This window comes from Procambarus clarkii, chromosome 48, assembly GCF_040958095.1.
Source record: "Procambarus clarkii isolate CNS0578487 chromosome 48, FALCON_Pclarkii_2.0, whole genome shotgun sequence".
Taxonomy (NCBI): domain Eukaryota; kingdom Metazoa; phylum Arthropoda; class Malacostraca; order Decapoda; family Cambaridae; genus Procambarus; species Procambarus clarkii.
The window spans coordinates 28,517,877-28,662,055 of NC_091197.1; positions in this window are offsets into that span (position 1 = coordinate 28,517,877).

The window sequence follows — 144,179 nt, forward strand, 5'->3', positions numbered from 1 at the left end:
GGAAAATAATATTTTAGATTTAGTGTTAACTAACAGGGAAACGCAAATTAATGACATCGAAATAGGGAGTGAGCTAGGGAGCAGTGATCACAAAGAAATCAGATTTAGCATAGAATGGAATAGACCAGTAGGAGAAAATTCTGTTAAAGTGCCAGATCTTCGAAAAGCTGATTTTAATAGCCTAAGAATTTTTTTGGGTCAAATTGATTGGAAAGGCTTGGGTATGGGTTGTGGGCCGGTCTTGGAGCGAGACATGAACCCAGCGATAGGTGACTTAAATGGGGATTTCGATGTGGATTCAATATATAACTTATTTAAGAATATTGTAAACAAAGCACAGGAACGTAGTATACCATACAAATTGAATAGATCGTATACTAATGACCCAAAGTGGATAACAAAGAATTTGAAGAACCTTATAGGTAAAAAGAGAGCTTGGTACAAAAGGATTAAAAATGGGGAGGTCACTTTACATAAGAACATAAGAACATAAGAACAAAGGTAACTGCAGAAGGCCTATTGGCCCATACGAGGCAGCTCCTATTCTATAACCACCCAATCCCACTCATATACTTGTCCAACCCGTGCTTGAAACAATCGAGGGACCCCACCTCCACAATGTTACGCGGCAATTGGTTCCACAAATCAACAACCCTGTTACTGAACCAGTATTTACCAAAGTCTTTCCTAAATCTAAACTTATCCAATTTATATCCATTGTTTCGTGTTCCGTCCTGTGCTGATACTTTCAATACCCTATTAATATCCCCCCAGTTATGTCCATTCATCCACTTGTAAACCTCTATCATGTCACCCCTAACTCTTCGCCTTTCCAGTGAATGCAACTTAAGCTTTGTTAATCTTTCTTCATATGAAAGATTTCTAATTTGGGGAATTAACTTAGTCATCCTACGCTGGACACGTTCAAGTGAATTTATATCCATTCTATAATATGGCGACCAAAACTGAACTGCATAATCTAAATGGGGCCTAACTAGAGCAAGATATAGCTTGAGAACCACACCAGGTGTCTTGTTACTAACGCTGCGATTAATAAATCCAAGTGTCCGATTTGCCTTATTACGAACATTTATGCATTGATCCTTTTGTTTTAAATTCTTACTAATCATAACTCCCAGATCCCTTTCGCAATCCGACTTCGCAATCACAACACCATCTAGCTCGTATCTTGTAACTCTATCATCATTACCTAACCTCAGAACTTTACATTTATCAGCATTAAACTGCATCTGCCAATCCTTTGACCATTTCAAAACCCTATCTAGATCAACTTGAAGTGATAGTGAGTCCTCCTCCGAATTAATTTCCCTACCGATTTTCGTATCATCGGCAAATTTGCAAATGTTGCTACTCAAACCTGAATCTAAATCATTTATATATATTATAAACAACAGAGGTCCCAGGACAGAGCCTTGAGGCACTCCACTTACAACATTTTCCCACTCTGACTTGATTCCATTTATACTAACTCTCTGTTTCCTTTGGTATAGCCATGCCCTAATCCAGCTTAATATAGCACCCCCAATACCATGAGACTCTATTTTTTTTAATCAGTCTTTCATGTGGCACTGTATCAAAAGCTTTGCTAAAGTCAAGGTATACAACATCGCAATCCTTACCACTATCAACTGCCTCAACAATGCTAGAATAAAAAGATAACAAATTTGTTAAACATGAACGGCCATTTATAAAACCATGTTGCGACTCAATTATTAATTTATGTTTTTCAAGATGAAGACGAATTTTATTTGCTATTATAGATTCGAGTAACTTTCCCACAATAGACGTTAGGCTAATTGGTCGATAGTTAGACGCAAGTGATCTATCTCCTTTCTTAAAAACTGGTATCACATTAGCAACTTTCCAAAACTCTGGCACTCTGCCTGACTCTATTGATTTATTAAATATGGTTGACAGTGGGTCACAAAGCTCCTCTTTGCATTCTTTAAGCACCCTAGCAAACACTTCATCCGGCCCTGGGGATTTGTTTGGTTTGAGTTTTACTATTTGTTTAAGAACATCCTCCCTGGTAACTGCTAAACTCGTCAACCTGTCCTCGTCCCCACCCACATAGACTTGTTCGGCTGAAGGCATATTGTTAAGTTCCTCTTTAGTAAATACAGATACAAAATATTTATTAAAAATACTACTCATCTCTTCATTACTATCTGTTATTTGACCTGTCTCAGTTTTTAATGGACCTATCCTTTCCCTAGTCTTAGTACGATATAACTGAAAAAATCCTTTAGGATTTGTCTTTGCTTGCCCTGCTATGCGAACTTCATAGTTTCTTTTTGCTTTCCTTATCTCTTTTTTAACATTTCTAACCAGTTGTACGAATTCCTGTTCTAAAGTTACCTCCCCATTTTTAATCCTTTTGTACCAAGCTCTCTTTTTACCTATAAGGTTCTTCAAATTCTTTGTTATCCACTTTGGGTCATTAGTATACGATCTATTCAATTTGTATGGTATACTACGTTCCTGTGCTTTGTTTAGAATATTCTTAAATAAGTTATATATTGAATCCACATCGAAATCCCCATTTAAGTCACCTATCGCTGGGTTCATGTCTCGCTCCAAGACCGGCCCACACCCCATACCCAAGCCTTTCCAATCAATTTGACCCAAAAAATTTCTTAGGCTATTAAAATCAGCTTTTCGAAAATCTGGCACTTTAACAGAATTTTCTCCTACTGGTCTATTCCATTCTATGCTAAATCTGATTTCTTTGTGATCACTGCTCCCTAGCTCACTCCCTATTTCGATGTCATTAATTTGCGTTTCCCTGTTAGTTAACACTAAATCTAAAATATTATTTTCCCGTGTTGGTTCCTTAATGTGTTGCGTAAGAAAGCAATCGTCAATTAATTCTAGAAAATCTTCTGCTTCACTATTCCCTGTTTTGTTCAACCAGTTTATTCCGCTAAAATTAAAGTCACCCATGACATAAATACTGTTAGATCTAGATGCTCTAGATATTTCATCCCATAGATGCTTTGCTTCCATTCTGTCTAAATTTGGTGGCCTATATATTACTCCTATTATAATATTATTAGCTTTTTCGTTTAATTCAATCCAAATAGTTTCTGTGTGTGGCTCTGTTTTGATTCCCTCTTTGAGACTACATTTCAAATTGTCCCTAACATATATGGCTACTCCACCTCCTCGTCTAATATATCTATCTGTGTGAAATAGTTTAAATCCATATATTTGATATTCAGCTAATAGTTCTCTATTTTCTACATTCATCCACGTTTCGGTAAGTGCAATAATATCTATTTTTTCTGTGCAGACAAGAGCATTTAATTCGTTAATTTTATTTCTTAGACTTCTACTGTTAGTGTAATATACCCTAAGTGAATTGTTATTTTGCGGACCTTCTCTTTCCCTGATCGTTTTGCCAATTCCTTTCTCCCACAAACACATACTTTTATTACCTCCTTCCTCCAAATCAATTCCCATACCTCTATCTACTAACAGTTTAAACCCAAACAAACACCTCTAACCACTTCTTCTAGCGAGTTCGCAACAGCAACAACCCCAGCTCTCGATAGATGCACCCCATCACGAGCATACATTTCATTTCTTCCATAGAAGTGTTCCCAGTTGTCTATGAAAGATATTGCATTTGATTTGCAATATCTTTCCAGCCGGCAATTGACACCAAGTGCCCTCGATATCCATTCATTTCCCACTCCCTTTCTTGGAAGAATGCCACATATGATCGGGATTCCTCCCTTGCTCCTAACTAACTCTATGGCTGTTTTATACCTCTGAATCAGTTCCTCACTCCTGACTCGACCAACATCATTTCCTCCCACGCTAATGCAAATAATGGGATTGTTCCCATTACCAGCCATAATATCATTCATGTTGTTTATAATATCACCAATGCCAGCTCCGGGATAGCAAACCCTTAACCTGTTCCCCCTATCTCTAGCACAAAACGTTCTATCCAAATACCTTATCTGGGAATCTCCCACAACTAATGTTTGCTTAGGTACTTCCTTTACTTTCTGAGGGGCCTGCGCTTCCTTTCTCTTCGTTGCTTCCTTTCTTTAGAACAGGAATTCGTACAACTAGTTAGAAATGTTAAAAAAGAGATAAGGAAAGCAAAAAGAAACTATGAAGTTCGCATAGCAGGGCAAGCAAAGACAAATCCTAAAGGGTTTTTTCAGTTATATCGTACTAAGACTAGGGAAAGGATAGGTCCATTAAAAACTGAGACAGGTCAAATAACAGATAGAGATGAAGAGATGAGTAGTATTTTTAATAAATATTTTGTATCTGTATTTACTAAAGAGGAACTTAACAATATGCCTTCAGCCGAACAAGTCTATGTGGGTGGGGACGAGGACAGGTTGACGAGTTTAGCAGTTACCAGGGAGGATGTTCTTAAACAAATAGTAAAACTCAAACCAAACAAATCCCCAGGGCCGGATGAAGTGTTTGCTAGGGTGCTTAAAGAATGCAAAGAGGAGCTTTGTGACCCACTGTCAACCATATTTAATAAATCAATAGAGTCAGGCAGAGTGCCAGAGTTTTGGAAAGTTGCTAATGTGATACCAGTTTTTAAGAAAGGAGATAGATCACTTGCGTCTAACTATCGACCAATTAGCCTAACGTCTATTGTGGGAAAGTTACTCGAATCTATAATAGCAAATAAAATTCGTCTTCATCTTGAAAAACATAAATTAATAATTGAGTCGCAACATGGTTTTATAAATGGCCGTTCATGTTTAACAAATTTGTTATCTTTTTATTCTAGCATTGTTGAGGCAGTTGATAGTGGTAAGGATTGCGATGTTGTATACCTTGACTTTAGCAAAGCTTTTGATACAGTGCCACATGTAAGACTGATTAAAAAAATAGAGTCTCATGGTATTGGGGGTGCTATATTAAGCTGGATTAGGGCATGGCTATACCAAAGGAAACAGAGAGTTAGTATAAATGGAATCAAGTCAGAGTGGGAAAATGTTGTAAGTGGAGTGCCTCAAGGCTCTGTCCTGGGACCTCTGTTGTTTATAATATATATAAATGATTTAGATTCAGGTTTGAGTAGCAACATTTGCAAATTTGCCGATGATACGAAAATCGGTAGGGAAATTAATTCGGAGGAGGACTCACTATCACTTCAAGTTGATCTAGATAGGGTTTTGAAATGGTCAAAGGATTGGCAGATGCAGTTTAATGCTGATAAATGTAAAGTTCTGAGGTTAGGTAATGACGATAGAGTTACAAGATACGAGCTAGATGGTGTTGTGATTGCGAAGTCGGATTGCGAAAGGGATCTGGGAGTTATGATTAGTAAGAATTTAAAACAAAAGGATCAATGCATAAATGTTCGTAATAAGGCAAATCGGACACTTGGATTTATTAATCGCAGCGTTAGTAACAAGACACCTGGTGTGGTTCTCAAGCTATATCTTGCTCTAGTTAGGCCCCATTTAGATTATGCAGTTCAGTTTTGGTCGCCATATTATAGAATGGATATAAATTCACTTGAACGTGTCCAGCGTAGGATGACTAAGTTAATTCCCCAAATTAGAAATCTTTCATATGAAGAAAGATTAACAAAGCTTAAGTTGCATTCACTGGAAAGGCGAAGAGTTAGGGGTGACATGATAGAGGTTTACAAGTGGATGAATGGACATAACCGGGGGGATATTAATAGGGTATTAAAAGTATCAACACAGGACAGAACACGAAACAATGGATATAAATTGGATAAGTTTAGATTTAGGAAAGACTTGGGTAAATACTGGTTCAGTAACAGGGTTGTTGATTTGTGGAACCAATTGCCGCGTAACATTGTGGAGGTGGGGTCCCTCGATTGTTTCAAGCACGGGTTGGACAAGTATATGAGTGGGATTGGGTGGTTATAGAATAGGAGCTGCCTCGTATGGGCCAATAGGCCTTCTGCAGTTACCTTTGTTCTTATGTTCTTATGTTCTTATGTAATCGAAGCAAAGCATCTATGGGATGAAATATCTAGAGCATCTAGATCTAACAGTATTTATGTCATGGGTGACTTTAACTTTAGTGGAATAAACTGGTTGAACAAAACAGGGAATAGTGAAGCAGACGATTTTCTAGAATTAATTGACGATTGCTTTCTTACGCAACACATTACGGAACCAACGCGGGAAAATAATATTTTAGATTTAGTGTTAACTAACAGGGAAACACAAATTAATGACATCGAAATAGGGAGTGAGCTAGGGAACAGTGATCACAAAGAAATCAGATTTAGCATAGAATGGAATGGACCTGTAGGAGAAAATTCTGTTAAAGTGCCAGATTTTCGAAAAGCTGATTTTAATAGCCTAAGAATTTTTTTGGGACAAATAGATTGGAAAGTCTTGGGTATAGGTTGTGGGCCTGTATTGGAGCTAGACGTTAACCCAGCGATAAGTGACGTAAAAGGGGTTTTCGATGTGGATTCAAAATATAACCTATTTAATATTCTAACCAAAGCCAAGGAATGTAGTATACCATATAAATTGAATAGATCGAATACTAGTGATCCAAAGTGGATAACAAAGGATCTGAAGAACCTTATAGATAAAAAGAGAGCGTGGTACAAAGGGATTAAGAATGGGGATGTCTGTTTAGATAAGGAATTCGTACAACTGGTTAGAAATACTAAAAAAGAGATAAGGAAAGCAAAAAGAAACTATGAAGTTCGCATAGCAGAGCAAGCAAAAACAAATCCTACAGGGTTTTCTCAGTTAAGAACATAACATAAGAACAAAGGCAACTGCAGAAGGCCTATTGGCCCATACGAGGCAGCTCCTATTTATAACCACCCAATCCCACTCATATACATGTCCAACCCATGCTTGAAACAATCGAGGGACCCCACCTCCACAATGTTACGCGGCAATTGGTTCCACAAATCAACAACCCTGTTACTGAACCAGTATTTACCCAAGTCTTTCCTAAATCTAAACTTATCCAATTTATACCTATTGTTTCGTGTTCTGTCTTGTGTTGATACTTTTAATACCCTATTAATATCCCCTTTGTTATGTCCATTCACCCACTTGTAAACCTCTATCATGTTACCCCTAACTCTTCGCCTTTCCAGTGAATGCAACTTAAGCTTTGTTAATCTTTCTTCATATGAAAGATTTCTAATTTGGGGAATTAACTTAGTCATCCTACGCTGGACACGTTCAAATGAATTTATATCCATTCTATAATATGACGACCAAAACTGAACTGCAAAATCTAAATGGGGCCTAACTAAAGCAAGATATAGCTTGAGAACCACACCAGGTGTCTTGTTACTAACGCTGCGATTAATAAATCCAAGTGTCCGATTTGCCTTATTACGAACATTTATGCATTGATCCTTTTGTTTTAAATTCTTACTAATCATAACTCCCAGATCCCTTTCGCAATCCGACTTCACAATATCAACACCATCTAGCTTGTATCTTGTAACTCTATCATCATTAGCTAACCTCAGAACTTTACATTTATCAGCATTAAACTGCATCTGCCAATCCTTTGACCATTTCAAAACCCTATCTAGATCAACTTGAAGTGATAGTGAGTCTTCCTCCGAATTAATTTCCCTACCGATTTTCGTATCATCGGCAAATTTGCAAATGTTGCTACTCAAACCTGAATCTAAATCATTTATATATATTATAAACAACAGAGGTCCAAGGACAAAGCCTTGAGGCACTCCACTTACAACATTTTCCCATTCTGACTTGACTCCATTTATACTAACTCTCTGTTTCCTTTGGTATAGCCATACCCTAATCCAGTTTAATATAGCACGCCCAATACCATGAGCCTCTATCTTTTTAATCAGTCTTTCATGTGGCACTGTATCAAAAGCTTTGCTAAAGTCAAGGTACACAACATCACAATCCTTACCACTATCAACTGCCTCAACTATGCTAGAATAAAACGATAACAAATTTGTTAAACATGATTGGCCATTTATAAAACCATGTTGCGACTCAATTATTAATTTATGTTTTTCAAGATGAAGACGAATTTTATTTGCTATTATAGATTCGAGTAACTTTCCCACAATAGACGTTAGGCTAATTGGTCGATAGTTAGACGCAAGTGATCTATCTCCTTTCTTAAAAACTGGTATCACATTAGCAACTTTCCAAAACTCTGGCACTCTGCCTGAATCTATTGATTTATTAAATATGGTTGACAGTGGGTCACAAAGCTCCTCTTTGCATTCTTTAAGCACCCTGGCAAACACTTCATCCGGCCCTGGGGATTTGTTTGGTTTGAGTTTTACTATTTGTTTAAGAACATCCTCCCTGGTAACTGCTAAACTCGTCAACCTGTCCTCGTCCCCACCCACATAGACTTGTTCGGCTGAAGGCATATTGTTAAGTTCCTCTTTAGTAAATACAGATACAAAATATTTATTAAAAATACTACTCATCTCTTCATCACTATCTGTTATTTGACCTGTCTCAGTTTTTAATGGACCTATCCTTTCCCTAGTCTTAGTACGATATAACTGAAAAAACCCTGTAGGATTTGTCTCTGCTTGCCCTGCTATACGAACTTCATAGTTTCTTTTTGCTTTCCTTATCTCTTTTTTAACATTTCTAACCAGTTGTATGAATTTCTGTTCTAAACTGACTTTCCCATTTTTAATCCTTTTGTACCAAGCTCTCCTTTTACCTATAAGGTTCTTTAAATTCTTTGTTATCCACTTTGGGTCATTAGTATTCGATCTATTCAATTTGTATGGTATACTACGTTCCTGTGCTTTGTTTAGAATATTCTTAAATAAGTTATATATTGAATCCACATCAAAATCCCCATTTACGTCACCTATCGCTGGGTTCATGTCTCGCTCCAAGACCGGCCCCCACCCAATACTCAAGACTTTCCAATCAATTTGACCCAAAAAATTTCTTAGGCTATTAAAATCAGCTTTTCGAAAATCTGGCACTTTAACAGAATTTTCTCCTACAGGTCCATTCCATTCTATGCTAAATCTGATTTCTTTATGATCACTGTTCCCTAGCTCACTCCCTATTTCGATGTCATTAATTTGTGTTTCCCCTGTTAGTTAACACTAAATCTAAAATAATATTTTCCCGTGTTGGTTCCATAATGTGTTGCGTAGGAAAGCAATCGTCAATTAGTTCTAGAAAATCGTCTGCTTCACTATTCCCTGTTTAGTTCAACTAGTTTATTCCACTAAAATTAAAGTCACCCATGACATAAATACTGTTAGATCTAGATGCTTTAGATATTTCATCCCATAGATGCTTTGTTTCATTTTTGTCTAAATTTGGTGACCTATATATAACTCCTATTATAATATTATTTGCTTTTTCGTTTAATTCTATCCAAATAGTTTCTTTGTGTGGCTCAGTTTTGATTCCCTCTTTGAGACTACATTTCAAATTGTCCCTAACATATATGGCTTCTCCCCCTCCCCGTCTAATATATCGATCTGTGTGAAATAGTTTAAATCAATTTATTTGATATTCAGCTACTAATTCTCTATTTTCTACATTCATCCACGTTTCGGTAAGTGCAATAATATCTATTTTTTTCTGTTCAGACAAGAGCATTTAATTCGTTAATTTTATTTCTTAGATTTCTACTGCTAGTGTAATATACCCTAAGTGAATTGTTATTTTGAGGCCCTTTTCTTTCCCTGATCATTTTACCAATTCCTTTCTCCCACGAACACATACTTTTATTACCTCCTTCCTCCAAATCAATTCCCATACCACTATCTACTAACAGTTTGAACCCAAACAAACACCTCTAACCAGTGGTTCCAACGAGTTCGCAAGAGCAAAAACCCCAGCCCTCGATAGATGCACCCCATCACGAGCATACATTTCATTTCTTCCATGGAAGTGTTCCCAGTTGTCACTTCTTCAATTCACTTAGGATATATTACACTAACAGTAGAAGTCTAAGAAATAAAATTAACGAATTAAATGCTCTTGTCTGCACAGAAAAAATAGATATTATTGCACTTACCGAAACGTGGATGAATGTAGAAAATAGAGAACTATTAGCTGAATATCAAATAAATGGATTTAAACTATTTCACTCAGATAGATATATTAGACGAGGAGGTGGAGTAGCCATATATGTTAGAGACAATTTGAAATGTAGTCTCAAAGAGGGAATCAAAACTGAGCCACACACAGAAACTATTTGGATAGAATTAAACGAAAAAGCTAATAATATTAGAATAGGAGCTATATATAGGCCACCAAATTTAGACAGAATGTAAGCAAAGCACCTATGGGATGAAATATCTAGAGCATCTAGATCTAACAGTATTTATGTCATAGGTGACTTTAATTTTAGCGGAATAATCTGGTTGAACAAAACAGGGAATAGTGAAGCAAAAGATTTTCTAGAATTAATTGACGATTGCTTTCTTACGCAACACATTAAGGAACCAACACGGGAAAATAATATTTTAGATTTAGTGTTAACTAACAGTGAAACACAAATTAATGACATCGAAATAGGGAGTGAGCTAGGAAACAGTGATCACAAAGAAATCAGATTTAGCATAGAATGGAATAGACCACTAGGAGAAAATTCTGTTAAAGTGCCAGATTTTCAAAAAGCTGATTTTATGAGCCTAAGAAATTTTTTGGGTCAAATTGATTGGAAAGTTTTGGGTATGGGGTGTCAGCCAGTCTTGGAGCGAGACATGAACCCAACGATAGGTGACTTAAATGGGGATTTCGATGTGTATTCAATATATAACTTATTTAAGAATATTCTAAACAAAGCACAGGAACGTAGTATACCATATAAATTGAATAGATGGAATACTAATGACCCAAAGTGGATAACAAAGAATTTGAAGAACCTTATAGGTAAAAAGAAAGCTTGGTACAAAAGGATTAAAAATGGGGAGGTCACTTTAGAACAGGAATTCGTACAACTGGTTAGAAATGTTAAAAAAGAGATAAGGAAAGCAAAAAGAAACTATGAAGTTCGCATAGCAGGGCAAGCAAAGACAAATCCTAAAGGTTTTTTTCAGTTATATCGTACTAAGACTAGGGAAAGGATAGGTCCATTAAAAACTGAGACAGGTCAAATAACAGATAGTGATGAAGAGATGAGTAGTATTTTTAATAAATATTTTGTATCTGTATTTACTAAAGAGGAACTTAACAATATGCCTTCAGCCGAACAAGTCTATGTGGGTGGGGACGAGGACAGGTTGACGAGTTTAGCAGTTACCAGGGAGGATGTTCTTAATTAAACAAATAGTAAAACTCAAACCAAACAAATCCCCAGGGCCGGATGAAGTGTTTGCCAGGGTGCTTAAAGAATGCAAAGAGGAGCTTTGTGACCCACGGTCAACCATATTTAATAAATCAATAGAGTCAGGCAGAGTGCCAGAGATTTGGAAAGTTGCTAATGTGATACCAGTTTTTAAGAAAGGAGATAGATCACTTGCGTCTAACTATCGACCAATTAGCCTAACGTCTATTGTGGGAAAGTTACTCGAATCTATAATAGCAAATAAAATTCGTCTTCATCTTGAAAAACATAAATTAATAATTGAGTCGCAACATGGTTTTATAAATGGTCGTTCATGTTTAACAAATTTGTTATATTTTTATTCTAGCATAGTTGAGGCAGTTGATAGTGGTAAGGATTGTGATGTTGTGTACCTTGACTTTAGCAAAGCTTTTGATACAGTGCCACATGAAAGACTGATTAAAAAGATAAAGTCTCATGGTATTGGGGGTGCTATATTAAACTGGATTAGGGCATGGCTATACCAAAGGAAACAGAGAGTTAGTTTAAATGGAATCAAGTCAGAGTGGGAAAATGTTGTAAGTGGAGTGCCTCAAGTCTCTGTCCTGGGACCTCTGTTGTTTATAATATATATAAATGATTTAGATTCAGGTTTGAGTAGCAACATTTGCAAATTTGCCGATGATACGAAAATCGGTACGAATTGTATTTGCAATTATTGATTCAAGTAACTTTCCAACAATAGACGTTAGGCTAATTGGCCGATAGTTTGACGCAAGTGATCTATCTCCTTTCTTAAAAATTGGTACCACATTAGCTACCTTCCATGACTCTGGCACTCTGCCTGACTCTATTGATATATTAAATATGGTAGACAGTGGCTCGGAAAGCTCCTCTTTGCATTCTTTAAGCACCCTGGCAAACACTTCATCCGGCCCTGGGGATTTGTTTGGTTTTAGTTTTTCTAATTGTTTAATTACATCCTCCCTGGTAACTGCTAAACTAGTCAACCTGTCCTCATCCCCACCCACATAGACTTGTTCCGCTGAAGGCATATTGTTAAGTTCTTCTTTAGTAAATACAGATATAAAATGTTTGTTAAAAATACTACTCATCTCCTTGTCATTATCCGTTATTTGACCTGTCTCAGATTTTAATGGACCTATCCTTTCCCTAGTCTTAGTTCGATATAACTGAAAAAACCCTTTAGGATTTGACTTTGCTTGCTCTGCAATGCGAACTTCATAGTTTCGTTTTGCTTTCCTAATCTCTTTTTTAACATTTCTAACCAGTTGTATGAATTCCTGTTCTAACCTGACTTCCTCATTCTTAATCCTTTTGTACCAAGCTCTCTTTTTACCTATAAGGTTCTTTAAATTCTTTGTTATCCACTTTGGGTCATTAGTATTCGACCTATTCAATTTGTATGGTATACTACGTTCCTGTGCTTTGTTTAGAATATTCTTAAATAAGTTATATATTAAATCCACATCGAAATCCCCTTTTACGTCACCTATCGCTGGGTTCATGTCTCGCTCTAAGACCGGCCCACACCCCATACCCAAGAGTTTCCAATCTATTTGACCCAAAAAATTGTTAAGGCTATTAAAATCAGCTTTTCGAAAATCTGGCACTTTAACAGAATTTTATCCTACAGGTCTATTCCATTCTATGCTAAATCTGATTACTTTGTGATCACTGTTCCCAAGCTCACTCCCTATTTCGATGTCATTAATTTGTGTTTCCCTGTTAGTTTACACTAAATCTAAAATATTATTTTCCCGCGTTGGTTCCTTAATGTGTTGCGTAAGAAAGCAATCGTCAATTAATTCTAGAAAATCTTCTGCTTCACTATTCCCTGTTTTGTTCAACCAGTTTATTCCACTAAAATTAAAGTCACCCATGACATAAATACTGTTAGATCTAGATGCTCTAGATATTTCATTCCATAGATGCTTTGCTTCCATTCTGTCTAAATTTAGTGGCCTATATATAACTCCTATTATAATATTATTTGTTTTTTCGTATTATTCTATCCAAATAGTTTCTGTGTGTGGCTCAGTTTTGATTCCCTCTTTGAGACTACATTTCAAATTGTCCCTAACATATATGGCTACTCCACCTCCTCGTCTAATATATCTATCTGTGTGAAATAGTTTAAATCCATTTATCTGATATTCAGCTAATAGTTATCGATTTTCTACGTTCATCCACGTTTCGGTAAGTGCAATAATATCTATTTTTTCTGTGCAGACAAGAGCATTTAATTCATTAATTTTATTTCTTAGACTTCTACTGTTAGTGTAATATATCCTAAGTGAATTGTTATTTTGAGGCCCTTTTCTTTCCCTGATCATTTTGCCAATTCCTTTCTCCCCCGAACACATACTTTTATTACCTCCTTCCTCCAAATCAATTTCCATACCACTATCTACTAACAGTTTAAACCCAAACAATCACCTCTAACCACTGGTTCCAACGAGTTCGCAACAGCAACAACCCCAGCCCTCGATAGATGCACCCCATCACGAGCATACATTTCATTTCTTCCATAGAAGCATTCCCAGTTGTCTATGAAAGATATTGCATTTGATTTGCAATATCTTTCCAGCCGACAATTTACACCAAGTGCCCTCGACATCCATTCATTTCCCACTTCCTTTCTTGGAAGAATGCCACATATGATCGGGATTCCTCCCTTGCTCCTAACTAATTCAATGGCTGTCCTGAATCTCTGTATAAGTTCCTCACTCCTAACTCGCCTAACATCATTACCCCCTGCACTAATACAAATAATGGGTTTGTTCCCATTTCCCGTCATAATATCATTCATGTTTTCAACAATATCACCAATTCCAGCTCCCGGATAGCAAACCCTTAATCTGTTTCCCCTATCTCTGGCACAAAACGTTCTGTCTAAATACCTCACCTGGGAATCTCCCACAACCAAAATTCGCTTCGGTACCACCCTAACTTTCTGAGCACATAGGAGAAATAGGAGCTGCCTCGTACGGGCCGATAGGCCTTCTGCAGTTGCCTTTGTTCTTATGTTCTAACACTAAATCTAAAATATTATTTTCCCGTGTTGGTTCCTTAATTCTGTTGCATAAGAAAGCAATCGTCAATTAGTTCTAGAAAATCGTCTGCTTCACTATTCCCTGTTTTGTTCAACCAGTTTATTCCACTAAAATTAAAGTCACTCATGACATAAATACTCTTAGATCTAGATGCTCTAGATATTTCATCCCATAGATGCTTTGCTTCCATTTTGTCTGAATTTGGTGGCCTATATATAACTCCTATTATAATATTATTTGCTTTTTCGTTTAATTCTATCCAAATAGTTTCTGTGTGGCTCAGTTTTGATTCCCTCTTTGAGACTACATTTCAAATTGTCTCTAACATATATGGCTACTCCACCTCCTCGTCTAATATATCGATCTGTGTGAAATAGTACAGTGTTGCCATGTCTCCCCAGGATATGACTTTCCTAACCATCCTTCTTGAATTATTAACGTCAGAAGGACACAGTGATATAGTAGCAAGAGCAAGGAAAATTGCTGAAGACGACCCAACCCTAAACGAAGCACCGTGGCAACTTGTAGGCAACGGAAAGGCTAACAACCGAAGAAACGTCCAAAGAAACCAAACTAGAAGTAAACCAGAACTCAAGAGCAGCACCCAAACCAATGCCAAGGACCATATTCAAGACCAAAAAACCAGTGGATGGTCCCACTTATGCTTTCATTGCCGCACTGGAAAAGAATAATCCAGGATCAGATCTTAGAGCCAAGCCCGACATTAGAGGTAGATATAACATATCCACAGCTAATCCGGATATAATCACAAACCTCAGGAACACAGAACACCTAGTGGAACTGAAACCAGATGAAAAAATCACCAAAATGTTAGTTCAAAATTTCCCGGTCGAAGTTCATGCAAACAGACTCCTGGAATGCCCAAATGTCACAACGGCGGAAAGATGCAAGCACAACAATATTGAAACAAGACAGGTTCTTGTAACAATAAAAGGACCTTGCATCAACACTCTGAGTGTTGGCATCTATGGTCAATTCAGGCTGAGACTATACAACCCAGTACGCATGCGCTGTTACAGATGTCAGCGCTTCGGCCACCACAAAGATGGCTGCAGAGGCCCGGAACGATGTGGTGTATGTAGCGAGCTCCATAATACCGACATATGCAAGAATCTGCACAAAGAAGGCAGACAAACGAAAGCAAAATGCCCGAACTGCGGGGATACACATCACGCCTGGAACAAACGATATCCTGAGAGGGTAAAAAGAATACTAGCTTTCGGATCAACCCAGCAACCCAAAGTAACTACTTCGAGACCCCAATCGACCAGACCCTCGGTAAAAAACCAGTGGTACACCCCTCGGCAAGTCCGAACAAATGAAGATCAGCAACAGTCTGGCGCGCCGGGTCCTTCTGGTCTGGGCAAGGACGGGGCCTCCAACTCCTGGAGGGGGCAGGGGGGCGCTGCTCCACTGGGAGACAGCAACAGAATGGATCGGAGCGGCAGGGCGAACATGCCTGCCGTTGCCTCCGGGACCTCCCAGGCAGGAATGATGATCCCTGCATCATCGGGTGCCTCAGTGGCTGGATGTAGCAGGGGCGCTTCGGCCCAACCAGGAGTCTCCTCACCCGCCAAGAAGAAAGTCTCCACTCTAGCCAAGAAGACACAAACGGTCGGGAAAACCAGTACTATAAAAACCATGGACTCAATGATTCCACTATAAACGGAAAAATGGACAATCTCAAAATTATACAATGGAATATTCAAGGATTCAAAAGCAAAGCACAAACACTCAGAGCAGTGCTTCTCAAGGATAGCATTGATATTGTTCTACTCCAAGAAACACTCACCAGGACTGGCAGATTTATCAATATTCCAGAATATCAAGGATTCCACTGCCCTATAGCACAAGGTGGCACCAGAGGCATTTCAATTCTAGTAAGAAATCATATCAATGCCACGGCAATCACAGACCTGCCCAACTGTGACGAGAACGTCGAAATTATGGGAGTTAAGCTCACTATGAGGAATTCAACGCTGTCCATTTTCAATGTATACAAGAGCCAGAGAGAACATGACATGGATCTCTCAACAATCTTTGAAATAACAGTCACTACACCTACTATCATCTCTGGTGACTTCAACGCTCATAGTGAATTACTTCTTGATTCACCAAGAACCGACGCCAACGGAAGACATATTGAACATCTTTTGGATGAAATGCCAGAAATCAGTCTGCTTAATTTGACGGAACCAACCCACACTGGTGGGGGAAAGTTGGATCTCACGTTTGTTTCCACCAGTGTTTATGAGTTGTGTCATTGGTCAGTGGATCATGTTCTGACTAGTGACCACTTTGCTACAAAAACAGTTATTAATATAGCACTACCTCCCAGACCTCCAGCTCCCGAGCCCGGATAGGACTTTATCAAAGTAGATTGGACGAAGTTTCAGGACTCTCTCGAAACTTGGCACCAAAACTACACTCCTCCTGACAACACCGAAGAAATGGAAAAAGATTTAGTAAATGCAATACATAGAGCAGCAAATCACGCCATCCCCAAGAGGAAAACAATCACCCAACAACACAAGGACCATTGGTATTACTGTGATAGGATCAAAGAGCTACATAACAGACTAAATCGTGCATGAAAGAATTTCAGAAGAGATAGAACCGAAGCTAATCTAGGACTTCTTAGAGCTGTCCGAGATCATGTGCACGAAGAAACAGCAAAAATCAGAGAAGAAAAATGGCTCGAGTGGTGTGCCAAGCTAAATCAGCATACGTCCTTGGGCGACATCTGGAGGCAGATCAACAAGGCCAAAGGAAAATCGTCTCCTGCTCCGCCGCACCATGTTCATCCAGAGCAAGAAGCAGAAAGGCTAGCAAATCTATTTGCTTCAAGAGCCAGTTCCACTCAACTTCCTCAAGCAACTCTGACTCACCAACAAAAACTTCAAGCAGCAAGATGGAAAAAAATAGATGATGCTTTAGCCTTACCTGACGAACTAGACCAACCTTTCAATCTAAAAGAACTCAGAAGTGCTACAAAGAAAACTAAAAATACAGCTCCAGGCGAGGACAAAATCACTTACAACATGCTCGCCAAGCTAGGAGAAAAGGGTGAAGAAGCCTTCTTGAATCTCATCAACAGAGTATGGGTGACAAGAACCCGACCACTCTCTTGGAACAGTGCAATTATAGTTCCCATTCCAAAACCTAAAGACCCAGGAAATCCAAGACCCATCTCATTAACAAGCTGTCTGGCTAAAACTGCTGAAAGAATGGCCCTTAATCGAATTGAATGGAAAGCCAATCCACTACACCAAAATATGTTTGCTTACAGAAAAGGTGTTGGAACCACAGAATGCCTTACCTCCCTCCTGGATAAAATCAATGACAAACCTGGAATCCTTATTTTTCTAGATCTTGAAAAAGCCTTCGAGTTAGCCAGTGCTCCAGCTACACTGTGCTGCCTTGTGGATAAGGAAATCAAAAGAACACGCTCTTGCTTTTGCCAAAGGAAGCTTGCTTAACCGAGAAGCTACAGTCAAATTCCAAGGAAAAACATCGACCTCAAAGAGGCTGGAAAATGGAACTCCGCAGGGAGGAATACTAAGCCCCTTCCTCTTCAACTGTCTCATGGAACAATTCATGAAGCTTAAGCTACCAAAAGCCAAACTTCTTAACTATGCAGACGACTTTGTGGTCATCATCAATGGCAAAGGTGCAAGGAACCATGCACAAAAATGCCTAGATATTATCAGCAAGGAAGTGGAACGCATAGCATTGAAAATAAACAGCAATGAAACAAAAGCAATGGCCGTTAAATCCAAGAATCAGACTGGTAATACAAGGACAAGAAATTGAGTGGGTTACCTCTTTTCAATACCTAGGAGTCATAATAGACAACCAGTTGAAATTCACTCAAGAAATTGAATATCTTCGGCAACGCTGTAAAGCCAGAAACTCAGTTTTGCGCTCTCTGACCAGTCCTAGAGAGGGTGCATCTCTACCAGTACTCAAAATGTACTACGTTCAAGCAGTTAGGTCACTCGTCGACTATGCTGCTCCTGCTCTTACATCCCTCAGTGATAACCAGTGGGAGAAACTGGAAGTGTCTCAAAATGATGCTCTGCGAACAATGCTGGGAGCACCTATATGGACGCGTAGAGAGAAACTTAGAATGGAAACAAATTTACCAGCATTAGAAAACAGGATGAAACAAAGGATAGCCACCATAATAGGAAAACTTACTGGAACAACTGCCAGGCTGTCAATCAAAGACAGCATACAGAGATCCTTTCAGAAAAACCTACAGTATAGAACAAGCTCATGGATGGATAATGTGGTCAAGATTTTAGAGAAAATGGACATGAAATGGACCATTAAAAACAAAGGGGAAGATAGACCATATCAACACTTTCGACAGCCTCCTCCATGGGAAGAATCGACTCTAAAGATAATCACTGAAAGATTATCAGTTAAAAAATCAGCATGTGACCCGCAGAGGCTCAAGGAAGTAATAGAGCAACAAATGGAAACTATCTCTAGACCCACAACGACTCACATCTTCACAGACGGATCAGTTGATCAAGAAAAAGGTTCTGCTGGGGCAGTAGTTTACACTACCAACCATGAAGCTTACTGGAGCATGAATAGTGGGTGCTCAACATTGCAAACAGAATTATATGCCCTGAAGGAGGTAATAAACTATACAATTGAGAATAATTTACATGATGTCATCATTCATACAGACTCTAAATCTTCGCTCCAGGCATTGTTATCCAGTCAGCACAGAGATAATATACATCTCCTCACAGAAATTCAACATATAGGAAAAGATGCCCATAATCGAGGGCTGTCAATCACCCTAAATTGGATACCAAGTCACATTGGCATAAAGGGTAATGAAAAGGCAGACTCACTAGCAAAAACTGCCACTGCTCTACCTGTTGTACAGGTTCAAATCCCTCCAAGTTTCTCACAGATAAAGGAGCAAATCAAGAAGAAAATATTCTCAACTATCAAAAGTCGCCACAGAGCCAAAGTAGCGGAAGGAAGATCCACTGCGATATGGTATGAACAAGCCACTGGTTACTCCTCTTTCAAGCCTGGCAAAAAGATATCCAGAGACATTGCAGTAGCCATACACAGACTCAGACTTGGGTACAAGTGCTGCTGGGAGGTAATGAACCCAATAGTTAAAGAGTGTCACATCTGTGAAACTGAGGCAGAGGCGCCGCTATTGCACTACTTACTAGAATGTGAAGCTACTGAACCCCTGCGCATCAAACTCAACATTAATCCAATGACAGCAGCTGCATTAGATGCACATTCCACCGCGACTACAATGATTAGAAAAGCTGTTGAGGAATGGGACTCATTAGTGAGCATTCTGCATCTACATCCGCCACCAAGATAATGTTAATAAAACAAGATTAAAACCAGTGCAATAAAACAGAAGCGACAAAATAAGCAGGGAAAAAGGAGAAGTCCTCTCCTCCATTTTAAACTTAGACCTAAACATCACAGGAAAAATGTTATCATGTATATCACCAAACTCAATTACGGGCTCACCATAGCCCGTGCTACATGGACACTCCGTCCTGAATAGCTAAATCTTTAACAACAACAACAGTAACAAGACACCTGGTGTGGTTCTCAAGCTATATCTTGCTCTAGTTAGGCCCCATTTAGATTATGCAGTTCAGTTTTGGTCGCCATATTATAGAATGGATATGAATTCAATTGAACGTGTCCAGCGTAGGATGACTAAGTTAATTCCCCAAATTAAAAATCTTTCATATGAAGAAAGATTAACAAAGCTTAAGTTGCATTCACTGGAAAGGCGAAGAGTTAGGGGTAACATGATAGAGGTTTACAAGTGGGTGAATGGACATAACAAAGGGGATATTAATAGGGTATTAAAAGTATCAACACAAGACAGAACACGAAACAATGGGTATAAATTGGATAAGTTTAGATTTAGGAAAGACTTGGGTAAATACTGGTTCAGTAACAGGGTTGTTGATTTGTGGAACCAATTACCGCGTAACGTGCTGGAGGTGGGGTCCCTCGATTGTTTCAAGCGCGGGTTGGACAAGTATATGAGTGGAATTAGGTGGTTATAAATAGGAGCTGCCTCGTATGGGCCAATAGGCCTTCTGCAGTTGCCTTTGTTCTTATGTTCTAATGTTGTCTATGAAAGATATTGCATTTGATTTGCAATATCTTTCCAGCCGGCAATTGATACCAAGTGCCCTCGACATCCATTCATTACCCACTCCCTTTCTTGGAAGAATGCCACATATGATCGGGATTCCTCCCTTGCTCCTAACTAATTCAATGGTTGTCCTGAATCTCTGTATTAGTTCCACATTCCTAACTCGTCCAACATCATTACCACCTGCACTAATACAAATAATGGGTTTGTTCCCATTTCCCGTCATAATATCATTCATGTTTCCAACAATATCACCAATTCCAGCTCCCGGATAGCAAACCCTTAACCATTGTTCTTATATTCTTATGTTCTCTGTCCTGGGTGACAGTGATTACCAGCATTATCCTCACTTTAATAAGACTTAATCGAAGAAGAACATAAGAACATAAGAACAAAGGTAACTGCAGAAGGCCTATTGGCCCATACGAGGCAGCTCCTATTCTATAACCACTCAATCCCACTCATATACTTGTCCAACCCGCGCTTGAAACAATCGAGGGACCCCACCTCCACAATGTTACGCGGCAATTGGTTCCACAAATCAACAACCCTGTTACTGAACCAGTATTTACCCAAGTCTTTCCTAAATCTAAACTTATCCAATTTATATCCATTGTTTCGTGTTCTGTCCTGTGTTGATACTTTTAATACCCTATTAATATCCCCCCGGTTATGTCCATTCATCCACTTGTAAACCTCTATCATGTCACCCCTAACTCTTCGCCTTTCCAGTGAATGCAACTTAAGCTTTGTTAATCTTTCTTCATATGAAAGATTTCTAATTTGGGGAATTAACTTAGTCATCCTACGCTGGACACGTTCAAGTGAATTTATATCCATTCTATAATATGGCGACCAAAACTGAACTGCATAATCTAAATGGGGCCTAACTAGAGCAAGATATAGCTTGAGAACCACACCAGGTGTCTTGTTACTAACGCTGCGATTAATAAATCCAAGTGTCCGATTTGCCTTATTACGAACATTTATGCATTGATCCTTTTGTTTTAAATTCTTACTAATCATAACTCCCAGATCCCTTTCGCAATCCGACTTCGCAATCACAACACCATCTAGCTCGTATCTTGTAACTCTATCATCATTACCTAACCTCAGAACTTTACATTTATCAGCATTAAACTGCATCTGCCAATCCTTTGACCATTTCAAAACCCTATCTAGATCAACTTGAAGTGATAGTGAGTCCTCCTCCGAATTAATTTCCCTACCGATTTTCGTATCATCGGCAAATTTGCAAATGTTGCTACTCAAACCTGAATCTAAATCATTTATATATATTATAAACAACAGAGGTCCCAGGACAGAGCCTTGAGGCACTCCACTTACAACATTTTCCCACTCTGACTTGATTCCATTTATACTAACTCTCTGTTTCCTTTGGTATAGCCATGCCCTAATCCAGCTTAATATAGCACCCCCAATACCATGAGACTCTATTTTTTTAATCAGTCTTTCATGTGGCACTGTATCAAAAGCTTTGCTAAAGTCAAGGTATACAACATCGCAATCCTTACCACTATCAACTGCCTCAACAATGCTAGAATAAAAAGATAACAAATTTGTTAAACATGAACGGCCATTTATAAAACCATGTTGCGACTCAATTATTAATTTATGTTTTTCAAGATGAAGACGAATTTTATTTGCTATTATAGATTCGAGTAACTTTCCCACAATAGACGTTAGGCTAATTGGTCGATAGTTAGACGCAAGTGATCTATCTCCTTTCTTAAAAACTGGTATCACATTAGCAACTTTCCAAAACTCTGGCACTCTGCCTGACTCTATTGATTTATTAAATATGGTTGACAGTGGGTCACAAAGCTCCTCTTTGCATTCTTTAAGCACCCTAGCAAACACTTCATCCGGCCCTGGGGATTTGTTTGGTTTGAGTTTTACTATTTGTTTAAGAACATCCTCCCTGGTAACTACTAAACTCGTCAACCTGTCCTCGTCCCCACCCACATAGACTTGTTCGGCTGAAGGCATATTGTTAAGTTCTTCTTTAGTAAATACAGATACAAAATATTTATTAAAAATACTACTCATCTCTTCATCACTATCTGTTATTTGACCTGTCTCAGTTTTTAATGGACCTATCCTTTCCCTAGTCTTAGTACGATATAACTGAAAAAACCCTTTAGGATTTGTCTTTGCTTGCCCTGCTATGCGAACTTCATAGTTTCTTTTTGCTTTCCTTATCTCTTTTTTAACATTTCTAACCAGTTGCTACTCAACTGGTTAGAAATCCTCAGATTAGGCAAAATTGTAATTAATTTTGTCAATAAAGATGTTAATAATAAAATAAAGTCCTCAATATATTAAAGACTGATTAAAAAAATAGAGGCTCATGGTATTGGGGGTGCTATATTAAGTTGGATTAGGGCATTGCTATTCCAAAGGAAACAGAGTTAGTATAAATGGGGTTAAGTCGGAGTGGGATAATGTTGTTAGTGGAGTGCCTCAAGGCTCTGTCCTGGGACCTCTGTTGTTTATAATATATATAAATGATTAAAATTCAGGTTTGAGTAGCAACATCTGCAGATTTGCAGATAATACAAAAATCGGTAGGGAATTTAACACGGAAGAACATAAGAACAAAGGCAACTGCAGAAGGCCTATTGGCCCATACGAGGCAGCTCCTATTTATAACCACCCAATCCCACTCATATACATGTCCAACCAACGATTGAAACAATCGAGGGACCCCACCTCTACCACGATACTCGGTAATCCGCTCCACAAATCAACAACCCTGTTACTGAACCAGTATTTACCCAAGTATTTCCTAAATCTAAACTTATCCAATTTATACCCAGTGTTTCGTGTTCTGTCTTGTGTTGATACTTTTAATACCCTATTAATATCCCTTTTGTTATGTCCATTCATCCACTTGTAAACCTCTATCATGTCACCCCTAACTCTTCGCCTTTCCAGTGAATGCAACTTAACCTTTGTTAATCTTTCTTCATATGAAAGATTTCTAATTTGGGGAATTAACTTAGTCATCCTACGCTCGAGACGTTCACGTGAATTTATATCCATTCTATAGTACGGCGACCAAAACTGAACTGCATAATCTAAATAGGGCCTAACCAGAGTTAGATATAGCTGAAGAACCACACCATGTGTCTTGTTACTAACGCTTCGATTAATAAATCCCAGTGTCCTATTTGCCTTATTACGAACATTCATGCATTGATCGTATGGTTTTAAATTCTTACTAATCATAACTCCCAGATCCCTTTCGCAATCCGACTTCGCAATCTAAACACCATCAAGCTCGTATCATGTAACTCTATCATCATTACCTAGCCTCAGCCTTTACACCCATCATTACAATGGGTGTAAATTGGATAAGTTTAGATTTAGGAAAGACTTGGGTAAATACTGGTTCAGTAACAGGGTTGTTGATTTGTGGAACCAATTACCGCGTAACGTGCTGGAGGTGGGGTCCCTCGATTGTTTCAAGCACGGGTTGGACAAGTATATGAGTGGGATTGGGTGGTTATAGAATGGGAGCTGCCTCGTATGGGCCAATAGGCCTTCTGCAGTTACCTTTGTTCTTATGTTCAGAACTTTACATTTATCAGCATTAAACTGCATCTCCCAATCTTTTGACCATTTCAAAACCCTATTTATATAAACTTGAAGTGTTAGTGAGTCTTCTTCTTTGTTATTTCCCTACTGACTTTTGTATCATCAACAAATTTGCAAGTGTTGCTACTCAAACCTGATATATAAGGGTAAATTGTGGTTTAGAAGTAGGTGGTTGATTTTTGGGACAAATTATACCGAGTTAGATAATACAAATGAATTATTTGATTATTAAAAGCTTATATATATATATATATATATATATATATATATATATATATATATATATATATATATATATATATATATATATATATATATATATATATATATATATATATATATATATATATATATATATATATATATATATATATTTTTAAAGAGTTTGGGGGAAATAAACCGCAGCCTCTAATGGGACAAAAGCGCTCTCTACAATTTCCTATGTTTGTGTTCTAAGAACGTTTTCACGTGACCAGTAAGGTGTGGTGACACGGATATATTACAGTCTGTCTAATTTAGTCCTGTATAATAATCTGCCTACTTCAGTCCTGTACAATTCTTCCTGTGATTCATTGGTCTTTACTCTCCTTCACAAGGAAGTGTATCATGGACCACTTCAGCCAGTCTACACCAGCAACGGTCGGGCAGATTAGCGGGCGACCTGCATCAGTCGTAGTCATCCAGCCTGCTTCAGTCGATTTCGTCCAGCCTGCATCAATCGAAGTCGTCCGGCCTGCTTTAGTAAGATGCATCCAGCCTTCTTCAGTGAGATGCATCCAGCCTAAATCAGTGATAGTCGTTCTGCCTGATTCAGTAATATGCATCCAGCCTGCATCAGTCGAATTCGTCCGGCCAGCATCAATCGAAGTCGTCCGGCCTGCTGCAGTAAGATACATCCAGCCTACTTCAGTGAGATGCATCCAACCTGAATCAGTCGTAGTCACCCTGCCTGATTCAGTAAGATGCGTCCAGCCTGCTTCAGTAAAATGCGTCCAGCCAGCTTCAGTAAAATGCGTCCAGCCAGCTTCAGTAAGATGCATCCAGCGTGCTTCAGTAAAATGCATCCAGCCAGCTTCAGTAAAATGCGTCCAGCCTGCTTCAATAAGATGCGTTCAGCCTTTTTCAGTAAGATGCATCCAGCCTGCTCCAGTAAGATGCATCCAGCCTGCTCCAGTAGGATGCGTCCAACACGCTTCAGTAAGATGCGTCCAACACGCTTCGGTAAGATGCGTCCAGCCTGCTTCAGTAAGATGCGTCCAGCCTGCTCCAGTAAGATGCGTCCAACACGCTTCGGTAAGATGCGTCCAGCCTGCTTCAGTAAGATGCATCCAGCCTGCTCCAGTAAGATGCATCCAGCCTGCTCCAGTAAGATGCGTCCAGCCTGCTCCAGTAAGATGCGTCGAACCTGCTCCAGTAAGAGGCGTCGAACCTGTTCCAGTAAGATGCGTCCAGCCTGCTCCAGTAAGATGCGTCCAGCCTGCTCCAGTAAGATGCGTCCAGCCTGCTCCAGTAAGATGCGTCCAGCCTGCTCCAGTAAGATGCGTCCAGCCTGCTCCAGTAAGATGCGTCCAGCCTGCTCCAGTAAGATGCGTCCAGCCTGCTTCAGCAGGATACGCCCAGCCTGCTCCAGTAAAATGCGTCCAGCTTGCTCCAGTAGGATACGGCGAGCCTGCTTCACCAGGATACGGCGAGCCTGCTTCACCAGGATACGGCGAGCCTGCTTCAGCAGGATACGGCGAGCCTGGTTCAGCAGGATACGGCGAGCCTGCTTCAGAAGGATACGGCGTGCCTGGTTCAGCAGGATACGGCGAGCCTGCTTCAGCAGGATACGACGAGCCTGCTTCAGCAGGATACGACGAGCCTGCTTCAGAAGGATACGGCGAGCCTGGTTCAGCAGGATACGGCGAGCCTGCTTTAGCAGGATACGTTGAGCCTGGTTCAGCAGGATACGGCGAGCCTGCTCCAGTAGAATACTTCAAGCCTGCTTCAGTAATTTACGTACGGGCCAGATTCCTGCCTGTTATAGTAAGTTACGTCCAGCTTGCTTCAGTATGTTACGCTCGGCCTGCTTCAGTATTTAACGTCCAGCCTGCTTCAGTATGTCACGTCCGGCCTGCTCAGTATGTTCCGTCCAGCCTGCTTCAGTATGCTTCAAACAGTATCCTTCAGTAATTCACATGAAGAATCGAGTCCAGACTTTCAGGAAGTTACGTCTAGATTGGGTTTGGAAGCAACGTATGTCCTTGCTTCCAGCCTGCGTCCTTGCGTCCAGCCTACATCCTTCCGTCCATCCGTGAGAGGCAGGCTGTCCCATGTCTCAACAGCCTGTCCTGTTACCTCTCTTTGGCCGGAGAGGTAACAGGAGGTACAAAGATTTTCCTATATTTCAATATATGTATTTCATATATTTCAGTATATGTATTTCATATGTTTCAATATATGTATTTCATATATTTCAATATATGTATTTCATATATTTCAATATATGCATTTCATATATTTCAATATATGTATTTCATATATTTCAATATATGTATTTCATATATTTCAATATGAACATTTTAATGTTCAAATGGCTTAATATACAATCAAAACTTTATATTACGCACAGTGTATAATTACACAATGTTTACAATAAATGTTATATTATAATAATATATTATTTCGCCCAATGTTAACTCATCCAGAATCTCGCTGATCGGGATCAACACTGAAAAATATACAGAAGATATATATTTTATATGTATAATATATATATTTTATACATTATTGCCAAAAATATTTTATATATGGCAATAATGCAACGAAACTCATTCTTGTTTACATACAAGACTCTTACTTTAATAAGGAAGCAAGAAGTTAGTATGAATGGGGTTAAGTTAGACTGGGAAAATGGTGAAAGTGGAGTACCTCAAGGCTCTTTCCTGGGACGTTGTTGTGGCTGTCCCCGGCCACAGCAACGCGTGGCCGGGGACAGCTAGTTCAACATAAGAATGAAGTGAGGTGAGGTATTTAGACAGAACCTTTTGTGCCAGAGATAAGGGGAACAGATTAAGGGTTTGCTATCCGGGAGCTGGAATTGGTGATATTGTTGGAAACATAAATGATATTATGACGGGAAATGGGAACAACCAAATTATTTGTATTAGTGCAGGTGGTAATGATGTTGGACGAGTTAGGAGTGAGGAACTAATACAGAGATTCAGGACAGCCAGTGAATTAGTTAGGAGCAAGGGAGGAATCCCAATCATATGTGGCATTCTTCCAAGAAAGGGAGTGGGTAATGAATGGATGTCGAGGGCACTTGGTGTCAAGTGCCGGCTGGACAAATATTGCAAATCAAATGCAATATCTTTCATAGACAACTGGGAACACTTCTATGGAAGAAATGAAATGTATGCTCATGATGGGGTGCATCTATGGAGGGCTGGGGTTGTTGCTGTTGCGAACTCGTTGGAACCAGTGGTTAGAGGTGTTTGTTTGGGTTTAAACTGTTAGTAAATAGTGGTATGGGAATTGACTTCGAGGAAGGAGGTAATAAAAGTATGTGTTCGTGGGAGAAAAGAATTGGCAAAATGATCAAGGAAAGAAAAGGGCCTCAAAATAACAATTCACTTAGTGTATATTACACTAACAGTAGAAGTCTAAGAAATAAAATTAACGAATTAAATTCTCTTGTCTGCAGAGAAAAAATAGATATTATTGCACTTACCGAAACGTGGATGAATGTAGAAAATAGAGAACTATTAGCTGAATATCAAATAAATGGATTTAAACTATTTCACACAGACCGATATATTAGACGAGGAGGGGGAGTAGCCTGTGGGACATTTGGGGCTTGACTCTATATATTAAATTATTAATGTAATAAAAATCAATTACGACGGACCACCCGCTTTTATAGTAAAAGAGGGAAACTAAGAAAATATGATCATAAGCAAATTCCTAGATGAACCAGTAACTATGGATAAAATACTAGAGAATATGATCACTGAAATAATTAATGGGCTGTATAATTAAATGAATCAAAGCCTCAAACACCTACATTGGGGGGTTATTACTGGAACTCAGTACGTCCAGGAACTAGTGTGGTTCGTTCACCAGTCCAATGTATAATAATCTAATCCTATGAACATTTATGAAATTATTACCGTTATCATTAATGAGAACATAGATTATGAACATGAATAATAATAATCATAATAAACACATGTTAATCCAATGAACAGAGTTCTGCATGTAAAAGAGTACAGATAATAGAAATCGAGGAATACAAAGGGAATCTTAGCTTAAAGAAGATTTCCAAGAAGTTAGTCACAACTCATCCTCTGATTCTCCTGGACTCGTCATGGAACACTGGGAGTTGATTAACATGGGAAATGACAGCTCGGAGAATTCTGCACACACGCTGTAAATCAAAGTGTTTTTAGTAGCAACAGATTAAACTACTAGATTTCTATGTTCAATAAATTGATATTAATAATAAGGGAAAAATAATGACCTGTAATTTGTTGTTGTCGCACAGCGTCACGACAAGCTACCCAGCTATAAACCTACCCCCTATAAGATGCATCAAATAAGGATAAGGATACTTAGCTAATATGGGCACTATGTAAGTTAAGGCTTGCCGAAATTCGCGTCCTAGGCTCCGGTCTAGCCTATCCTAGATACTGACGCGCTTCACTGGCCGGTCACGTGGTATTACATAAAACCAAATTTAACAGGTTCTGGCCGAATATCAAATTAAATCTCTTGACATTCGACTTGTTATGTAAATGACACTGACACCAGTGAAGTTAAGGTTCTGCAAGGTTCTTCACACCTCACAGTGGCGACTTTCTTCTAGAGGTCTTGATGGCGTCTACCCTGGTGGCTGGGCAATGGTGTCTCCTCGTGAGCGCTTTGTTTCGTGTACGCGTCTGCTCGTGAACGCGTCACCTCGTGCACTGGCGTCTCCTCCGTCCCGCTCTGCGTCCCGCGTTTGTTACTCAAATTATTTATTGTAAATATTATCATTTCTCACTGTTGTGATTGAAATGCACGGGTTAGGACGAGTTTATTATTTAGAGGAGTTAAATATTATTATTCGCCAGTTTTATGATAGTAAACGAACAATGGAGATGAATTAAAGTCTCTCCAGGGCATTCACGCGTTACATTAAATTTACTACTAGATAACAGTTATAACTATAAACGCTCTATTTGGCTTTAGTTAGGGATTAGTTTATCTGTAATTAATTATCACACAGAACACCGTTGTTTATTGAGAATCAAATTCAATTCTCAGACACATTGGATATAAATGTGTTTATTACAATGGAATCTGACGCAATACTGGCGTCGGGTGACGTAAGAATTCTAGCCTTATTGTACAGATGTAATTATTAGTACATGCGAACTCTAAGTTGGGTTAATTTTACTCACTACAATGATTAGTAGAATTAGTAATAATTAATGAGAATACAACAGTGTTGTATTTAGTGTTGGAAATTTCCAACATAACTCCGAGGGGAGGATTCTAGGGTCGTAGTGTAATGTGGAGTACTGACACCTATCCCAAAGTTGAGATTAATATTAGTATGTTAGTACGCACATAACGAATGTCCCGTATTTGTCAAGGACATACAAGAAACTTAAGTCTTGCTAATTTCATGTTAAAAGAAACATGTTATTATGAATTACCTAAAGCTAATAATTAAGAAAGCCTACAATAAATCTGAGATTGGTGTCGCTATGACATGTAATGTGTATGTTACAAATCTCTAAGTCTGCAAACTCTCAGTTACTCTAGATAAATAATGTTATTTATAGCCTACACAATAATTAAGAATTTAAATCACACAATTTAAACAACACAATCTACTGTGATGGGAATGTCCTGAGTCATAGTGACTTGTAATGGTTTGTTACTTGACATCACACCGCAGTATCATCATAGTTATCCAAATTGGATGTAAAAGGAATTACTCTTGGTCAGAGTTGTAATAGGCTTGCAACTTCCGCCTACATTGTTGAGCAGCAGCTCTAGTGGGGCGGTTGCTCGGAGGATCAGAATTACTGTCCTCGGAAATTACTGGGGAAACTGGATCTGGCTGATATTCTCGTTCAGCCAATTCAAGAGGAACCAGCTTCTCTAAAGTTTTTAGAGTAGTGTTGCCTCGGCATAAAACTTTCACTACTCTCAGGACACCTTGATGGTCTGGATGAATGGCAACAATTTTGCCTATGGGCCACTCTGACCTTGGTCCATCACTGTCGACTAGTACTAGGTCCCCTGGTTTTAATTGCACTTTATTGTAAGGACTCGAAGCTCCGTAGTGGTACTCTCGTAGAGCTGTGAGGTACTCTCGAGTCCACACCTCATTCCACCTGTTAATAACTCTTGAGAGATGCTGGTAGCTTTCCACCAAGTCTCCTCTGGTCACATGTGATGGGTCTACGGGGTCCTCTTCGGCTAAAGGGATGAGAGGGCTCAGTAGACCTCCATGGATCAAGTGTGAGGGGCTCAGAGGTTCTCTCTGGGTGAAATCATCAGACAGGTAGGTTAATGGGCGGTTATTGACTCGCGCCTCGATTTCCACAACAATAGTTTGGAGTTCGGAGTAACTGACCTTTTGTCTGTGTAAAGTTTTCCTTAGACACTTCTTGACTGTGCCTACCATTCGCTCATAGAACCCACCTTGCCAAGGGGCTCTCGGTGCTATGAATTTCCAGTGACACTGTCGTCTCTGTAGGACCGACTGTACTTCTGGGTGGTTCCAGACTTCTCGCAAACAAGCTTCTCCTGCCACAAAATTGGAACCATTGTCCGATATCATTAATTTGGGACAAGATCTACGAGCAGCAAATCTGTGGAAGGCCTGGATGAAGGCTTCAGCACTCATGTCTGAAGTGACTTCTAAATGTACGCCTCTGGTTGTAGCACACATAAAGAAACAAATGTATGCTTTCACTGGTATCTTATCTGGGTTGCCAGTGAGGAGTAAGGCTCCTGTGTAATCAACACCAGTGGTTTCGAAAGGACGAAGATGAACCACTCTCTCTTCAGGGAGTGGTGGAGGTCCTGGGTAAGGACATACTCTAGCATCGTATCTTTTACAGATTACACAAGATTTAATAATTGACTTAACTGTCTGACGACCTTGAGGAAGCCAGTACTTTTGTCTAAGATCGGTGAGAGTATCTAACACTCCACCATGTAAGGTACCATATTGATGGTGATGTAAAACAAGAAGTTTAGTGATGATGTGGTGACGAGGTAGAAGAATTGGATTCTTTGTGTCCAAATCAATTTTTGCGTGAAGCAAACGTCCTCCACATCTTAGTATATTATGAGTGTTGGCATCATACCAGATACCTAGAGACTTAGTTAATTTATGTGGAAGATTTTCATATTCGCTTCCATATGTCTCTTGTTGTGCACGTTTGATCCAGTAGAGTATAGGATTGGGAAACTTATGTCGAATTCCTATCTTAACAAGAAAATCAAACACATGTGCAGTCACTCTTAATAACTTGCTTAAGCTAGAATAATTGTGAGGATCAATGGCTAAGATTCGTTGAGGTTCTGGTTCTTTCATGGGAGTGGTGATATTGGTCACTATGACTTGTGGCTTTTGTTTGGGCCACTGACCACCAACAAGCCATGAAGGTCCATTGAACCACAGCGAAGACTTGATAAGTTGTTTTAGTGTTAACCCTCGAGATAAATAATCTGCAGGATTGTCCTTAGTAGGAACATGTCTGAATTTATATCCAGCAGATAACTCATGAATCTCCCTGACACGATTACTGACGTAGGGAGTCTTGTTGTTGTTGTTTCTTACCCATTGTAAGACTGCCTCGTTGTCTGATCACACTACAATCTCACCAAAGTGGATATTATTGAGTGTCTTTGTCAGGCAATGAGCCAATCTTACTCCCACCAGCAATGCAGTCAACTCCATTTGAGGTAAAGATCTCTTCTTAATGGGAGCAACTCTTGCTTTAGATGTGAGCAAAATTGATTGTGCACTATTAACTAAGTAGGCTACTGCGCCGTATGCTTTGCCAGAGGCATCGCAGAAAACGTGCAAATTGGTGGGTAAGTTTGGTTCTGAAGCATTACGAGGAAATTTCAAAACGCCTAACTGATTAAAATCCGTTGAGAGTATCTGCCATTTAGCTTGTAACTCACTTGGTAACGGATCATCCCATCCCATATGTTTCTGCCAGCACTCCTGCATTAGGAGTTTGCCCCTTATTAATATAGGACTAAGTAGGCCTAAAGGGTCAAATGGTTGACTGACAAACGAGAGCAGTGTTCTCATGGTAAGGGTTGAGTTATCAGTTTGTACTGACTTGACATTCATCTCGTCAGTACTGGTGTTCCATTCCACACCTAGAACCTTTAATTGATTGGGTACCTGATTATCTGGAAATTCTTTCTCGATTACCTGGTTGAGTAATTCATTATTTGAGGCCCATGACTGTAGTGGCATATTGGCTCCTAATAGTTCACGGTTAGCCTCATGGTAGATTTCTACCAGATCAGTTTGATCATTAGTTGTCCCCTGGAAATTGTCGACATACAAGTTGTCGCTAATGTCTGCTTTATAGGGGCTGTTTGATTTCCTCAAATGTGTGTCTAATGTTGCTTGCAAAAGAAACGGTGAGGACGTAGCTCCAAATAATACTGAGGCAAAACGATATGTGATGACTTCACTGTTAGGATCCAGTGGATCCTTAACCCAGAGGAATTTTGTGTAGTTACAATCTTCCTCCTGTAAACCTACTCGGAGAAAGGCTTTGCTGATATCAGCTGTATAGGCGAAAATACCAGTGCGAAATCGTAACAGCACATCATGTAGCCTTTGTGTTAGGCTAGGTCCCGTTTGGAGACATTCATTTAAAGACACACTGCTTGGCTTTACTTTAGCACTACAGTTAAAGACAATACGAATGGGTGTTGTCAATGAGTCTTTCACCACAGCGTGATGAGGTAAATAATGACCTATTTTTCGGTCATCGTGTTCAACAACCTCAATAAATTTACTGTTAAGTTGTTGTTGGATGAGTTGATGATACATGTTCAGTTTGTCTGGCTGCTTCTGTAGTCGTGTTAATTGAGACTGCAATTGTGAGGCTGCCATAAAATAATTTACTGGAAGTTGTGGATGATCCAACTTCCATGGGAGTCTTACCCAGTATTGTTTATTTTCATAGACAACTGTATCCAGGTATTGCTGGTAAGTCCACGTATCATCAGGACTTGGTTGTTCAGGGATAATGCCTAAAGTGTCTAAATCCCACAGACGATGTATTGGTGGGTCAGACTCAATATCCTCAGATATTTCCCTGAAACGTAGGGGTGACTGTTCCAAGCCTAGTCACGCCACTATTATGTTATTAGATTGTTGGTTTGTGGACGTCGGATTTTGTCTGAAAAGCACCGGTCCTGTAAGCAATTTGCCTCCTGCAGACGACAACAAATTCATTCCGTGTTGTCTGGTGCATCCAGTTATAAATTTGTAATAATGATCCGCGCCTATAAGTATTCCAACATCTGTGAGGCAGTCAGAGTTTATTTTATAATCTGCTAGCCTCATGCGGTTTCGTCTCGCAGTGCGAGCTAACCCCGTGACCTGCAGGTCTGTAGGAAGTTTATCTACTACTACCGCTTGTATTGGACTAGTAGAAGATCTGAGTCTCACTAATGCCTTAACTACTTTGTAGTCACGAGGTCCACTATTTGACAAGAAACCAGAAATATTTAACCTCACACTTTTGGCAGGTTTTAAATTTAACTCATCTACCAACTGTTGTGTAATGAAGGTTTTCTGTGAACCCTGGTCAAAAAGACCTCTAGTGTTAATTCTAGATCTTCGGTTTATTAGTCTAAGTTGAGCTGTAGGCAGAGTGGTATTATTGCCTGACTCAGTAGCAAGTACATTTACTTCTTGATGCACTTTGCAATATTGCACTGCGGTAGAATTAGTGGAATTCTCCCCAGTGGTCATGGTTGGTGTAGAAGATTTTCTACATAAGGCGTAGTGATGTACACCTTGGTTGCATCTGTTGCAGGAACGTAGCTGCACTACACATTTTTTGGGATCATAAGAGCCCATGCACTTGTGTATTTCTTGCAACCTTTTAACCCTAGTATTATAAGTAGGATAAACAGAGCATTGGTAAGTGGTATGTCCTTGATTGAAGAACAGACACCTTCTCTGGTTAATAGACTTGGTCTCTTTAGTAGACAAGTCATTGGTTATCTCAGAAGGAGACACCGAATAAGTACCTACATTTCCACTTCTTTTCCCAGTGGATGGAGTAGTCTTGGATTTATATTTATTAGGCTTATTCAAACCCTGTTTAGGTTTGACTGAAGTGTCAGTATTAGTTGGTTTAGACTCAGGTTTAATTTTATCATGAGTCTTCAACCTGTTAACCGTTATTCTCAATCCCTCGAATATTTGGTCAAGAGTGAGAAACTCGGTATTATAATGTGAGCAGAGCTCTGTCAAGACATTTCGAGGTAATTTCCTCTGCAATAGTAACTTGATAGACCATTCTGAAGCAGGTATATTAACTTTAGTACCTAAGGCCTTTACTAGAGACTCTACTTCTAGTCTGAAGCTTTGAAGTGACTCTGGTCTACTATTTGGTGCATTCAGATCTAGTAGTTGATAACAGAGGGTAGCTATACTTAACTCTTTGTTGCAATAGTTCAACTTCAAGAGTTTTATAGCTTCCTCATAATTACTCTCATCAAGAGTGAGGTAATGTATAACCTTTTTAGCCTCTCCATTGAGAAGACTAAGTAGGTATGAAAATTTAGAAATCTTGTCCAAGGACGGTTTCTTATGGATGTGAACTTCAAATGAAGTCCAAAAATTATCCCAATTTTCTGTATCTAATCCTGAAAATGTAGGTAAGTCTAAGGTAGGTAAACGAACCTCTGGTAGTTGATTATTGAATTGAGACCTTGTATTACTGGTATTAGATCCAGATTGTTTTGCTAATTTAGATAGCCTGATAATTATATCTTGAGTCTCATCTTCATACTGGGAGATGCCGTCTACAATTTGACTTACTTCCTCAGGATCAATCTCTGTGGTATTCAGTAGATCAAGATAAGATCGACTGGTAGATTTGACTTGATCAAATTTCAGATCAGCCACTCTAACTGAGGTCTCTAAGTGATAAGAGTCAATGGGAGTATCTTTAGATAAGCTCTCAGCCTTGTTAATTAATCTGGTCAAATGACTTTTAAGGCCAATGTAGGTTCTCCTTAATTGCTCAGGAGTAGCCAATTTGGGCTTGGGGCCAAACTTCATAAGATTAGTATATGTATTACTAATGAAGCTTGGATACTTGTTCATTAGTGGACAAGTAACATTAAATGTAGCCTAATTTGAAGTGGCTAATTTATACTTTACCTCACTTGAGGTTGAATGTATCTACCTAACAACAAGTAGCTAGATATTTTGTGCACTGTCTGAACTTCACCACTGGTTCTCGTCCGGTTAGCTCATCTATATCACCATCAGAGTCAATGGGGATTATCCAGCAATACACAAAATAGATACACAAAAATAATGAATACAAGAGAAATATTATGGAGACACTCCAATCAGAGTTATCTCAAAGTTTAATCCCACCCTGTTTAGGGTCAGCACAAATAGTATAATACATACACTACTGACTAACTTAAATCTAGTCGAGATAATTCCTAACTAAGAACTATAACTTTATTTAGTCTGGGCTTGTACCAAATTCAGCACAATCTCAGCCTAAATTCTACCTAATAATATTGGTAAAGATTATTGTGGTGCAGTAAGGTGAATATAATTGTGCTGTATTTTTGGGTTTTTTGTTTTTATAAGAGTGCACTTGTACACACAGGTGAACAATTATGTACAGTTAAGTTTGGCTTGCTAGCCACAGCCGTTTGTGATAGTTGATGGTGTTGATTAACTTGTCAACCACATGCAACCTAGACTCACCTGACAAGTGTACACCATCTCTGGTCAGGTTTTGTCTATAAGGTCTGGCTGTAAATTGGATATAAGTGGCATCCAATCTCACTCGTTTTTTCAGCCTGAAATTTATGTACTTAGCAGCTCTCTGGTTGTATTCTGGGGTTACTCTCCAACGATTATCTTGACTTGGTTGGCGAGGTTCCACTAATGTGAATACTACCGAATTACTGATGAGCTTGAAAGAAGAAATTATGGCTTTAAGGTGTTTGATCACCTCAGCTGGATGACGAGTGGGATGGATGTCATTACCACCTAAGTATATAATGGTTAGATGGTGAGGCCACTCTAACGCAGGTGTTAGTGTGGAATTGTTGTAAAAGTTATGAGCTGTTGCTCCTGGTGACCTAAAGATTCTCACTTCTGTGTGAGGTATAGGTCTAAGTGTTGTGGGTAATTGACTGTGTCCCACTAAGGCTACCTTATACATGAGGTGAAAGTAGCAATGTGTTGGTGTGACTTAGACTAACTGATGTGTTACACTGTTGGTTGACACAATTAATTAAATGGTTAGTCTTGATTACATCACACAAGGATTAGTTATTAATAACTAGTATTTATAATTATAATTTTATGTCTATCCGGTTCGAAGAGGACCATAATGTGGGACATTTGGGGCTTGACTCTATATATTAAATTATTAATGTAATAAAAATCAATTACGAAGGACCACCCGCTTTTATAGTAAAAGAGGGAAACTAAGAAAATATGATCATAAGCAAATTCCTAGATGAACCAGTAACTATGGATAAAATACTAGAGAATATGATCACTGAAATAATTAATGGGCTGTATAATTAAATGAATCAAAGCCTCAAACACCTACATTGGGGGGTTATTACTGGAACTCAGTACGTCCAGGAACTAGTGTGGTTCGTTCACCAGTCCAATGTATAATAATCTAATCCTATGAACATTTATGAAATTATTACCGTTATCATTAATGAGAACATAGATTATGAACATGAATAATAATAATCATAATAAACACATGTTAATCCAATGAACAGAGTTCTGCATGTAAAAGAGTACAGATAATAGAAATCGAGGAATACAAAAGGAATCTTAGCTTAAAGAAGATTTCCAAGAAGTTAGTCACAACTCATCCTCTGATTCTCCTGGACTCGTCATGGAACACTGGGAGTTGATTAACATGGGAAATGACAGCTCGGAGAATTCTGCACACACGCTGTAAATCAAAGTGTTTTTAGTAGCAACAGATTAAACTACTAGATTTCTATGTTCAATAAATTGATATTAATAATAAGGGAAAAATAATGACCTGTAATTTGTTGTTGTCGCACAGCGTCACGACAAGCTACCCAGCTATAAACCTACCCCCTATAAGATGCATCAAATAAGGATAAGGATACTTAGCTAATATGGGCACTGTGTAAGTTAAGGCTTGCCGAAATTCGCGTCCTAGGCTCCGGTCTAGCCTATCCTAGATACTGACGCGCTTCACTTGCCGGTCACGTGGTATTACATAAAACCAAATTTAACAGGTTCTGGCCGAATATCAAATTAAATCTCTTGACATTCGACTTGTTATGTAAATGACACTGACACCAGTGAAGTTAAGGTTCTGCAAGGTTCTTCACACCTCACAGTGGCGACTTTCTTCTAGAGGTCTTGATGGCGTCTACCCTGGTGGCTGGGCAATGGTGTCTCCTCGTGAGCGCTTTGTTTCGTGTACGCGTCTGCTCGTGAACGCGTCACCTCGTGCACTGGCGTCTCCTCCGTCCCGCTCTGCGTCCCGCGTTTGTTACTCAAATTATTTATTGTGAATATTATCATTTCTCACAGTTGTGATTGAAATGCACGGGTTAGGACGAGTTTATTATTTAGAGGAGTTAAATATTATTATTCGCCAGTTTTATGATAGTAAACGAACAATGGAGATGAATTAAAGTCTCTCCAGGGCATTCACACGTGACGTTAAATTTACTACTACATAACAGTTATAACTATAAACGCTCTATTTGGCTTTAGTTAGGGATCAGTTTATCTGTAATTAATTATCACACAGAACACCGTTGTTTATAGAGAATCAAATTCAATTCTCAGACACATTGGATATAAATGTGTTTATTACAATGGAATCTGACGCAATACTGGCGTCGGGTGACTTAAGAATTCTAGCCTTATTGTACAGATGTAATTATTAGTACATGCGAACTCTACGTTGGGTTAATTTTACTCACTACAATGATTAGTAGAATTAGTAATAATTAATGAGAATACAACAGTGTTGTATTTAGTGTTGGAAATTTCCAACATAGCCATATATGTTAGGGATAATTTGAAATGTAGTCTCAAAGAGGGAATCAAAACTGAGCTACACACAGAAATTATTTGGATAGAATTAAACGAAAAAGCAAATAATATTATAATAGGAGTTATATATAGGCCACCAAATTTGGACAGAATGGAAGCAAAGCATCTATGGGATGAAATATCTAGAGCATCTAGATCTAACAGTATTTATGTCATGGGTGACTTTAACTTTAGTGGAATAAACTGGTTGAACAAAACAGGGAATAGTGAAGCAGACGATTTTCTAGAATTAATTGACGATTGCTTTCTTACGCAACACATTACGGAACCAACGCGGGAAAATAATATTTTAGATTTAGTGTTAACTAACAGGGAAACACAAATTAATGACATCGAAATAGGGAGTGAGCTAGGGAACAGTGATCACAAAGAAATCAGATTTAGCATAGAATGGAATGGACCTGTAGGAGAAAATTCTGTTAAAGTGCCAGATTTTCGAAAAGCTGATTTTAATAGCCTAAGAATTTTTTTGGGTCAAATAGATTGGAAAGTCTTGGGTATAGGTTGTTGGCCTGTATTGGAGCTAGACGTTAACCCAGCGATAAGTGACGTAAAAGGGGTTTTCGATGTGGATTCAAAATATAACCTATTTAATATTCTATCCAAAGCCAAGGAATGTAGTATACCACATAAATTGAATAGATCGAATACTAGTGATCCAAAGTGGATAACAAAGGATCTGAAGAACCTTATAGATAAAAAGAGAGCGTGGTACAAAGGGATTAAGAATGGGGATGTCTGTTTAGATAAGGAATTCGTACAACTAGTTAGAAATACTAAAAAAGAGATAAGGAAAGCAAAAAGAAACTATGAAGTTCGCATAGCAGAGCAAGCAAAAGCAAATCCTACAGGGTTTTCTCAGTTAAGAACATAACATAAGAACAAAGGCAACTGCAGAAGACTTATTGGCCCATACGAGGCAGCCCCTCATATAACCACCCAATCCCACTCACATACTTGTCCAACCTGCGCTTGAAACAATCGAGGGACCCTACCTCCAGCACGTTACGCGGTAATTGGTTCCACAAATCAACAACCCTGTTATTGAACCAGTATTTACCCAAGTCTTTCCTAAATCTAAACTTATCCAATTTATACCCATTGTTTCATGTTCTGTCTTGTGTTGATATTTTTAATACCCTATTAATATCCCCTTTGTTATGTCCATTCACCCACTTGTAAACCTCTATCATGTCACCCCTAACTCTTCGCCTTTCCAATGAATGCAACATAAGAACAAAGGCAACTGCAGAAGGCCTATTGGCCCATACGAGGCAGCTCCTATTTATAACCACCCAATCCCACTTAAATACATGTCCAACCCATGCTTGAAACAATCGAGGGACCCCACCTCCACAATGTTACGCGGCAATTGGTTCCACAAATCAACAACCCTGTTACTGAACCAGTATTTACCCGTCTTTCCTAAATCTAAACTTATCCAATTTATACCCATTGTTTCGTGTTCTGTCTTGTGTTGATACTTTTAGTACCCTATTAATATCCCCTTTGTTATGTCCATTCACCCACTTGTAAACCTCTATCATGTCACCCCTAACTCTTCGCCTTTCCAGTGAATGCAACTTAAGCTTTGTTAATCTTTCTTCATATGAAAGATTTCTAATTTGGGGAATTAACTTAGTCATCCTACGCTGGACACGTTCAAATGAATTTATATCCATTCTATAATATGGCGACCAAAACTGAACTGCAAAATCTAAATGGGGCCTAACTAGAGCAAGATATAGCTTGAGAACCACACCAGGTGTCTTGTTACTAACGCTGCGATTAATCAATCCAAGTGTCCGATTTGCCTTATTACGAACATTTATGCATTGATCCTTTTGTTTTAAATTCTTACTAATCATAACTCCCAGATCCCTTTCGCAATCCGACTTCGCAATCTCAACACCATCTAGCTCGTATCTTGTAACTCGTATCATCATTATCATCATTATTAAGCTCGTATCATCATTACCTAACCTCAGAACTTTACATTTATCAGCATTAAACTGCATCTGCCAATCCTTTGACCATTTCAAAACCCTATCTAGATCAACTTGAAGTGATAGTGAGTCCTCCTCCGAATTAATTTCCCTTCCGATTTTCGTATCATCTGCAAATTTGCAAATGTTGCTACTCAAACCTGAATCTAAATCATTTATATATATTATAAACAACAGAGGCCAAGGACAGAGCCTTGAGGCACTCCACTTACAACATTTTCCCACTCTGACTTGACTCCATTTATACTAACTCTCTGTTTCCTTTGGTATTGCCATGCCCTAATCCAGTTTAATATAGCACCCCCAATACCATGAGCCTCTATCTTTTTAATCAGTCTTTCATGTGGCACTGTATCAAAAGCTTTGCTAAAGTCAAGGTACACAACATCACAATCCTTACCACTATCAACTGCCTCAACTATGCTAGAATAAAACGATAACAAATTTGTTAAACATGAACGGCCATTTATAAAACCATGTTGCGACTCAATTATTAATTTATGTTTTTCAAGATGAAGACGAATTTTATTTGCTATTATAGATTCGAGTAACTTTCCCACAATAGACGTTAGGCTAATTGGTCGATAGTTAGACGCAAGTGAACTATCTCCTTTCTTAAAAACTGGTATCACATTAGCAACTTTCCAAAACTCTGGCACTCTGCCTGACTCTATTGATTTATTAAATATGGTTGACAGTGGGTCACAAAGCTCCTCTTTGCATTCTTTAAGCACCCTGGCAAACACTTCATCCGGCCCTGGGGATTTGTTTGGTTTGAGTTTTACTATTTGTTTAAGAACATCCTCCCTGGTAACTGCTAAACTCGTCAACCTGTCCTCGTCCCCACCCACACAGACTTGTTCGGCTGAAGGCATATTGTTAAGTTCCTCTTTAGTAAATACAGATACAAAATATTTATTAAAAATACTACTCATCTCTTCATCACTATCTGTTATTTGACCTGTCTCAGTTTTTAATGGACCTATCCTTTCCCTAGTCTTAGTACGATATAACTGAAAAAAACCTTTAGGATTTGTCTCTGCTTGCCCTGCTATACGAACTTCATAGTTTCTTTTTGCTTTCCTTATCTCTTTTTTAACATTTCTAACCAGTTGTATGAATTCCTGTTCTAAACTGACTTTCCCATTTTTAATCCTTTTGTACCAAGCTCTCCTTTTCCCTATAAGGTTCTTTAAATTCTTTGTTATCCACTTTGGGTCATTAGTATTCGATCTATTCAATTTGTATGGTATACTACGTTCCTGTGCTTTGTTTAGAATATTCTTAAATAAGTTATATATTGAATCCACATCAAAATCCCCATTTACGTCACCTATCGCTGGGTTCATGTCTCGCTCCAAGACCGGCCCCCACCCCATACTCAAGACTTTCCAATCAATTTGACCCAAAAAATTTCTTAGGCTATTAAAATCAGCTTTTCGAAAATCTGGCACTTTAACAGAATTTTCTCCTACAGGTCTATTCCCTTTCTATGCTAAATCTGATTTCTTTATGATCACTGTTCCCTAGCTCACTCCCTATTTCGATGTCATTAATTTGTGTTTCCCTGTTAGTTAACACTAAATCTAAAATATTATTTTCCCGTGTTGGTTCCTTAATGTGTTGCGTAAGAAAGCAATCGTCAATTAGTTCTAGAAAACCGTCTGCTTCACTATTCCCTGTTTAGTTCAACCAGTTTATTCCACTAAAATTAAAGTCACCCATGACATAAATACTGTTAGATCTAGATGCTCTAGATATTTCATCCCATAGATGCTTTGTTTCCTTTTTGTCTAAATTTGGTGGCCTATATATAACTCCTATTATAATATTATTTGCTTTTTCGTTTAATTCTATCCAAATAGTTTCTGTGTGTGGCTCAGTTTTGATTCCCTCTTTGAGACTACATTTCAAATTGTCCCTAACATATATGGCTACTCCCCCTCCCCGTCTAATATATCGATCTGTGTGAAATAGTTTAAATCCATTTATTTGATATTCAGCTACTAATTCTCTATTTTCTACATTCATCCATGTTTCGGTAAGTGCAATAATATCTATTTTTTTCTGTTCAGACAAGAGCATTTAATTCGTTAATTTTATTTCTTAGATTTCTACTGCTAGTGTAATATACCCTAAGTGAGTTGTTATTTTGAGGCGCTTTTCTTTCCCTGATCATTTTGCCAATTCCTTTCTCCCACGAACACATACTTTTATTACCTCCTTCCTCCAAATCAATTCCCATACCACTATCTACTAACAGTTTGAACCCAAACAAACACCTCTAACCAGTGGTTCCAATGAGTTCACAAGAGCAAAAACCCCAGCCCTCGATAGATGCACCCCATCACGAGCATACATTTCATTTCTTCCATGGAAGTGTTCCCAGTTGTCACTTCTTCAATTCACTTAGGATATATTACACTAACAGTAGAATTCTAAGAAATAAAATTAACGAATTAAATGCTCTTGTCTGCGTAGAAAAAACAGATATTATTGCACTTACCGCAACGTGGATGAATGTAGAAAATAGAGAACTATTAGCTGAATATCAAATAAATGGATTTAAACTATTTCACTCAGATAGATATATTAGACGAGGAGGTGGAGTAGCCATATATGTTAGAGACAATTTGAAATGTAGTCTCAAAGAGGGAATCAAAACTGAGTCACACACAGAAACTATTTGGATAGAATTAAACGAAAAAGCTAATAATATTATAATAGGAGCTATATATAGGCCACCAAATTTAGACAGAATGTAAGCAAAGCACCTATGGGATGAAATATCTAGAGCATCTAGATCTAATAGTATTTATGTCATAGGTGACTTTAATTTTAGCGGAATAATCTGGTTGAACAAAACAGGGAATAGTGAAGAAAAAAAGATTTTCTAGAATTAATTGACGATTGCTTTCTTACGCAACACATTAAGGAACCAACACGGGAAAATAATATTTTAGATTTAGTGTTAACTAACAGGGAAACACAAATTAATGACATCGAAATAGGGAGTGAGCTAGGAAACAGTGATCACAAAGAAATCAGATTTAGCATAGAATGGAATAGACCAGTAGGAGAAAATTCTGTTAAAGTGCCAGATTTTCAAAAAGCTGATTTTATGAGCCTAAGAAATTTTTTGGGTCAAATTGATTGGAAAGTCTTGGGTATGGGGTGTGGGCCAGTCCTGGAGCGAGACATGAACCCAGCGATAGGTGACTTAAATAGGGATTTCGATGTGGATTCATTATATAACTTATTTAAGAATATTCTAAACAAAGCACAGGAACGTAGTATACCATATAAATTGAATAGATCGAATACTAATGACCCAAAGTGGATAACAAAGAATTTGAAGAACCTTATAGGTAAAAAGAGAGCTTGGTACAAAAGGATTAAAAATGGGGAGGTCACTTTAGAACAGGAATTCGTACAACTGGTTAGAAATGTTAAAAAAGAGATAAGGAAAGCAAAAAGTAACTATGAAGTTCGCATAGCAGGGTAAGCAAAGACAAATCCTAAAGGTTTTTTTCAGTTATATCGTACTAAGACTAGGGAAAGGATAGGTCCATTAAAAACTGGGACAGGTCAAATAACAGATAGTGATGAAGAGATGAGAAGTATTTTTAATATATATTTTGTATCTGTATTTACTAAAGAGGAACTTAACAATATGCCTTCAGCCGAACAAGTCTATGTGGGTGGGGACGAGGACAGGTTGACGAGTTTAGCAGTTACCAGGGAGGATGTTCTTAAACAAATAGTAAAACTCAAACCAAACAAATCCCCAGGGCCGGATGAAGTGTTTGCCAGGGTGCTTAAAGAATGCAAAGAGTAGCTTTGTGACCCACTGTCAACCATATTTAATAAATCAATAGAGTCAGGCAGAGTGCCAGAGTTTTGGAAAGTTGCTAATGTGATACCAGTTTTTAAGAAAGGAGATAGATCACTTGCGTCTAACTATCGAACAATTAGCCTAACGTCTATTGTGAGAAAGTTACTCGAATCTATAATAGCAAATAAAATTCGTCTTCATCTTGAAAAACATAAATTAATAATTGAGTCGCAACATGGTTTTATAAATGGTCGTTCATGTTTAACAAATTTGTTATCTTTTTATTCTAACATAGTTGAGGCAGTTGATAGTGGTAAGGATTGTGATGTTGTGTACCTTGACTTTAGCAAAGCTTTTGATACAGTGCCACATGAAAGACTGATTAAAAAGATAGAGGCTCATGGTATTGGGGGTGCTATATTAAACTGGATTAGGGCATGGCTATACCAAAGGAAACAGAGAGTTAGTTTAAATGGAATCAAGTTAGAGTGGGAAAATGTTGTAAGTGGAGTGCCTCAAGGCTCTGTCCTGGGACCTCTGTTGTTTATAATATATATAAATGATTTAGATTCAGGTTTGAGTAGCAACATTTGCAAATTTGCCGATGATACGAAAATCGGTATGAATTGTATTTGCAATTATTGATTCAAGTAACTTTCTAACAACAGACGTTAGGCTAATTGGCCGATAGTTTGACGCAAGTGATCTATCTCCTTTCTTAAAAATTGGTACCACATTAGCTACCTTCCATGACTCTGGCACTCTGCCTGACTCTATTGATATATTAAATATGGTAGACAGTGGCTCGGAAAGCTCCTCTTTGCATTCTTTAAGCACCCTGGCAAACACTTCATCCGGCCCTGGGGATTTGTTTGGTTTTAATTTTTCTAATTGTTTAATTACATCATCCCTGGTAACTGCTAAACTAGTCAACCTGTCCTCATCCCCACCCACATAGACTTGTTCCGCTGAAGGCATATTGTTAAGTTCTTCTTTAGTAAATACAGATATAAAATATTTGTTAAAAATACTACTCATCTCCTTGTCATTATCCGTTATTTGACCTGTCTCAGATTTTAATGGACCTATCCTTTCCCTAGTCTTAGTTCCATATAACTGAAAAAACCCTTTAGGATTTGACTTTGCTTGCTCTGCTATGCGAACTTCATAGTTTCTTTTTGCTTTCCTAATCTCTTTTTTAACATTTCTAACCAGTTGTATGAATTCCTGTTCTAACCTGACTTCCTCATTCTTAATCCTTTTGTACCAAGCTCTCTTTTTACCTATAAGGTTCTTTAAATTCTTTGTTATCCACTTTGGGTCATTAGTATTCGACCTATTCAATTTGTATGGTATACTACGTTCCTGTGCTTTGTTTAGAATATTCTTAAATATGTTATATATTAAATCCACATCGAAATCCCCTTTTACGTCACCTATCGCTGGGTTCATGTCCCGCTCTAAGACCGGCCCACACCCCATACCCAAGAGTTTCCAATCTATTTGACCCAAAAAATTTCTTAGGCTATTAAAATCAGCTTTTCGAAAATCTGGCACTTTAACAGAATTTTCTCCTACAGGTCTATTCCATTCTATGGTAAATCTGATTACTTTGTGATCACTGTTCCCAAGCTCACTCCCTATTTCGATGTCATTAATTTGTGTTTCCCTGTTAGTTTACACTAAATCTAAAATATTATTTTCCCGCGTTGGTTCCTTAATGTGTTGCGTAAGAAAGCAATCGTCAATTAATTCTAGAAAATCTTCTGCTTCACTATTCCCTGTTTTGTTCAACCAGTTTATTCCACTAAAATTAAAGTCACCCATGACATAAATACTGTTAGATCTAGATGCTCTAGATATTTCATTCCATAGATGCTTTGCTTCCATTCTGTCTAAATTTAGTGGCCTATATATAACTCCTATTATAATATTATTTGCTTTTTCGTATTATTCTATCCAAATAGTTTCTGTGTGTGGCTCAGTTTTGATTCCCTCTTTGAGACTACATTTCAAATTGTCCCTAACATATATGGCTACTCCCCCTCCTCGTCTAATATATCTATCTGTGTGAAATAGTTTAAATCCATTTATCTGATATTCAGCTAATAGTTATCGATTTTCTACGTTCATCCACGTTTCGGTAAGTGCAATAATATCTATTTTTTCTGTGCAGACAAGAGCATTTAATTCATTAATTTTATTTCTTAGACTTCTACTGTTAGTGAAAATATATCCTAAGTGAATTGTTATTTTGAGGCCCTTTTCTTTCCCTGATCATTTTGCCAATTCCTTTCTCCCACGAACACATACTTTTATTACCTCCTTCCTCCAAATCAATTCCCATACCACTATCTACTAACAGTTTAAACCCAAACAATCACCTCTAACCACTGGTTCCAACGAGTTCGCAACAGCAACAACCCCAGCCCTCGATAGATGCACCCCATCACGAGCATACATTTCATTTCTTCCATAGAAGCGTTCCCAGTTGTCTATGAAAGATATTGCATTTGATTTGCAATATCTTTCCAGCCGACAATTGACACCAAGTGCCCTCGACATCCATTCATTTCCCACTCCCTTTCTTGGAAGAATGCCACATATGATCGGGATTCCTCCCTTGCTCCTAACTAATTCAATGGCTGTCCTGAATCTCTGTATAAGTTCCTCACTCCTAACTCGCCCAACATCATTACCCCCTGCACTAATACAAATAATGGGTTTGTTCCTATTTCCCGTCATAATATCATTCATGTTTTCAACAATATCACCAATTCCAGCTCCCGGATAGCAAACCCTTAATCTGTTTCCCCTATCTCTGGCACAAAACGTTCTGTCTAAATACCTCACCTGGGAATCTCCCACAACCAAAATTCGCTTCGGTACCGCCCTAACTTTCTGAGCACATAGAAGAAATAGGAGCTGCCTCGTACGGGCCGATAGGCCTTCTGCAGTTGCCTTTGTTCTTATGTTCTTATGTTCTAACACTAAATCTAAAATATTATTTTCCCGTGTTGGTTCCTTAATTCTGTTGCATAAGAAAGCAATCGTCAATTAGTTCTAGAAAATCGTCTGCTTCACTATTCCCTGTTTTGTTCAACCAGTTTATTCCACTAAAATTAAAGTCACTCATGACATAAATACTCTTAGATCTAGATGCTCTAGATATTTCATCCCATAGATGCTTTGCTTCCATTTTGTCTGAATTTGGTGGCCTATATATAACTCCTATTATAATATTATTTGCTTTTTCGTTTAATTCTATCCAAATAGTTTCTGTGTGGCTCAGTTTTGATTCCCTCTTTGAGACTACATTTCAAATTGTCTCTAACATATATGGCTACTCCACCTCCTCGTCTAATATATCGATCTGTGTGAAATAGTTTAAATCCATTTATTTGATATTCAGCTACTAGTTCTCTATTTTCTATATTCATCCACGTTTCGGTAAGTGCAATAATATCTATTTTTTTCTGTTCAGACAAGAGCATTTAATTCGTTAATTTTATTTCTTAGACTTCTACTGTTAGTGTAATATACCCTTCACTTCAGTCGCTGAGTGTAGCAGTACACAGTTACAGTCACTCCCTCAGTTACTCTTTTAGTACAGTGGTGCCATGTCTCCCCAGGATATGACTTTCCTAACCATCCTTCTTGAATTATTAACGTCAGAAGGACACAGTGATATAGTAGCAAGAGCAAGGAAAATTGCTGAAGACGACCCAACCCTAAACGAAGCACCGTGGCAACTTGTAGGCAACGGAAAGGCTAACAAACGAAGAAGAACCGAAGAAACGTCCAAAGAAACCAAACTAGAAGTAAACCAGAACTCAAGAGCAGCACCCAAACCAATGCCAAGGACCATATTCAAGACCAAAAAACCAGTGGATGGTCCCACTTATGCTTTCATTGCCGCACTGGAAAAGAATAATCCAGGATCAGATCTTAGAGCCAAGCCCGACATTAGAGGTAGATATAACATGTCCACAGCTAATCCGGATATAATCACAAACCTCAGGAACACAGAACACCTAGGGGAACTGAAACCAGAAGAAAAAATCACCAAAATGATAGTTCAAAATTTCCCGGTCGAAGTTCATGCAAACAGACTCCTGGAATGCCCAAATGTCACAACGGCGGAAAGATGCAAGCACAACAATATTGAAACAAGACAGGTTCTTGTAACAATAAAAGGACCACGCATCAACACTCTGAGTGTTGGCATCTATGGTCAATTCAGGCTGAGACTATACAACCCAGAACCCATGCGCTGTTACAGATGTCAGCGCTTCGGCCACCACAAAGATGGCTGCAGAGGCCCGGAACGATGTGGTGTATGTAGCGAGCTCCATAATACCGACATATGCAAGAATCTGCACAAAGAAGGCAGACAAACGAAAGCAAAATGCCCGAACTGCGGGGATACACATCACGCCTGGAACAAACGATATCCTGAGAGGGTAAAAAGAATACTAGCTTTCGGATCAACCCAGCAACCCAAAGTAACTACTTCGAGACCCCAATCGACCAGACCCTCGGTAAAAAGCCAGTGGTACACCCTTCGGCAAGTCCGAACAAATGAAGATCAGCAACAGTCTGGCGCGCCGGGTCCTTCTGGTCTGGGCAAGGACGGGGCCTCCAACAACTGGAGGGGGCAGGGGGGCGCTGCTCCACTGGGAGACAGCAACAGAATGGATCGGAGCGGCAGGGCGAACATGCCTGCCGTTGCCTCCGGGACCTCCCAGGCAGGAATGATGATCCCTGCATCATCGGGTGCCTCAGTGGCTGGATGTAGCAGGGGCGCTTCGGCCCAACCAGGAGTCTCCTCACCCGCCAAGAAGAAAGTCTCCACTCTAGCCAAGAAGACACAAACGGTCGGGAAAACCAGTACTATAAAAACCATGGACTCAATGATTCCACTATAAACGGAAAAATGGACAATCTCAAAATTATACAATGGAATATTCAAGGATTCAAAAGCAAAGCACAAACACTCAGAGCAGTGCTTCTCAAGGATAGCATTGATATTGTTCTACTCCAAGAAACACTCACCAGGACTGGCAGATTTATCAATATTCCAGAATATCAAGGATTCCACTGCCCTATAGCACAAGGTGGCACCAGAGGCATTTCAATTCTAGTAAGAAATCATATCAATGCCACGGCAATCACAGACCTGCCCAACTGTGACGAGAACGTCGAAATTATGGGAGTTAAGCTCACTATGAGGAACTCAACGCTGTCCATTTTCAATGTATACAAGAGCCAGAGAGAACATGACATGGATCTCTCAACAATCTTTGAAATAGCAGTCACTACACCTACTATCATCTCTGGTGACTTCAACGCTCATAGTGAATTACTTCTTGATTCACCAAGAACCGACGCCAACGGAAGACATATTGAACATCTTTTGGATGAAGTGCCAGAAATCAGTCTGCTTAATTTGACGGAACCAACCCACACTGGTGGGGGAAAGTTGGATCTCACGTTTGTTTCCACCAGTGTTTATGAGTTGTGTCATTGGTCAGTGGATCATGTTTTGACCAGTGACCACTTTGCTACAAAAACAGTTATTAATATAGCACTACCTCCTAGACCTCCAGCTCCCGAGCCCGGATAGGACTTTATCAAAGTAGATTGGACGAAGTTTCAGGAAGCTCTCGAAACTTGGCACCAAAACTACACTCCTCCTGACAACACCGAAGAAATGGAAAAAGATTTAGTAAATGCAATACATAGAGCAGCAAATCATGCCATCCCCAAGAGGAAAACAATTACCCAACAACACAAGGACCATTGGTATTACTGTGATAGGATCAAAGAGCTACATAACAGACTAAATCGTGCACGAAAGAATTTCAGAAGAGATAGAACCGAAGCTAATCTAGGACTTCTTAGAGCTGTCCGAGATCATGTGCACGAAGAAACAGCAAAAATCCAAGAAGAAAAATGGCTCGAGTGGTGTGCCAAGCTAAATCAGCATACGTCCTTGGGCGACATCTGGAGGCAGATCAACAAGGCCAAAGGAAAATCGTCTCCTGCTCCGCCGCACCATGTTCATCCAGAGCAAGAAGCAGAAAGGCTAGCAAATCTATTTGCTTCAAGAGCCAGTTCCACTCAACTTCCTCAAGCAACTCTGACTCACCAACAAAGACTTCAAGCAGCAAGATGGAAAAAAATAGATGATGCTTTAGCCTTACCTGACGAACTAGACCAACCTTTCAATCTAAAAGAACTCAGAAGTGCTACAAAGAAAACTAAAAACACAGCTCCAGGCGAGGACAAAATCACTTACAACATGCTAGCCAAGCTAGGAGAAAAGGGTGAAGAAGCCTTCTTGAATCTCATCAACAGAGTATGGGTGACAAGAACCCGACCACTCTCTTGGAACAGTGCAATTATAGTTCCCATTCCAAAACCTAAAGACCCAGGAAATCCAAGACCCATCTCATTAACAAGCTGTCTGGCTAAAACTGCAGAAAGAATGGCCCTTAATCGAATTGAATGGAAAGCCAATCCACTACACCAAAATATGTTTGCTTACAGAAAATGTGCTGGAACCACAGAATGCCTTACCTCCCTCCTGGATAAAATCAATGACAAACCTGGAATCCTTATTATTCTAGATCTTGAAAAAGCCTTCGAGTTAGCCAGTGCTCCAGCTACACTGTGCTGCCTTGTGGATAAGGAAATCAAAGGACACGCTCTTGCTTTTGCCAAAGGAAGCCTGCTTAACCGAGAAGCTAAAGTCAAATTCCAAGGAAAAACATCGACCTCAAAGAGGCTGGAAAATGGAACTCCGCAGGGAGGAATACTAAGCCCCTTCCTCTTCAACTGTCTCATGGAACAATTCATGAAGCTTAAGCTACCAAAAGCCAAACTTCTTAACTATGCAGACGACTTTGTGGTCATCATCAATGGCAAAGGCACCAGGAACCATGCACAAAAATGCCTAGATATTATCAGCAAGGAAGCGGAACGCATAGCAGTGAAAATAAACAGCAATAAAACAAAAGCTATGGCCGTTAAAATGAGAACTCAAGACATCAGACTGGCAATACAAAGACAAGAAATTGAGTGGGTTACCTCTTTTCAATACCTAGGAGTCATAATAGACAACCAGTTGAAATTCACTCAAGAAATTGAATATCTTCGGCAACGCTGTAAAGCCAGAAACTCAGTTTTGCGCTCTCTGACCAGTCTTAGAGAGGGTGCATCTCTACCAGTACTCAAAATGTACTACGTTCAAGCAGTTAGGTCACTCGTCGACTATGCTGCTCCTGCTCTTACATCCCTCGGTGATAACCAGTGGGAGAAACTGGAAGTGTCTCAAAATGATGCTCTGCGAACAATGCTGGGAGCACCTATATGGACGCGTAGAGAGAAACTTAGAATGGAAACAAATTTACCAGCATTAGAAAACAGGATGAAACACAGGATAGCCACCATAATAGGAAAACTTACTGGAACAACTGCCAGGCTGTCAATCAAAGACAGCATACAGAGATCCTTTCAGAAAAACCTACAGTATAGAACAAGCTCATGGATGGATAATGTGGTCAAGATTTTAGAGAAAATGGACATGAAATGGACCATTAAAAACAAAGGGGAAGATAGACCATATCAACACTTTCGACAGCCTCCTCCATGGGAAGAATCGACTCTAAAGATAATCACTGAAAGATTATCAGTTAAAAAATCAGCATGTGACCCGCAGAGGCTCAAGGAAGTAATAGAGCAACAAATGGAAACTATCTCTAGACCCACAACGACTCACATCTTCACAGACGGATCAGTTGATCAAGAAAAAGGTTCTGCTGGGGCAGTAGTTTACACTACCAACCATGAAGCTTACTGGAGCATGAATAGTGGGTGCTCAACATTGCAAACAGAATTATATGCCCTGAAGGAGGTAATAAACTATACAATTGAGAATAATTTACATGATGTCATCATTCATACAGACTCTAAATCTTCGCTCCAGGCATTGTTATCCAGTCAGCACAGAGATAATATACATCTCCTCACAGAAATTCAACATATAGGAAAAGATGCCCATAATCGAGGGCTGTCAATCACCCTAAATTGGATACCATTGTCACATTGGCATAAAGGGTAATGAAAAGGCAGACTCACTAGCAAAAACTGCCACTGCTCTACCTGTTGTACAGGTTCAAATCCCTCCAAGTTTCTCACAGATAAAGGAGCAAATCAAGAAGAAAATATTCTCAACTATCAAAAGTCGCCACAGAGCCAAAGTAGCGGAAGGAAGATCCACTGCGATATGGTATGAACAAGCCACTGGTTACTCCTCTTTCAAGCCTGGCAAAAAGATATCCAGAGACATTGCAGTAGCCATACACAGACTCAGACTTGGGTACAAGTGCTGCTGGGAGGTATTGAACCCAATAGTTAAAGAGTGTCATATCTGTGAAACTGAGGCAGAGGCGCCGCTATTGCACTACTTACTAGAATGTGAAGCTACTGAACCCCTGCGCATCAAACTCAACATTAATCCAATGACAGCAGCTGCATTAGATGCACATTCCACCGCGACTACAATGATTAGAAAAGCTGTTGAGGAATGGGACTCATTAGTGAGCATTCTGCATCTACATCCGCCACCAAGATAATGTTAATAAAACAAGATTAAAACCAGTGCAATAAAACAGAAGCGACAAAATAAGCAAGGAAAAAGGAGAAGTCCTCTCCTCCATTTTAAACTTAGACCTAAACATCACAGGAAAAAGGTTATCATGTATATCACCAAACTCAATTACGGGCTCACCATAGCCCGTGCTACATGGACACTCCGTCCTGAATAGCTAAATCTTTAACAAGAACAACAGTAACAAGACACCTGGTGTGGTTCTCAAGCTATATCTTGCTCTAGTTAGGCCCCATTTAGATTATGCAGTTCAGTTTTGGTCGCCATATTATAGAATGGATATAAATTCAATTGAACGTGTCCAGCGTAGGATGACTAGGTTAATTCCCCAAATTAGAAATCTTTCATATGAAGAAAGATTAACAAAGCTTAAGTTGCATTCACTGGAAAGGCGAAGAGTTATGGGGTAACATGATAGAGGTTTACAAGTGGGTGAATGGACATAACAAAGGGGATATTAATAGGGTATTAAAAGTATCAACACAAGACAGAACACGAAACAATGGGTGTAAATTGGATAAGTTTAGATTTAGGAAAGACTTGGGTAAATACTGGTTCAGTAACAGGGTTGTTGATTTGTGGAACCAATTACCGCGTAACGTGCTGGAGGTGGGGTCCCTCGATTGTTTCAAGCACGGGTTGGACAAGTATATGAGTGGGATTGGGTGGTTATAGAATAGGAGCTGCCTCGTATGGGCCAATAGGCCTTCTGCAGTTACCTTTGTTCTTATGTTCTTATGTTCTTAAATTCAGATTTGAGCAGCCATATCTGCAAATTATCCGACGATACAAAAATCAGGAGGGAAATAAAAACCGGAAGAAGTCTCACTATCATTTCAAGTTGACCTAGATAGGGTTTTGAAATGGTCAAAGGATTGGCAGATGCAGTTTAATGCTGATAAATGTAAAGTTCTGAGGTTAGGTAATGATGATAGAGTTACAAGATACGAGCTAGATGGTGTTGTGATTGCGAAGTCGGATTGCGAAAGGGATCTGGGAGTTATGATTAGTAAGAATTTAAAACAAAAGGATCAATGCATAAATGTTCGTAATAAGGCAAATCGGACACTTGGATTTATTAATCGCAGCGTTAGTAACAAGACACCTGGTGTGGTTCTCAAGCTATATCTTGCTCTAGTTAGGCCCCATTTAGATTATGCAGTTCAGTTTTGGTCGCCATATTATAGAATGGATATAAATTCACTTGAACGTGTCCAGCGTAGGATGACTAAGTTAATTCCCCAAATTAGAAATCTTTCATATGAAGAAAGATTAACAAAGCTTAAGTTGCATTCACTGGAAAGGCGAAGAGTTAGGGGTGACATGATAGAGGTTTACAAGTGGATGAATGGACATAACCGGGGGGATATTAATAGGGTATTAAAAGTATCAACACAGGACAGAACACGAAACAATGGATATAAATTGGATAAGTTTAGATTTAGGAAAGACTTGGGTAAATACTGGTTCAGTAACAGGGTTGTTGATTTGTGGAACCAATTGCCGCGTAACATTGTGGAGGTGGGGTCCCTCGATTGTTTCAAGCACGGGTTGGACAAGTATATGAGTGGGATTGGGTGGTTATAGAATAGGAGCTGCCTCGTATGGGCCAATAGGCCTTCTGCAGTTACCTTTGTTCTTATGTTCTTATGTTCTTATTAGTTCCTCACTCCTAACTCGTCCAACATCATTACCCCGAAAATTATTTGCTGCACTTCTCATTTGATTCTTCTTGACGTTTTTCCTGTCTTAGTTCCTGCATATGTACTCATCTTGTTGTGCTTGCGGTTGTTGAGCTCTGGCTCTTTGGACCCGCCAAAGATCTGTCTGTCGTAGCTCCTCCCGCAGGGAATCCACCTCTGCCCTCAGAGCTCCACATAGCTTCCTCACCAGCACCAGTTCACTCACTACAACTACCATTTTCAGTATCAGGACAAGTGGAGCTCCAGCTACACACCCTCTCACTGCTAGGCGCAGGAAAGTCATCTGGAAATTTTGCAAAAAACCAGAGTAAATACTGGTTCGATAATAGGGTTGTTCATTTGTGGAATCAATTACCGCATATTATAACAGAGTAGGATCCCTTGATTGTTTCAAGCGTAGGTTAGACATACATAGGAATGACAAATATGTGATTAGACATAATATGACATAATAATGATAATATTATGTCTAATATAAGACAGATTAGACATATTTGAATCCATAACGGCTCTTGTGGATTTATTCTTATATATTGAGTTATATCCACCCTATAAATGAGTTAGGTTGGATATAAATAAGCACTGCCTCGCATGGGCCAATAGGCCTTTTGCAGTTACCTTCATAAGAACATAAGAACAAAGGTAACTGCAAAAGACCTATTGGCCCATACGAGGCAGCTCCAATCTATAACCACCCAATCCCACTCATACTTGTCCAACCCGCGCTTGAAACAATCGCGGGACCCCACCTCCACCACGTTACGCGGTAATTGGTTCCACAAATCAACAACCCTGTTACCGAACCAGTATTTACCCAAGTCTTTCCTAAATCTAAACTTATCCAATTTATACCCATTGTTTCGTGTTCTCTCTTGAGTTGATACTTTTAACATAATATTTGATGATAGAGTTACAAGATACGAGCTAGATGGTGTTGTGATTGCGAAGTCGGATTGCGAAAGGGATCTGGGAGTTATGATTAGTAAGAATTTAAAACAAAAGGATCAATGCATAAATGTTCGTAATAAGGCAAATCGGACACTTGGATTTATTAATCGCAGCGTTAGTAACAAGACACCTGGTGTGGTTCTCAAGCTATATCTTGCTCTAGTTAGGCCCCATTTAGATTATGCAGTTCAGTTTTGGTCGCCATATTATAGAATGGATATAAATTCACTTGAACGTGTCCAGCGTAGGATGACTAAGTTAATTCCCCAAATTAGAAATCTTTCATATGAAGAAAGATTAACAAAGCTTAAGTTGCATTCACTGGAAAGGCGAAGAGTTAGGGGTGACATGATAGAGGTTTACAAGTGGATGAATGGACATAACCGGGGGGATATTAATAGGGTATTAAAAGTATCAACACAGGACAGAACACGAAACAATGGATATAAATTGGATAAGTTTAGATTTAGGAAAGACTTGGGTAAATACTGGTTCAGTAACAGGGTTGTTGATTTGTGGAACCAATTGCCGCGTAACATTGTGGAGGTGGGGTCCCTCGATTGTTTCAAGCACGGGTTGGACAAGTATATGAGTGGGATTGGGTGGTTATAGAATAGGAGCTGCCTCGTATGGGCCAATAGGCCTTCTGCAGTTACCTTTGTTCTTATGTTCTTCTTATGTTCTTAATACCCTATTAATATCCCCTTTGTTATGTCCATTCATCCACTTGTAAACCTCTATCATGTCACCCCTAACTCTTCGTCTTTCCATGAATGCAATTTAAGCTTTATTAATCTTTCTTCATATGAAAGACTTCTAATTTGGGGAATTAACTTTGTCATCCTACGCTGGACACGTTCAAGTGAATTTATATCCATTCTATAGTACGGCGACCAAAACTGAACTGCATAATCTAAATGGGGCCTAACCAGAGCAAGATATAGCTGAAGAACCACACCAGGTGTCTTGTTACTAACGCTTCGATTAATAAATCCCAGTGTCTTATTCGCCTTATTACGAACATTCATGCATTGATCCTTTTGTTTTAAATTCTTACTAATCATAACTCCCAGATCTCTTTCGCAATCCGACTTCGCAATCTCAACACCATCTAGCTCGTATCTTGCAACTCTACCATCATTACCTAGCCTCAAAACTTTACATTTACTAGCATTAAACTGCATCTGCCAGTCTTTTGACCATTTTAAAACCCTATTTAGAGCAACTTGAAGTGATAGCGAGTCTTCTTTCGTGTTGATTTCCCTACCGATTTTTGTATCATCTGCAAATTTGCAGATGTTGCTACTCAAACCTGAAACTAAATCATTTATATATATTATAAACAACAGAGGTCCCAGGACCCTGAGGTACTCCACTAACAACATTATCCCACTCTGACTTAACCCCATTTATACTAACTCTCTGTTTCCTTTGGAATAGCCGTGCCCTAATCCAACTTAATATAGCATCCCGAATACCATGAGCTTCTATTTTTTTAATTAGTCTTGCATGTGGCACTGTATCAAAAGCTTTGCTAAAGTTAAGGTACAGAACATCACAATCCTTACCACTATCAACTGACTCACCTATGCTGGAATAAAAAGTTAGCAAATTTGTTTAACATGAACGGCCATTTGTAAAACCATGTTGCGACTCATTTATTAATTTATGTTTTTCAAGATGGAGACGAATTGTATTTGCAATTATTGATTCAAGTAACTTTCCCACAATAGACGTTAGGCTAATTGGCCGATAGTTTGACGCAAGTGATCTATCTCCTTTCTTAAAAATTGGTACCACATTAGCTACCTTCCATGACTCTGCCTGACTCTATTGATTTATTAAATATGGTAGACAGTGGCTCGGAAAGCTCCTCTTTGCATTCTTTAAGCACCCTGGCAAACACTTCATCCGGCCCTGGGGATTTGTTTGGTTTTAGTTTTACTAATTGTTTAATTACATCCTCCCTGGTAACTGCTAAACTAGTCAACCTGTCCTCATCCCCACCCACATACACTTGTTCGACTGAAGGCATATTGTTAATTTCCTCTTTAGTAAATACAGATACAAAATATTTGTTAAAAATACTACAAATCAGCTTTTCGAAAATCTGGCACTTTAACAGAATTTTGTCCTACAGGTCCATTCCATTCTATGCTAAATCTGATTTCTTTGTGATCACTCTTCCCTAGCTCACTCCCTATTCCGATGTCATTAATTTGTGTTTCCCTGTTAGTTAACACTAAATCTAAAATATTTTTTTCCCGCGTTGGTTCCTTAATGTGTTGCGTAAGAAAGCAATCGTCAATTAATTCTAGAAAATCTTCTGCTTCACTATTCCCTGTTCTGTTCAACCAGTTTATTCCACTAAAGTTAAAGTCACCCATGACATAAATACTGTTAGATCTAGATGCTCTAGATATTTCATCCCATAGATGCTTTGCTTCCATTTTGTCCAAATTTGGTGGCCTATATATAACTCCTATTATAATATTATTTGCTTTTTCGTTTAATTCTATCCAAATAGTTTGGATTCTGTGTGTGGCTAAGTTTTGATTCCCTCTTTGATACTACATTTCAAACTGCCCCTGACATATATGGCTACTCCCCCTCCTCGTCTAATATATCTATTTGTGTGAAATAGTTTAAATCCATTTATTTGATATTCAGCTAATAGTTCTCTATTTTCTACATTCATCCAAGTTTCGGTATGTGTAATAATATCTATTTTTTCTGTGCAGACAAGAGAATTTAATTCGTTAATTTTATTTCTTAGACTTCTACTGTTAGTGTAATATACCCTAAGTGAATTGTTATTTTGAGACCCTTTTCTTTCTCTGATCATTTTGCCAATTCTTTTCTCCCACGAGCACATACTTCTATTACCTCCTTCCTCCAAATCAATTCCCATACCACTATCTACTAACAGTTTAAACCCAAACAAACACCTCTAACCACTGGTTCCAACGAGTTCGCAACAGCAACAACCCCAGCCCTCGATAGATGCACCCCATCACGAGCATACATTTCATTTCTTCCATAGAAGTGTTCCCAGTTGTCTATGAAAGATATTGCATTTGATTTGCAATATCTTTCCTTCCGGCAATTGACACCAAGTGCCCTCGACATCCATTCATTACCCACTCCCTTTCTTGGAAGAATGCCACATATGATCGGGATTCCTCCCTTGCTCCTAACTAATTCACTGGCTGTCCTGAATCTCTGTATTAGTTCCTCACTCCTAACTCGTCCAACATCATTACCCCCTGCACTAATACAAATAATGGGTTTGTTCCCATTTCCCGTCATAATATAATTCATGTTTCCAACAATATCACCAATTCCAGCTCCCGGATAGCAAACCCTTAATCTGTTCCCCCTATCTCTGGCACAAAACGTTCTGTCTAAATACCTCACCTCACTTCATTCATATGTTGAACTAGCTGTCCCCGGCCACGCGTTGCTGTTGCCGTTGACAGCCACAACAACGTCCCAGGAAAGAGCCTTGAGGCACTCCACTTACAACATTTTCCCAGTCTAACTTAACCCCATTCATACTAACTTCTTGCTTCCTTTTTAGAGTAAGAGTCTTGTATGTAAACAAGAATGAGTTTCGTTGCATTATTGCCAATATAAAATATTTTTGGCAATAATGTATAAAATATATATATTATATATATACAATTATATATAAAATATATATCTTCTGTATATTTTTCAGTGTTGATCCCGATCAGCGAGATTCTGGATGAGTTAACATTGGGCGAAATAATATATGCATTATTATAATATAACATTTATTGTAAACATTGTGTAATTATACACTGTGCGTAATATAAAGTTTTGATCGTATATTAAGCCATTTGAACATTAAAATGTTCATATTGAAATATATGAAATACATATATTGAAATATATGAACATTTATTGTTCATATATTTCAACATATATTGAAATATTTGTACCTCCTGTTACCTCTCTTTGGCCGGAGAGGTAACAGGACAGGCTGTTGAGACATGGGACAGCCTGCCTCTCACGGATGGACGGAAGGATGTAGGCTGGACGCAAGGACGCAGGCTGGAAGCAAGGATATACGTTGCTTCCAGACCCAATCTAGACGTAACTTCCTGAAACAGTCTGGACTCGATTCTTCATGTGAATTACTCAAGGATACTGTTTGACGCATACTGAAGCAGGCTGGACGGAACATACTGAGCAGGCCGGACGTGACATACTGAAGCAGGCTGGACGTTAAATACTGAAGCAGGCCGAGCGTAACATACCGAAGCAAGCTGGACATAACTTACTATAACAGGCAGGAATCTGGCCCGTACGTAAATTACTGAAGCAGGCTTGAAGTATTCTACTGGAGCAGGCTCGCCGTATCCTGCTGAACCAGGCTCGCCGTATCCTGCTGAAGCAGGCTCGCCGTATCCTACTGGAGCAAGCTGGACGCATTTTACTGGAGCAGGCTGGGCGTATCCTGCTGAAGCAGGCTGGACGCATCTTACTGGAGCAGGCTGGACGCATCTTACTGGAGCAGGCTGGACGCATCTTACTGGAGCAGGCTGCACGCATCTTACTGGAGCAGGCTGGACGCATCTTACTGGAGCATGTTCGACGCATCTTACTGGAGCAGGCTGGACGCATCTTACTGGAGCAGGCTGGACGCATCTTACTGGAGCAGGCTGGACGCATCTTACCGAAGCGTGTTGGACGCATCTTACTGGAGCAGGCTGGACGCATCTTACCGAAGCGTGTTGGACGCATCTTACTGGAGCAGGCTGGACGCATCTTACTGGAGCAGGCTGGATGCATCTTACTGGAGCAGGCTGGATGCATCTTACTGGAGCAGGCTGGATGCATCTTACTGGAGCAGGCTGGATGCATCTTACTGGAGCAGGCTGGATGCATCTTACTGGAGAAGGCTGGATGCATCTTACTGAAAAAGGCTGGATGCATCTTACTGAAGCTGGTTGGACGCATTTTACTGAAGCAGGCTGGACGCATCTTACTGAATCAGGCAGGGTGACTACGACTGATTCAGGTTGGATGCATCTTACTGAAGTAGGCTGGATGTATCTTACTGCAGCAGGCCGGACGACTTCGATTGATGCAGGCCGGACGAATTCGACTGATGCAGGCTGGATGCATATTACTGAATCAGGCAGAACGACTATCACTGATTTAGGCTGGATGCATCTCACTGAAGAAGGCTGGATGCATCTTACTAAAGCAGGCCGGACGACTTCGATTGATGCAGGCTGGACGAAATCGACTGATGCAGGCTGGATGACTACGACTGATGCAGGTCGCCCGCTAATCTGCCCGACCGTTGCTGGTGTAGACTGGCTGAAGTGGTCCATGATACACTTCCTTGTGAAGGAGAGTAAAGACCAATGAATCACAGGAAGAATTGTACAGGACTGAAGTAGGCAGATTATTATACAGGACTATATTAGACAGACTGTAATATATCCGTGTCACCACACCTTACTGGTCACGTGAAAACGTTCTTAGAACACAAACACAGGAAATTGTAGAGTGCGCTTTTGTCCCATTAGAGGCTGCGGTTTATTTCCCCCAAACTCTTTAAATATATATATATATATATATCCAGTCAGCTTCAGTTTTATATATGTATATATGTATATATATATATATATATATATATATATATATATATATATATATATATATATATATATATATATATATATATATATAGTTGTGCAATAATTGGCTGTTGATTGCTGGTGTTGACTTCTTGATGTGTAGTGCCTCGCAAACGTCAAGCCGCCTGCTATCGCTGTATCTATCGATGATTTCTGTGTTGTTTACTAGGATTTCTCTGGCGATGGTTTGGTTATGGCAAGAGATTATATGTTCCTTAATGGAGCCCTGTTGCTTATGCATCGTTAAACGCCTAGAAAGAGATGTTGTTGTCTTGCCTATATACTGGTTTTTTTGGAGCTTACAGTCCCCAAGTGGGCATTTGAAGGCATAGACGACGTTAGTCTCTTTTAAAGCGTTCTGTTTTGTGTCTGGAGAGTTTCTCATGAGTAGGCTGGCCGTTTTTCTGGTGTTATAGTAAATCGTCAGTTGTATCCTCTGATTTTTGTCTGTAGGGATAACGTTTCTATTAACAATATCTTTCAGGACCCTTTCCTCCGTTTTATGAGCTGTGGAAAAGAAGTTCCTGTAAAATAGTCTAATAGGGGGTATAGGTGTTGTGTTAGTTGTCTCTTCAGAGGTTGCATGGCTTTTCAATTTCCTTCTTATGATGTATACATCATAAGGTTCTCCGTCGGCTTCGGGCTGTTTTTGACAAAACCAAGAAGACTTCCGAACTCCATATCAAAAACAGCCCGAAGCCGACGGAGAACCCTCTACAGCAGTCAAGCGTTGTATACATGTACACTTGCCCCCACGAAGGATGTAACCTTCAATGTAAGTACATAGGTATGACGTCGACCAAGCTGACGAGGCGTTTGACATGCCATCTTCAATCTGGTGCCCCTAGGAATCACATGAGACAAGCCCATGACATTACTCTAACAAGAGAAATGTTGAACAAGAATACTTGCATAATAGACAAAACCCAAGATTCAAGAAGATTACAAATTCTTGAGGCAATTCACATAAGAATAGAGCGACCTACCATGAACACCCAAATCACGGAACTATTTACTCTACCCACCATGAGAGTAAGGACAAGACAAGAACATATCGATGCCAACACAGAAGACAATGTCCAACATAACAGGCCAATTACACTGGATTAATCTTTGTGTTTAGATAGGAGATGCCTCGTATGGCCCAATAAGCCTTCTGCAGCCCCTATGTTTATCCCTTATGTATCCCCCCATGTTTTCACCTTCATTGTATTATCACCTGACCTAATGCGGGTATAAAATCAACTAGTATTGTAAGATCTGTTCACTTGAGAATGAACCATGGAGGTTCGAAACGTCGTGCAAATTATACAAATAAGTGTAATACACTCTATAGTAAATCACTTCTTTTCTTCACCTTAAAAGTACGAAAATGAGTTTTGGAGAACTCCTATTTCAATTAAGCCCTGATGCTAAGAAAATAGTTAGAGGGATAGAAGCCCTAAACCAGAAAATAATAAATACAGAATATGCGGTCATATTCAATGAAATATATATATATGTTTATATCACGAAAATAAACACATGATTAAGAATGTGACAATGTCAGACCACGGAGGAAAAATGAAACAGGAATTTCCTTAAGTACTTTCGTATATTAAATACATCTTCAGAAGGTCAAATACATCTTCAGAAGTGTCTGACATTGTCATATATATATATATATATATATTATATATATATAATATATATATATATATATATATATATATATATATATATATATATATATATATATATATATATATATATATATATATATATATATATATATATATATATATATATATATATATATATATATATATATATATATATATATATATATATATATATATATATATATATATATATATATATATATATATATATATATAATATATATATATATATATATATATATATATAATATATATATATATAATATATATATATATATATATATATATATATATATATATATATATATATATATATATATATATATATATTATATATATATAATATATATATATATATATATTATATATATATAATATATATATATATATATATATATATATATATATATATATATATAATATATATATATATATATATATATATATATATATATATATATATATATATATATATATATATATATATATATAATGTACGAAAGATTGAGAAAATTCGTGTTAGAATTATTAATCTTACTTTTTCGGTCATATTTAATAATATGTCTACACGAAAGACTGCTACCAAAATATACTAATATATATATATATATATATATATATATATATATATATATATATATATATATATATATATATATATATATATATATATATATATATATATATATATATATATATATATATATATATATATATATATATATATATATATATATATATATATATATATATATATATATATATATATATAACCTAAGCTTTTAATAATCAAGTAATTCATTTGTATTATCTAACTCGGTATAATTTGTCCCAAAAATCAACCACCTACTTCTAAACCACAATTTACCCTTATATATCAGGTTTGAGTAGCAACACTTGCAAATTTGTTGATGATACAAAAGTCAGTAGGGAAATAACAAAGAGGAAGACTCACTAACACTTCAAGTTTATCTAAATAGGGTTTTGAAATGGTCAAAAGATTGGGAGATGCAGTTTAATGCTGATAAATGTAAAGTTCTGAGGCTAGGTAATGATGATAGAGTTAAATGATACGAGCTTGATGGTGTTGAGATTGCGAAGTCGGATTGCGAAAGGGATCTGGGAGTTATGATTAGTAAGAATTTAAAACCATACGATCAATGCATGAATGTTCGTAATAAGGCAAATAGGACACTGGGATTTATTAATCGAAGCGTTAGTAACAAGACACCTGGTGTGGTTCTTCAGCTATATCTAACTCTGGTTAGGCCCTATTTAGATTATGCAGTTCAGTTTTGGTCGCCGTACTATAGAATGGATATAAATTCACGTGAACGTCTCGAGCGTAGGATGACTAAGTTAATTCCCCAAATTAGAAATCTTTCATACGACGAAAGATTAACAACGGTTAAGTTGCATTCACTGGAAAGGCGAAGAATTAGGGGTGACATGATAGAGGTTTACAAGTGGATGAATGGACATAACAAAAGGGATATTAATAGGGTATTAAAAGTATCAACACAAGACAGAACACGAAACACTGGGTATAAATTGGATAAGTTTAGATTTAGGAAATACTTGGGTAAATACTGGTTCAGTAACAGGGTTGTTGATTTGTGGAGCGGATTACCGCGTATCGTGGTAGAGGTGGAGTCCCTCGATTGTTTCAAGCGTTGGTTGGACATGTATATGAGTGGGATTGGGTGGTTATAAATAGGAGCTGCCTCGTATGGGCCAATAGGCCTTCTGCAGTTGCCTTTGTTCTTATGTTCTTCCGTGTTAATTTCCCTACCGATTTTTGTATTATCTGCAAATCTGCAGATGTTGCTACTCAAACCTGAATTTTAATCATTTATATATATTATAAACAACAGAGGTCCCAGGACAGAGCCTTGAGGCACTCCACTAACAACATTATCCCACTCCGACTTAACCCCATTTATACTAACTCTGTTTCCTTTGGAATAGCCATGCCCTAATCCAACTTAATATTGCACCCCCAATACCATGAGCCTCTATTTTTTTAATCAGTCTTTAATATCTTGAGGATTTTATTTTATTATTAACATCTTTATTGACAAAATTAATTACAATTTTGCCTAGTCTGAGGATTTCGATTAAGTCTTATTAAAGTGAGGATAATGCTGGTAATCACTGTCACCCAGGACAGAGAACATAAGAATATAAGAACAATGGTTAAGGGTTTGCTATCCGGGAGCTGGAATTGGTGATATTGTTGGAAACATGAATGATATTATGACGGGAAATGGGAACAAACCCATTATTTCTATTAGTGCAGGGGGTAATGATGTTGGACGAGTTAGGAGTGAGGAACTAATACAGAGATTCAGGACAGCCAGTTAGGAGCAAGGGAGGAATCCCAATCATATCTGGCATTCTTCCAAGAAAAGGAGTGGGTAATGAATGGATGTCGAGGGCACTTGGTATCAATTGCCGGCTGGAAAGATATTGCAAATCAAATGCAATATTGCCGCGTAACATTGTGGAGGTGGGGTCCCTCGATTGTTTCAAGCACGGGTTGGACAAGTATATGAGTGGGATTGGGTGGTTATAGAATAGGAGCTGCCTCGTATGGGCCAATAGGCCTTCTGCAGTTACCTTTGTTCTTATGTTCTTAATATCTTTCATAGACAACATAAGAACAAAGGCAACTGCAGAAGGCCTATTGGCCCATACGAGGCAGCTCCTATTTATAACCCCCTAATTCCACTCATATACTTGTCCAACCCGCGCTTGAAACAATCGAGGGACCCCACCTCCAGCACGTTACGCGGTAATTGGTTCCACAAATCAACAACCCTGTTACTGAACCAGTATTTACCCAAGTCTTTCCTAAATCTAAACTTATCCAATTTATACCCATTGTTTCGTGTTCTGTCTTGTGTTGATACTTTTAATACCCTATTAATATCCCCTTTGTTATGTCCATTCACCCACTTGTAAACCTCTATCATGTTACCCTCTAACTCTTCGCCTTTCCAGTGAATGCAACTTAAGCTTTGTTAATCTTTCTTCATATGAAAGATTTCTAATTTGGGGAATTAACTTAGTCATCCTACGCTGGACACGTTCAATTGAATTTATATCCATTCTATAATATGGCGACCAAAACTGAACTGCATAATCTAAATGGGGCCTAACTAGAGCAAGATATAGCTTGAGAACCACACCAGGTGTCTTGTTACTGTTGTTGTTGTTAAAGATTTAGCTATTCAGGACGGTGTGTCCATGTAGCACGGGCTATGGTGAGCCCGTAATTGAGTTTGGTGATATACATGATAACCTTTTTCCTGTGATGTTTAGGTCTAAGTTTAAAATGGAGGAGAGGACTTCTCCTTTTTCCCTGCTTATTTTGTCGCTTCTGTTTTATTGCACTGGTTTTAATCTTGTTTTATTAACATTATCTTGGTGGCGGATGTAGATGCAGAATGCTCACTAATGAGTCCCATTCCTCAACAGCTTTTCTAATCATTGTAGTCGCGGTGGAATGTGCATCTAATGCAGCTGCTGTCGTTGGATTAATGTTGAGTTTGATGCGCAGGGGTTCAGTAGCTTCACATTCTAGTAAGTAGTGCAATAGCGGCGCCTCTGCCTCAGTTTCACAGATATGACACTCTTTAACTATTGGGTTCATTACCTCCCAGCAGCACTTGTACCCAAGTCTGAGTCTGTGTATGGCTACTGCAATGTCTCTGGATATCTTTTTGCCAGGCTTGAAAGAGGAGTAACCAGTGGCTTGTTCATACCATATCGCAGTGGATCTTCCTTCCGCTACTTTGGCTCTGTGGCGACTTTTGATAGTTGAGAATATTTTCTTCTTGATTTGCTCCTTTATCTGTGAGAAACTTGGAGGGATTTGAACCTGTACAACAGGTAGAGCAGTGGCAGTTTTTGCTAGTGAGTCTGCCTTTTCATTACCCTTGATGCCAATGTGACTTGGTATCCAATTTAGGGTGATTGACAGCCCTCGATTATGGGCATCTTTTCTTATATGTTGAATTTCTGTGAGGATATGTATATTATCTCTGTGCTGACTGGATAACAATGCCTGGAGCGAAGATTTAGAGTCTGTATGAATGATGACATCATGTAAATTATTCTCAATTGTATAGTTTATTGCCTCCTTCAGGGCATATAATTCTGTTTGCAATGTTGAGCACCCACTATTCATGCTCCAGTAAGCTTCATGGTTGGTAGTGTAAACTACTGCCCCAGCAGAACCTTTTTCTTGATCAACTGATCCGTCTGTGAAGATGTGAGTCGTTGTGGGTCTAGAGATAGTTTCCATTTGTTGCTCTATTACTTCCTTGAGCCTCTGCGGGTCACATGCTGATTTTTTAACTGGTAATCTTTCAGTGATTATCTTTAGAGTCGATTCTTCCCATGGAGGAGGCTGTCGAAAGTGTTGATATGGTCTATCTTCCCCTTTGTTTTTAATGGTCCATTTCATGTCCATTTTCTCTAAAATCTTGACCACATTATCCATCCATAAGCTTGTTCTATACTGTAGGTTTTTCTGAAAGGATCTCTGTATGCTGTCTTTGATTGACAGCCTGGCAGTTGTTCCAGTAAGTTTTCCTATTATGGTGGCTATCCTTTGTTTCATCCTGTTTTCTAATGCTGGTAAATTTGTTTCCATTCTAAGTTTCTCTCTACGCGTCCATATAGGTGCTCCCAGCATTGTTCGCAGAGCATCATTTTGAGACACTTCCAGTTTCTCCCACTGGTTATCACCGAGGGATGTAAGAGCAGGAGCAGCATAGTCGACGAGTGACCTAACTGCTTGAACGTAGTACATTTTGAGTACTGGTAGAGATGCACCCTCTCTAAGACTGGTCAGAGAGCGCAAAACTGAGTTTCTGGCTTTACAGCGTTGCCGAAGATATTCAATTTCTTGAGTGAATTTCAACTGGTTGTCTATTATGACTCCTAGGTATTGAAAAGAGGTAACCCACTCAATTTCTTGTCTTTGTATTGCCAGTCTGATGTCTTGAGTTCTCATTTTAACGGCCATTGCTTTTGTTTTATTGATGTTTATTTTCACTGCTATGCGTTCCGCTTCCTTGCTGATAATATTATCAGTTATATTATCATAGCAATATGGAAGTTGTAGTGAAGGACCTGGTGACTCTAGTGGGAGCCCTGAGGACAGAGTTGGACTCTCTGCGGGAGGAGGTGCGTCAGCTTAAAAAACAACGAGAAGTAACGAAGGAGGAGACCAGCAGTAAAGGGACCTCGTCTTGGAGAGTTGCGAAAGACAGGGGCCTTAAGAAGACTTTGATAAAGCCGCCTTCAAACGCCATAGCAACTTCAAATTCATTTGACGTTTTGGAGGACGAGTGCTGTGGAGAGACTGTGGATCGCGCAAAAGCGAAAGCAACGAAGAGAAAGGAAGCGCAGGCCCCTCAGAAAGTAAAGGAAGTACCTAAGCAAACATTAGTTGTGGGAGATTCCCAGATAAGGTATTTGGATAGAACGTTTTGTGCTAGAGATAGGGGGAACAGGTTAAGGGTTTGCTATCCCGGAGCTGGCATTGGTGATATTATAAACAACATGAATGATATTATGGCTGGTAATGGGAACAATCCCATTATTTGCATTAGCGTGGGAGGAAATGATGTTGGTCGAGTCAGGAGTGAGGAACTGATTCAGAGGTATAAAACAGCCATAGAGTTAGTTAGGAGCAAGGGAGGAATCCCGATCATATGTGGCATTCTTCCAAGAAAGGGAGTGGGAAATGGATAGATATCGAGGGCACTTGGTGTCAATTGCCGGCTGGAAAGATATTGCAAATCAAATGCAATATCTTTCATAGACAACTGGGAACACTTCTATGGAAGAAATGAAATGTATGCTCGTGATGGGGTGCATCTATCGAGAGCTGGGGTTGTTGCTGTTGCGAACTCGCTAGAAGAAGTGGTTAGAGGTGTTTGTTTGGGTTTAAACTGTTAGTAGATAGAGGTATGGGAATTGATTTGGAGGAAGGAGGTAATAAAAGTATGTGTTTGTGGGAGAAAGGAATTGGCAAAACGATCAGGGAAAGAGAAGGTCCGCAAAATAACAATTCACTTAGGGTATATTACACTAACAGTAGAAGTCTAAGAAATAAAATTAACGAATTAAATGCTCTTGTCTGCACAGAAAAAATAGATATTATTGCACTTACCGAAACGTGGATGAATGTAGAAAATAGAGAACTATTAGCTGAATATCAAATATATGGATTTAAACTATTTCACACAGATAGATATATTAGACGAGGAGGTGGAGTAGCCATATATGTTAGGGACAATTTGAAATGTAGTCTCAAAGAGGGAATCAAAACAGAGCCACACACAGAAACTATTTGGATTGAATTAAACGAAAAAGCTAATAATATTATAATAGGAGTAATATATAGGCCACCAAATTTAGACAGAATGGAAGCAAAGCATCTATGGGATGAAATATCTAGAGCATCTAGATCTAACAGTATTTATGTCATGGGTGACTTTAATTTTAGCGGAATAAACTGGTTGAACAAAACAGAGAATAGTGAAGCAGAAGATTTTCTAGAATTAATTGACGATTGCTTTCTTACGCAACACATTAAGGAACCAACACGGGAAAATAATATTTTAGATTTAGTGTTAACTAACAGGGAAACGCAAATTAATGACATCGAAATAGGGAGTGAGCTAGGGAGCAGTGATCACAAAGAAATCAGATTTAGCATAGAATGGAATAGACCAGTAGGAGAAAATTCTGTTAAAGTGCCAGATTTTCGAAAAGCTGATTTTAATAGCCTAAGAATTTTTTTGGGTCAAATTGATTGGAAAGGCTTGGGTATGGGGTGTGGGCCGGTCTTGGAGCGAGACATGAACCCAGCGATAGGTGACTTAAATGGGGATTTCGATGTGGATTCAATATATAACTTATTTAAGAATATTCTAAACAAAGCACAGGAACGTAGTATACCATACAAATTGAATAGATCGTATACTAATGACCCAAAGTGGATAACAAAGAATTTGAAGAACCTTATAGGTAAAAAGAGAGCTTGGTACAAAAGGATTAAAAATGGGGAGGTCACTTTAGAACAGGAATTCGTACAACTGGTTAGAAATGTTAAAAAAGAGATAAGGAAAGCAAAAAGAAACTATGAAGTTCGCATAGCAGGGCAAGCAAAGACAAATCCTAAAGGGTTTTTTCAGTTATATCGTACTAAGACTAGGGAAAGGATAGGTCCATTAAAAACTGAGACAGGTCAAATAACAGATAGTGATGAAGAGATGAGTAGTATTTTTAATAAATATTTTGTATCTGTATTTACTAAAGAGGAACTTAACAATATGCCTTCAGCCGAACAAGTCTATGTGGGTGGGGACGAGGACAGGTTGACGAGTTTAGCAGTTACCAGGGAGGATGTTCTTAAACAAATAGTAAAACTCAAACCAAACAAATCCCCAGGGCCGGATGAAGTGTTTGCTAGGGTGCTTAAAGAATGCAAAGAGGAGCTTTGTGACCCACTGTCAACCATATTTAATAAATCAATAGAGTCAGGCAGAGTGCCAGAGTTTTGGAAAGTTGCTAATGTGATACCAGTTTTTAAGAAAGGAGATAGATCACTTGCGTCTAACTATCGACCAATTAGCCTAACGTCTATTGTGGGAAAGTTACTCGAATCTATAATAGCAAATAAAATTCGTCTTCATCTTGAAAAACATAAATTAATAATTGAGTCGCAACATGGTTTTATAAATGGCCGTTCATGTTTAACAAATTTGTTATCTTTTTATTCTAGCATTGTTGAGGCAGTTGATAGTGGTAAGGATTGCGATGTTGTATACCTTGACTTTAGCAAAGCTTTTGATACAGTGCCACATGAAAGACTGATTAAAAAAATAGAGTCTCATGGTATTGGGGGTGCTATATTAAGCTGGATTAGGGCATGGCTATACCAAAGGAAACAGAGAGTTAGTATAAATGGAATCAAGTCAGAGTGGGAAAATGTTGTAAGTGGAGTGCCTCAAGGCTCTGTCCTGGGACCTCTGTTGTTTATAATATATATAAATGATTTAGATTCAGGTTTGAGTAGCAACATTTGCAAATTTGCCGATGATACGAAAATCGGTAGGGAAATTAATTCGGAGGAGGACTCACTATCACTTCAAGTTGATCTAGATAGGGTTTTGAAATGGTCAAAGGATTGGCAGATGCAGTTTAATGCTGATAAATGTAAAGTTCTGAGGTTAGGTAATGATGATAGAGTTACAAGATACGAGCTAGATGGTGTTGTGATTGCGAAGTCGGATTGCGAAAGGGATCTGGGAGTTATGATTAGTAAGAATTTAAAACAAAAGGATCAATGCATAAATGTTCGTAATAAGGCAAATCGGACACTTGGATTTATTAATCGCAGCGTTAGTAACAAGACACCTGGTGTGGTTCTCATGCTATATCTTGCTCTAGTTAGGCCCCATTTAGATTATGCAGTTCAGTTTTGGTCGCCATATTATAGAATGGATATAAATTCACTTGAACGTGTCCAGCGTAGGATGACTAAGTTAATTCCCCAAATTAGAAATCTTTCATATGAAGAAAGATTAACAAAGCTTAAGTTGCATTCACTGGAAAGGCGAAGAGTTACCATTGGGAGGAAATGATGTTGGTCGAGTCAGGAGTGAGGAACTGATTCAGAGGTATAAAACAGCCATAGAGTTAGTTAGGAGCAAGGGAGGAATCCCGATCATATGTGGCATTCTTCCAAGAAAGGGAGTGGGAAATGAATGGATATCGAGGGCACTTGGTGTCAATTGCCGGCTGGAAAGATATTGCAAATCAAATGCAATATCTTTCATAGACAACTGGGAACACTTCTATGGAAGAAATGAAATGTATGCTCGTGATGGGGTGCATCTATCGAGAGCTGGGGTTGTTGCTGTTGCGAACTCGCTAGAAGAAGTGGTTAGAGGTGTTTGTTTGGGTTTAAACTGTTAGTAGATAGAGGTATGGGAATTGATTTGGAGGTAGGAGGTAATAAAAGTATGTGTTTGTGGGAGAAAGGAATTGGCAAAACGATCAGGGAAAGAGAAGGTCCGCAAAATAACAATTCACTTAGGGTATATTACACTAACAGTAGAAGTCTAAGAAATAAAATTAACGAATTAAATGCTCCTGTCTGCACAGAAAAAATAGATATTATTGCACTTACCGAAACGTGGATGAATGTAGAAAATAGAGAACTATTAGCTGAATATCAAATATATGGATTTAAACTATTTCACACAGATAGATATATTAGACGAGGAGGTGGAGTAGCCATATATGTTAGGGACAATTTGAAATGTAGTCTCAAAGAGGGAATCAAAACAGAGCCACACACAGAAACTATTTGGATTGAATTAAACGAAAAAGCTAATATTATTATAATAGGAGTAATATATAGGCCACCAAATTTAGACAGAATGGAAGCAAAGCATCTATGGGATGAAATATCTAGAGCATCTAGATCTAACAGTATTTATGTCATGGGTGACTTTAATTTTAGCGGAATAAACTGGTTGAACAAAACAGGGAATAGTGAAGCAGAAGATTTTCTAGAATTAATTGACGATTGCTTTCTTACGCAACACATTAAGGAACCTACACGGGAAAATAATATTTTAGATTTAGTGTTAACTAACAGGGAAACGCAAATTAATGACATCGAAATAGGGAGTGAGCTAGGGAGCAGTGATCACAAAGAAATCAGATTTAGCATAGAATGGAATAGACCAGTAGGAGAAAATTCTGTTAAAGTGCCAGATTTTCGAAAAGCTGATTTTAATAGCCTAAGAAATTTTTTGGGTCAAATTGATTGGAAAGGCTTGGGTATGGGGTGTGGGCCGGTCTTGGAGCGAGACATGAACCCAGCGATAGGTGACTTAAATGGGGATTTCGATGTGGATTCAATATATAACTTATTTAAGAATATTCTAAACAAAGCACAGGAACGTAGTATACCATACAAATTGAATAGATCGTATACTAATGACCCAAAGTGGATAACAAAGAATTTGAAGAACCTTATAGGTAAAAAGAGAGCTTGGTACAAAAGGATTAAAAATGGGGAGGTCACTTTAGAACAGGAATTCGTACAACTGGTTAGAAATGTTAAAAAAGAGATAAGGAAAGCAAAAAGAAACTATGAAGTTCGCATAGCAGGGCAAGCAAAGACAAATCCTAAAGGTTTTTTTCAGTTATATCGTACTAAGACTAGGGAAAGGATAGGTCCATTAAAAACTGAGACAGGTCAAATAACAGATAGTGATGAAGAGATGAGTAGTATTTTTAATAAATATTTTGTATCTGTATTTACTAAAGAGGAACTTAACAATATGCCTTCAGCCGAACAAGTCTATGTGGGTGGGGACGAGGACAGGTTGACGAGTTTAGCAGTTACCAGGGAGGATGTTCTTAAACAAATAGTAAAACTCAAACCAAACAAATCCCCAGGGCCGGATGAAGTGTTTGCTAGGGTGCTTAAAGAATGCAAAGAGGAGCTTTGTGACCCACTGTCAACCATATTTAATAAATCAATAGAGTCAGGCAGAGTGCCAGAGTTTTGGAAAGTTGCTAATGTGTTACCAGTTTTTAAGAAAGGAGATAGATCACTTGCGTCTAACTATCGACCAATTAGCCTAACGTCTATTGTGGGAAAGTTACTCGAATCTATAATAGCAAATAAAATTCGTCTTCATCTTGAAAAACATAAATTAATAATTGAGTCGCAACATGGTTTTATAAATGGCCGTTCATGTTTAACAAATTTGTTATCTTTTTATTCTAGCATTGTTGAGGCAGTTGATAGTGGTAAGGATTGCGATGTTGTATACCTTGACTTTAGCAAAGCTTTTGATACAGTGCCACATGAAAGACTGATTAAAAAAATAGAGTCTCATGGTATTGGGGGTGCTATATTAAGCTGGATTAGGGCATGGCTATACCAAAGGAAACAGAGAGTTAGTATAAATGGTATCAAGTCAGAGTGGGAAAATGTTGTAAGTGGAGTGCCTCAAGGCTCTGTCCTGGGACCTCTGTTGTTTATAATATATATAAATGATTTAGATTCAGGTTTGAGTAGCAACATTTGCAAATTTGCCGATGATACGAAAATCGGTAGGGAAATTAATTCGGAGGAGGACTCACTATCACTTCAAGTTGATCTAGATAGGGTTTTGAAATGGTCAAAGGATTGGCAGATGCAGTTTAATGCTGATAAATGTAAAGTTCTGAGGTTAGGTAATGATGATAGAGTTACAAGATACGAGCTAGATGGTGTTGTGATTGCGAAGTCGGATTGCGAAAGGGATCTGGGAGTTATGATTAGTAAGAATTTAAAACAAAAGGATCAATGCATAAATGTTCGTAATAAGGCAAATCGGACACTTGGATTTATTAATCGCAGCGTTAGTAACAAGACACCTGGTGTGGTTCTCAAGCTATATCTTGCTCTAGTTAGGCCCCATTTAGATTATGCAGTTCAGTTTTGGTCGCCATATTATAGAATGGATATAAATTCACTTGAACGTGTCCAGCGTAGGATGACTAAGTTAATTCCCCAAATTAGAAATCTTTCATATGAAGAAAGATTAACAAAGCTTAAGTTGCATTCACTGGAAAGGCGAAGAGTTAGGGGTGACATGATAGAGGTTTACAAGTGGATGAATGGACATAACCGGGGGGATATTAATAGGGTATTAAAAGTATCAACACAGGACAGAACACGAAACAATGGATATAAATTGGATAAGTTTAGATTTAGGAAAGACTTGGGTAAATACTGGTTCAGTAACAGGGTTGTTGATTTGTGGAACCAATTGCCGCGTAACATTGTGGAGGTGGGGTCCCTCGATTGTTTCAAGCACGGGTTGGACAAGTATATGAGTGGGATTGGGTGGTTATAGAATAGGAGCTGCCTCGTATGGGCCAATAGGCCTTCTGCAGTTACCTTTGTTCTTATGTTCTTATGTTCTTAGGGGTGACATGATAGAGGTTTACTAGGCCCCATTTAGATTATGCAGTTCAGTTTTGGTCGCCATATTATAGAATGGATATAAATTCACTTGAACGTGTCCAGCGTAGGATGACTAAGTTAATTCCCCAAATTAGAAATCTTTCATATGAAGAAAGATTAACAAAGCTTAAGTTGCATTCACTGGAAAGGCGAAGAGTTAGGGGTGACATGATAGAGGTTTACAAGTGGATGAATGGACATAACCGGGGGGATATTAATAGGGTATTAAAAGTATCAACACAGGACAGAACACGAAACAATGGGTATAAATTGGATAAGTTTAGATTTAGGAAAGACTTGGGTAAATACTGGTTCAGTAACAGGGTTGTTGATTTGTGGAACCAATTGCCGCGTAACATTGTGGAGGTGGGGTCCCTCGATTGTTTCAAGCACGGGTTGGACAAGTATATGAGTGGGATTGGGTGGTTATAGAATAGGAGCTGCCTCGTATGGGCCAACAGGCCTTCTGCAGTTGCCTTTGTTCTTATGTTCTTATGTAAGTGGATGAATGGACATAACCGGGGGGATATTAATAGGGTATTAAAAGTATCAACACAGGACAGAACACGAAACAATGGATATAAATTGGATAAGTTTAGATTTAGGAAAGACTTGGGTAAATACTGGTTCAGTAACAGGGTTGTTGATTTGTGGAACCAATTGCCGCGTAACATTGTGGAGGTGGGGTCCCTCGATTGTTTCAAGCACGGGTTGGACAAGTATATGAGTGGGATTGGGTGGTTATAGAATAGGAGCTGCCTCGTATGGGCCAATAGGCCTTCTGCAGTTACCTTTGTTCTTATGTTCTTCTTATGTTCTTATAATATCTAGGCATTTTTGTGCATGGTTCCTGGTGCCTTTGCCATTGATGATGACCACAAAGTCGTCTGCATAGTTAAGAAGTTTGGCTTTTGGTAGCTTAAGCTTCATGAATTGTTCCATGAGACAGTTGAAGAGGAAGGGGCTTAGTATTCCTCCCTGCGGAGTTCCATTTTCCAGCCTCTTTGAGGTCGATGTTTTTCCTTAAGAGAATGGTATTTTAACCGCTGCGCCACGGATGCCGCTGGAGCCCTTACCTACAATAACAATCATTGTTTACAGTCACCACGTGTGTTGTTTACAGTTACCTCGTGTGGTGAAAAAAAAAAAAAAAAAAAAAAAAAAAAAATAGGGTCTCATGGTATTGGGGGTGCTATATTAAGTTGGATTAGGGCATGGCTATACCAAAGGAAACAGAGAGTTAGTATAAATGGAATCAAGTCAGAGTGGGAAAATGTTGTAAGTGGAGTGCCTCAAGGCTCTGTCCTGGGACCTCTGTTGTTTATAATATATATAAATGATTTAGATTCAGGTTTGAGTAGCAACATTTGCAAATTTGCCGATGATACGAAAATCGGTAGGGAAATTAATTCGGAGGAGGACTCACTATCACTTCAAGTTGATCTAGATAGGGATTTGAAATGGTCAAAGGATTGGCAGATGCAGTTTAATGCTGATAAATGTAAAGTTCTGAGGTTAGGTAATGATGATAGAGTTACAAGATACGAGCTAGATGGTGTTGTGATTGCGAAGTCGGATTGCGAAAGGGATCTGGGAGTAATGATTAGTAAGAATTTAAAACAAAAGGATCAATGCATAAATGTTCGTAATAAGGCAAATCGGACACTTGGATTTATTAATCGCAGCGTTAGTAACAAGACACCTGGTGTGGTTCTCAAGCTATATCTTGCTCTAGTTAGGCCCCATTTAGATTATGCAGTTCAGTTTTGGTCGCCATATTATAGAATGGATATAAATTCACTTGAACGTGTCCAGCGTAGGATGACTAAGTTAATTCCCCAAATTAGAAATCTTTCATATGAAGAAAGATTAACAAAGCTTAAGTTGCATTCACTGGAAAGGCGAAGAGTTAGGGGCGACATGATAGAGGTTTACAAGTGGGTGAATGGACATAACAAGGGGGATATTAATAGGGTATTAAAAGTATCAACACAGGACAGAACACGAAACAATGGATATAAATTGGATAAGTTTAGATTTAGGAAAGACTTGGGTAAATACTGGTTCAGTAACAGGGTTGTAGATTTGTGGAACCAATTGCCGCGTAACGTGGTGGAGGTGGGGTCCCTCGATTGTTTCAAGCGCGGGTTGGACAAGTATATGAGTGGGATTGGGTGGTTATAGAATAGGAGCTGCCTCGTATGGGCCAATAGGCCTTCTGCAGTTACCTTTGTTCTTATGTTCTTATGTTCTTATGGTGTTTACAGTTACCTCGTGTGGTGTTTACAGTCACCACGTGTGGTGTTTACAGTCACCACGTGTGGTGTTTACAGTCACCTCGTGTGGTGTTTACAGTCACCACGTGTGGTGTTTACAGTCACCACGTGTGGTGTTTACAGTCACCACGTGTGGTGTTTACAGTCAACACGTGTGGTGTTTACAGTCACCACGTGGTGTTTACAGTCACCACGTGGTGTTTACAGTCACCACGTGTGGTGTTTACAGTCACCACGTGTGGTGTTTACAGTCACCACGTGTGGTGTTTACAGTCACCACGTGTGGTGTTTACAGTCACCACGTGTGGTGTTTACAGTCACCACGTGTGGTGTTTACAGTCACCACGTGTGGTGTTTACAGTCACCACGTGTTGTTTACAGTCACCACGTGGTGTTTACAGTCACCATGTGTGGTGTTTACAGTCAACACATGGTGTTTACAGTCACCACGTGGTGTTTACAGTCACCACGTGATGTTTACAGTCACCACGTGTGGTGTTTACAGTCACCACGTGGTGTTTACAGTCACCACGTGGTGTTTACAGTCACCACGTGGTGTTTACAGTCACCACGTGGTGTTTACAGTCACCACGTGGTGTTTACAGTCACCACGTGGTGTTTACAGTCACCACGTGATGTTTACAGTCACCACGTGGTGTTTACAGTCACCACGTGTTGTTTACAGTCACCACGTGTTGTTTACAGTCACCACGTGGTGTTTACAGTCACCACGTGGTGTTTACAGTCACCACGTGGTGTTTACAGTCACCACGTGGTGTTTACAGTCACCACATGGTGTTTACAGTCACCACGTGTTGTTTACAGTCACCACGTGTGGTGTTTACAGTCACCACGTGTGGTGTTTACAGTCACCACGTGGTGTTTACAGTCACCACGTGGTGTTTACAGTCACCACGTGTGGTGTTTACAGTCACCACGTGTGGTGTTTACAGTCACCACGTGGTGTTTACAGTTACCATGTGGTGTTTACAGTCATCACGTGTTCGTCCCACTTAGTAAGATTTCATAAAACAATAAACATAACAGCAGCATTAATACATTCCAAGTCTGATACACAAGTTCACAAAGTGTGAGTCATTTAAATACAATAAAATACAATTTTATTCCAAAGATAATCGAGGGGTAATTCAGACTTAAATGACCTTCGTTAATCCCCGTGAACGAACTGAACGACCTGAAACCTCTTGTCCAACTTCAAGTATAAAGTTGACTCTGCAAGAGGCTGATGAATCACCGCCCCTCAGTAGTCTGAAGTTGATTTCTTCGCTGCGTGAGAAGTTGACCGATCTCACTCAACTGGCGCCCCATCACACACTCAACTGGCGCCCCATCACACACTCACCTGGCGCCCCATCACCTGTCCATCACACACTCAACTGGCGCCCCATCACCTGTCCATCACACACTCAACTGGCGCCCCATCACCTGTCCATCACACACTCAACTGGCGCCCCATCACACACTCAACTGGCGCAGCATCACCTGTCCATCACACACTCAACTGGCGCCCCATCACACACTCAACTGGCGCCCCATCACCTGTCCATCACACACTCAACTGGCGCCCCATCACCTGTCCATCACACACTCAACTGGCGCCCCATCACCTGTCCATCACACACTCAACTGGCGCCCCATCACACACTCAACTGGCGCCCCATCACCTGTCCATCACACACTCAACTGGCGCCCCATCACACACTCAACTGGCGCCCCATCACACACTCAACTGGCGCCCCATCACCTGTCCATCACACACTCAACTGGCGCCCCATCACACACTCAACTGGCGCCCCATCACCTGTCCATCACACACTCAACTGGCGCCCCATCACCTGTCCATCACACACTCAACTGGCGCCCCATCACACACTCAACTGGCGCCCCATCACCAGTCCATCACACACTTAACTGGCACCCCATCACCTGTCATCACACACTCAACTGGCGCCCCATCACCTGTCATCACACACTCAACTGGCGCCCCATCACCTGTCCATCACACACTCAACTGGCGCCCCATCACCTGTCCATCACACACTCAACTGGCGCCCCATCACACACTCAACTGGCGCCCCATCACCTGTCCATCACACACTCAACTGGCGCCCCATCACCTGTCATCACACATTCAACTGGCGCCCCATCACCTGTCCATCACACACTCAACTGGCACCCCATCACCTGTCCATCACACACTCAACTGGCGCCCCATCACCTGTCCATCACACACTCAACTGGCGCCCCATCACCTGTCCACCACACACTCAATGACCAAAAAAAATCACCCCCCCCCCCCGAACCAAAAAATTCTTGGAATGATTTCTTCAACTTTGGTCTGAGATCAGAGCCATAGTGCACCTCCTTCAGGAATACGGATTATCCTCTACTAACAACTACTTTAGGATCTCATAATAGACCAGAGACCTAATCTGAAATGTCTATTACAAGGTCTTAATATCTCTCAGATATAATGTCTTAATGAAATACATACAGCTACCCAGTAACACCAGCGGGGTAGGTAACCCCGCCACCCTCCTCTGCATAGAAAACCACCCTACCCGAAACCCTCCCTGCCCTTACTCAAATGTTCAGCCAAATCTCCCTCCCCCCACACCCAATTCTCACCCTTCTTCCCCCTCCCCTCCTCCCGCCAAGTCCCCCCCTCCCCTCATTTCCTTCCAGCCCTCCCTCCCCTTTCACCCTATACCCTCCCTCTTCACTTGACCCCCCACCCCTCATCCCAGTATCCTCTCAGACCTTGTTATCCACCTCACAGATCCTCACACCCATGGAACAGCTTCACCCAACAGCAGAACACTCACCAAGGAGGCGATTTGAGAAGGGGCAGAAGAAAGTGAGCCTCAAGGCAATGTACACTAACATAGATGGAATTACAAAGAAAGCAAATGAGCTTGGAGAATGGGTACTAGAGGAAAACCCAGACATAATAGCTCTCGCAGAAACAAAGCTAACGAAAGCGATAACAAATGCAGTGTTCCCACAGGACTATTACGTTATGGGGAAAGAGAGGGAAGGAAGAGGTGGGGGTGGTGTAGCTCTGCTGGTAAGAAATGGCTGGGATTTTGAAGAGATAGTTATTCAGGGCTGTGAAGGTTTCAGTGACTACATAGCAGGTACCATAACAACTGGAGGGCAAAAAATTATAGTCGTAGTCATATATAATCCAGCACCAAATGACAGAAGACCCAGACAGGAATATGATAGAAACAACATGGCCACCATTAACATAATAGAGAGAGCAGCTTCTGTTGCTAGCAGGAATGGATCTGGACCACTAATTATGGGAGACTTCAACCACGGGACGATAGTGGGAGAACAGAAACCCGCATGGAGGACCAGAAACATGAAGAGCTAAGATGTTGGACGTGGCAACAAGAAACATTCTAAGCCAGCACATCAAGGAACCAACAAGAATGAGAGGAGAAGATGACCCAGCAATGCTTGATTTGATATTTACCCTAAATGAGTGGGATATAAGGGAAGTTAAGATGGAAGCACCCTTGGGAATGAGTGATCACAGTGTATTGAACTTTGAGTACCTGGTAGAGCTAGGACTTATCTCCCAAAAAAAAGAACTAGGAAACAAAAGGCTGGCATACCGAAAGGGGAATTATGAAGAGATGAGAAGTTTCCTAACGGAAATACCTTGGGACACAGACCTCAGAGATAAGTCTGTACAAGATATGATGGACTATGTTACGCAATAGAGTCAGGAGGCAGTAAACAGGTTCATCCCGGCCCAAAGGGAAAAATCCGGGAAGCAACAGAAGAATCCATGGTATAATAGGGCATGTATGGAAGCGAAGAAACTGAACAAAAGGGCGTGGAGGAATTTCCGGAATAACAGAACACCAGAAAGCAGAGAGAGATACCAGACAACCAGGAATGAGTATGTCAGGGGTGAGAAGAGAAGCAGAAAAAAGTTATGAATATGATATAGCAAACAAAGCCAAGACCGAACCAAAGCTACTCCACAGAAACATCAGAAGGAAAACAACAGTGAAAGAACAGATATTGAAACTTAGAACAGGCGAGGACAGGTATACAGAAAATGGCAAAGAGGTGTGTGAAGAACTCAACAAGAGGTTCTAGGAGGTCTTCACAATAGAACAAGGTGAGGTCACTGTGCTATGAGAAAAAGAGGTAAACCAGGCGGCCTTACCTTGAGGTTACTTGAGGTGCTTCCGGGGCTTAGCGTCCCCGCGGCCCGGTCGTCGACCAGGCCTCCTGGTTGCCGGACTGATCAACCAGGCTGTTGGACTCGGCTGCTCGCAGCCTGACGTACGAGTCACAGCCTGGTTGATCAGGTATCCTTTGGAGGTGCTTATCCAGTTCTCTCTTGAACACTGTGAGGGGTCGGCCAGTTATGCAACTTATGTGTAGTGGAAGCGTGTTGAACAGTCTCGGACCTCTGATGTTGATAGAGTTCTCTCTCAGAGTACCAGTTGCACCTCTGTTTTTCAACGGGGGTATTCTGCACATCCTGCCATGTCTTCTGGTCTCATGTGATGTTATTTCTGTGTGCAGGTTTGGGACCAACCAGCCCCTCTAATATTTTCCACGTGTAAATTATTATGTACCTCTCCCGCCTGCGCTCAAGGGAGTACAGTTTTAGGCTCTTTAGTCGGTCCCAATAGTTTAGATGTTTTACTGAGTGGATTCTAGCAGTAAAGGATCTCTGCACGCTCTCCAGGTCAGTAATTTCTCCAGCTTTGAAAGGTGCTGTCATTGTGCAGCAGTACTCCACTCTAGAGAGCACAAGCGTTTTGAAAAGTATCATCATCGGTATAGCATCTCTAGTGTGAAAAGTTCTTGTTATCCAACCTGTCATTTTTCTTGCAGTTGTGACGGCTACTTTATTGTGTTCTTTAGAGGTAAGGTCTTCCGACATGAGTACACCCAGATCCTTTACATTGCATTTTCGTTCTATGTTATGATTTGCCTGAGTTTTGTACGTGGTTTCCGTTTTTATATTTTCATTTTTTCCATAGCGCATGAGCTGGAACTTATCTTCGTTAAACACCATATTATTTTCTGTAGCCCATAGAAAGACCTGATCTACATCTGACTGGAGGTTCGCCGTGTCCTCTATGTTGCCTACTCTCATGAAGATCTTAGTGTCATCTGCAAAGGACGATACAGTGCTATAGGTTGTGTTCTTGTCTATGTCCGAAATGAGGATGAGAAAAAGAACTGGAGCAAGCACAGTACCCTGGGGGACTGAGCTCTTCACGGTTGATGGGCTGGATTTTATTTTGTTGACTATTACACATTGGGTTCTGTTGGTCAGGAAATTGTAGATCCATCTGCCTATTTTTCCGGTAATTCCTTTTGAACGCATTTTATGTGCAATAACACCATGGTCACATTTATCAAAAGCTTTTGCGAAATCTGTGTAAATTACATCCGCGTTATGTTTGTCTTCCATAGCATCTAATGCCATATCATAGTGGTCCAGCAACTGCGACAGGCAAGAGCGCCCTGTTCTGAAACCATGTTGTCCGGGGTTATGGAATTGCTGTGATTCCATGTATTTTGTGATTTTACTTCTTAGCACTCTCTCAAAAATTTTTATGATGTGCGATGTTAGTGCTATCGGTCTGTAGTTTTTTGCCTCTGCCTTATTTCCTCCTTTATGAAGTGGTGCTATCCTGCTGTTTTTAGTATATCAGGAATAACGCCAGTATCTAGGCTTTGTCTCCACAGAATGTGGAGGGCCTGCGATAGTGGTTTGTTACAGTTCTTTATGAATATGGAGTTCCAAGAATCCGGGCCTGGTGCAGAGTGCATAGGCATACTGTTTATGGCTTCTTCAAAATCCAGTGGGGATAGGGTGACGTCTGATATATGATTTGATGTTGGTATCGCATCCATGAAAAATTCATTTGGGTTATCAATCTTTAGTGTGTTTAATGGCTCGCTGAAAACAGAGTCGTACTGCGTCCTCAGTAGCTCGCTCATTTCTTTGTTGTCATCGGTGAAAGTTCCATCTCCCTTTCGCAGGGGCCCGATACTAGATGTGGTTTTTGATCTTGATTTTGCATAGGAGAAAAAATATTTCGGATTTCTTTCTATTTCACTGATGGCCTTTTGCTCTCTTTGCCTCTCCTGGGTTTTGTATGATTCTTGTAGCTTCCGTTCAATTGTTTCTATTTCTCTACCTAACCTTCTTCGCCGTTCTTGAGATAGGGTGCGACTCTCAAGTTGTTCCGCAATTCGTTTTCTTCGCCTATATAGGGAACGACGTTCCCGTTCCAATCTGCATCTCTTCCTCTTTTTTCTTAGAGGTATGCGGTTTGAACATATTTCTAGTGCTACTGAGCTTATTTTTTCCAGGCACTGGTTCAGGTTTGCATTTTCTAACTGTTCTTCCCAGTTTATTTCTGTGAAGTCCTGGTTTATTTGCTCCCAGTTTATCTGTTTATTATTGAAGTTGAATTTGCTGAAATCTCCTCCACCGGGAATCTGGACTGGTTTTGAAGGTCTACTCCCCATGGTTGTCATAACTTCAATTAAGTTGTGATCTGAGTAACAGGTATTTGTAATCATTATGTTCCTGATCAATTCATCATTATTAGTGAAAATGAGGTCCAGCGTGTTCTCCTTCCTAGTTGGTTCTACTATTTGCTGGTTTAAGGCAAACCTGTCGCACATCCGTAGCAGGTCATTTGCATGTGCCTGTTCATTTAGGCTACTTCCTGGTATTCTTTCTGATATTACTGTATTAGCCAGGTGCTTCCATTTCAGGTGCCGTAGGTTGAAGTCCCCAAGCAGGATGATGTTCGGAGCTGGATTTGTGAGGTTTTCCAAGCAGTGTTCTATTTTCATTAGTTGGTCTTTAAACTGCTGAGGGTTTGCCTCCGGTGACTTATATACAAGGACAATAACTACATTTAAAATCTCTATTTTGATTATCAGCACTTCCACCATGTCATTTGAGGTGTTTAGCAGCTCAGTACAGATGAGTGTGTCTTTGATGTAGAGGCTGACCCCACCCTGAAGCCGGTGTTTCCTATCACATCTGAAAAGATTGTACTCTGAGATCCATATTTCACCATCATGGTAGTCCTTTGTGTGGGTTTCTGTTAGGGCTGCAAACACTGCATTTGCCTCATGAAGGAGACCATCTATAAATTGAACTTTGTTGGTTTTGCGTGTTTTTATACCCTGGATGTTGGCAAATATAAATGATGTTATCGTGTTAGTGGAAGTGCTGGAAGCCTTACTTGGTGTTAATATCTGAGGCTCTGGTAAGGAGGCCACTGTGTTTGCGTCCAGGGTGTGTCGTTTTGGAAGTGATTCATCCAGTTTTGGTAGTAGGACGGGTGTTGTGTGGTGTAGTACCTGTGTGCTTGTTGGTAATTTGAATTCCAGTCTTGTGGGTATCTCCGTTCCCCTCTGTAATCCTGTAGTGGTTCCATCTGACTGTTCCTCTCTCTTATATTTACTACTCTGTTTCTGCCTTCCTCTAAAAAATTTCCAGTAGTGTCATATTGATCTTCCCGTCTATAACGCTGTGTACCTCTCACATGGAATTCCGGACACTGAAGATTGTAGCATTTTTTGTCGCTAATTGAAAATTGACATAATTTAGGGTGGAAGTATCTACACCCTGTTCCAAAACGGCATGTACCCCTCTCCAACATGTTCTTGCATTTTCGAGGATGCAGAAAATGGCATTTTGCTCATAATTTTCCATATTTGCATATTCCTTTAGCGTAGAATTTGCAAATGTGTTCCGGTTTTGCGTTTTTCAAGGTATTTATATCTGTGACTGTCTTGTCTACCTCTTTATTGGAGCCATCTCCGTTTTTCGTCCCAATTCCTTCATCTATGCACTCTGTCTCACTGTTGCTCTCATCGTTTATATTACCTGGCTCTGCAATATTGCTGTTATTTTGTACCACAATAGCCTCTTCCTCCACATTACTGCTGCAGTTCTCTAAACTATCTGTTCCTGAGTTTCGGTCGTTATCCAATGTTGACTTTTCCCAGTCCGCACATATCACTGGTAGCTTGTCTGTGAATGATAATCTCTGTGACTCGGGAATGTTTTTCATCAGTTTAGTTATGTTCTCTAACATTAATCTGTCATCTTTGCAAACCCAGTAAATTCCTTGCCTTTTTATGCATCCTGGAGCTAATTCTGTACAGCCCAGGTGGAATCTTATGTTACAGATGCAGCACGTTACGCCTGCATTATGTCTTCCCAGTACTCCCGAACACTCGCGACACCTCTCCATTGTCTGGTGTATTGTGTTGTATTTGAGAGTCACTGTATGGATCACTTGTTGATGTCAGTCCTTTTAACTCTTTATAAAATTATATGTATATATATATTTATATGTTTAATATTTATAATATTATATGTATACCGTATATTAGTAATATTATGTATGTTATTTTGTTCAAACTTTATGGCAGGTACTTAGCGTAGGGTAGCGAAGCTGGTCCCCGGTGAATACAGGTGACCTGGTTGATGTCACCAGTTTCCAGTTACCCGATTTATAACCACTGATGCCGCCTCTTGCCACTATTCTATATTTCTAGTATTCTATATTTATAATATTCTATGCACGATTTTCCTTCACTTTCAACTTACATGTTGTTGTGATACCCGTTCCACATCACTGTTCCACGAATCACCGTTCACTATTTTTCCTAATACACGCATGTACACAAAGCCTCGTTCACTGGCTCACACGTGTCTCCCGTTTATTCTCTATTTAACACAAAGTTCTATTGTTAATGACTATTTTCAATTTTCCAGCGGTCACTATGCACTTTGTTATGTCTGTAATCAGTAATCCACGGCAGTAGTCTTAAGAATCCCGGTTAATGACACGATTTTAACGGAGCGCGCACGGTACGTCTTCCCCTCCCTCGACCTCGAACCTTGGAAGAGTTCGAAATTACGAGAGAGGAGGTCAAGAGACACCTGCTGGATCGGGATGTTAGAAAGGCTGTTGGTCCAAACGGGATCTCGCCATGGGTACTGAAAGAGTGTGCAGAGGCACTTTGCTTGCCACTCTCCATAGTGGTAAGTCACTGGAGATCACTGGATAATTAATCCCGCTGGGGATGCCAATTATGTTACGGCCCTCTCGGGACGCAACAGGGTTCTTACTCTGATGTTGTTAGAGGAAGTTGTATCCGGCCCCAAGCTAGTAGTGGCTTTCAAGGGATGAGATCCGTGACGCAAGTAACTTAAAGGGGAAGGGAAATAAAGGCAAAAAACTTAAGATTATAATTATTAAACCATCACCAAATAAATAATATAAGATTACACAGGGGGAATTATATACAGGGATTACGCCACTTCACCACCCCTGTCAAACATACTTAACAAGGGGACGGATCCCGCTGGGGATGCCAATTATGTTACGGCCCTCTCGGGACGCAACGGGGTTCTCACTCTGATGTTATTAGAGTAAGTAGTATCCGGCCCCAAGCCAGTAGTGGCTTTCAAGGAATGAGATCCGTGACGCAAGAAACTTAAAGGGGGAAGGGAAAGAAAGTTAAGAACTTAAGATTATAATTACCATCACCAATAAATAATATATAAAAAGAGTACACAGGGGGAGGGGTATTAACACTATACAGGGGAATTATTCACACAATTGTCTTCTCCTGAAGACTCTGGATCCAAATACTCTCGGTGCTGAGTCCTCAGTGCTTTCGTGGTCTCTTGACGAATCCCTCGACCAAGCTGAGTCTACCCTGGCCACAGGTCAGCCAAAACACAGGTCCACTGGGGGCACCGCCATGGAGGCCGTCAACCACAAGTCCAGCGGGTCTGCTGGCAGGTTCCGGATCAGCAAGGCTGGTCAGGCCACCCCACGAGCGATACTAGGGTAGCGCCCTAGTCAGGAGCCTCGTGTGATATCACAAATCACTCTCCTGTCCTCAGTACCCCAGTGGATAATCGTCTCCAGCAGTCGGTCCCAGGTAAGACAATCCTTCTACTGCCACTACACTGGCAGGGTAACACACCACAGTGTTCTTCCGGGAGACGACTTCACAGCTGCTGCAGCAAAGCACAAGGTATGGAGACAGCTGCCTTGGGTAGACTGACTCAACTTTCATCACAGCAGTCCCAGGTCGACTCTGTAAGCAGACACGTCATCAATAACTGGGACACACTAAGGCACCTCACTTACAGGCTCAGACACAAACGCCCACCTATCCACTCCATAGATGGCGCTGGTGTCTGAGCACCACCTCACCAGAGGTCAGCAGCGGCTGTGTTGAGCGCTGAACCAGACTGGAAACTGGCCCTCGAGGCCAGTACACGTCGTCCTCCCAATGTGTCGTCGTCCGTTTGGAGGGGGTTTCGGGAGCTGACCCACAGATGGCGCGGTCGTCACTGCTCCGTGCTCGGACGCTGGATCCGGGTTCGTAACAGGGACCTACCAGAAATATGGAAGACGGCGAATGTGGTCCCAATATACAAAAAGGGCGACAGGCAAAAAGTGCAAGAGGCACTGAACTACAGGCCAGTGTCCTTGACTTGTATACCATGCAAGGTGATGGAGAAGATCGTGAGAAAAAACCTGCTAACACATCTGGAGAGAAGGGACTTCGTGACTAATCGACAACATGGGTTCAGGGAGGGTAAATCTTGCCTGACTGGCTGAATAGACTTCTACGACCAGGTGACAAAGATTAAGCAAGAAAAAGAAGGCTGGGCGAACTGCATTTTCTTACATTGTCGGAAAGCCTTTGACACAGTACCGCATAAGAGGCTGGTACATAAGCTGGCTAGACAGGCAGGTGTAGCTGGAAAGGTGCTCCAGTGGATAAGGGAGTACTTGGGCAATAGAAAGCAGAGAGTTACGGTGAATGGTGAGACCTCAGATTGGCGTGAAGTCACCAGTGGAGTCCCACAGGGCTTTGTACTCGGTCCTATCTTGTTTCTGATATATGTAAACGATCTCCCGGAGGGTATAGATTCATTTCTCTCAATGTTTGCGGACGATACCAAAATTATGAGAAGGATTAAGACAGGAGAACTGCTTGAGGCTTCAAGCAAATGTAATGTAATGATGATAGGCGTAAGGAGCAGGAGGCCAGATACAAGGTACCATCTGGGAGATGAAATACTTCAAGAGTCAGAGAAAGAAAAAGACTTGGGGGTTGATATCATCCCAGACCTGTCTCCTGCAGCCCATATCAGGAGGATAACATCACCTGCATATGTCAGGCTGGCCAACATAAGAACAACATTCAGAAACTTGTGTAAGGAACCATTCAGAACTTTGTATACCACATATGTTAGGCCAATCCTGGAGTATGCAGCCCCAGCATGGAGTCCATATCTAGTCAAGGATAAGACCAAACTGGAAAAGGTTCAAAGGTTTGCCACCAGACTAGTACCCGAACTGAGAGGTATGAGCTACGAGGAGAGACTACGGGAATTAAACATCACTTCGCTGGAAGACAGAAGAGTTTGGGGGGACATGATCACCACATTCAAGATTCTCAAGGAAATTGATAGGGTAGACAAAGACAGTCTATTTAACACAAAGGGCACACGCACAAGGGGACACAGGTGGAAACTGAGTGCCCGAATGAGCCACATCGACATTAGAAGGAACTTTTTCTGTGTCAGAGTAGTTAACTGATGGAAAGCATTAGGCAGTGATGTGGTGGAGGCTGACTCCATACACAGATTTAAATGCAGATATGATAGAGCCCAGTAGGCTCAGGAACCTGTACACTAGCTGATTGACGGTTGAGAGGCGGGACCAAAGAGCCGAAGTTCATCCCCCGCAAGCACAATGAGGTAAGTACAATTAGGTGAGTACTCACACACACACACATGTATGTATGTATATATATATATATGTCGTACTTAGTAGCCAGAACGCACTTCTCGGCCTACTATGCAAGGCCCGATTTGCCTAATAAGCTAAGTTTTTCTGAATTAATATATTTTCTCTAATTTTTTTCTTATGAAATGATAAAGCTACCCATTTCATTATGTACGAGTGTTACAGACCCGAGCCCAGCATCCGAGCACGGAGCAGTGACGACCGCGCCATCTGTGGGTCAGCTCCCGAAACCCCCTCCAAATGGACGACGCCATCTAGTGAGGACAGGAAATACCGGCCACAAGGGCTGGTTTCCCGTCCTGATCAGCTCATGACACAGCCGCTGCTGACCTCTGGTGAGGTGACGCTTGGACAGCAACGCCATCTATGGAGTGGATAGGTGGGCGTTTAGGTCTAAGCCGGTAAGTGAGGTGCCCCAGAGTGTAACTAGTACTGATGTCGTGTCTGATTACAGATTCGACCTGGGACTGCTGTAATGGAAGTTGGAGCAGTCTACCGAAAGGTAGCCGTAGAACCTCCACGCTTCTGCTGCTGAAGCTGTGAGTCACCCCCCGGATGAACACTGTTGTGTTAGCCTGCCTGTGCCGTGGCAGTTGAGAAATTGTCGTTCCCGGGGCTGATTGGTGGAGAAGACTATCCACTGGGGTGTTGTGGTGAGGAGAGTGATCTGTGTAATCACACGAGGCTCCTGCCTAGGGCTCGCAACCCTAGTATCGGTCGTGGAGTGGCCTACGCAGCATTGCTGATTGGAACCTGCCAGCTGTAGGCTGGATTTGTGGTTGAAGGCCTCCACGACGGTGCCCCCAGTGGAGCTGTGATTTGGCTGGCCTGTGGCCAGGGTAGACTCGAGAGAATCGAAGGATTCATCGTGAGGCCACAAGAGGACCAAGGGCAAAGCATCGTTGAGCACCATGGAACACTCCGCGTCTTCAGAGGAAGACCATATTGTACATAATAGTGTTTATACCTCCCCCGTGTGATAAAATATATATTATTCATGGTGACGGTGATAATTATATATTTAAGTTTATGCCTTTGTCTCCCTTTCCCTTTAATTTACTTGCGTTACGGAACACACCCCTTGAAAGCCACTACTAACTTGGGGCCGGATACCCAAACTCTATTAACATCAGAGAAAGAACCCAGTTGCGACCCTAGAGGGCCGTAACAACGAGGTCAATTTTTTTTTATTGGAGTTAAAATTAACGTAGATATATGACCGAACCTTACCAACCCTACCTAACCTAACCTAACCTATCTTTATAGGTTAGGTTAGGTAGCCGAAAAAGGTAGGTTAGGTTAGGTTAGGTAGATTAGGTAGTCGAAAAACAATTAATTCATGAAAACTTGGCTTATTACGCAAATCGGGCCTTGCATAGTAGGCTGAGAAGTGCGTTCTGGCTACTAGGTACGACATTATATATATATATATATATATATATATATATATATATATATATATATATATATATATATATATATATATATATATATATATATATATTTATATATATATATATATATATATATATATATATATATATATATATATATATATATATATATGACAATGTCAGACACTTCTGAAGATGTATTTGACCTTCTGAAGATGTATTTAATATACGAAAGTACTTAAGGAAATTCCTGTTTCATTTTTCCTCCGTGGTCTGACATTGTCACATTCTTAATCATGTGTTTATTTTCGTGATATACACACACACATATATATATATATATATATATATATATATATATATATATATATATATATATATATATATATATATATATATATATATATATATATATATATATATATATATATATATACATATATACATATATAAAACTGAAGCTGACTGGATATATATATATATATTTAAAGAGTTTGGGGGAAATAAACCGCAGCCTCTAATGGGACAAAAGCGCACTCTACAATTTCCTGTGTTTGTGTTCTAAGAACGTTTTCACGTGACCAGTAAGGTGTGGTGACACGGATATATTACAGTCTGTCTAATTTAGTCCTGTATAATAATCTGCCTACTTCAGTCCTGTACAATTCTTCCTGTGATTCATTGGTCTTTACTCTCCTTCACAAGGAAGTGTATCATGGACCACTTCAGCCAGTCTACACCAGCAACGGTCGGGCAGATTAGCGGGCGACCTGCATCAGTCGTAGTCATCCAGCCTGCATCAGTCGATTTCGTCCAGCCTGCATCAATCGAAGTCGTCCGGCCTGCTTTAGTAAGATGCATCCAGCCTTCTTCAGTGAGATGCATCCAGCCTTCTTCAGTGAGATGCATCCAGCCTAAATCAGTGATAGTCGTTCTGCCTGATTCAGTAATATGCATCCAGCCTGCATCAGTCGAATTCGTCCGGCCTGCATCAATCGAAGTCGTCCGGCCTGCTGCAGTAAGATACATCCAGCCTACTTCAGTGAGATGCATCCAACCTGAATCAGTCGTAGTCACCCTGCCTGATTCAGTAAGATGCGTCCAGCCTGCTTCAGTAAGATGCATCCAGCCAGCTTCAGTAAGATGCATCCAGCCTGCTTCAGTAAAATGCATCCAGCCTGCTTCAATAAGATGCATCCAGCCAGCTTCAGTAAAATGCGTCCAGCCTGCTTCAATAAGATGCATCCAGCCAGCTTCAGTAAAATGCGTCCAGCCTGCTTCAATAAGATGCGTTCAGCCTGCTTCAATAAGATGCATCCAGCCTGCTCCAGTAAGATGCGTTCAGCCTGCTTCAATAAGATGCATCCAGCCTGCTCCAGTAAGATGCATCCAGCCTGCTCCAGTAAGATGCATCCAGCCTGCTCCAGTAAGATGCATCCAGCCTGCTCCAGTAAGATGCATCCAGCCTGCTCCAGTAAGATGCATCCAGCCTGCTCCAGTAAGATGCATCCAGCCTGCTCCAGTAAGATGCATCCAGCCTGCTCCAGTAAGATGCATCCAGCCTGCTCCAGTAAAATGCGTCCAACACGCTTCGGTAAGATGCGTCCAGCCTGCTCCAGTAAGATGCGTCCAGCCTGCTCCAGTAAGTTGCGTCCAGCCTGCTCCAGTAAGTTGCGTCCAGCCTGCTCCAGTAAGATGCGTCCAGCCTGCTCCAGTAAGATGCGTCCAGCCTGCTCCAGTAAGATGCGTCCAGCCTGCTCCAGTAAGATGCGTCCAGCCTGCTCCAGTAAGATGCGTCCAGCCTGCTCCAGTAAAATGCGTCCAGCCTGCTCCAGTAAAATGCGTCCAGCTTGCTCCAGTAGGATACGGCGAGCCTGGTTCAGCAGGATACGGCGAGCCTGGTTCAGCAGGAGACGGCGAGCCTGCTTCAGCAGGATACGGCGAGCCTGGTTCAGCAGGATACGGCGAGCCTGGTTCAGCAGGATTCGGCGAGCCTGGTTCAGCAGGATACGGCGAGCCTGGTTCAGCAGGATACGGCGAGCCTGGTTCAGCAGGATACGGCGAGCCTGGTTCAGCAGGATACGGCGAGCCTGGTTCAGTAGAATACTTCAAGCCTGCTTCAGTAATTTACGTACGGGCCAGATTCCTGCCTGTTATAGTAAGTTATGTCCAGCTTGCTTCGGTATGTTACGCTCGGCCTGCTTCAGTATTTAACGTCCAGCCTGCTTCAGTATGTCACGTCCGGCCTGCTCAGTATGTTCCGTCCAGCCTGCTTCAGTATGCTTCAAACAGTATCCTTCAGTAATTTACATGAAGAATCGAGTCCCGACTGTTTCAGGAAGTTACGTCTAGATTGGGTCTCGAAGCAACGTATATCCTTGCTTCCAGCCTGCGTCCTTGCGTCCAGCCTACATCCTTCCGTCCATCCGTGAGAGGCAGGCTGTCCCATGTCTCAACAGCCTGTCCTGTTACCTCTCCGGCCAAAGAGAGGTAACAGGAGGTACAAATATTTCAATATATGTTGAAATATATGAACAATAAATGTTCATATATTTCAATATATGTATTTCATATATATTTCAATATTCACATTTTAATGTTCAAATGGCTTAATATACAATCAAAACTTTATATTACGCACAGTGTATAATTACACAATGTTTACAATAAATGTTATATTATAATAATGCATATATTATTTCGCCCAATGTTAACTCATCCAGAATCTCGCTGATCGGGATCAACACTGAAAAATATACAGAAGATATATATTTTATATATAATTGTATATATATAATATGTATATTTTATACATTATTGCCAAAAATATTTTATATTTGGCAATAATGCAACGAAACTCATTCTTGTTTACATACAAGACTCTTAGTTTAAAAAGGAAGCAAGTAGTTAGTATAAATGGCGTTAAGTTAGACTGGGAAAATGTTGTAATTGGAGTGCCTCAAGGCTCTTTCCTGGGACGTTGTTGTGGCTGTCAACGGCAACAGCAACGCGTGGCCGGGGACAGCTAGTTCAACATATGAATGAAGTGAGGTGAGGTATTTAGACAGAACGTTTTGTGCCAGAGATAGGGGGAACAGATTAATGGTTTGCTATCCGGGAGCTGGAATTGGTGATATTGTTGGAAACATGAATGATATTATGACGGGAAATGGGAACAAACCCATTATTTGTATTAGTGCAGGTGGTAATGATGTTGGACGAGTTAGGAGTGAGGAACTAATACAGAGATTCAGGACAGCCAGTGAATTAGTTAGGAGCAAGGGAGGAATCCCGATCATATGTGGCATTCTTCCAAGAAAGGGAGTGGGTAATAAATGGATGTCGAGGGCACTTGGTGTCAAGTGCCGGCTGGAAAGATGTTGCAAATCAAATGCAATATCTTTCATAGACAACTGGGAACACTTCTATGGAAGAAATGAAATGTATGCTCGTGATGGGGTGCATCTATCGAGGGCTGGGGTTGTTGCTGTTGCGAACTCGTTGGAACCAGTGATTAGAGGTGTTTGTTTGGGTTTAAACTGTTAGTAGATAGTGGTATGGGAATTGATTTGGAGGAAGGAGGTAATAGAAGTATGTGCTCGTGGGAGAAAAGAATTGGCAAAATCATCAGAAAAGAAAAGGGCCTCAAAATAACAATTCACTTAGGGTATATTACACTAACAGTAGAAGTCTAAGAAATAAAATTAACGAATTAAATTCTCTTGTCTGCACTGAAAAAATAGATATTATTGCACATACCGAAACTTGGATGAATGTAGAAAATAGAGAACTATTAGCTGAATATCAAATAAATGGATTTAAACTATTTCACACAGATAGATATATTAGACGAGGAAATGGAGTAGCCATATATGTCAGGGGCAATTTGAAATGTAGTATCAAAGAGGGAATCAAAACTTAGCCACACACAGAAACTATTTGGATAGAATTAAACGAAAAAGCAAATAATATTATAATAGGAGTTATATATAGGCCACCAAATTTGGACAGAATGGAAGCAAAGCATCTATGGGATGAAATATCTAGAGCATCTAGATCTAACAGTATTTATGTCATGGGTGACTTTAACTTTAGTGGAATAAACTGGTTGAACAGAACAGGGAATAGTGAAGCAGAAGATTTTCTAGAATTAATTGACGATTGCTTTCTTACGCAACACATTAAGGAACCAACGCGGGAAAAAAATATTTTAGATTTAGTGTTAACTAACAGGGAAACACAAATTAATGACATCGGAATAGGGAGTGAGCTAGGGAAGAGTGATCACAAAGAAATCAGATTTAGCATAGAATGGAATGGACCTGTAGGACAAAATTCTGTTAAAGTGCCAGATTTTCGAAAAGCTGATTTGTAGTATTTTTAACAAATATTTTGTATCTGTATTTACTAAAGAGGAAATTAACAATATGCCTTCAGTCGAACAAGTGTATGTGGGTGGGGATGAGGACAGGTTGACTAGTTTAGCAGTTACCAGGGAGGATGTAATTAAACAATTAGTAAAACTAAAACCAAACAAATCCCCAGGGCCGGATGAAGTGTTTGCCAGGGTGCTTAAAGAATGCAAAGAGGAGCTTTCCGAGCCACTGTCTACCATATTTAATAAATCAATAGAGTCAGGCAGAGTGCCAGAGTCATGGAAGGTAGCTAATGTGGTACCAATTTTTAAGAAAGGAGATAGATCACTTGCGTCAAACTATTGGCCAATTAGCCTAACGTCTATTGTGGGAAAGTTACTTGAATCAATAATTGCAAATACAATTCGTCTCCATCTTGAAAAACATAAATTAATAAATGAGTCGCAACATGGTTTTACAAATGGCCGTTCATGTTTAACAAATTTGCTAACTTTTTATTCCAACATAGGTGAGTCAGTTGATAGTGGTAAGGATTGTGATGTTGTGTACCTTGACTTTAGCAAAGCTTTTGATACAGTGCCACATGCAAGACTAATTAAAAAAATAGAAGCTCATGGTATTCAGGGTGCTATATTAAGTTGGATTAGGGCACGGCTAATCCAAAGGAAACAGAGAGTTAGTATAAATGGGGTTAAGTCAGAGTGGGATAATGTTGTTAGTGGAGTACCTCAGGACTCTGTCCTGGGACCTCTGTTGTTTATATTATATATAAATGATTTAGTTTCAGGTTTGAGTAGCAACATCTGCAAATTTGCCGATGATACAAAAATCGGTAGGGAAATCAACACGAAAGAAGACTCGCTATCACTTCAAGTTGCTCTAAATAGGGTTTTAAAATGGTCAAAAGACTGGCAGATGCAGTTTAATGCTAGTAAATGTAAAGTTTTGAGGCTAGGTAATGATGGTAGAGTTGCAAGATACGAGCTAGATGGTGTTGAGATTGTGAAGTCGGATTGCGAATGGGATCTGGGAGTTATGATTAGTAAGAATTTAAAACAAAAGGATCAATGCATGAATGTTCGTAATAAGGCGAATAAGACACTGGGATTTATTAATCGAAGCGTTAGTAACAAGACACCTGGTGTGGTTCTTCAGCTATATCTTGCTCTGGTTAGGCCCCATTTAGATTATGCCGTTCAGTTTTGGTCGCCGTACTATAGAATGGATATAAATTCACTTGAACGTGTCCAGCGTCGGATGACAAAGTTAATTCCCCAAATTAGAAGTCTTTCATATGAAGAAAGATTAATAAAGCTTAAATTGCATTCATGGAAAGACGAAGAGTTAGGGGTGACATGATAGAAGTTTACAAGTGGATAAATGGACATAACAAAGGGGATATTAATAGGGTATTAAAAGTATCAACTCAAGAGAGAACACGAAACAATGGGTATAAATTGGATAAGTTTAGATTTAGGAAAGACTTGGGTAAATACTGGTTCGGTAACAGGGTTGTTGATTTGTGGAACCAATTACCGCGTAACGTGGTGGAGGTGGGGTCCCTCGATTGTTTCAAGCGCGGGTTGGACAAGTATGAGTGGGATTGGGTGGTTAAAGATTGGAGCTGCCTCGTATGGGCCAATAGGTCTTTTGCAGTTACCTTTGTTCTTATGTTCTTATGAAGGTAACTGCAAAAGGCCTATTGGCCCATGCGAGGCAGTGCTTATTTATATCCAACCTAACTCATTTATAGGGTGGATATAACTCAATATATAAGAATAAATCCACAAGAGCCGTTATGGATTCAAATATGTCTAATCTGTCTTATATTAGACATAATATTATCATTATTATGTCATATATTATGTCTAATCATATATTTGTCATTCCTATGTATGTCTAACCTACGCTTGAAACAATCAAGGGATCCTACTCTGTTATAATATGCGGTAATTGATTCCACAAATGAACAACCCTATTATCGAACCAGTATTTACTCTGGTTTTTCCAAAATTTCCAGATGACTTTCCTGCGCCTAGCAGTGAGAGGGTGTGTAGCTGGAGCTCCACTTGTCCTGATACTGAAAATGGTAGTTGTAGTGAGTGAACTGGTGCTGGTGAGGAAGCTATGTGGAGCTCTGAGGGCAGAGGTGGATTCCCTGCGGGAGGAGCTACGACAGACAGATCTTTGGCGGGACCAAAGAGCCAGAGCTCAACCACCGCAAGCACAACAAGATGAGTACATATGCAGGAACTAAGACAGGAAAAACGTCAAGAAGAATCAAATGAGAAGTGCAGCAGTAGAGAGTTGTCGTCCTGGAATGTCGTAAAGAACAGGGGTCTTAAGAAGACTTTGACAAGGCCGCCTACAGATGTCATAAAGACTTCTAACTCATTCGCAGTGTTGGAGGACGAGTGCTGTAGAGAGCATACCCGTCGCTCGCAAGGGAAGGCAACGAAGTGAGCACAGGTACTCAGAATTCTGCTCAGAAAGTGCTCAGAAAGTGAAGAAATTACCTAAGCGAATTTTGGTTGTGGGAGATTCCCATGTGAGGTATTTGGATAGAACTTTTTGTGCCAGAGATAGGGGAAACAAGTTAAAGGTTTGCTATCCGGGAGCTGGAATTGGTAATGTAGTTGACAATGTGAAAAACATAATATAAGAAAGTTAGGAGCAAGGGAGGAATCTCGAACATATGTGACATTCTTCCAAGAGAGAGAGTTGAAAATAAATGGTTGTCGAGGGCACTTGGTGTCAATTGCCGACTGGACAAACATTGTAAATTAAATGCAATGTCATTCATATAAAGGTAGGAAAACTTCCATGGAAGAAATGACATGCTCGGGATGGGGTGCATCTATCGAGGGCTGGGGTTGTTGTTGTTGTTGCCAACTCGTAGGAACCTGTGGTTGGAGACGTTTGTTTAGGTTAAAACTGTTAGTAGATAGTGGTATGGGAATTGATATAAAGAAAGTAGGTAATAAGAGTATGTGTTTGTGGGGGAAAAGAATTGCCAAATGATAAATGAAAATGAAGGGCTTCAAAATAACAATTCACTTAGGGTATATTACACAAACAGTAGAAGTCTAAAAACAAAATAAACGATTTAAATGCTCTTGTCTGCACAGAAAAAAATGGATATTAATGCACTTACCGAAACGTGGATGAATAAAGAAAATAGAGAACTATTAGCTGAATATCAAATAAATTGATTTAAACTATTTTACACAGATAGATATAATATACAAGGAGGAAGAGTAGCCATATACGTTAGGGAAAATTTGAAATGTAGTCTTCAAGAGGGAAACAAAACTGAGCCACACACAGATACTATTTGGATAGAATTAAACGAAAAAGCAAATAATCTAATAATAGGAGTTATACACAGGCCACCAAATTTAGACAGAATGGAAGCAAAGCATCCATGGGGTGAAATATCTAGTGCATCTAGGTCTAATAGTATTAGTATATATAAAATTATAGTTGGGTGACTTTAATTTTAGTGGAATAAACTAGTTTAACAGAACAGGGAATAATGAAGCAGAAGATTTTCTAGAAATAATTGAGGATTCCTTTCTTACGCAACACATTAAGGAACTAATGCGGGAAAAAAATATTTTAGATTTAGTGTTAACTAATAGGGAAACACAAATTAATGACATCGAAATTGGGAGTGAGCTAGGGAACAGTGATCACAAAGAAATTTTGAAAACTGGTATTACAAATTGCCGTTCATGTTTAACATATTTACTATCTTTTTATTCCAGCATAGCTGAGGCAGTTGACAGTGGTAAGGATTGTGATGTTGTGTACCTTGACTTTAGCAAAGCTTTTGATACAGTTAAAGTCCCGATACAGTGCCACATGAAAGATTGATTAAAAAGATAGAGGCTCATGGTATTGGGAGTGCTATATTAAGTTGGATTAGGGCATGACTATACCAAAGGAAACACTGAGTTAGTATAAATTGGGTTAAGTCAAAGTTGGAAAATGTTGTAAGAGGAGTGCCTCAAAGATCAGTCTTGGGACCTCTGTATCATTTGCCGATGATACAAAAATCGGCAGGGAAATTAATACGCAAGAAGACTTGCTATGACTTCAAGTTGATCTAAATAGAGTTTCGAAATGATCAAAAGATTGGCAGATGCAGTTTAATGCTGATAAATGTAAAGTTCTGAGGTTAGGTAATGATGATAGAGTTGCAAGATACGAGGTAGATGGTGTTGAGATTGCGAAGTCAAATTGCGAAAGAGATCTGGGAGTTATGATTAGTAAGAATTTAAAACAAAAGGATCAACGCATGAATGTTCGTAATAAGGCAAATAGGACACTGGGATTTATTAATCGAAGCGTTAGTAACAAGACACCTGGTGTTGTTCTTCAGGTATATCTTGCTCTGGTTAGGCCCCATTTAGATTATGCAGTTCAGTTTTGGTCGCCGTACTATAGAATGGACATAAATTCACTTAAACGTGTCCAGCGAAAGATGACTAAGTTAACTCCCCAAACTAGAAATCTTTCATATGAAGAAAGATTAACAAAGCTTAAGTTGCATTCACTGGAAAGGCGAAGAGTTAGGGGTGACATGATAGAGGTATACAAGTGGATGAATGGACAAAGGGGAATATTGATAACAAAGGGGGATATTAATAGGGTATTAAAAGTATCAACACAAGACAGAACACGAAACAATGGGTATAAATTGGATAAGTTTAGATTTAGGAAAGACTTGGGTAAATACTGGTTTAGTAACAGGGTTGTTGATTTGTGGAACCAATTACCTCGTAACGTGGTGGAGGTGGGGTCCCTCGATTGTTTCAAGCGTGGGTTGGACATGTATATGAGTGGGATTGGGTGGTTATAAATAGGAGCTGCCTCGAATGGGCCAATAGGCCTTCTGCAGTTCCCTTTATTCTTATTCAGCACACACACAAACACTCACCCACACACTCCTACACCCACCCTCAAACACTCACTAACACCCACCCACACACACACTTTACACATCCACACACACACACCCTTTACACACACACCCTTTACACACCCACACACACTCCCCCTACACACCCAAACACACCCACACATACCCCCCCTACACACCCATACACACCCACACACACACCCACACCCACACCCACACACACCCACACCATCCAGAAGCGCAGTTAGGAGAATCGATGCGGGGAGCGTGTGATATGGAGCCTCGCTTAAAGATGGGTTTCCAAGAGCGGTGTGAGGACGTGTTCAACCAGTGCTGAGAGGGGAGTGGTAGAGGGGAGCAGCTCTGTGAGGGGAGCAGCTCTGTGAGGGGAGTGGTAGAGGAAAGCAGCTCTGTGAGGGGAGAAGTAGAGGGGAGCAGCTCTGTGAGGGGAGAGGTAGAGGGGAGCAGCTCTGTGAGGGGGAAAAGTAGAGGGGAGCAGCTCTGTGAGGGGAGTGGTAGAGGGGAGAAGTAGCTTGGAGCAGCTCTGTGAGGGGAGAGGTAGAGAGGAGCAGCTCTGTGAGGGGAGAGGTAGAGGGGAGCAGCTCTGTGAGGGGAGTGGCAGAGGGGAGCAGCTCTGTGAGGGGAGAAGTAGAGGGGTGCAGCTCTGTGAGGATAGAGGTAGAGAGGAGCAGCTCTGTGAGGGGAGAAGTAGCTTGGAGCAGCTCTGTGAGGGGAGAGGTAGAGAGGAGCAGCTCTGTGAGGGGAGACGTAGAAGGGTGCAGCTCTGTGAGGGGAGAGGTAGAGGGAGACAGCTCTGTGAGGGGAGTGATTGAGGGGAGCAGCTCTGTGAGGGGAGAGGAAGAGGGGGAGCAGTTATGTGAGAGGAGAAGAAGAGGGGGAGCAGATATGTGAGGGGAGAGGAAGAGGGGAGCAGCTATGTGAGGGGAGTGGTAGAGGGAGGCAGCTCTGTGAGGGGAGAGGCAGAGGGGAGCAGCTCTGTGAGGGGAGAGGTAGAGGGGAGCAGCTCTGTGAGGGGAGAGGAAGAGGGGAACAGCTCTGTGAGGGGAGTGGTAGAGGGCCAGGAACACTTGAACTAAAATATATAAATATATATACATAAATATTAATATATATATAATATATAAATTACATATATATATATATATATATATATATATATATATATATATATATATATATATATATATATATATATATATATATATATATATATATATATATATATATATATATATATATATATATATATATATATATATATATATGACGTACCTAGTAGCCAGAACGCACTTCTCAGCCTACTATGCAAGGCCCGATTTGCCTAATAAGCCAAGTTTTCATGAATTAATTGTTTTTCGGCAACCTAACCTACCTAACCTAACCTAACCTAACTTTTTCGGCTACCTAACCTAACCTAACCTATAAAGATAGGTTAGGTTAGGTTAGGTAGGGTTGGTTACGTTCGGTCATATATCTACGTTAATTTTAACTCCAATAAAAAAAAATTAACCTCATACATAATGAAATGGGTAGCTTTATCATTTCATAAGAAAAAAATTAGAGAAAGTATATTAATTCAGGAAAACTTGGCTTATTAGGCAAATCGGGCCTTGCATAGTAGGCTGAGAAGTGCGTTCTGGCTACTAGGTACGACATATACATATATATATTAGTATATTTTGGTAGCAGTCTTTCCTGTAGACATATATTATTAAATATGACCGAAAAAGTAAGATTAATAATTCTAACACGAATTTTCTCAATCTTTCGTACATTACGCTTCACTGTTGGAGGTAAATCAAAAATCAATTCTCCAAAATTCATTTTTATTTCTAGTCTGACGCGACACGGGCGCGTTTCGTAAAACTTATTACATTTTCAAAGACTTTAGTTCACAAATACACAACTGAATAGAACTTACGTATCTCCGATTTTATATCTACATTTGAGTGAGGTGGAAGGGGTGATGTGGCATTAACACAAGACAGAACAAAGTGTGGTATTAATAGGGTATTAATTTCATCAACACAAGACAGAACAAGAGTATTAATAGGGTATTAATTTCATCAACACAAGACAGAACACGAAACAATGGATATTGAATAGAAGTGTTTGTAGAAAGCCTATTGGTCCATATTTCTTGATGCTTCTATATTGGAGCGGAGTCTTGAGGTGGGTAAAATATAGTTGTGCAATAATTGGCTGTTGATTGCTGGTGTTGACTTCTTGATGTGTAGTGCCTCGCAAACGTCAAGCCGCCTGCTATCGCTGTATCTATCGATGATTTCTGTGTTGTTTACTAGGATTTCTCTGGCGATGGTTTGGTTGTGGGAAGAGATTATATGTTCCTTAATGGAGCCCTGTTGCTTATGCATCGTTAAACGCCTAGAAAGAGATGTTGTTGTCTTGCCTATATACTGTTTTTTTTGGAGCTTACAGTCCCCAAGTGGGCATTTGAAGGCATAGACGACGTTAGTCTCTTTTAAAGCGTTCTGTTTTGTGTTTGGAGAGTTTCTCATGAGTAGGCTGGCCGTTTTTCTGGTTTTATAGTAAATCGTCAGTTGTATCCTCTGATTTTTGTCTGTAGGGATAACGTTTCTATTAACAATATCTTTCAGGACCCTTTCCTCCGTTTTATGAGCTGTGGAAAAGAAGTTCCTGTAAAATAGGGGGTATAGGTGTTGTATTAGTTGTCTCTTCAGAGGTTGCATGGCTTTTCACTTTCCTTCTAATGATGTCTTCGACGAAACCATTGGAGAAGCAGTTATTGACTAGGACCTGCCTTACCCTGCAGAGTTCTTCGTCGACTTGCTTCCATTCTGAGCTGTGGCTGAGAGCACGGTCGACATATGCGTTAACAACACTCCTCTTGTACCTGTCTGGGCAGTCGCTGTTGGCATTTAGGCACATTCCTATGTTTGTTTCCTTAGTGTAGACTGCAGTGTGGAAACCTCCGCCCTTTTCCATGACTGTTACATCTAGAAAGGGCAGCTTCCCATCCTTTTCCATCTCGTAAGTGAAACGCAGCACGGAACTCTGCTCAAATGCCTCCTTCAGCTCCTGCAGATGTCTGACATCAGGTACCTGTGTAAAAATGTCGTCAACATACCTGCAGTATATGGCCGGTTTCAAGTTCATGTCGACTAAGACTTTTTGCTCGATGGTACCCATGTAGAAGTTTGCAAACAGGACACCTAGGGGAGAACCCATGGCGACCCCATCTACTTGCTTATACATGTGCCCATCCGGGCTCAAGAAGGGTGCCTCTTTTGTACAAGCTTGGAGTAGTTTCCTCAGAATATTTTCTGGTATGTCAAGAGGAGTACAGGCTGGATCACGATACACTCTGTCGGCTATCATTCCGATTGTCTCGTCCACAGGTACGTTGGTAAACAGCGATTCTACGTCCAACGAGGCTCTTATCCCTGTGGCCCGTGTGCCCCGCAGTAAGTCAACAAATTCCTTTGGAGACTTCAGGCTGAAGGCGCAAGGAACATAAGGAGTCAGCAGGCCGTTGAGTCGCTTCGCCAGTCTGTACGTGGGTGTGGGTATCTGGCTAATGATTGGCCGAAGTGGGTTTCCAGGCTTGTGCGTCTTGACATTTCCATACGCATATCCAGGTTTATATTCCCCAATGATCTTTGGCAGGTGGAGTCCGGATTTCTTGGCGTTCACAGTTTCGATCAGTTTGTTGACCTTTGCTTTTAATTCGGCTGTAGTGTCCTTCGTTACCCTTTGGAACTTAGTTTGGTCAGAGAGTATGATGTTCATTTTCGCCAGATATTCGTCTTTTTTAAGAATGACATATATTGGCGACTTGTCACCTCTCCTGACAACTATCTCCTTGTTCTCACGAAGGCTTTTAGCTGCCGCTTTAAGCTCGGGGGACAGTATGGTGCTTCTGTAGTTGCCTCGATTCTTTCCTCCTTCTGCAATAAGTTCTGCTTGTAAGGTATCTTTGGTAGTGACCTTCTTTTGTGTCTCGAGGTCGAATATGTCGTCCAACAGAATTTCCAACTCTATTTTCCGGGCCATCTCACTCGGTCTGGACATAACATGACAGTTTATGCCCAGATTTAGGAGAGTGACTTGGTCCTCAGTGAGGTTAATTCCTGCAAGGTTCAGGAAGCCATCTCTTGGTCGTGGAATTGCCATAGGTCCTCCATATAATGTTGTTAGTTTCTTGATAATCCTTGTTTCAGTGCTGAGGTGATGTTGGTCTGTGAGGATGTCGAGGTGTTGTTCAATGCGGGTACGGATACTATCGTCGATGTTGCTATTTCTCCACTCGTTTGTAGCATGAAGTAGTTGCGTTTTGTTGTCTTTGATTTCATTCTCTGCCTTGTATATCTGATCACGAATCAGATCCTGGCGATATTTTCTACAAACACTTCTATTCAATATCCATTGTTTCGTGTTCTGTCTTGTGTTGATGAAATTAATACCCTATTAATACTCTTGTTCTGTCTTGTGTTGATGAAATTAATACCCTATTAATACCACACTTTGTTCTGTCTTGTGTTAATGCCACATCACCCCTTCCACCTCACTCAAATGTAGATATAAAATCGGAGATACGTAAGTTCTATTCAGTTGTGTATTTGTGAACTAAAGTCTTTGAAAATGTAATAAGTTTTACGAAACGCGCCCGTGTCGCGTCAGACTAGAAATAAAAATGAATTTTGGAGAATTGATTTTTGATTTACCTCCAACAGTGAAGCATAATGTACGAAAGATTGAGAAAATTCGTGTTAGAATTATTAATCTTACTTTTTCGGTCATATTTAATAATATGCATATATATATATATATATATATATATATATATATATATATATATATATATATATATATATATATATATATATATATATATATATATATATATATATATATATATATATATATATATATATATATATATATATATATATATATATATATATATATATATATATATATAACTGAAAACTCACACCCCAGAAGTGACTCGAACCCATACTCCCAGAAGCAACGCAACTGGTATGTACAAGACGCCTTAATCCACTTGACCATCATGACCGGACAAAATGAGGTGATAGCCGAGGCTATTTGAACCACCCCACCGCCGGCACTCGGATAGTAATCTTGGGCATAGCATTTTACCAAATCACCTCATTCTTTGGGGCACACGTGAGGAACACAAATGCGAACTAGCCTGAATGGTCCCCAGGACAATATGCAACTGAAAACTCACACCCCAGAAGTGACTCGAACCCATACTCCCAGAAGCAACGCAACTGGTATGTACAAGACGCCTTAATCCACTTGACCATCACGACCGGACAAAATGAGGTGATAGCCGAGGCTATTTGAACCACCCCACCGCCGGCACTCGGATAGTAATCTTGGGCATAGCATTTTACCAAATCACCTCATTCTTTGGGGCACACGTGAGGAACACAAATGCGAACAAGCCTGAATGGTCCCCAGGACAATATGCAACTGAAAACTCACACCCCAGAAGTGACTCGAACCCATACTCCCAGAAGCAACGCAACTGGTATGTACAAGACGCCTTAATCCACTTGACCATCACGACCGGACAAAATGAGGTGATAGCCGAGGCTATTTGAACCACCCCACCGCCGGCACTCGGATAGTAATCTTGGGCATAGCATTTTACCAAATCACCTCATTCTTTGGGGCACACGTGAGGAACACAAATGCGAACAAGCCTGAATGGTCCCCAGGACAATATGCAACTGAAAACTCACACCCCAGAAGTGACTCGAACCCATACTCCCAGAAGCAACGCAACTGGTATGTACAAGACGCCTTAATCCACTTGACCATCACGACCGGACAAAATGAGGTGATAGCCGAGGCTATTTGAACCACCCCACCGCCGGCACTCGGATAGTAATCTTGGGCATAGCATTTTACCAAATCACCTCATTCTTTGGGGCACACGTGAGGAACACAAATGCGAACAAGCCTGAATGGTCCCCAGGACAATATGCAACTGAAAACTCACACCCCAGAAGTGACTCGAACCCATACTCCCAGAAGCAACGCAACTGGTATGTACAAGACGCCTTAATCCACTTGACCATCACGACCGGACAAAATGAGGTGATAGCCGAGGCTATTTGAACCACCCCACCGCCGGCACTCGGATAGTAATCTTGGGCATAGCATTTTACCAAATCACCTCATTCTTTGGGGCACACGTGAGGAACACAAATGCGAACAAGCCTGAATGGTCCCCAGGACAATATGCAACTGAAAACTCACACCCCAGAAGTGACTCGAACCCATACTCCCAGAAGCAACGCAACTGGTATGTACAAGACGCCTTAATCCACTTGACCATCACGACCGGACAAAATGAGGTGATAGCCGAGGCTATTTGAACCACCCCACCGCCGGCACTCGGATAGTAATCTTGGGCATAGCATTTTACCAAATCACCTCATTCTTTGGGGCACACGTGAGGAACACAAATGCGAACAAGCCTGAATGGTCCCCAGGACAATATGCAACTGAAAACTCACACCCCAGAAGTGACTCGAACCCATACTCCCAGAAGCAACGCAACTGGTATGTACAAGACGCCTTAATCCACTTGACCATCACGACCGGACAAAATGAGGTGATAGCCGAGGCTATTTGAACCACCCCACCCCAAAGATATATATATACTTCTTTTCCACAGCTCATAAAACAGAGGAAAGGGTCCTGAAAGATATTGTTAATAGAAACGTTATCCCTACAGACAAAAATCAGAGGATACAACTGACGATTTACTATAAAACCAGAAAAACGGCCAGCCTACTCATGAGAAACTCTCCAGACACAAAACAGAACGCTTTAAAAGAGACTAACGTCGTCTATGCCTTCAAATGCCCACTTGGGGACTGTAAGCTCCAAAAAACCCAGTATATAGGCAAGACAACAACATCTCTTTCTAGGCGTTTAACGATGCATAAACAACAGGGCTCCATTAAGGAACATATAATCTCTTCCCATAACCAAACCATCGCCAGAGAAATCCTAGTAAACAACACAGAAATCATCGATAGATACAGCGATAGCAGGCGGCTTGACGTTTGCGAGGCACTACACATCAAGAAGTCAACACCAGCAATCAACAGCCAATTATTGCACAACTATATTCTACCCACCTCAAGACTCCGCTCCAATATAGAAGCATCAAGAAATATGGACCAATAGGCTTTCTACAAACACTTCTATTCAATACCCATTGTTTCTGTTCTGTCTTGTGTTGATACTTTTAATACCCTATTAATATCCCCTAGTGTTCTGTCTTGTGTTAATGCCACATCACCCTTCCCACCTCACTCAAATGTAATGCCACATCACCCTTCCCACCTCACTCAAATGTAGATATAAAATCAGGGAAACGCAAGTTCTAATCAGTTGTGTATTTGTGAAGTCTTTGAAAATGTAATAAGTTTTACGAAACGCGCCCGTGTCGCGTCAGACTAGAAATAAAAATGAATTTTGGAGAAGTGATTTTTGATTTACCTCCAACAGTGAAGCGTAATGTACGAAAGATTGAAAAAATTCGTGTTAGAATTATTAATCTTACATATATATTAATCTTATATATATATATATATATATATATATATATATATATATATATATATATATATATATATATATATATATATATATATATATATATATATATTTATATATATATATATATATATATATATATATATATATATATATATATATATATATATATATATATATATATATATATATATATATAAGCCTGGCACAATATATATATATATATATATATATATATATATATATATAAGCCTGGCACAGCCTGGCACAATATATATATATATATATATATATATATATATATATATATATATATATATATATATATATATATAAGCCTGGCACAGCCTGGCACAATATATATATATATATATATATAAGCCTGGCACAATCTGTTACTTTTTGGCAATGCATGCTTAGGTGTACCAGACAGAGGAGGCAAGACACTGGCCTCATCCGTCAATAAAGCAATTAGGGATTTTCCTAGGGCTGACAACCTAGTCCGCCTCCCCAAACACACCAAACACCGCCGAGGCAGACCAAGTACGACAATCAGCGACAACAGAAAATTAGGTACCCAAGTCAACAAGAAAATTGAAGAGGGCAATACAGTCGGGGCACTCAGGTTAATCACAAGTGAGGACAAAATTTTGCCCAGGGATGAAACCACAGCCCAAGCACTGAGAGAAAAACACCCCCTCAGGACCGTAGGTGGACCTGCCCCACAGCTCAGGCTCGCCCCTAACCAGGAACCTCTCGTCCTCCGGGAGTCAGAGGTTTATAAAGCTATCGTTTCATTTCCCCCGGGCTCCTCAGGAGGCTACACAAGGGTAAGACCTCAACATGTGAAGGAAATGGTGAACCCTGTTCTTGGCCCAGCTGCAGAAGCGCTCCTGACAGAAATCACAACGTTTGTCAACAACTGCCTCGCCGGGTTAATCCCTGATGAAATCAAACCATTCTTCTTTGGTGCATCCCTATGTGCACTCAAAAAGAAGGGGGGAGGAATCAGACCCATTGCCGTTGGTAATACCCTTCGCCGCCTAGTTGCAAGGGCTGCTGTCAGAAGTATCCGAACGGAAGCAGCCACCATGCTGCAACCCAACCAGCTGGGGGTTTGGAGTCCCCCAAGGCTGTGAAGCAGCGGCTCATGCTGCACGAGCCTACATTAGCTCTCTTACTGAAGACCAGGCAGTAGTAAAATTAGATTTTAAAAACGCTTTCAACTCGGTCAAAAGGGAAGCAATCCTCACTGCAGTCCAGGAACATTGCCCAAGCATTCTCCCGTTTGTGTCAGCAGGCTACAGCAAAGACTCAACCCTCCTGTTTGGCAAACATGAAGTCACCTCAGCAGAGGGAATTCAACAGGGTGACCCACTTGCACCGTTCCTCTTTTGCATAGCGGTTCGAGAAATTACAACCAGACTGTCCAGGGAGCTCAACATCTGGTTCCTGGATGATGACACTCTGGCAGGCACACAAGATTCCCTGCTAGAAGACTTACAGCTGGTGAAGACACGGGGGGAGTCCATGGGTCTCGTTCTTAGCCCCTCCAAGTGCGAAATTATTGCATCTAGTGAAGTAATCATTAGAGCAGTGAAATCAGTTCTACCAGAAGCCTCAGTCGTTAAACCTACCGACAGCACACTACTCGGAGCACCTCTGGGCCACAATGCCATTGCTGCAGTCCTTGACGAAAAGTTTAGAGACCTAAAGAGGATGGAAGAGAGAATTGGGGACTTGGACTCCCACGATGCCCTCTACCTTCTCACAAAGTGCCTTACCTTGCCCAGGCTAACATACTTCTTAAGGTGTGCACCAACTTTTGGCAACCCACTTCTAAATCAATATGATGAGCTCCTCAGGTCAATATTCAGGAAGGCGCTCAACCTAGATTTAGATGACAGTCAGTGGGACCAAGCAACACTACCAGTGAGATTTGGAGGGATAGGCATACGAAAGGCAACTGAGGTAGCACTTCCAGCATTCTTATCCTCATGTACAGCAGCCAACGAATTGGTAGGGCAGATCCTACCAGAGCGTATGAGAGAGACAGCGGGAACTCATGATCAAACGTTCATCGAAGCAGCCAGACAATGGGACACCATTGCACACCCTCAACCCCGACCACAAGTCCCAAAAGACCACAAGCAGGCCCACTGGGATAGCCCCATAATGGAAAAGACTGTCACAGCAATAATTGACAACGCTGATGCTGAAAACAAAGCCCGCCTCCTAGCGGTAACAGCACCCCACGCCGGGGATTTTTTATTTGCTGTGCCCAATGCAGCCCTGGGAACTCGCCTCAGTCATGACGCTCTCCGCATTGGAGTTGCCCTTCGCCTTGCCGCCCCCATCCTCACCGAACATAGGTGCATCTGCGGAACTGCGATGGCAGACCAATATGGTCGTCATGGTCTGGTATGTCGTAAATCACAGGGTAAAATTGCAAGACATGAAGAAGTCAACGACATCATCAAGAGGAGCCTCGCCACAGCCCGATGTCCGGCACAAAGAGAACCACACTTATCCAGACCTAACGACCCTCAGAAGCGCCCTGATGGGGTCACCTTGCTACCTTGGAAGGATGGTAAGCAAGTGGTATGGGACTACACGTGCGCTGCCACACTGGCCAGTACCTACCTCCACTACAGCACACGTGAAAGCGGTGGTGCTGCTTCTTTCAGGGAATCGCAGAAAATTATTAAATACAGAGGTCTAGCACACTGCTACAGCTTTGTTCCGATCGGCTCGGAGACCCTCGGTTCGTGGGGAAAATGTGCATTGAAGTTCCGGAAGGAATTGGGGGACAAATTGATCAGCGCTACAAAAGACCAGAGAGCAAAAAGTTTCTTGTTCCAGCGCCTCAGTGTTGCGATTCAGAGGGGAAATGCCTGTTGCGTCTTGGGCACTAGTCCAACTTCAGAGGAATTCGAAGAAGTGTTTGACTTGCAACAATGATCGAACCCGTCTGTGACATTCATCAATGTTTCCCATTGTTGTGTTTTTCAAGAGATCCATAACCTTTAAGCACCTTTTTGCATTATTATTTTTGTATCAACCCATGTATATCTTGTAACCATCAAATGCATAATAAAGCACAAAAAATATTTAAGGAAGGGGGTGGTAGGAGAAAAGCACACAGAAACTGTATTGGAGGGGATCTAAACATTCCCTCTAATGCGTTATGCGTGGTTTCCTCCGAGGCTATGGGTCCCCCTTCTTCCAGCTAGAGGTGGTACTCCCTTTATATATATATATATATATATATATATATATATATATATATATATATATATATATATATATATATATATATATATATATATATATATATATATATATATATATATATATATATATATATATATATATATATATATATATATATATATATATATATATATATATGTCGTACCTAGTAGCCAGAACGCACTTCTCAGCCTACTATGCAAGGCCTGATTTGCCTAATAAGCCAAGTTTTCATCAATTAATTCTTTTTCGATTACCTAACCTACCTAACCTAATCTAACCTAACTTTTTCGGCTACCTAACCTAACCTAGCCTATAAAGATAGGTTAGGTTAGGTAGGGTTGGTTAGGTTCGGTCATATATCTAAGTTAATTTTAACTCCATTTAAAAAAAAATTGACCTCATACATAATGAAATGGGTAGCTTTATCATTTCATAAGAAAAAAATTAGAGAAAATATATTAATTCAGGAAAACTTGGCTTATTAGGCAAATCTGACCTTGGATTGTAGGCCGAGAAGTCCGTTCTGGCTACTAGGTACGACATATATATATACATATATATATATATATATATATATATATATATATATATATATATATATATATATATATATATATATATATATATATATATGTCGTACCTAGTAGCCAGAACGCACTTCTCAGCCTACTATTCAAGGCCCGATTTGCCTAATAAGCCAAGTTTTCCTGAATTAATATATTTTCTCTAATTTTTTTCTTATGAAATGATAAAGATACCCATTTCATTGTGTATGAGGTCAATTTTTTATTATTGAAGTTAAAATTAACGTAGATATATCACCGAACCTAACCAACCCTACCTAACCTAACCTAACCTATCTTCATAGGTTAGGTTAGGTTAGGTAGCCGAAAAAGTTAGGTTAGGTTAGGTTAGGTAGGTTAGGTAGTCGAAAAACAATTAATTCATGAAAACTTGGCTTATTAGGCAAATCGGGCCTTGCATAATAGGCTGAGAAGTGCGTTCTGGCTACTAGATACGACATTATATATATATATATATATATATATATATATATATATATATATATATATATATATATATATATATATACATATATATATATATATATATATATATATATATATATATATATATATATATATATATATATATATATATATAATGTCGTACCTAGTAGCCAGAACGCACTTCTCAGCCTACTATGCAAGGCCCGATTTGCGTAATAAGCCAAGTTTTCATGAATTAATTGTTTTTCGACTACCTAACCTAACCTAACCTACCTTTATCGGCTACCTAACCTAACCTATAAAGATAGGTTAGGTTAGGTTAGGTAGGGTTGGTAAGGTTCGGTCATATATCTACGTTAATTTTAACTCCAATAAAAAAAAATTGACCTCGTTGTTACGGCCCTCTAGGGTCGCAACTGGGTTCTTTCTCTGATGTTAATAGAGTTTGGGTATCCGGCCCCAAGTTAGTAGTGGCTTTCAAGGGGTGTGTTCCGTAACGCAAGTAAATTAAAGGGGAAGGGAGACAAAGGCATAAACTTAAATATATAATTATCACCGTCACCATGAATAATATATATTTTATCACACGGGGGAGGTATAAACACTATTATGTACAATATGGTCTTCCTCTGAAGACGCGGAGTGTTCCACGGTGCTCAACGATGCTTAGCCCTTGGTCCTCTTGTGGCCTCACGATGAATCCTTCGATTCTCTCGAGTCTACCCTGGCCACAGGCCAGCCAAATCACAGCTCCACTGGGGGCACCGTCGTGGAGGCCTTCAACCACAAATCCAGCCTATAGCTGGCAGGTTCCAATCAGCAATGCTGCGTAGGCCACTCCACGACCGATACTAGGGTTGCGAGCCCTAGGCAGGAGCCTCGTGTGATTACACAGATCACTCTCCTCACCACAACACCCCAATGGATAGTCTTCTCCACCAATCAGCCCCGGGAACGACAATTTCTCAACTGCCACGTCACAGGCAGGCTAACACAACAGTGTTCATCCGGGGGGTGACTCACAGCTTCAGCAGCAGAAGCGTGGAGGTTCTACGGCTACCTTTCGGTAGACTGCTCCAACTTCCATTACAGCAGTCCCAGTTCGAATCTGTAATCAGACACGTCATCAGTACTAGTTACACTCTGGGGCACCTCACTTACCGGCTTAGACCTAAACGCCCACCTATCCACTCTATAGATGGCGTTGCTGTCCAAGCGTCACCTCACCAGAGGTCAGCAGCGGTTGTGTCATGAGCTGATCAGGACGGGAAACCAGCCCTTGTGGCTGGTATTTCCTGTCCTCACTAGATGGCGTCGTCCATTTGGAGGGGGTTTCGGGAGCTGACCCACAGATGGCGCGGTCGTCACTGCTCCGTGCTCGGACGCTGGGCTCGGGTCTGTAACACTCGTACATAATGAAATGGGTAGCTTTATCATTTCATAAGAAAAAAATTAGAGAAAATATATTAATTCAGAAAAACTTAGCTTATTAGGCAAATCGGGCCTTGCATAGTAGGCCGAGAAGTGCGTTCTGGCTACTAAGTACGACATATATATATATATACATACATACATGTGTGTGTGTGTGAGTACTCACCTAATTGTACTTACCTCATTGTGCTTGCGGGGGATGAACTTCGGCTCTTTGGTCCCGCCTCTCAACCGTCAATCAGCTAGTGTACAGGTTCCTGAGCCTACTGTCCTCTATCATATCTGCATTTAAATCTGTGTATGGAGTCAGCCTCCACCACATCACTGCCTAATGCTTTCCATCAGTTAACTACTCTGACACAGAAAAAGTTCCTTCTAATGTCGATGTGGCTCATTCAGGCACTCAGTTTCCACCTGTGTCCCCTTGTGCGTGTGCCCTTTGTGTTAAATAGACTGTCTTTGTCTACCCTATCAATTTCCTTGAGAATCTTGAATGTGGTGATCATGTCCCCCCAAACTCTTCTGTCTTCCAGCGAAGTGATGTTTAATTCCCGTAGTCTCTCCTCGTAGCTCATACCTCTCAGTTCGGGTACTAGTCTGGTGGCAAACCTTTGAACCTTTTCCAGTTTGGTCTTATCCTTGACTAGATATGGACTCCATGCTGGGGCTGCATACTCCAGGATTGGCCTAACATATGTGGTATACAAAGTTCTGAATGGTTCCTTACACAAGTTTCTGAATGTTGTTCTTATGTTGGCCAGCCTGACATATGCAGGTGATGTTATCCTCCTGATATGGGCTGCAGGAGACAGGTCTGGGATGATATCAACCCCCAAGTCTTTTTCTTTCTCTGACTCCTGAAGTATTTCATCTCCCAGATGGTACCTTGTATCTGGCCTCCTGCTCCTTACGCCTATCATCATTACATTACATTTGCTTGAAGCCTCAAGCAGTTCTCCTGTCTTAATCCTTCTCATAATTTTGGTATCGTCCGCAAACATTGAGAGAAATGAATCTATACCCTCCAGGAGATCGTTTACATATATCAGAAACAAGATAGGACCGAGTACAAAGCCCTGTGGGACTCCACTGGTGACTTCACGCCAATCTGAGGTCTCACCACTCACCGTAACTCTCTGCTTTCTATTGCCCAAGTACTCCCTTATCCACTGGAGCACCTTTCCAGCTACACCTGCCTGTCTAGCCAGCTTATGTACCAGCCTCTTATGCGGTACTGTGTCAAAGGCTTTCCGACAATGTAAGAAAATGCAGTTCGCCCAGCCTTCTTTTTCTTGCTTAATCTTTGTCACCTGATCGTAGAAGTCTATTCAGCCATTCAGGCAAGATTTACCCTCCCTGAACCCATGTTGTCGATTAGTCACGAAGTCCCTTCTCTCCAGATGTGTTAGCAGGTTTTTTCTCACGATCTTCTCCATCACCTTGCATGGTATACAAGTCAAGGACACTGGCCTGTAGTTCAGTGCCTCTTGCACTTTTTGCCTGTCACCCTTTTTGTATATTGGGACCACATTCGCCGTCTTCCATATTTCTGGTAGGTCCCTGTTACGAACCCGGATCCAGCGTCCGAGCACGGAGCAGTGACGACCGCGCCATCTGTGGGTCAGCTCCCGAAACCCCCTCCAAACGGACGACGACACATGGTGAGGACGACGTGTACTGGCCTCGAGGGCCAGTTTCCAGTCTGGTTCAGCGCTCAACACAGCCGCTGCTGACCTCTGGTGAGGTGGTGCTCAGACACCAGCGCCATCTATGGAGTGGATAGGTGGGCGTTTGTGTCTGAGCCTGTAAGTGAGGTGCCTTAGTGTGTCCCAGTTATTGATGACGTGTCTGCTTACAGAGTCGACCTGGGACTGCTGTGATGAAAGTTGAGTCAGTCTACCCAAGGCAGCCGTCTCCATACCTTGTGCTTTGCTGCAGCAGCTGTGAAGTCGTCTCCCGGAAGAACACTGTGGTGTGTTACCCTGCCAGTGTAGTGGCAGTAGAAGGATTGTCTTACCTGGGACCGACTGCTGGAGACGATTATCCACTGGGGTACTGAGGACAGGAGAGTGATTTGTGATATCACACGAGGCTCCTGACTAGGGCGCTACCCTAGTATCGCTCGTGGGGTGGCCTGACCAGCCTTGCTGATCCGGAACCTGCCAGCAGACCCGCTGGACTTGTGGTTGACGGCCTCCACGGCGGTGCCCCCAGTGGACCTGTGTTTTGGCTGACCTGTGGCCAGGGTAGACTCAGCTTGGTCGAGGGATTCGTCAAGAGACCACGAAAGCACCGAGGACTCAGCACCGAGAGTATTTGGATCCAGAGTCTTCAGGAGAAGACAATTGTGTGAATAATTCCCCTGTATAGTGTTAATACCCCTCCCCCTGTGTACTCTTTTTATATATTATTTATTGGTGATGGTAATTATAATCTTAAGTTCTTAACTTTCTTTCCCTTCCCCCTTGCGTCACGGATCTCATTCCTTGAAAGCCACTACTGGCTTGGGGCCGGATACTACTTACTCTAATAACATCAGAGTGAGAACCCCGTTGCGTCCCAAGAGGGCCGTAACATAATTGGCATCCCCAGCGGGATCCGTCCCCTTGTTAAGTATGTTTGACAGGGGTGGTGAAGTGGCGTAATCCCTGTACTCACCTAGTTGTACTCACCTAGTTGTGTTTGCGGGGGTTGAGCTCTGGCTCTTTGGTCCCGCCTCTCAACCGTCAATCAACAGGTGTACAGATTCCTGAGCCTATCGGGCTCTGTCATATCTACACTTGAAACTGTGTATGGAGTGAGCCTCCACCACATCACCCCCTAATGCATTCCATTTGTCAACCACTCTGACACTAAAAAAGTTCTTTCTAATATCTCTGTGGCTCATTTGGGCACTCAGTTTCCACCTGTGTCCCCTTGTGCGTGTTCCCCTTGTGTTAAATAGACTGTCTTTATCTACCCTATCAATCCCCTTCAGAATCTTGAATGTGGTGATCATGTCCCCCCTAACTCTTCTGTCTTCCAGCGAAGTGAGGTTTAATTCCCGTAGTCTCTCCTCGTAGCTCATACCTCTCAGCTCGAGTACTAGTCTGGTGACAAACCTTTAAACCTTTTCCAGTTTAGTCTTATCCTTGACTAGATATGGACTCCATGCTGGGGCTGCATACTCCAGGATTGGCCTGACATATGTGGTATACAAAGTTCTGAATGATTCTTTACACAAGTTTCTGAATGCCGTTCGTATGTTGGCCAGCCTGGCATATGCCGCTGATGTTATCCGCTTGATATGTGCTGCAGGAGACAGGTCTGGCGTGATATCAACCCCCAAGTCTTTTTCCTTCTCTGACTCCTGAAGAATTTCCTCTCCCAGATGATACCTTGTATCTGGCCTCCTGCTCCCTACACCTATCTTCATTACATTACATTTGGTTGGGTTAAACTCTAACAACCATTTGTTCGACCATTCCTTCAGCTTGTCTAGGTCTTCTTGAAGCCTCAAACAGTCCTCTTCTGTTTTAATCTTTCTCATAATTTTAGCATCGTCCGCAAACATTGAGAGAAATGAATCGATACCCTCCGGGAGATCATTTACATATATCAGAAACAAGATAGGACCGAGTACAGAGCCCTGTGGGACTCCACTGGTGAGGAGATGTATATAATTCTGTATATAATTCCCCCTGTGTAATCTTATATTATTTATTTGGTGATGGTTTAATAATTATAATCTTAAGTTTTTTGCCTTTATTTCCCTTCCCCTTTAAGTTACTTGCGTCACGGATCTCATCCCTTGAAAGCCACTACTAGCTTGGGGCCGGATACAACTTCCTCTAACAACATCAGAGTAAGAACCCTGTTGCGTCCCGAGAGGGCCGTAACATAATTGGCATCCCCAGCGGGATTAATTATCCAGTGATCTCCAGTGACTTACCACTATGGAGAGTGGCAAGCAAAGTGCCTCTGCACACTCTTTCAGTACCCATGGCGAGATCCCGTTTGGACCAACAGCCTTTCTAACATCCCGATCCAGCAGGTGTCTCTTGACCTCCTCTCTCGTAATTTCGAACTCTTCCAAGGTTCGAGGTCGAGGGAGGGGGAAGACGTACCGTGCGCGCTCCGTTAAAATCGTGTCATTAACCGGGATTCTTAAGACTACTGCCGTGGATTACTGATTACAGACATAACAAAGTGCATAGTGACCCGCTGGAAAATTGAAAATAGTCATTAACAATAGAACTTTGTGCTAAATAGAGAATAAACGGGAGACACGTGTGAGCCAGTGAACGAGGCTTTGTGTACATGCGTGTATTAGGAAAAAATAGTGAACGGTGATTCGTGGAACAGTGATGTGGAACGGGTATCACAACAACATATAAGTTGAAAGTGAAGGAAAATCGTGCATAGAATATTATAAATATAGAATACTAGAAATATAGAATAGTGGCAAGAGGCGGCATCAGTGGTTATAAATCGGGTAACTGGAAACTGGTGACATCAACCTGGGACACAAGAGGTCACCTGTATTCACCGGGGACCAGCTTCGCTACCCTACGCTAAGTACCTGCCATAAAGTTTGAACAAAATAACATACATAATATTACTAATATACGGTATACATATAATAATATAAATATTAAACATATAAATATATATATACATATAATTTTATAAAGAGTTAAAAGGACTGACATCAACAAGTGATCCATACAGTGACTCTCAAATACAACACAATACACCAGACAATGGAGAGGTGTGGTGAGTGTTCGGGAGTACTGGGAAGACGTAATGCAGGCGTAACGTGCTGCATCTGTAACATAAGATTCCACCTGGGCTGTACAGAATTAGCTCCAGGATGCATAAGAAGGCAAGGAATTTACTGGGTTTGCAAAGATGACAGATTAATGTTAGAGAACATAACTAAGCTGATGAAAAACATTCCCGAGTCACAGAGATTATCATTCACAGACAGGCTACCAGTGATATGTGCGGACTGGGAAAAGTCAACATTGGATAACGACCGAAACTCAGGAACAGATAGTTTAGAGAACTGCAGCAGTAATGTGGAGGAAGAGGCTATTGTGGTACAAAATAACAGCAATATTGCAGAGCCAGGTAATATAAACGATGAGAGCAACAGTGAGACAGAGTGCATAGATGAAGGAATTGGGACGAAAAACGGAGATGGCTCCAATAAAGAGGTAGACAAGACAGTCACAGATATAAATACCTTGAAAAACGCAAAACCGGAACACATTTGCAAATTCTACGCTAAAGGAATATGCAAATATGGAAAATTAGGAGCAAAATGCCATTTTCTGCATCCTCGAAAATGCAAGAACATGTTGGAGAGGGGTACATGCCGTTTTGGAACAGGGTGTAGATACTTCCACCCTAAATTATGTCAATTTTCAATTAGCGACAAAAAATGCTACAATCTTCAGTGTCCGGAATTCCATGTGAGAGGTACACAGCGTTATAGACGGGAAGATCAATATGACACTACTGGAAATTTTTTAGAGGAAGGCAGAAACAGAGTAGTAAATATAAGAGAGAGGAACAGTCAGATGGAACCACTACAGGATTACAGAGGGGAACGGAGATACCCACAAGACTGGAATTCAAATTATCAACAAGCACACAGGTACTACACCACACAACACCCGTCCTACTACCAAAACTGGATGAATCACTTCCAAAACGACACACCCTGGACGCAAACACAGTGGCCTCCTTACCAGAGCCTCAGATATTAACACCAAGTAAGGCTTCCAGCACTTCCACTAACACGATAACATCATTTATATTTGCCAACATCCAGGGTATAAAAACACGCAAAACCAACAAAGTTCAATTTATAGATGGTCTCCTTCATGAGGCAAATGCAGTGTTTGCAGCCCTAACAGAAACCCACACAAAGGACTACCATGATGGTGAAATATGGATCTCAGAGTACAATCTTTTCAGATGTGATAGGAAACACCGGCTTCAGGGTGGGGTCAGCCTCTACATCAAAGACACACTCATCTGTACTGAGCTGCTAAACACCTCAAATGATATGGTGGAAGTGCTGATAATCAAAATAGAGATTTTAAATGTAGTTATTGTCCTTGTATATAAGTCAGCGGAGGCAAACCCTCAGCAGTTTAAAGACCAACTAATGAAAATAGAACACTGCTTGGAAAACCTCACAAATCCAGCTCCGAACATCATCCTGCTTGGGGACTTCAACCTACGGCACCTGAAATGGAAGCACCTGGCTAATACAGTAATATCAGAAAGAATACCAGGAAGTAGCCTAAATGAACAGGCACATGCAAATGACCTGCTACGGATGTGCGACAGGTTTGCCTTAAACCAGCAAATAGTAGAACCAACTAGGAAGGAGAACACGCTGGACCTCATTTTCACTAATAATGATGAATTGATCAGGAACATAATGATTACAAATACCTGTTACTCAGATCACAACTTAATTGAAGTTATGACAACCATGGGGAGTAGACCTTCAAAACCAGTCCAGATTCCCGGTGGAGGAGATTTCAGCAAATTCAACTTCAATAATAAACAGATAAACTGGGAGCAAATAAACCAGGACTTCACAGAAATAAACTGGGAAGAACAGTTAGAAAATGCAAACCTGAACCAGTGCCTGGAAAAAATAAGCTCAGTAGCACTAGAAATATGTTCAAACCGCATACCTCTAAGAAAAAAGAGGAAGAGATGCAGATTGGAACGGGAACGTCGTTCCCTATATAGGCGAAGAAAACGAATCGCGGAACAACTTGAGAGTCGCACCCTATCTCAAGAACGGCGAAGAAGGTTAGGTAGAGAAATAGAAACAATTGAACGGAAGCTACAAGAATCATACAAAACCCAGGAGAGGCAAAGAGAGCAAAAGGCCATCAGTGAAATAGAAAGAAATCCGAAATATTTTTTCTCCTATGCAAAATCAAGATCAAAAACCACATCTAGTATCGGGCCCCTGCGAAAGGGAGATGGAACTTTCACCGATGACAACAAAGAAATGAGCGAGCTACTGAGGACGCAGTACGACTCTGTTTTCAGCGAGCCATTAAACACACTAAAGATTGATAACCCAAATGAATTTTTCATGGATACGATACCAACATCAAATCATATATCAGACGTCACCCTATCCCCACTGGATTTTGAAGAAGCCATAAACAGTATGCCTATGCACTCTGCACCAGGCCCTGATTCTTGGAACTCCATATTCATAAAGAACTGTAACAAACCACTATCGCAGGCCCTCCACATTCTGTGGAGACAAAGCCTAGATACTGGCGTTATTCCTGATATACTAAAAACAGCAGGATAGCACCACTTCATAAAGGAGGAAATAAGGCAGAGGCAAAAAACTACAGACCGATAGCACTAACATCGCACATCATAAAAATTTTTGAGAGAGTGCTAAGAAGTAAAATCACAAAATACATGGAATCACAGCAACTCCATAACCCCGGACAACATGGTTTCAGAACAGGGCGCTCTTGCCTGTCGCAGTTGCTGGACCACTATGATATGGCATTAGATGCTATGGAAGACAAACATAACGCGGATGTAATTTACACAGATTTCGCAAAAGCTTTTGATAAATGTGACCATGGTGTTATTGCACATAAAATGCGTTCAAAAGGAATTACCGGAAAAAATAGGCAGATGGATCTACAATTTCCTGACCAACAGAACCCAATGTGTAATAGTCAACAAAATAAAATCCAGCCCATCAACCGCGAAGAGCTCAGTCCCCCAGGGTACTGTGCTTGCTCCAGTACTTTTTCTCATCCTCATTTCGGACATAGACAAGAACACAACCTATAGCACTGTATCGTCCTTTGCAGATGACACTAAGATCTTCATGAGAGTAGGCAACATAGAGGACACGGCGAACCTCCAGTCAGATGTAGATCAGGTCTTTCTATGGGCTACAGAAAATAATATGGTGTTTAACGAAGATAAGTTCCAGATCATGCGCTATGGAAAAAATGAAAATATAAAAACGGAAACCACGTACAAAACTCAGGCAAATCATAACATAGAACGAAAAGGCAATGTAAAGGATCTGGGTGTACTCATGTCGGAAGACCTTACCTCTAAAGAACACAATAAAGTAGCCGTCACAACTGCAAGAAAAATGACAGGTTGGATAACAAGAACTTTTCACACTAGAGATGCTATACCGATGATGATACTTTTCAAAACGCTTGTGCTCTCTAGAGTGGAGTACTGCTGCACAATGACAGCACCTTTCAAAGCTGGAGAAATTACTGACCTGGAGAGCGTGCAGAGATCCTTTACTGCTAGAATCCACTCAGTAAAACATCTAAACTATTGGGACCGACTAAAGAGCCTAAAACTGTACTCCCTTGAGCGCAGGCGGGAGAGGTACATAATAATTTACACGTGGAAAATATTAGAGGGGCTGGTCCCAAACCTGCACACAGAAATAACATCACATGAGACCAGAAGACATGGCAGGATGTGCAGAATACCCCCGTTGAAAAACAGAGGTGCAACTGGTACTCTGAGAGAGAACTCTATCAACATCAGAGGTCCGAGACTGTTCAACACGCTTCCGCTACACATAAGTTGCATAACTGGCCGACCCCTCACAGTGTTCAAGAGAGAACTGGATAAGCACCTCCAAAGGATACCTGATCAACCAGGCTGTGACTCGTACGTCAGGCTGCGAGCAGCCGCGTCCAACAGCCTGGTTGATCAGTCCGGCAACCAGGAGGCCTGGTCGACGACCTGGCCGCGGGGACGCTAAGCCCCGGAAGCACCTCAAGGTAACCTCAAGGTAAGGCCGCCTGGTTTACCTCTTTTTCTCATAGCACAGTGACCTCACCTTGTTCTATTGTGAAGACCTCCTAGAACCTCTTGTTGAGTTCTTCACACACCTCTTTGCCATTTTCTGTATACCTGTCCTCGCCTGTTCTAAGTTTCAATACCTGTTCTTTCACTGTTGTTTTCCTTCTGATGTTTCTGTGGAGTAGCTTTGGTTCGGTCTTGGCTTTGTTTGCTATATCATTTTCATAACTTTTTTCTGCTTCTCTTCTCACCCCTGACATACTCATTCCTGGTTCTCTGGTATCGCTCTCTGCTTTCTGGTGTTCTGTTATTCCGGAAATTCCTCCACGCCCTTTTGTTCAGTTTCTTCGCTTCCATACATGCCCTATTATACCATGGATTCTTCTGTTGCTTTCCGGATTTTTCCCTTTGGGCCGGGATGAACCTGTTTACTGCCTCCTGACTCTATTGCGTAACATAGTCCATCATATCTTGTACAGACTTATCTCTGAGGTCTGTGTCCCAAGGTATTTCCGTTAGGAAACTTCTCATCTCTTCATAATTCCCCTTTCGGTATGCCAGCCTTTTGTTTCCTAGTTCTTTTTTTGGGGAGATAAGTCCTAGCTCTACCAGGTACTCAAAGTTCAATACACTGTGATCACTCATTCCCAAGGGTGCTTCCATCTTAACTTCCCTTATATCCCACTCATTTAGGGTAAATATCAAATCAAGCATTGCTGGGTCATCTTCTCTCATTCTTGTTGGTTCCTTGAAGTGCTGGCTTAGAATGTTTCTTGTTGCCACGTCCAACATCTTAGCTCTTCATGTTTCTGGTCCTCCATGCGGGTTTCTGTTCTCCCACTATCGTCCCGTGGTTGAAGTCTCCCATAATTAGTGGTCCAGATCTATTCCTGCTAGCAACAGAAGCTGCTCTCTCTATTATGTTAATGGTGGCCATGTTGTTTCTATCATATTCCTGTCTGGGTCTTCTGTCATTTGGTGCTGGATTATATATAACTACGACTATAATTTTTTGCCCTCCAGTTGTTATGGTACCTGCTATGTAGTCACTGAAACCTTCACAGCCCTGAATAACCATCTCTTCAAAATCCCAGCCATTTCTTACCAGCAGAGCTACACTACCCCCACCTCTTCCTTCCCTCTCTTTCCCCATAACATAATAGTCCTGTGGGAACACTGCATTTGTTATCGCTTTCGTTAGCTTTGTTTCTGCGAGAGCTATTATGTCTGGGTTTTCCTCTAGTACCCATTCTCCAAGCTCATTTGCTTTCTTTGTAATTCCATCTGTTAGTGTACATTGCCTTGAGGCTCACTTTCTTCTGCCCCTTCTCAAATCGCCTCCTTGGTGAGTGTTCTGCTGTTGGGGGAAGCTGTTCCATGGGTGTGAGGATCTCTGAGGTGGATAACAAGGTCTGAGAGGATAATGGGATGAGGGGTGGGGGGTCAAGTGAAGAGGGAGGGTATAGGGTGAAAGGGGAGGGAGGACAGGAAGGAAATGAGGGGAGGGGGGGACTTGGCGGGAGGAGGGGAGGGGAAGAAGGGTGAGAATTGGGTGTGGGGGGAGGGAGATTTGGCTGAACATTTGAGTAAGGGCAGGGAGGGTTTCGGGTAGGGTGGTTTTCTATGCAGAGGAGGGTGGCGGGGTTACCTACCCCGCTGGTGTTACTGGGTAGCTGTATGTATTGCATTAAGACATTATATCTGAGAGATATTAAGACCTTGTAATAGACATTTCAGATTAGGTCTCTGGTCTATTATGAGATCCTAAAGTAGTTGTTAGTAGAGGATAATCCGTATTCCTGAAGGAGCTGCACTATGGCTCTGATCTCAGACCAAAGTTGAAGAAATCATTCCAAGAATTTTTTGGTTCGGGGGGGGGGGTGATTTTTTTTTGTCGTTGAGTGTGTGATGGACAGGTGATGGGGCGCCAGTTGAGTGTGTGATGGGGCGCCAGTTGAGTGTGTGATGGACAGGTGATGGGGCGCCAGTTGAGTGTGTGATGGACAGGTGATGGGGCGCCAGGTGAGTGTGTGATGGGGCGCCAGTTGAGTGTGTGATGGGGCGCCAGTTGAGTGAGATCGGTCAACTTCTCACGCAGCGAAGAAATCAACTTCAGACTACTGAGGGGCGGTGATTCATCAGCCTCTTGCAGAGTCAACTTTATACTTGAAGTTGGACAAGAGGTTTCAGGTCGTTCAGTTCGTTCACGGGGATTAACGAAGGTCATTTAAGTCTGAATTACCCCTCGATTATCTTTGGAATAAAATTGTATTTTATTGTATTCAAATGACACACTTTGTGAACTTGTGTATCAGACTTGGAATGTATTAATGCTGCTGTTATGTTTATTGTTTTATGAAATCTTACTAAGTGGGACGAACACGTGATGACTGTAAACACCACGTGGTGACTGTAAACACCACACGTGGTGACTGTAAACACCACACGTGGTGACTGTAAACAACACGTGGTGACTGTAAACACCACGTGGTGACTGTAAACACCACGTGGTGACTGTAAACACCACGTGTTGACTGTAAACACCACACGTGTTGACTGTAAACACCACACGAGGTAACTGTAAACACCACACGTGGTGACTGTAAACACCACACGAGGTAACTGTAAACACCACACGTGGTGACTGTAAACACCACGTGGTGACTGTAAACAACACGTGGTGACTGTAAACACCACGTGGTGACTGTAAACAACACGTGGTGACTGTAAACACCACGTGGTGACTGTAAACACCACGTGTTGACTGTAAACACCACACGTGGTGACTGTAAACACCACACGTGTTGACTGTAAACACCACACGAGGTAACTGTAAACACCACACGTGGTGACTGTAAACACCACACGAGGTAACTGTAAACACCACACGTGGTGACTGTAAACACCACACGAGGTAACTGTAAACACCACACGTGGTGACTGTAAACACCACACGTGGTGACTGTAAACACCACACGAGGTAACTGTAAACACCACACGTGGTGACTGTAAACACCACACGTGGTGACTGTAAACACCACACGTGTTGACTGTAAACACCACACGAGGTAACTGTAAACACCGCACGTGTTGACTGTAAACACCACACGAGGTAACTGTAAACACCACACGAGGTAACTGTAAACACCACACGAGGTAACTGTAAACACCACACGAGGTAACTTTAAACACCACACGAGGTAACTGTAAACACCACACGAGGTAACTGTAAACACCACACGTGGTGACTGTAAGCACCACACGTGGTGACTGTAAACACCACACGTGGTGACTGTAAACACCACACGTGGTGACTGTAAACACCACACGTGGTAACTGTAAACACCACACGAGGTAACTGTAAACACCACACGTGGTGACTGTAAACACCACACGTGGTGACTGTAAACACCACACGTGGTGACTGTAAACACCACACGAGGTAACTGTAAACACCACACGAGGTAACTGTAAACACCACACGTGGTGACTGTAAACACCACACGTGGTGACTGTAAACACCACACGAGGTAACTGTAAACACCACACGAGGTAACTGTAAACACCACACGTGGTGACTGTAAACACCACACGTGGTGACTGTAAACAATGATTGTTATTGTAGGTAAGGGCTCCAGCGGCATCCGTGGCGCAGCGGTTAAAATACCATTCTCTTAAGCATGGAGTTCTGGGTCGAGTCTCGGTAGAAAATATGTAGACTCTGGCCTGGTTTACGGAAACCGGGGGGGGGGGGAGAGTTTACAGTACCAAGGGCCCGGCTGTAGAGCACAGGTTGATAATTACTGGGATAGATCTTTAAGAACTCTAAAAGTGACATTTCTCAAGCTGGCTATATAGATGTTGCCTCTCAAGAGTCAGTGATGCCTCTCAAGAGTCAGTGTTGCCTCCCAAGAGTCAGTGTTGCCTCTCAAGAGTCAGTGTTGCCTCTCAAGAGTCCGTGCTGCCTCTCAAGAGTCAGTGTTGCCTCTGAAGAGTCAGTGTTGCCTCTCAAGAGACAGTGTTGCCTCTCAAGAGTCAGTGTTGCCTCTCAAGAGTCAGTGCTGCCTCTGAAGAGTCCGTGCTGCCTCTCAAGAGTCAGTGTTGCCTCTCAAGAGTCAGTGTTGCCTCTCAAGAGTCAGTGTTGCCTCTTAAGAGTCAGTGTTGCTTCTCAAGAGTCAGTGCTGCCTCTCAAGAGTCAGTGTTGCCTCTCAAGAGTCCGTGCTGCCTCTCAAGAGTCAGTGCTGCCTCTCAAGAGTCAGTGTTGCCTCTCAAGAGTCAGAGTTGCCGCTCAAGAGTCAGTGTTGCCTCTCAAGAGTCAGAGCTGCCTCTCAAGAGTCAGTGTTGCCTCTCAAGAGTCAGTGTTGCCTCTCAAGAGTCAGTGTTGCCTCTCAAGAGTCAGTGTTGCCTCTCAAGAGTCAGTGCTGCCTCTGAAGAGTCTGTGCTGCCTCTCAAGAGTCAGTGTTGCCTCTCAAGAGTCAGTGTTGCCTCTCAAGAGTCAGAGTTGCCTCTCAAGAGTCAGTGTTGCCTCTCAAGAGTCAGTGTTCCCTCTCAAGAGTCCGTGCTGCCTCTCAAGAGTCAGTGTTGCCTCTCAAGAGTCAGTGTTGCCTCTCAAGAGTCAGTGTTGCCTCTCAAGAGTCAGTGTTGCCTCTCAAGAGTCAGTGTTGCCTCTCAAGAGTCAGTGTTGCCTCTCAAGAGTCAGTGTTGCCTCTCAAGAGTCAGTGTTGCCTCTCAAGAGTCCGTGCTGCCTCTCAAGAGTCAGTGCTGCCTCTCAAGAGTCAGTGTTGCCTTTCAAGAGTCAGTGCTGCCTCTCAAGAGTCAGAGCTGCCTCTCAAGAGTCAGTGTAGTCTCTCAAGAGTCAGTGTTGCCTCCCAAGAGTCAGTGTTGCCTCTCAAAAGTCAGTGCTGCCTCTCAAGAGTCAGTGTTGCCTCTCAAGAGTCCGTGCTGCCTCTCAAGAGTCAGTGCTGCCTCTCAAGAGTCAGTGCTGCCTCTCAAGAGTCAGTGCTGCCTCTCAAGAGTCAGTGCTGCCTCTCAAGAGTCAGTGCTGCCTCTCAAGAGTCAGTGTTGCCTCTCAAGAGTCAGTGTTGCCTCTCAAGAGTCAGTGTTGCCTCTCAAGAGTCAGTGCTGCCTCTCAAGAGTCAGTGTTGCCTCTCAAGAGTCAGTGTTTCCTCTCAAGAGTCAGTGTTGCCTCTCAAGAGTCAGTGCTGCCTCTCAAGAGTCAGTGTTGCCTCTCAAGAGTCAGTGTTGCCTCTCAAACGTCAGTGTTGCCTCTCAAGAGTCAGTGCTGCCTCTCAAGAGTCAGTGTTGCCTCTCAAGAGTCAGTGCAGCCTCTCAAGAGTCAGTGCTGCCTCTCAAGAGTCAGTGTTGCCTCTCAAGAGTCAGTGCTGCCTCTCAAGAATCAGTGTTGCCTCTCAAGAGTCAGTGCTGCCTCTCAAGAGTCAGTGTTTCCTCTCAAGAGTCAGTGCTGCCTCTCAAGAGTCAGTGTTGCCTCTCAAGAGTCAGTGCTGCCTCTCAACAGTCAGTGTTGCCTCTCAAGAGTCAGTGCTGCCTCTCAAGAGTCAGTGTTGCCTCTCAATAGTCAGTGTTGCCTCTCAAGAGTCAGTGCTGCCTCACACGAGTCAGTGTTGCCTCTTAAGAGTCAGTGCTGCCTCTCAAGAGTCAGTGTTGCCTCTCAAGAGTCAGTGTTGCCTCTCAAGAGTCAGTGTTGCCTCTCAAGAGTCAGTGCTGCCTCTCAATAGCCAGTGTTTCCTCTCAAGAGTCAGTGTTGCCTCTCAAGAGTCAGTGCTGCCTCTCAAGAGTCAGTGCTGCCTCTCAAGAGTCAGTGCTGCCTCTCAAGAGACAGTGCTGCCTCTCAAGAGTCAGTGCTGCCTCTCAAGAGTCAGTGTTGCCTCTCAAGAGTCAGTGTTGCCTCTCAAGAGTCAGTGTTGCCTCTCAAGAGTCAGTGCTGCCTCTCAAGAGTCAGTGTTGCCTCTCAAGAGTCAGTGTTTCCTCTCAAGAGTCAGTGTTGCCTCTCAAGAGTCAGTGCTGCCTCTCAAGAGTCAGTGTTGCCTCTCAAGAGTCAGTGTTGCCTCTCAAACGTCAGTGTTGCCTCTCAAGAGTCAGTGCTGCCTCTCAAGAGTCAGTGTTGCCTCTCAAGAGTCAGTGCAGCCTCTCAAGAGTCAGTGCTGCCTCTCAAGAGTCAGTGTTACCTCTCAAGAGTCAGTGCTGCCTCTCAAGAGTCAGTGTTGCCTCTCAAGAGTCAGTGCTGCCTCTCAAGAGTCAGTGTTTCCTCTCAAGAGTCAGTGCTGCCTCTCAAGAGTCAGTGTTGCCTCTCAAGAGTCAGTGCTGCCTCTCAACAGTCAGTGTTGCCTCTCAAGAGTCAGTGCTGCCTCTCAAGAGTCAGTGTTGCCTCTCAATAGTCAGTGTTGCCTCTCAAGAGTCAGTGCTGCCTCACACGAGTCAGTGTTGCCTCTTAAGAGTCAGTGCTGCCTCTCAAGAGTCAGTGTTGCCTCTCAAGAGTCAGTGTTGCCTCTCAAGAGTCAGTGTTGCCTCTCAAGAGTCAGTGCTGCCTCTCAATAGCCAGTGTTTCCTCTCAAGAGTCAGTGTTGCCTCTCAAGAGTCAGTGCTGCCTCTCAAGAGTCAGTGCTGCCTCTCAAAAGTCAGTGCTGCCTCTCAAGAGTCAGTGCTGCCTCTCAAGAGTCAGTGTTGCCTCTCAAGAGTCAGAGCTGCCTCTCAAGAGTCAGTGCTGCCTCTCAATAGCCAGTGTTTCCTCTCAATAGTCAGTGCTGCCTCTCAAGAGTCAGTGCTGCCTCTCAAGAGTCAGTGTTGCCTCTCAAGAGTCAGAGCTGCCTCTCAATAGTCAGTGCTGCCTCTCAAGAGTATGTTCCTGCCTCTCAAGAGTCAGTGTTGCCTCTCAAGAGTATGTTCCTGCCTCTCAAGAGTCAGTGCTGCCTCTCAAGAGTCAGTGTTGCCTCTCAAGAGTCAGAGCTGCCTCTCAAGAGTCAGTGCTGCCTCTCAATAGCCAGTGTTTCCTCTCAATAGTCAGTGTTGCCTCTCAATAGTCAGTGTTGCCTCTCAATAGTCAGTGCTGCCTCTCAAGAGTATGTTCCTGCCTCTCAAGAGTCAGTGTTGCCTCTCAAGAGTATGTTCCTGCCTCTCAAGAGTCAGTGCTGCCTCTCAAGAGTCAGTGGTGTCTCTCAAGAGTCAGTGCTGCCTCTCAAGAGTCAGTGCTGCCTCTGGTGGAGTGGCAGCCACTTCCCGCCCCCAGAGACCCGTCATATTGCCTAAGACCTCCGCCTCGCTGCCTCTATTCACCGAGAGTACAAGTGTATTTCTGGAGATGAGAGGTTCTGTATAGTCTGTATAGCTTTCTCAGGCGCTGGTGTGGGGGTGGTCGTCCCCCCCACACCAGGCGCTGCTGTGGGTGGTGGTGTGGGGGTGGTCGTCCCCCCCACACCAGGCACTACTGTGGGTGGTGGTGTGGGGGTGGTCGTCCCCCCACACACACCAGGCACTACTGTGGGTGGTGGTGTGGGGGTGGTCGTCCCCCCCACACCAGGCGCTGCTGTGGGTGGTGGTGTGGGGGTGGTCGTCCCCCCACACCAGGCGCTGCTGTGGGTGGTGGTGTGGGGGTGGTCGTCCCCCCACACACACCAGGCACTACTGTGGGTGGTGGTGTGGGGGTGGTCGTCCCCCCCACACCAGGCGCTGCTGTGGGTGGTGGTGTGGGGGTGGTCGTCCCCCCCACACCAGGCACTACTGTGGGTGGTGGTGTGGGGGTGGTCGTTCCCCCACACACACCAGGCACTACTGTGGGTGGTGGTGTGGGGGTGGTCGTCCCCCTGACACCAGGAACTACTGTGGGTGGTGGTGTGGGGGTGGTCGTCCCCCCACACCAGGCACTACTGTGGGTGGTGGTGTGGGGGTGGTCGTCCCCCCACACACACCAAGCACTACTGTGGGTGGTGGTGTGGGGGTGGTCGTCCCCCCACACACACCAAGCACTACTGTGGGTGGTGGTGTGGGGGTGGTCGTCCCCCCACACACACCAGGCACTACTGTGGGTGGTGGTGTGGGGGTGGTCGTCCCCCCACACCAGGCGCTGCTGGGGGAGGTGGTCTCACAAGGTCTGAAGGCAGGCACACAAGAACTAATGGTGATGCTAGTGTGTCAGCTGACAGAAACTGACGGAAACTGCAAGTCGAGTTACGTGGACAGAATTAAAAATTTTGCGACAGTTTACATTGTCAGGACGGGCGCGTGTTCGTCAAGCGGGAAGAACTTCAGCTTCGTCAGGAGCTGTTTGTCAACAGCCTACAAGAAGGACAGTTCTTCGTTGCTTCTGTCCATATGACTGGCAGCGGTCAAGTGGGGTCAAATAAGGGGAGTTTGTTCGACCATAATGGCCAGGAAATTAGCTGTGTTAGGTAATAAGTAGTTATTAATTAGCTGACGGAATTACTCAGCATTCAGGACAAGAGCGCCGGGAGAGAGCTATAGAGCAGTGCCGGTGAAACAGAGCGCCTCTATGAGAGCTCTTTCCCTCCCCCACTGACATTAATGGATTCTCAGTAAGGTGCCCTGACAGAGGCTGGGCGGGGCTCGAACCGGAATACTTCAGCGTCTCGTTGACTAGCTGTTACGTCCGAACACATCCACATGTTTGTTTACATACAGTGGCGAATGCCTCTAGTTACTGGTGGTCTTGTCTCCTGGTGGCCACCACCACACGTCAGTAGTGTGAATGGTAATCATTCCGTACATGTTAACTTCTCTGTTAAGTGTTATCTTGCCGTTATCTATGTATACTTGACCAACACACAAGGCTCCGCAACACCTGCAATCTGGCGCTGCTCACTTGTATCGATCAGCACTGAGTTAATTACCTTCTGGTCACACTTCACGGAACAACTTATTAGTTATGATGAACTAATTTACAATGTTCATTGTCTGTTTACTTAGAAGGCTAAACAGCTGGCGCATTGTACTTTAAGTCAATGAGTTCAGTGGTAGTCACCTGATGAGATTACCATGGGTAGACTGATGAGTTTACCACGGGTATACTGGTGAGTTTACCATGGGTAGACTGATGAGTTTACCAATGATATATTGATGAGTTTACCACGGGTAGACTAATGAGTTTACCATGGGTAGACATGTGAGTTTATCAAGGGTAGAATGATGAGTTTACCATGGGTAGACCGATGAGTTTACCACGGGTAAACTGATGAGTTTACAATGTGTAAACTGACGAGTTTACCATGAGTAAACTGACGAGTTTACCATGTGTATACTGATGAGTTTACCATGGGTAGACCAATGAGTTTACCATGGGTAAACTCTTAATATTCATCAAGTAGAACATTTATGATCTGTAATTGCAGGGCGGCTGCCTTCACACCTCACAGCCTACACACCTGGCATCCTCCACGCCTGGCAGCCTACACACCTGACAGCCTCCACACCTGACAGCCTCCACACCTGACAGCCTCCACACCTGACAGCCTCCACACCTGACAGCCACCACACCTGACAGCCTCCACGCCTGGCAGCCTACACACCTGACAGCCTCCACGCCTGGCAGCCTACACACCTGACAGCCTCCACACCTGACAGCCTCCACACCTGACAGCCTACACACCTGACAGCCTCCACGCCTGGCAGCCTACACACCTGACAGCCTCCACACCTGACAGCCACCACACCTGACAGCCTACACACCCATGGAACAGATTCCCCCAACAGCAGAACACTCACCAAGGAGGAGATTTGAAAAGAGACAGAAGAAAGTGAGCCTCAAGGCAATGTATACTAACATAGATGGAATTACAAATAAAGCAAATGAACTTGGAGAATGGGTACTAGAGGAAAACCCAGACATAATAGCGCTCACAGAAACAAAGCTAACGAAAACCATAAAAAATTCAGTGTTCCCACAGGACTATTATGTTATGAGGAAAGAGAGAGAAGGAAGAGGCGGTGGTGGTGTAGCTCTGCTGGTAAGAAAAGGCTGGGATTTTAAGGAGATGGTTGTTCAGGGATGTGAAGGTTTCAGTGACTACATAATAGGAACAATAACAACTGGAGGGCAAAAAACTTAAAGTCGTAGTCATATATAATCCACCACCAAATGACAGAAGACCCAGACAGGAATATGATAGACACAACATGGCCACCATTAACATAATAGAGAGAGCAGCTTCTGTTGCTAGCAGGAATGGATCTGGACTACTAATCATAGGAGACTTCAACCATGGGAAGATAGATTGGGAGAACAGAGACCCGCATGGAGGACCAGAAACATGGCGAGCTAAGCTGCTGGACGTGGCAACAAGAAACTTTCTAAGCCAGCACATCAAGGAACCAACAAGAATGAGAGGAGAAGATGAACCAGCAATGCTTGATTTGATATTTACCCTAATTGAGTGGGATATAAGGGAAGTCAAGATGGAAGCACCCTTGGGAATGAGTGATCACAGTGTATTGAACTTTGAGTACCTGGTAGAGCTAGGACTTATCTCCCCCCAAAAAGAACTAGGAAACAAAAGGCTGGCATACCGAAAGGGAAATTATGAGATGAGAAGCTTCCTAAGGGAAATACTTTGGGACACAGAACTCAGAGCTAAGACTGTACAAGATATGATGGACTATGTAACCCAAAAGTGTCAGGAGGCAGTAAGCAGATACATCCCGGCCCAAAAGGAAAAATCCGAGAAGCAAAAGGAGAATCCATGGTATAATAGGGCATGTATGGAAGCAAAGAAACTGAACAAAAGGGCGTGGAGGAACTTCCGGAATAACAGAACACCAGAAAGCAGAGAGAGATACCAGAGAACCAGGAATGAGTATGTCAGAGTGAGAAGAGAAGCAGAGAAAAGTTATGAAAATGATGTAGCAAGCAAAGCCAAGACCGAACCAAAGCTACTCCACAGTCACATCAGAAGGAAAACAGCAGTGAAAGAACAGGTAGTGAAACTTAGAATAGGCGAGGACAGGTATACAGAGAATGACAAAGAAGTGTGTGAAGAACTCAACAAGAGGTTCCAGGAGGTCTTCACAACAGAACAAGGAGAGGTCACTGTGCTAGGAGAAAGGGAAGTAAACCAGGCGGCCTTGGAGGGGTTCAAAATTACGAGAGAGGAGGTCAAAAGACACCTGCTGGATCTGGATGTTAGAAAGGCTGTTTGTCCAGACGGAATCTCGCCATGGGTTATCTTGAGGTTATCTTGAGATGATTTCGGGGCTTTTTTAGTGACCTCGCGGCCCGGTCCTCGACCAGGCCTCCACCCCCAGGAAGCTGCCCGTGACAGCTGACTAACACCCAGGTACGTAATTTACTGCTAAGTAACAGGGGCATAGGGTGAAAGAAACTCTGCCCATTGTTTCTCGCCGGCACCCGGGATCGAACCCAGGACCACAGGATCACAAGTCCCGCGTGCTGTCCGCTCGGCCGACCGGCTCCCCAAAGTACCCAAAGATTTGGGTACTGAAAGAGTGTGCAGAGACACTTTATTTGCCACTCTCCATAGTGTATAGTAGGTCACTGGAGACGGGAGACCTTCCAGAAATATGGAAGACGGCGAATGTGGTCCCAATATACAAAAAGGGCGACAGACAAGAGGCACTGAACTACAGGCCAGTGTCCTTGACTTGTATACCATGCAAGGTGATGGAGAAGATCGTGAGAAAAAACCTGGTAACACATCTGGAGAGAAGGGACTTCGTGACAAATCGCCAACATGGGTTCAGGGAGGGTAAATCTTGCCTGACGGGCTTAATAAAATTCTACGACCAGGTGACAAAGATTAAGCAAGAAAGAGAGGGCTGGGTGGACTGCATTTCTTGGATTGTCGGAAAGCCTTTGACACAGTACCGCATAAGAGGCTGGTACATAAGTTGGAGAGACAGGCAGGTGTAGCTGGTAAGGTGCTCCAGTGGATAAGGGAGTACCTAAGCAATAGGAAGCAGAGAGTTACGGTGAGGGGTGAGACCTCCGATTGCCGTGAAGTCACCAGTGGAGTCCCACAGGGCTCTGTACTCGGTCCTATCTTGTTTCTGATATATGTAAATGATCTCCCGGAGGGTATAGATTCATTTCTCTCAATGTTTGCGGACGATGCCAAAATTATGAGAAGGATTAAGACAGTGGAGGACTGTTTGAGGCTTCAAGAAGACCTAAACAAGCTAAAGGAATGGTCGAAGAAATGGCTGTTAGAGTTTAACCCAAGAAAATGTAATGTAATGAAGATAGGTGTAGGGAGCAGGAGGCCAGATACAAGGTATCATCTGGGAGAGGAAATTCTTCAGGAGTCAGAGAAAGAAAAAGACTTGGGGATTGATATCACGCCCGACCTGTCTCCTGCAGCACATATCAAGAGGATAACATCAGCGGCATATGCCAGGCCAATCCTGGAGTATGCAGCCCCAGCATAGAGTCCATATCTAGTCAAGGATAAGACTAAACTGGAAAAGGTTCAAAGGTTTGCCACCAGACTAGTACCCGAGCTGAGAGATATGAGCTATGAGGAGAGACTACGGGAATTAAACCTCACTTCGCTGGAAGACAGAAGAGTTAGGGGGACATGATCACCACATTCAAGATTCTGAAGGGAATTGATAGGGTAGATAAAGACAGGCTATTTAACACAAGGGGAACACGCTCAAGGGGACAAAGGTGGAAACTGAGTGCCCAAATGAGCCACAGAGATATTAGAAAGAACTTTTTTAGTGTCAGAGTGGTTGACAAATGGAATGCATTAGGAAGTGATGTGGTGGAGGCTGACTCCATACACAGTTTCAAGTGTAGATATGATAGAGACCAATAGGCTCAGGAATCTGTGCATCTGTTGATTGACGGTTGAGAGGCGGGACCAAAGAGCCAGAGCTCAACCCCCGCTAGCACAACTAGGTGAGTACACCTTACAGCCTCCACACCTTATAGCCTACACAGCTGACAGCCTCAACACCTGAGAGCCTCCACACCTGACAGCCTACTCACCTGACAGCCTCCACACCTGAGAGCCTCCACACCTGACAGTCTCCACACCTGACAGCCTACACACCTTCACCCCATACCCTCCCTGTCCCTCCCCCTTCACTGGATCCCCCTCCCCTCATCCCAGTATCCTCTGAGACCCTGTTATCCACCTCACAGGTCCTCACACCCATGGAACAGCCTCCCCCACCAGCAGAACACTCACCAAGGAGGCGATTTGGGAAGGGACAGAAGAAAGTGAGCCTCAAAGCGATGTACACTAACATAGATGGAATTACAAATAAAGGAAATGAGCTTGGAGAACTGGTACTAGAGGAAAACCCAGACATAATAGCCCTCACAGAAACAAAGATCACGAAAACGATAACAAATGCAGTGTTCCCACAGGACTATTATGTTATGAGGAAAGAGAGGGAAGGAAGAGGTGGGGGTGGTGTAGCTCTGCTGGTAAGAAAAGGCTGGGATTTTGAGGAGATGGATATTCAGGGCTGCGAAGGTTTCAGTGACTACATAGCAGGTACTGTAACAAATGGAGGGAAAAAAAATATAGTCGCAGTCATATATAATCCACCACCAAATGACAGAAGACCCAGACAGGAATATGATAGAAACAACATGGCCACCATTAACATAATAGAAAGAGCAGCTTCTGTTGCTAGCAGGAATGGATCTGGACTACTAATTATGGGAGACTTCAACCATGGGAAGATAGATTGGAAGAACAGAGACCCGCATGGAGGACCAGAAACATGGAGAGCTAAGCTGCTGGACGTGGCAACAAGGAACTTTCTAAGCCAGCACACCAAAGAACCAACAAGAATGAGAGGAGAAGATGAACCAGCAATGCTTGATTTGATATTTACCCTAAATGAATGGGATATAAGGGAAGTTAAGATGGAAGCGCCCTTGGGAATGAGTGACCACAGTGTATTGAACTTTGAGTACCTGGTAGAGCTAGGACTTATCTCCCCCCAAAAAGAACTAGGAATCAAAAGGCTGGCATACCGAAAGGGGAATTATGAACAGATGAGAAGTTTCCTAAGTGAAATACCTTGGGACACAGACCTCAGAGACAAGTCTGTACAGGGTATGATGGACTATGTTACCCAAAAGTGTCAGGAGGCAGTAAACAGGTTCATCCCGGCCCAAAGGGAAAAATCCGAGAAGCAACAGAAGAATCCATGGAATAATAGGGCATGTATGGAAGCGAAGAAACTGAACAAAAAGGCGTGGAGGAACTTCCGGAATATCAGAACACCAGAAAGCAGAGAACCAGGAATGAGTACGTCAGGGTGAGAAGAGAAGCAGAGAAAATTTTTGAAAATGATATAGCAAACAAAGCCAAGACCGAACCAAAGCTACTCCACAGTCACATCAGAAGGAAAACAACAGTGAAAGAACAGGTATTGAAACTTAGAACAGGCGAGGACAGGTATACAGAGAATGACAGAGAGGTGTGTGAGGAACTCAAGAAGAGGTTCCAGGAGGTCTTCACAATAGAACAGGGTGAGGTCACTGTGCTAGGAGAAAGGGAGGTAAACCAGGCGGCCTTGGAGGAGTTCGAAATTACGAGAGAGGAGGTCAAGAGACACCTGCTGGATCTGGATGTTAGAAAGGCTGTTGGTCCAGATGGGATCTCACCATGGGTACTGAAAGAGTGTGCAGAGGCACTTTGCTTGCCACTCTCCATAGTGTATAGTAAGTCACTAGAGACGGGAGACCTTCCAGAAATATGGAAGACGGCGAATGTGGTCCCAATATACAAAAAGGGCGACAGACAAGAGGCACTGAACTACAGGCCAGTGTCCTTGACTTGTATACCATGCAAGGTGATGGAGAAGATCGTGAGAAAAAAACCTGGTAACACATCTGGAGAGAAGGGACTTCGTGACAAATCGCCAACATGGGTTCAGGGAGGGTAAATCTTGCCTTACAGGCTTGATAGAATTCTACGATCAGGTGACACAGATTAAGCAAGGAAGAGAGGGCTGGGCGGACTGCATTTTCTTGGATTGTCGGAAAGCCTTTGACACAGTGCCGCATAAGAGGCTGGTACATAAGCTGGAGAGACAGGCAGGTGTAGCTGGTAAGGTGCTCCAGTGGATAAGGGAGTATCTAAGCAATAGGAAGCAGAGAGTTACGGTGAGGGGTGAGACCTCCGATTGGCGTGAAGTCACCAGTGGAGTCCCACAGGGCTCTGTACTCGGTCCTATCTTGTTTCTGATATATGTAAATGATCTCCCGGAGGGTATCGATTCATTTCTCTCAATGTTTGCGGACGATGCTAAAATTATGAGAAGGATTAAAACAGAAGAGGACTGTTTGAGGCTTCAAGAAGACCTAGACAAGCTGAAGGAATGGTCGAACAAATGGTTGTTAGAGTTTAACCCAACCAAATGTAATGTAATGAAGATAGGTGTAGGGAGCAGGAGGCCAGATACAAGGTGTCATCTGGGAGAGGAAATTCTTCAGGAGTCAGAGAAGGAAAAAGACTTGGGGGTTGATATCACGCCAGACCTGTCTCCTGCAGCACATATCAAGCGGATAACATCAGCGGCATATGCCAGGCTGGCCAACATACGAACGGCATTCAGAAACTTGAGGAAAGAATCATTCAGAACTTTGTATACCACATATGTCAGGCCAATCCTGGAATATGCAGCCCCAGCATGGAGTCCATATCTAGTCAAGGATAAGACTAAACTGGAAAAGGTTCAAAGGTTTGCCACCAGACTAGTATCCGAGCTGAGAGATATGAGCTACGAGGAGAGACTACGGGAATTAAACCTCACTTCGCTGGAAGACAGAAGAGTTAGGGGGGACATGATCACCACATTCAAGATTCTGAAGGGGATTGATAGGGTAGATAAAGACAGTCTATTTAACACAAGGGGAATACGCACAAGGGAGCACAGGTGGAAACTGAGTGCCCAAATGAGCCACAGAGATATTAGAAAGAACTTTTTTAGTGTCAGAGTGGTGGACAAATGGAATGCATTAGGAAGTGATGTGGTGGAGGCTGACTCCATACACAGTTTCAAGTGTAGATATGATAGAGCCCAATAGGCTCAGGAACCTGTACACCTGTTGATTGACGGTTGAGAGGCGGGACCAAAGAGCCAGAGCTCAACCCCCGCAAACACAACTAGGTGAGTACACCTTACAGCCTCCACACCTGGTGGCCTCCACAACTGACATCATCCACACCTGGCGGCCTCCACACCTGACAGTCTCCACATCTGACATCCTCCACACCTGACAGCCTCCACACCTGTCAGCCTTCTCACCTTACAGCCTCCACACCTGACAGCCTCCACACCTGACAGCCTACACACCTGACAGCCTGCACACCTGGCTGCCTCCACACCTGACATCCTCCACACCTGACAGCCTCCACACCTGGCGGCCTCCACACTTGACATCCTCCACACCTGACAGCCTCCACACCTGTCAGCCTTCTCACCTGACCGACTCCACACCTGACAGCCTCCACACCTGGCAGCCTCCACACCTGTCAGCCTCCATGCCTGACAACCTCCACACCTGAGCGCCTCCACATGCACCTGGCAGCTTCCATACCTGACAGCCTCCACACCTGGCAGCCTCCACACTTACCAGCCACCCCACCTGACAGCCTCCATACCTGACAACCTCCACACCTGAGAGCCTCCACACCTGGCAGCCTCCACACCTGACAGCCTCCACACCTGGCGGCCTCCACACTTGACATCCTCCACACCTGACAGCCTCCACACCTGTCAGCCTTCTCACCTGACCGACTCCACACCTGACAGCCTCCACACCTGGCAGCCTCCACACCTGTCAGCCTCCATGCCTGACAACCTCCACACCTGAGAGCCTCCACATGCACCTGGCAGCTTCCATACCTGACAGCCTCCACACCTGGCAGCCTCCACACTTACCAGCCACCCCACCTGACAGCCTCTATACCTGACAACCTCCACACCTGAGAGCCTCCACACCTGGCAGCCTCCACACCTGACAGCCTTAACACCTGACAGCCTCCACACCTTTCATCCTCCACACCTGGCAGCTTCCACACCTTACAGCCTCCACACCTGACATTCTCCACACCTGACATCCTCCACACCTGACATCCTCCACACCTGACAGCCTCCACACCTGACAGCCTTCACACTTGACAGCCTCCACACCTGACAGCCTCCACACCTGGCATCCTCCACACCTGACAGCCTCCACACCTGACAGCCTCCACATCTGGCATCCTCCACACCTGACAGCCTCCACACCTGACAGCCTCCACACCTGGCATCCTCCACACCTGACAACCTCCACATCTGACAGCCTCCACACCTGAAAGCCTCCACACCTGACAGCCTCCACACCTGGCATCCTCCACACCTGACAACCTCCACATCTGACAGCCTCCACACCTGAAAGCCTCCACACCTGGCTCGGGAGATTGAGAAACATTCGCTGACAATTATTATATATTTACCTGTATTTACCCAAGGGGCCACTGTCTTGTGACCACGACGAGGACAGAAAGCCGGCGGCTTGTTAAAGGTCCCGCCTATTGTCTTAATGATATTTTCTTGCTGGATTTTGGTATTTACGGCTTCAGCGGGTAGGCGGTTCCATGGATTTTGGCATTTACGGCTTCAGCGGGTAGGCGGTTCCATGGATTTTGGCATTTACGGCTTCAGCGGGTAGGCGGTTCCATGGATTTTGGCATTTACGGCTTCAGCGGGTAGGCGGTTCCAATGATTTTGGCATTTACGGCTTCAGCGGGTAGGCGGTTCCATAGTTTAATAGCCCTCTTGGTGGAAAAAAAAACATTTGTTTTCAGTCCTACTTTAGAGAACATAGTCTCCAACACTATAACTATGATTGCCCTGTTATCAGTGTCTTCAGATCAAATGGTATGAGGTACATTGAGCTCTGTAATTACTTCATACACTCAGGAATATTGGAAGATATTCTTGTGCTGCACCCAGATTTTGCCACTGTAGGCTAATAGATCAGTCTAACATTTCTTGTTCTCTCCTGATTCCATGTATGACTGGCCGTCCTGTGAGGTGAGGATGTTGGATGAGCTTGTATCTGTTTTTTTATATTCACTGTGTGGTCCTTGATACAGAATAGGGAAGCAGCACATTGCTGTGTATATCTACACATGTTAAAAAATACATTGTTTGAGAGGAGTCTTGTGGAAACTGGTAAGAGTAATTATAATATAATGTTTCCATGATTCAGTGCTTACCTCTTGTGAAAATCGTGAAGTTGTTGTTTAGTCAGAGTTGATTTGTTTTTTGTATTGAGGCTGGTATTTTCTTCCCTGATTCCATGTATGTCTAACCATCCTGTGAGATGGGAGTATTAGATAAACTTATAGCTAGTTTTTTATCTACACTGTGTAATCTTCCATATAGAATAGGGTAGCAGCATATTGATGTGTATACCGAAGCTTCTTAACAGATAAATCAGTAATAAAGGTTTTAAATTATAGTTTGTATTATTAACAATATTATCCTTATTAAATCATGTTAATCATGGATCATTAAGATCTCATGTAGATATGTAATAGTCATATTTCTTCTGAGTCATTCATTAAATTATGCATTGTCTGAATTGTTCACTTCTATGGATATACAGTACAAATACTTGGATAAAGTAAACCAGAAAATATTTGTTTCATTATATTTGTTATTTAAATAACTGCATCAATATTTTTACAGCTGACAGGATTTTTTTTACTCACAAGTGCACTTATCAATTAAAACACTGATTAGGTTCACTGTTACACAGCCAGACACTGTAACGGAGGAAGAGGTCTTGGACACACAGTTGTTCAGTGCTACATGTAGAGGAATGAGCCAGGTGATGAATCTCATCACATAATGATGAGTTTAAACCATCGTTGTTAGATAATGACTAATTATAAGAAGAAGGATCTTCAGTGTGTCGTGTGCATACGGATAACAAAACAGTCCTGTTGAACGTGCAACACAATAAGTGTTGAATATAAATGCAGAAAAAATGATGTTAGGAAAGTGTTTGTCCAAGTTAAAATGTAATAATAACTGAAAAAAACTTTTGTAAATAACGGAATATGAAGGTGAGTAAATTGTAAGGTGCCTGACTGGGGAGCTTCAGACACAAGATAATTTGACAAAGCTCATTTTATGTTTGTTAAAATTGTATTTGTATATTGTTATGCTGTAGTAGCTTAGGTTTGGCTGTATTGGGCTCGGTTGGGTTGGGTTAGGATGGGTTGGGTTAGGATGGGTTGGGTTAGGATGGGTTGGGTTAGGTTGGGTTGGGTTAGGATGGGTTGGGTTAGGATGGGTTGGGTTAGGATGGGTTGGGTTAGGTTGGGTTGGGTTAGGATGGGTTGGGTTAGGATGGGTTGGGTTAGGATGGGTTGGGTTAGGATGGGTTGGGTTAGGATGGGTTGGGTTAGGTTGGGTTGGGTTGGGTTAGGATGGGTTGGGTTAGGTTGGGTTGGGTTAGGATGGGTTGGGTTAGGATGGGTGGGGTTAGGATGGGTTGGGTTAGGATGGGTTGGGTTAGGATGGGTTGGGTTAGGATGGGTTGGGTTAGGTTGGGTTGGGTTAGGATGGGTTGGGTTAGGATGGGTTGGGTTAGGATGGGTTGGGTTAGGTTGGGTTGGGTTAGGATGGGTTGGGTTAGGATGGGTTGGGTTAGGATGGGTTGGGTTAGGATGGGTTGGGTTAGGTTGGGTTGGGTTAGGATGGGTTGGGTTAGGTTGGGTTGGGTTAGGATGGGTTGGGTTAGGATGGGTTGGGTTAGGATGGGTTGGGTTAGGATGGGTTGGGTTAGGATGGGTTGGGTTAGGATGGGTTGGGTTAGGTTGGGTTGGGTTAGGATGGGTTGGGTTAGGTTGGGTTGGGTTAGGATGGGTTGGGTTAGGATGGGTTGGGTTAGGTTGGGTTGGGTTAGGATGGGTTGGGTTGGGTTAGGATGGGTTGGGTTAGGATGGGTTGGGTTAGGTTGGGTTGGGTTAGGTTGGGTTGGGTTAGGATGGGTTGGGTTAGGATGGGTTGGGTTAGGATGGGTTGGGTTAGGATGGGTTGGGTTAGGATGGGTTGGGTTAGGATGGGTTGGGTTAGGTTGGGTTGGGTTAGGATGGGTTGGGTTAGGTTGGGTTGGGTTAGGATGGGTTGGGTTAGGATGGGTTGGGTTAGGTTGGGTTGGGTTAGGATGGGTTGGGTTAGGATGGGTTGGGTTAGGATGGGTTGGGTTAGGATGGGTTGGGTTAGGATGGGTTGGGTTAGGTTGGGTTGGGTTAGGATGGGTTGGGTTAGGTTGGGTTGGGTTAGGATGGGTTGGGTTAGGATGGGTTGGGTTAGGATGGGTTGGGTTAGGTTGGGTTGGGTTAGGATGGGTTGGGTTAGGTTGGGTTGGGTTAGGATGGGTTGGGTTAGGATGGGTTGGGTTAGGTTGGGTTGGGTTAGGATGGGTTGGGTTAGGATGGGTTGGGTTAGGATGGGTTGGGTTAGGATGGGTTGGGTTAGGATGGGTTGGGTTAGGTTGGGTTGGGTTAGGATGGGTTGGGTTAGGTTGGGTTGGGTTAGGATGGGTTGGGTTAGGATGGGTTGGGTTAGGTTGGGTTGGGTTAGGATGGGTTGGGTTGGGTTAGGATGGGTTGGGTTAGGATGGGTTGGGTTAGGTTGGGTTGGGTTAGGATGGGTTGGGTTAGGTTGGGTTGGGTTAGGTTGGGTTGGGTTAGGATGGGTTGGGTTAGGTTGGGTTGGGTTAGGTTGGGTTGGGTTAGGTTGGGTTGGGTTAGGATGGGTTGGGTTAGGATGGGTTGGGTTAGGTTGGGTTGGGTTAGGTTGGGTTGGGTTAGGATGGGTTGGGTTAGGTTGGGTTGGGTTAGGATGGGTTGGGTTAGGATGGGTTGGGTTAGGTTGGGTTGGGTTAGGTTGGGTTGGGTTAGGATGGGTTGGGTTAGGTTGGGTTGGGTTAGGATGGGTTGGGTTAGGATGGGTTGGGTTGGGTTAGGATGGGTTGGGTTAGGATGGGTTGGGTTAGGTTGGGTTGGGTTAGGATGGGTTGGGTTAGGATGGGTTGGGTTAGGTTGGGTTGGGTTAGGATGGGTTGGGTTAGGATGGGTTGGGTTAGGATGGGTTGGGTTAGGATGGGTTGGGTTAGGATGGGTTGGGTTAGGATGGGTTGGGTTAGGATGGGTTGGGTTAGGATGGGTTGGGTTAGGTTGGGTTGGGTTAGGATGGGTTGGGTTAGGATGGGTTGGGTTAGGATGGGTTGGGTTAGGTTGGGTTGGGTTAGGATGGGTTGGGTTAGGATGGGTTGGGTTAGGTTGGGTTGGGTTAGGATGGGTTGGGTTAGGATGGGTTGGGTTAGGATGGGTTGGGTTAGGATGGGTTGGGTTAGGATGGGTTGGGTTAGGATGGGTTGGGTTAGGATGGGTTGGGTTAGGATGGGTTGGGTTAGGATGGGTTGGGTTAGGATGGGTTGGGTTAGGATGGGTTGGGTTAGGATGGGTTGGGTTAGGATGGGTTGGGTTAGGATGGGTTGGGTTAGGATGGGTTGGGTTAGGATGGGTTGGGTTAGGATGGGTTGGGTTAGGATGGGTTGGGTTAGGATGGGTTGGGTTAGGATGGGTTGGGTTAGGATGGGTTGGGTTAGGATGGGTTGGGTTAGGATGGGTTGGGTTAGGATGGGTTGGGTTAGGATGGGTTGGGTTAGGATGGGTTGGGTTAGGATGGGTTGGGTTAGGATGGGTTGGGTTAGGATGGGTTGGGTTAGGATGGGTTGGGTTAGGATGGGTTGGGTTGGGATGGGTTGGGTTAGGATGGGTTGGGTTAGGATTGGTTGGGTTAGGATGGGTTGGGTTAGGATGGGTTGGGTTAGGATGGGTTGGGTTAGGTAGCTTGACATTGAGTCGGGTTCGTTCTCGACTCACAATCGAAAATTCCGGGTTCGAGACCTGAGCGGGACAGAAATGATTGGACGCATTTCCTATCACCTAATGCTCATGTTCACCTAGCAGTAAGTGGGTACCCGAGGGTTAGTAAGCTATTGTGGAGTTCCATCCTTGGCAGGGTGAGTAATTGGACCTTTGAGAGGGGAGGATCTCGATATAAGCCTAACATGAACACACACATACACTCTGGCTG